General features: G+C 39.8%; 2 pseudogenes; one reads left to right on the forward strand and one right to left on the reverse strand.

Annotated features, from left to right (window-relative positions):
- Window positions 1-6,003: 6,003 nt before the first annotated feature.
- On the reverse strand, window positions 6,004-58,571 carry LOC133752126 (succinate dehydrogenase cytochrome b560 subunit, mitochondrial-like; annotated as a pseudogene).
- Window positions 58,572-67,234: 8,663 nt separating this feature from the next.
- Window positions 67,235-114,814, forward strand: LOC133752131 (uncharacterized; annotated as a pseudogene).
- The last annotated feature ends 29,365 nt before the right edge of the window (window positions 114,815-144,179 follow it).

Genomic DNA, 144,179 nt, shown 5'->3' on the forward strand with positions numbered 1-144,179 from the left:
ACTCCTGTGAGCTATATTCTGTGTTTTCTCTAACGTTTCTGTCCAGAGTCCCAAACATTGGACTCAAATGTGTTTGGAATAGAAACCACTTCTCAACAGGGGACTGATGCTTAGTGGATGATATGGGAAGAGCAATCCTTATTGGCACTCACCATGCTTGCAGATTTCAGTCTCCTATCTTTAAATTTCCTGATAGCTCCTTGCTCCTCCACTTGGTTTTGGTGATTGAATGGAAACAGTTTTCTTGTCAAATGAAAAGGTTGATTTTTCTCTCCACACACTAAAGTTATATTTTTAAATGTAAAAACATTTTATTTTTGTAGATTGGTAAAAATGTTCTTTTTTAGTCATTTTGTAATGCCCTTCTTTGTCTCTTTTCAAAGCTTTTGTGTTAAAGCCCATTTTGCTTGATATTAAGGTAGTTACTCCTGCTTATTTTTTATTTCCATTTGCATGGAATATCTTTTTCTATCCCTTAACTTTCAGTTTGTGCGTATTTTTATTGGTGAGGTGTGTTTCATGTAGGCACTATATAGATTGGTCTTGCTTTTTTATCCATTTAGCCAGTATGTATTTTTTTTTTTTAATAAAAAAAATTTTTTTTTTTTATTTTTTGACAGGCAGAGTGGACAGTGAGAGAGAGACAGAGAGAAAGGTCTTCCTTTTGCTGTTGGTTCACCCTCCAATGGCCGCCGCGGTAGGCGCGCTGCGGCCGGCGCACCACGCTGATCCAATGGCAGGAGCCAGGTGATTATCCTTGTCTCCCATAGGGTGCAGGGCCCAAGGACTGCCTTCCCAGGCCACAGCAGAAAGCTGGACTGGAAAAGGAACAACAATGACAGAACCAGCGCCCCAATCGGGACTAGAACCCCAGGGTGCCGGCACCACAGTTGGAGGATTAGCCTAGTGAGCCACAGCGGCGCTGGCCTGAATAAATTTTTTAAGTCATTCTGCTTTTCCACTCCTTCAGGAATGCCTATGACATGTATATTTAGTTTGTTTGTATCCCGTAGATTTGAATACTGTTTTTGTTTTTTCTAATTTTTCTTCTTCTTTTTTTCTTTTGTCTGACTGAGATATTTCAAAAGCTGTGTCTTCCAGCTCAGATATTCTTTCTCTGGTCTCACTAAGTCTTTAGTTCAGGATTTCCACTGTATTTTTTATCTAACATATTGGATTCTTCATTTCTAATTTTCAGTTTGATTTTTTGCTTAATATTTCTATTTCCCAGAAGAATTTCTCACTGATGTAGTTCACAGATTTTTTTTTTTTTAACTCTTGTAGCTGCTTCTCTGTGTTTTTGAGTAATCTTATAATCAGTCAGTCTTTCAAATTCCTTTTCAGGCATGGCATCAATCTGGTCATCTTCACAGTCTAATATTGAAGTTTTAAAGTATTCCATTTGGAGAGTCATATTGCCTTGTTTGTTCATATTCTTGTATTTCTACACTTTTTTTTTTGCATCTAAATAAACACTTGTTGAAATCTCCTTTGAAGTCTTTGTTCTTGGGAAGGTGTCTCTAGGCATAGTGGGATGCTCACACCTTCAAGGGATATCCAGAGGTGTGTGCTGGATAGGGCCAGTGAGCTCTGGCCAGCATTTGTAGGTGGGCAAAAGTCTAGGGTAATACTCAAATTATACATGGTAACTCTTTTAAGTCAGTAGGGGACAGGGGCTGATTGCCCTGGCTAATGTGCTCACTGCCTCTGCCCTTTGTGCCAAGGTGAATCTCTCTGTGCCTGCACTGCCCCCTCCCCCAACTCAGTCACATGAACCACACAAAGAATCCATGCACTCTGCAGTGTGAGGGTGGAGCCCTTTGTGATGTCTATTTCCAGCAACAGAGATTTCTGAGCTTCTGGAGTCAAGCTCAGTGATTGTCCAAAGACCCAGCCACACCCTATGCCCTTACCAATTGTTTTGGCCTTTTGCAGTCATAGGATTCCCATAGTCATAGGCTGCAGGGGATCCACTCTGCCCTGTGAGCCTTCCTGTCCAAAGAGAGAGCTGTTCCATCTCTAGCTGGGTGCCTTCGTTGTCAGAAGGGGGAAAGCAGTGTGTCCTCAGTTCAGAATTAAGTGGGCACCCTGACCCCACAACTTGTCTGTCTGGGGTCAAAGTCAGTGGGGACTGCAAGTCTCTTCACCAGATAAGATCGCCAGTGGAGCACAGGCTTCTGTAGATTCCTCTCCCTTCACACAGGGAAGGTGGCCTCCCTGCTAGCTGCCAGCCATGGGAGTCAATGGTGGTGTCCTATGAGCTGCTGAGTGTCTGTAGAACCCTTGCTGCTCCATGGAGTCTCTCTTCTTTCTGTAGACTTTTCATTGCAAGCTCCTTTCCAACTATCTCCCAGGAATGCAGAGCCTCCCATTTTTCTGATATTTTCCCATGATCAAAATCAGCGTATCTTTTCCCTATTCAGAAGTCTTGGAATCCTGCACATAGCTCTTCTCAGTCTCCAGACACACTCTGCCCAGAGCCATTGTTCTGGCTGGGCCTACTGTGTGCAGCCTGTGTTCTCAAACCTCTATGTAATGGCTGGCGCTGCGGCTCAATAGGCTAATCCTCCGCCTTGTGGCACTGGTACACCGGGTTCTAGTCCCGGTCGGGGTGCCGGATTCTGTCCCGGTTGCCCCTCTTCCAGGCCAGCTCTCTGCTGTGGCCAGGGAGTGCAGTGGAGGATGGCCCAAGTGCTTGGGCCCTGCACCCCATGGGAGACCAGGAGAAGCACCTGGCTCCTGCCTTCGGATCAGCGCAGTGAGCTGGCCGCAGCGTTGCAGCCACAGCGGCCACTGGAGGGTGAACCAACGGCAAAGGAAGACCTTTCTCTCTCTGTCTCTCTCTCACTGTCCACTCTGCCTGTCAAAAAAAAAAAAAAAATAAAAATAACAACAACAAACCCAACCTCTATGTAAAGCTGTGACTCCTCTTTGTTCTTTCAGCTCTTCTCAGATGTCAATTCCTTGGTGAGGTTTGTCCTGAAACTTTACATAGCATTTCAACCCTCTACCCCTTCTGGGCATCCTTGCTTATTTTGTCTCCATAGCATGTAACACCATGTGCTGTACTTTGTATCATACTTGTGTGTCCATATAAATACAAGCTTCACAGAGGCAATATCTATCATACCTATAATGCCAGTGATACCTGTAATAGTGCCTTGAACAATAGTAGGCACTGATTAAATATTTGTTGAGTCAAATGAATGAATGAAATACTTTTTTTATTCTATTGAGATGATTATATGATTATTCTTTCTTAACTGATAGGACAGTAAATTGAATTAATAGATTTTCCAATATGAAACCACTCTTAACATTCTTGGGAGGAAACACAACTTGGTTATGTTGTTTTTTCATCATATTTTTTAGTGATATTGGCTGGTGACTGCCTTTCTTTTATGCTATCTTTGGTATCAAAATTATATTAGCCTCATAAAGTGAATAGAAATGTGTACCATCCTTTTCTAATCATGGTATTTGGTCTTCAGTTAAGATGCTACTTCCATCTCAGAATGTTGGGGTTCAAGCCCTGGCTCTCCTTCTCCTTCCACTTTCCTGGTAATATGTACTCTGGGAGCCAGTCAGTGATGGCTCCTGTAGTTGGGCTTTTGCCATCCACATGGGAGACCTTAATTGTGAACCAGCTTTCTGGCTTCAGCATGGACTGGCCCCTGCTATTACACATAGTTGAGGAGTTCACTAGCACATAGAAGCTCTGCCTGTGTTTCTGTCTTTCTGCCTATCAATTTTAAAAAAGTAATTTATGTATAGTTGGACCAAAAATACTGAGCTGTTTGATTCAAACTCACCTGTTGAAATGTGTAAGCATGTGTGTGTTTGTGTATATGGAAATATTTCAGAGTGTTGACTCTACTTAATAGACTTAGCTTTAAAAAACGTATTCTAGGGGCCAGTGCTGTGGCACAGCATGTTGAGCTTCTGCATATAATGCCAGCATACCATATGGATGCTGGTTTGAGTCCCAGTTGCTCCACTTCTAATATAGGTTCCCTCTAATGCACCTGCAAAAGCATAAGAGGATGGCCCAAGTGCTTGGGTCCCTGCCACCATGTGGAAGATCTGTCCTGGTTCCTAGCTTCGGCCTGGCCCAGCTGTTGCAGCCTTTTGGGGAGTGAGCCAGTGGATGGATAATCTCTCTCTGTCTCCCTCTGGCTCTCTCTGTAACTCTGCCTTTCAAATAAATGAATAAATCTTAAAGAAATTTCTCCTTGATTCAACTTGGAAGTTTTTTTTTTTTAAATATTCATTTATTTATTTTAGAGGCAGAGTTACAGTCAGAGACAGGAAAAGACAGAGAAAGAGAGGTCTTCCATCTGCTTGTTCGCTCCCCAAATGGTCAGAAGCCAGGAGCCAGGAGCTTCTTCCAGGTCTCCCACACAGGTGCAGGGGTCCAAGCACTTGAGCCATCTTCCAATGCTTTCCCAGACCATAGCAGAGAGCTAGATCAGAAGAGGAGCTTTTGGGACACAAACCAGCACCCATATGATATGCCAATGCTGCAGGCAAAGGCTTAACCTACTATGCCATAGGGCTGGCCCCCAACTTGGAAGTGCTATTCATATGCGTGGATTCACACATGTACACATGTAGAAATAAAATTTCACACTTCATCTAAATGTGTAAATTTATTGGAATAAAATTATTATTATTTTTTTTTGTGGCAGGTAGAGTTAGTGAGAGAGAGAGGCAGAGAGAAAGGTTTTCCTTCTGTTGGTTCACCCCCCAAACGGCTGCTATGGCAGGCGCGCTGTGCTGATCTGAAGCCAGGAGCCAGGTGCTTCCTCCTCTTTAATGTGCTGTACACTGTTATTTAATGCTATAACTAGTACTCCAATGGTAGTTTTTTCACTTTGTGTTGCTATGTGGGGGCAAACTGTTGAAATCTTTACCTAATATATACTAAACTGATCTTCTGTATATAAAGAGAATTGAAAATGAATCTTGATGTGAATGGAAGGGGAGAGGGAGCGGGAAAGGGGAGGGTTGTGGGTGGGAGGGAAGTTATGGGAGGGGGGAAGCCATTGTAACCCATAAGCTGTACTTTGGAAATTTATATTCATTAAATAAAAGTTTAATAAATGAAAAAAAAAAACCTGGAAAAAAAAAAAAGACTTGGAATATACTGGTTGCCCCTCTTCCAGTCCAACTCTCTGCTGTGGCTCGGGAGTGCAGTGGAGGATGGCCCAAGCGCTTGGGCCCTGCACTCGCACGGGATACCAGGAGGAAGTACCTGACTCCTGGCTTTGGATCAGCTTGGTGCACCAGCGCAGCGCGCCTACCGCGGTGGCCATTGGAGGGTGAACCAACGGTAAAGGAAGACCTTTCTCTCTGTCTCTCTCTCTCGCTGTCCACTCTGCCTGTCAAAAAAAAAAAAAAAAAAAAGACTTGGAATATAGAGGGATTAGGAGAGGAAGGTGAAGAAAGAGTGGGAGCGTGAGTGGGAGGGAGGGTAGAGTGGGAAGTATCACTACATCCCTAAATCTGTGTACATGAAATATATGAAATTTGTATACCTTAAATGAAATTTTTTAAAAAGGCCATTATCTTTGCAAAACATTTGCCCAAGAACCAACTCACCCATTTCATCTCCATCTAGCTGTGACAGGCCAGTTCTCCTCCACCTCTCATCTCTTTTTAGTCACACTGTGTGGGTGCAAAAGGCCCTGTGCTCTGACCAGTGAACAGAAATATTGTTTAAGCCAGTAACACACTGGCAGTGGCATCCAAAGCCTCATCCCCAGTCCCCAGAGCAGAGGTCACAGAGCTGGAGTTGGTTCTTCTTTCTCAGAAAGAGGGAGCCAAAAGCTGACCTTCAGCACATATCAAAGCCCAACATGGAGAGAGAGTAAGGGCTCATAGGCCCAGAGTAGGCTACAAGCAGTGGGCAGGAGAGGCAGGATTCTGCAGTGACTCCATGTTTAGAAATGGGGGAAACTGGATCCTTTTCCACCACTATGGTTTTTATAAGCTACTGTACTGCTACTGAGCTCCAAGGGGATCTCTAAGCACAGAAGGATCTAAACAAATCAGGAAAGCTCTGCCCTGGCCGGAAATGAGAATGACAGCAAGAATATAAATCAGTGTAATAATCTGTAGGAAGATGATGCTAGGAATCTCAGCTCTCCACATAGCTGCCAAAACAACAGAGGACAACACAGTGAGAACCAAGACAACTACTCCAGACTGTTATACCTGGGGAATCTCCAGGCCTGTTCCTAGGCCCCACACCAAGTGCGGGATGCCATTCAAGGTGTGACACATGAGCAGGAAGATGCGTGCAAACTTAGCTGTGTAGATCAGTGCAGGCCCCAGGCACAGGGACTTTCACAAGTTCCAAATAGGAATCAGAGTTCCCAGGATCTTAAAGGATTGCAAGCCAAAAAGGCAGTTGCACTCAAGGCAACACAGGTGCAACATTGGCAAATGGACATTGCCGTGGGAAGAGACCAACAGTAGATAGAGATATGGGGGAATACATGACAATTTGAACTTGTGATCTTACTCCAGAAATGCTCAATGGTTCCCAAAGGAACAGAATTTGTGATACAAGATGAATACTAAAGTGGGCTTGGAGGTCATGACAACAAGAGTGAAGCCATCTTGAGTTCTGGTGTGGATGGAAGTCAGCTTTTCTCTTTTTCTAACAATACAAGTAATTAAACTTTAATAGGTAGCATTTTTCCTTATTATTCAATTCCATGTAGTTTTGGTTTTATTTTGCCATTTTCTTTTAATATGAATTACTTATAAATTTTTCAAACTTTCAAATATATTTTAAAAATTACTCTGTAATGTCATTTTAACATTGTGTTTGGTCTATATAAAAACAATCCTTTGAAAACTACTGAATTTTGATTTAAGGATACCAAGTGGTCAAGTTTTTGTATAAATTTTAATGTTCTCAAAAAGTTGTGTAGATAATTTCATGGAGGGCATTTGGTGCAGTGATTAAAAAGTATAGTTAATTTTTCTTTGGTACAGTATTCTTTTAAAAATAAGATTGTTAATTATATTCATATTTTCTATATTCTTAACCATTTTTTGGTAAGAACATTAAGTCTAATATAGTGGAAACCAACAGTGTGTAAAAATTCCCCATAGATTTTCACATGTATATAACATTATCTGTACACACTCCTTGTAAGATGTGAACATCTTTTGCTTCTGTCAGTTTTTGCTTTTAAACTTATAAAGTAATGTTTTAGATGTGCACGTGCTTAAAGTCTTTACATCGTTTTAATTAAATGGACCTTTTAATAATGAAGTAGTAGTTATTTTTATTTTCTTTCTTTTTTAAAAAATTATTTATTTATTTTTAAAGATTTTATTTATTTATTTGAAAGTCAGAGTTACATGGAGAGAAGAGAGGCAGAGAGAGAGAGATCTTCCTTCCATTGGTTCACTCCCCAATTGGCTGCAATGGCCGGAGCTGCACCAATCTGAAGCCAGTAGCTAGGAGCTTCCTCCAGGTCTCCCACGTGGGTGCAGGGGCCCAAGGACTTGGCCCATTCTCTACTGCTTTCTCAGGCCATAGCAGAGAGCTGGATCAGAAGAGGAGCAGCTGGGACTAGAACTGGAGCCTATATGGGATGCCAGCACTTCAGGCCAGGGCATTAACCTACTGTGCTGCAGTGCCGGCCCCTTACTTATTTATTTGAAAGTCAGAGTTACACCGACAGAGAGAGAGACAGAGATCCTCCATCTGCTCGTTCACTCCCCAGATTGCCGCATCAGCCGGGGCTGGGCCAGGCTGAAGCCAGGAGCGAGGAGCTTCTTCCAGGTCCCCTATGTGGGTAGCCAGGGCCCAAACACTTGGGACATCTTCTGCTAATGCAGGGATCTGGATTGGAAGCAAAGCAGCTGGGACTTAAACCATGTGCCCATGTGGAATGCTGGCTCATAGGCAGTGGCACAAACCACTGTGCTGTAATGCTGGTCTTTCAATTTCTTTTTTCTTTTTTTTTTTTTTTTTTTTTTTTTTTTTTTGCATTTTTAAAAACTTTTATTTAATGAATATAAATTCCCAAAGTACAGCTTATGGATTACAATGGCTTCCCCCCCCCATAACTTCCCTCCCACCCGGAACCCTCCCCTCTCCTGCTCCATCTCCCCTTCCATTCACCTCAAGATTCATTTTCAATTATCTTTATATACAGACGATCAGTTTAGCATATATTTATAAAACTTTCAACAGTTTGCACCCACACAGAAACACAAAGTGTAAAATATTGTTTGAGTACTAGTTATAGCATTAAATCACAATGTACAGCACATTAAAGATGAAGATCCTACATGAGGAGTAAGTGCACAGTGACTCCTGTTGTTGACTTAACAAATTGACACTCTTGTTTATGGCGTCAGTAATCACCCTAGGCTCTTGTCATGAGCTCCCAAGGCTATGGAGGCCTTTTCTTAACTATTAAAATAAATGGCTTGTGATAAGGAAGTAAATTTTTAAAAGAAAACAAAAATTTAAAGACCATTCACAATTCCTCATACAAAAAGTAACCAAACTACATTCTAGTGGGTAAAAATAGCCTATTTTCCATACATGTTATACATTTAAATTATATAATACAAGCTATTTTGTATTATGTTTTTTCTTGATGGAGGTTATAATGTATAAAATTATTTTGTATAAATGCAATGTTCCAATGTGTGAAAATATTATCCTTCTTATATCCAATATCCTATTATTAAACTTTTATACCAGTAAGTCCTAAATATATAATTTTACAGGGAATAGCTATATCAATAATGGATAAAATAATCTTTAAAGCAAAAAATCATTAGAAAAAAGAAATTGAGAACTCAAAAAACTCAATTTCTTTTTTCTAATGATTTTTTGCTTTAAAGATTATTTTATCCATTATTGATATAGCTATTCCCTGTAAAATTATATATTTAGGACTTACTGGTATAAAAGTTTAATAATAGGATATTGGATATAAGAAGGATAATATTTTCACACATTGGAACATTGCATTTATACAAAATAATTTTATACATTATAACCTCCATCAAGAAAAAACATAATACAAAATAGCTTGTATTATATAATTTAAATGTATAACATGTATGGAAAATAGGCTATTTTTACCCACTAGAATGTAGTTTGGTTACTTTTTGTATGAGGAATTGTGAATGGTCTTTAAATTTTTGTTTTCTTTTAAAAATTTACTTCCTTATCACAAGCCATTTATTTTAATAGTTAAGATTTTATTTTTATTGACAAATATATTAAAACTTTTTATTTGACAAAAAGGCCATGCTTCATATTCTACAGTTTATAAACAAAAATTCTTTATTTATTTATTTACTTTTTATTTATTTGAAAGGTAAATTTACAGACAGGCAGAGACAGAGGTCTTTCATCCACTGATTCCCTCTATAAATGGTTGCATCTGGGGCTGGCATTGTGAGTTGCAGGCAAAGCCACAACTTGTGATGCTGGCGTCCCAAATGGGCACCAGTTCATGTCTCTGCTGTTCCACTTCCAATCCAGCTCCCTGCTAATGGTCTGAGAAAAGCAGAGGAAGATGGCCCAAATGTTTGGGCCCTTGTTGCCCATGTGGGAGACCTGGGTGAAGTTTCTAGCTCTCCTGGCCTTGGCCTGGTCCATCCCTGGGAATTGTGGTCATCTGGGGAGTGGATCAGTGGATGGAAGATTTTCTCTCTCTCTCTCCCTGTCTCTCTGTCTCTCCCTCTCTTTTTGTAACTTTTACTTTAAAATAAGTAATTACATTTTTAAGAAAAATTGACTGCAATGACTAGGGCTGGGCCAGAATAAATCCACTTGGATCTCCCATTTGGGTGACAGAGGCCCAAGTAGTTGTGATATCTTCGCTTTTCCACACACATTAAGAGGGAGCTAGATTAGGAGTAGAGTATCTAGGACTCAAACCAGAACTAATATGGGATGTCTGCATTGCAGGTGTCAGCTTAACCAGCTATACCACAATGCTGGCCCCTATAAACAGAAATTTTGAATCAGAGAAACTCCTGTTTTTCAAAAGTGTTATTTAAAAAATATCCATGATACTTTCTGGTTTACTGTGTAGATTTTTAAAGAATAAGATGACTATTCTGAATATATAAACTTTACTTTCTGAAGCACAAATATCATGAAGAATGATAAAATTGTACTCAGTGTTTCTCCAACAAAAGTTATACACTCAGAATGGAATGTGAAATAATGAATTACAAGACATTCTCTTACTATGATTTTCTATTTCCAATGTATAGTTTAGAAAGAGTAGTAGATAGAATTTTAAAGGCACTAATGCAGTTTATTTTGTTTGGAGTCATGAATGAGCGTAGAGAAGTCTCCTTGAGTTTGCCCAGCTGGATGAACACCTTGAATGTAGAACTTTGTACCCCTCAGAGGTTGGCAGATGGATAGCAGCAACAGAGCAACAATTTAAAACTGTCACTTGGTGGAGCTAGAAGACTATATAATTCCAATACACTCTTGCAGCATTTTTTTTTTTTTAATGGTTTCCTGGCAAAATTTAAGACCAATGCCCCTAGTTGCCAAAATTAGAGCACATAGTCTTTGGGGAATCTGTTTTCATTACTATTGTGCCAGATTATAAGTAAATGCCAGACTTATTTGGCATAAAGTTCTTTCGCCTGTTGCAGTCAATAAATTACAATCTTTTAATCATGTTGAATTAGATACTGTGAACTTCCTTCTATTCCTCGCGACTCCCAACAGTTCAGGATTAGTTAAATGAATATATTATCTATTGACTCAGTGACATTTCAGCGTATTTGATATGGCACAATAGCTCATGGTCATCTCATCTTTTGTGTCAGTTGCTATAAAATCAAGAAGGGCTTTTAAGTAGCTTATGATATCTAGAACAAAATGTTCAATTGATATTGGGCAATATTTGTTGGGTACCTGCCTGTAGAATTCTCTGAGCAGGTTGGAGATTTTAGGACCACTTCAAATATTAAACAAAACCTTTGTGATGAAATCTTAGGGTGGCTTTTTTATTTCTTTTATTTTTTTTCACTTTTCTTTTTAATTTAATAAATGTGAATTTACAAAGTGCAACTTTTGTATTGTTGTGGCTTCCCCCCCCCCCAACCTCCCTCCCTCCCGTGGCCCTCCTCTCTCCCTCTCCCATCCCTCCCTTTATCGAGTTTCATTTTCAATTGCCTTCATATACTGAAGATCAACTTAGTATATACTAAGCAAGGATTTCAACAGGCTGTACTCACACAACCGCACAAGGTATAGGGTACTGTTCGACTAGTAGTGTTTTTACGTTTCATAGTAAAACACATTAAGGACAGAGATCCTACGTGGGGAGCATGTACCCAGTGACTCCCGTTGTTGATTTAACAATTGGCACTCTTATTTATGACGTCAGCAATCACCCGAGACTCTTGCTATGAGCTGTCTAGGCTATGGAAGCCCCTTGAGTTCACCGACTCTGAACTTGTTTAGTCAAGGCCGTGTCGCAGTGGATGTTCCTTCCTCCCTTCAGAGAAAGGCGCCTCTCTCCTTGATGGCCTGTTCCTTCTGCTGGGGTCTTGTTCACCAGGATCTTTCATTTAGATTGTTTTTTGTAGGGTGACTTTTTTTAAAAAAAGTTTTATTTACTTATTTGAGAGGTAGAATTACAGAGAGATGGAGAGATAGAAGTCTTCCACCTGCTGGTTCACTTGCCAAATGGCAGCAACAGCCGGAGCTGGGTGGATCTGAAACCAGGGGCCAGGAGTTTCCTCTGGGTCTCCCATGTGGATGCAGGGGTCCCAACACTTGGGCCATCTTCCATGGCTTTCCCAGGCCATTAGCAGGGAGCTGTGTTATAAGTGGAACAGCTGTGACTCAAACTGGCACCCATATGAGATGCCCGGCACTGCAGGTGGAGGCTTAACCTAGTATTACCACAGAGCTGGCTTAGGGTGGCTGATAAGTGGAAGTGGGTATTGACTTCAGCAATCACTCCCTGGAATGAACTGAACTCTCCTGGAAAATTCTGGGTCAGAGATTTTTTTTGCTTTGATCTTCCCAATATTGAAGAAAGATTTTTACATTTATATTTATGCATGAGTGTTTATAGTTTTGTACCTTATCAAGATTACATTTTGCCAACTTTTCCTCTCAGATAGTAAATATATTCCAAAAAGTTTAATTCTAAAATTAGATAAATATCTTAAATAACTAATACATGTGAGCTAACAAATCTTTGCATACCATGACTTTGCAAATGCAACAAAATTAAAGCAGAGACTATTATGTGGAAGTATGAAAAATAATGAGGATTTTTAGTGATTTCTTATTTTGGCTTGGTTCTGCTACTTTTATACCTTTATTTTCCTTTTTTTTTCCACAGAAAATGTATTGTTCTTTGCAATTTTTACTTATCAAATGGCTAGTGTTTCTGTTATTGCATGTTTAGAAGTAGTAATAACAGGCATTCTGGTCTTGCTTCTCTTTTATCTTTTTTATTAAACATTTATCTATATTTGTATCTATTTGAGGGGATAAGGGACAGAGAGAGAGAGAGAGAGAGAGAGAGAGACATACATACAGACAGACAGGCATGCACTACACTCCTATCTGCTGGTTCACTCCCCAAATGCCTGTAACAGCCAGAGCTGGTCCAGTGCCAGAACTGGGAGCCAAGAACTGAATCCAGGTTTCCTACGTGGACGGCAAGAACCAAATTATTTGAGCCATCAGTGCTACCTCCTCAGGTCTGCGTTGGCGTGCAGCTAGAGTCAGAAACTTGAGCTGACTCAAATCTAGGCACTCTGATGTGGGACTTAGGTGTCTTCACTGGCAGCTTAACCACTCGACCAAACGCCTGCCCCAGACTCATTCTTTTCACTTGCAGCACCTGTATTCCTGTCAGTGATCAGGATAATAAAGATCTTAGTGACATGATTCACATTAGAGAACCATACATTCCCAGCTGGATGAGTGAGGAATAATGGTGGGATTTCCAGCATCTACTTCCAGCAGTCAAGAAACTGGCAAATAATATTTGGCAAATTAGGTCAGAGAAGGTCTTTCTTTTTCCCACAAGGTGACAAATTTTTGGTAGCCATGTAAGTGGAAGGCTCCTCTTGCCTCTTAGAGTGACTGAAGCTCTTTAAGGAATTTATGTTGCTTCTTACTGGGTTAAAGCTGTCTGTGAGCTTTAACCAAAACTACCTTGTTTTTTGAATCCACAGAACCAAGCCTCTTTGGAAAACAGTCCTTCAAAGAAAGCATGTTTTCTTGGTCCATTAAGCTGCTTTAACCAGCTGAAACCACAGTCTCCAAAGTAGTTTCAAGAGGTAACGGTACTGGCTTGCTTGACATTCAGTAACATCAGTGGTTTGGCAAATCCTCCATGAGGGTTCAACCCAACTTGAAGGTAGCAAAGTTCTGGATCATTCTTGCTACTGAGCCACTTATAAACTTTCTTTTTTTGACAGGCAGAGTGGACAGTGAGAGAGAGAGACAGAGAGAAAGGTCTTCCTTTTCTGTTGGTTTACCCCACAATGGCCACTGTGGCCGGCGCGCTGCGGCCAGCACACCTCGCTGATCCGAAGCCAGGAGCCAGGTGCTTCTCCTGGTCTCCCATGTGGGTGCAGGGCCCAAGGACCTGGGCCACAGCAGAGAGCTGGACTGGAAGAGGAGTAACCAGGACAGAATCTGGTGCCCCAACTGGGACTAGAACCCAGGGTGCCAGTGCTGCAGGCGGAGGATTAGCCTAGTGAGCTGCAGCGCCGGCTGCCACTTCTAAACTTAATACTCCAGTTCTTCTATCAGGGTGTTATGGTCTTAATCTTCTATGCCTGCTTTTTTCCCTTGCTTTGCATGATGCCTTAAATATTTTTTCATAAATACTTATTATATGAATAAAAGAATCCTAATTTGCTAGGTGCTCCATTCTTTTTTTTTTCATTTATTAAACTTTTATTTAATGAATATAAATTTCCAAAGTACAGCTTATGGATTACAATGGCTTCCCCCTCCCATAACTTCCCTCCCACCCACAACCCTCCCCTTTCCCGCTCCCTCTCCCCTTCCATTCACATCAAGATTCATTTCAATTCTCTTTATATACAGAAGATCAGTTTAGTATATATTAAGTAAAGATTTCAACAGTTTGCCCCCATATAGCAACACAAAGTGAAAAAAAATACTGTTGGAGTACTAGTTATAGCATTAAATAACAGTGTACAGCACATTAAAGACAGAGATCCTACATAATATTTTTTTAAAAATTAATTTTCTATGCCATTTCCAATTTAACACCAGGTTTTTTTTTTCATTTCCAATTATCTTTATATACAGAAGATCGATTCTGTATATAATTAGTAAAGATTTCATCAGTTTGAGGTGCTCCATTCTTATCTAGTATCCCTGCTTTGTTATTTTCTTCTTCATTTAAAGTAAATTTTAGGGATAGGCATTTGAGCTATTGGCTAATATGTTGCTTGGGATGCCCACTTTCCATGTCAAATTGCCTGGGTTTGAGTCCCGATTCCAGCTTCCTGATGATGTGTACCCTGGCAAGCAGCAGCTGATTGCCCAAATGGTAGAGTCCTTGCCACTCATGTAAGAGACCTGTATGGGGTTCCTGATTCCTAGCTTTGGCTCCAGATAAGGCATTCACAGAATGATCCAGAGAATGGGGAGTTCTCTCTCTCTCTCTCTCTCTCTCTCTCTCGAGTTTTTCCTAAAATAAATAAATAAGCAGACATTTAAAAATAAAATTTTGTATGTACTTTGAGTATGCATCATGATGTTATAGGATAAAGTAAATTAGCAGATCCATCATCTCAGAGTTACCACCCTTTTTTTTTTGTTTTTTTTTTTGTGGCAAGAGTAACCAAATTCTACTCTTTTAGCAAGAATATGGTTTACAGGACAATTTATCTAGAATAATTTTTTTTTAATTTGAAAGAGAGACAGATAGTGAGAGAGCTCTCATCTGTTGATTCATTTCCCAAATGCCCATGATAGCCAGGGATGGGCTAGGCTGAATCCAGGAGCTGGGAATTCAAAATGGGTCTCCCATGTGGGTAGCAGGGATCCAAGTATTTGGGCAATCATCTACTGCCTCATGGGTATGCATTAGTAGAAAGCTGGAATTGGAGTGGAGCGAGGACTCGGACCCAGGTCCTCCTGTATGAAATGCAGGCATTTTAACCTCCAGGCCAAACATCTGCCTCGGAAGACTTGATTTTTTACAGTGCAAAAAATTTCTTTTGACATTTAAGGTGACTGTACAGGCAGGAAATGTGGTTATTGGTTAATCAGCCAAATTACAAATTATGGTCAGCGTGGATCCAGGTTTTGTGTGCCTTGACTTTGAAGCCTTTGTGGTTTGAAGCTTTTTTATTTAAAAGAACACAAAATACAAATGCAAAATTGGGCAAGAAAATCCATATTTGTTTATTATTAGACATAAGTGGCAAATGGAAAATTTATAAAAGCTGAAAAAAGCCCTTAAATATCTAAAAACTCCAGATAAATAATATTTTTATTAATGAAATGTCAACATGTCCCCATAATAAATTCCCACAGGCAAAGTTTATACTTTGTAATTTGCAATCTCATTTTCTCTCCACTATTCATATAATTTCAGTGTTGAATACTATAGATTTGTTCATACTGTGATGTGACTGCTTTTTTCTGTTTTGCAAAACAACGCTGGATAATTCACCACAGGGGCGTTAGATGTATTGTTGAAATCCATTTCTGTATCAGGAGAGCCACTAATATCTTAGCTACACAGGGAGGTGATTGGAAGCCACTTGAAGTTCACACTCAATGCATCTTTATCTCAATGTCCCACATCCTTGGCTCTGAGAAGGGTCCCATGCAAATGAGGGTCCTTAAAAGATAAACTGCATCAGCATTATGATCACTCTACTTTGTTAAGGTCATTCTACCAGTAATGCGCCCCTCTTTGTTAAAATTGTCATTGTCTTCAGAGTAATTAAGAAGTCAGAAACCAGAAACACTAATAACAGTCAGGAAGGACCTAAGAGATGATAAATTTTGGTAAAAATATTTTTTATTTTCAATTTTTATTTAATGTTTAATTTGTTTTAAGTTATACAAGTTTCATATATTTCATATCTACAGATTTAGGAATATAGTGACACTTCCCCACCTACCCTTCCTCCCGCCCATGCTGCAATCCTTCTTCTTCCTCCCTCTCACATTCCCACTCTTAAGTTTTATAAAGATCTCTTTTTAGCTTAGTTAATGATTGTATAGTTAACCCTACACTAAGTAAACAGTATGAAGAGAAAAAAAAAAGAAAACCAGTGTTCCTCAATGGAAGAGACAAGAGCTGTAAACAATCATCGAATATCAAAATATCTATTTCATTCCAATACATTACATTTCAGATACTCTTATGAGTTACCTCAGGGAAAACATTTGATACCTTTCTTTTTGGAACTGGTTTATTTCACTAAGTATAACGGTTTCCAGTTGTTTCCATCTTGTTGCAAAAGACAGGATTTCATTTTTTTTTTTTTACAGCTGAGTAGTACTCCAAAGAGTATATATACCATAATTTCTTCATCAGTCAACAGTTGATGGACATATGGGTTGATTCCATATCTTAGCTATTGTGAATTGTGCTGCAAGGAATATGGGGGTACAGAAGACTCTTTCATATGCTGATTTCTTTTCATTTGGGTGAATTCCCAGGAGTGGGATGGCTGGATCATATGGTAGGTCTGTATTCGGACTTCTGAGGTATCTCCATACTGTCTTCTACAGTGGCTACACCAATTTACGTTCCCACCAACAGTGGCTTGGGTACCTTTTTTCCCACATCCTCACCAGCGTTTGTTGTTTGTTGATTTTTGCATGAGAGAAATATTTGCCAGGCAGTCAAAGAGGTAATAAACAGGATAGTTATTTCAAGACTTTTTTTTTTTAAAGATTTGTTATTTATTTGAAAGAGTTACACAGGGAGAAGGAGATACAGAGAGAGAGAGAGAGAGAGAGAGAGAGAGAGAGAGACAGGTCTTCCACCCGCTGGTTCACTCCCCAGTTGGCCACAATGGCCAGAGCTGTGCCAATCCAAAGCCAGGAGCCAGGAGCTTCTTTTGGGTCTCCCACGTGGGTATAGGGGCCCAAGGACTTGGACCATCGTCTACTGCTTTCCAAGGCCATAGCAGAGAGCTGGATCAGAAGTGGAGCAGCTGAGACTTGAACTGGTGCCCATATGGAATACTGGGACTGCAGGCCGCATCTTTACCTGCTACGCCACAGTGCCATTCCCCAAGTCATCGTTTTCTAAGTAACATTTATTGGGTTTTGGAGAGCAGTGGAGAAGGCACCATAAAATTTACAAAATTCTTACTAATTTTTCTGATTCACTGTAATTCTATATACCATTAGAAAGCACCTTTAAAAATATTTGGTTTAAAAGGTATAGCTACTTTCCTATTATTTAATCTGCATTCTTAATCTTTCAGGAATGTTTGCAACTCTAGCAATAAGTTCAAGGGTAATATTTCATTGAGTGTATCAATGTTAATGTTTGAAGAAACAAACTAAATTAAAAAAAGCTTGTATCATATATGATATTGTTGTGCTTTTTATAATTCAGGGCAATCTCCTGACTCTTTATTAAAACTTTGTGCACACCCTTGAACACTAAAACCAGAGGAATAGCAGTAGTCTACATGGACCAGTGCTTGCTATGAACCACACATTTAGCTAAGCTCGTTATGGGTACTCCTATTCTTACTTTTGAAAACAGTTTCATGAAGTATTGCCATTTTATGGATGAGTGTGTCAAATGACAAACCTAGATCCATGCAGTTTCTAATTGGCCAGGAATGGGGTCCAAATGTATACCTTTTAAAAACTGCATTGCAATTTTGCCATAAAAGAGGTCATCAGTAAAGGACAGTAGGAGACTTTCAGACTTGCAAACAGCCCTTGAGTGACTGCAATTTTGAAAAGAGAGAAACCCTAATTATAAGAGAAGATATAGAACAGAAGTGCAGCCTCCTGAGTTAAACTGTGTGGGTTGTATCCTGGCTCCATAAGTCACTATTTGGTTGACTTTTGGCAAATTGCTTAACCTTCCTGTTAGAACAGGGTAACAGTAATCAGGTATGAAGATTTAATGAGATAATAAAAAGCATTAAACTGGTATGCATTAACATTTACACTTACTTTTCCTTCGAAATGGGATATGTTACATATGCAATGCTTGGTAAACATAAACATTTTTATTATTTTTTTACTTTTCTAACATATGTATTATTTTGTTAAGGACCCTCTAGATGTTTCAGAGAATATATTTATAGGAATATTAAATTATTAATATGAAATGCATTCTGGTTTTAAAAAATGAAAACACTTCCCAACAAAATGCAATTTTAAAAGTTTATGCCATATTTATATTTTACATTGATTTAAAGATATTGCCAAGATGTGGAAGAATTTCCAGTCCAGGTATTTTCCTGTAGATGTTATGACTTTTCAAAACTTAATCTACTATTTATGTTATAAAATTATTAATATCATGCAGCTCAGCAGAAACAGTAACATAACATAATGAGAAAAGTTGCATCTCCACTCCTGATACTGTTAATAAACACATTATTCATTTTTATTCAATTTAACTGCAAATAGCTATATTGAAAACATTGCCACAGGGTACATTTCTGTTTTAGGGTGACAGAAAAATAACTCCTGAAGAGCCTCAGAAGTTAAAACCAAAAAATAAATTACATTGTAGATGGAAAAACATAAAAAGATTCTGATGTCTTTGAATAACTACATTTCCCAAAGGAATAAGCTTTAATGGCTTTAATTAGATTGAAATCACTCATGAGAGCAAGCTCTCACATGACATAAAATACCTGACAGAGCATTATTACTAAGTGTTTCTGTCAGCAATATAGGATGGAAAATGTAAATACCTATTGAAGGTGGGGCAGTCCCTAAGTGTAAATTAAGTATTTAATCAGTGGTAGCATAATGGAAAGCTACGTTTATAATTAGGTCAAATTCTATTTGATCTTGATAGTTTTGCATCATGTTGAGTTTTAGACAAAATTCTATTTGTGGAACATTACAGAATGTTATCATTTACTAACACTTCTTACTTCATTAGTAGTATGAACATATGCAAATGAGAACACTTTTCTTATCATTTTTTTCATTTGCTAAAGGAACTCTGGATATTTTCAGGTTTAGTATTTTTTTTGAGTTAAAATTACAGTTTTATTTATTTATTTTAAAATTTTATTTAAGGTATATAAATTTCATATATAAGATTTGAGAACCTAGTGATACTTCCACCCTATCCTCCCTCCTGCCTATATTCCCACTCTTCCTCCTCCTTCCTCTCTTATTCCCTCTCTTAATTTTTACAATGATCTACTTTCAGTTTACTTTATACTCATAAGATTAACCCTACACTAAGCAAAGAGTTCAACAAATAGTAAGAAGAAAAAACAATGTTCCTCAACAGTAGAGACAAGGGCTGTAAACAATCATTGAATCTCAAAATGTCAATATTACTCCTATGCACTACATTTTTGGCACTGTATTAGTTATCACAGATCAGGGAAAAGTATTGTATTTGACTTTTTGTGGTTATTGCAAATGACAGGATTTCATTCTCCCAGACTTTTAAAGAACTAATTGCAATTCTTCTGAAGCTATTCAAAACAATTGAAAGGGAGGGAATCCTCCCAAACTCCTTTTGTTAGGCCAGCATCACCTTACTTCCTAAACCAGATACAAAATGATACAAAAGAGAAAGAGAACTTTAGACCCACATCCCTGATGAGCATAGATGCAAAAATCCTCAACAAAATACTAGCTAATTGAATCTAACAAAAAATCAGAAAGATCATCCACCCAGACCAAGTGGGATTTGTCCCTGGCATACAGGTTTGACTCAACGTTCACAAATCAATCAGTGTGATACATCACATTAACAAACTGAAGAACAAAAACCATATGGTTATCTCAATAGATGCAGAGAAAGAACTTGATAAAATACAACATCCTTTCATAATGAAAACCTTAAGAAAATGTGATACAGTTAAGAGTATTCCTCAACACAATCAAGACAATTTATGACAAATGCACAGCCAGCATCTTATTGAATGAGAAAAAGTTGTAAACATTCCTACTAGATCTGGAACCAGACAGGGATACCCACCTTTAGCATTGCTATTTAAAACAGTCCTGGAAGTTTTAGCTAGGGCCATTAGGCAAGAAAAAATGTCAAAAGGATACAAATCGGGAAGGAGGAAGTAAATTATCCCTATTTGCAGATGACATGATTCTGTATGTAGGGAAATTTAAAGACTCCATTAAGAGACTATTGGAACTTATAAAAGACTTTGGTAAAGTTGCAGGATATAAAATTAACACACAGAAATCAATAGCTTTTGTTTACATACACAATGTCATGGCTGAGAAAGAACTTCTAAGGTCAATCCCGTTCACAGTAGCTACGGAAAAAGATTAAATACCTTGGAATGCATTTAACCAAGGAGGTGAAGATCTCAATGATGAAAATTTCAAAACAGTAAGAGGGAGGGAGGGAGAGAGAGAGAGAGAGAGAGCGTGAGAGAGAGAGAGGGTAAGAGAAAGAGATCTTCCATCTGCTGATTCGCTCTCCAAATGCCCACAACGGCCAGGAACTTCTTGTAGGTTTCCCAAGTGGGTGCAGGAGCTCAAGCACTTGTGCCATCTTCTGTTGTTTTCCCAAGCACATGAGCTGGGAGATGGATCAGAAATGGGGCAGCTGGGACTCCAACCAGCACCCATATGGGATGCCAGTGTTGCAGGTGGCAGCTTTAATCTGCTACACCACAATATTGGCCCTCTAGCATAATCTTTTTCCATGCGTTTCATCTCCAGTTAAATTTGATCCAATTGTATTTTAACCACTTATATTTTTATGTGACCAATAGTGCAATAAAGCAGCGATGAATTGCCATATTCAAAGAGGATAGTTAAGTGGGAAATTTGACCTCACTGATGACTATCTGGCTATCTGTTAATTTAAACCTTTGGGTGAACACATTTTGGGTGGATTAAGGAACAGATGGGAAGTTGTGATTTAATAGCACAAAGTTGGCCGGCGCCGCCGTAGCTCACTAGGCTAATCCTCCACCTGCAGCGCCAGCACACTGGTTCTACTCCCGGTCGGGGTGCCGGATTCTGTCCCGGTTGCCCCTCTTCCAGGCCAGCTCTCTGCTGTGGCCCGGGAGTGCAGTGGAGGATGGCCCAAGTGCTTGGGCCCTGCACCCCATGGGAGACCAGGAGAAGCACCTGGCTCCTGGCTTCGGATCAGCACGGTTCGCTGGCCGCAGCAGCCATTGGAGGGTGAACCACCGGCAAAGGAAGACCTTTCTCTCTGTCTCTCTCTCTCACTGTCCACTCTGCCTGTCAAAAAAAAAAAAAAAAAAAAAAAAAAAGGCCAATTATGCCTCAAACTCTGGGTGCCCTTTCACCAAGAAGAAAATAATCATATTTTCTAGTATGTTATGTTGAAAAGCCATTCAAAACAGTGGATACTCTGCCAATGTAAAATGGTTCCTGAAGGCTTTTAAATTGGAGAGGATACAAAAACCAATTTTTTAAATCCCTAAATAGAATTTTTATACAGCTAATATAAATGTATGTCTCTAGAGCAAAGTAGACACATGATCATAATACATGTGGAAATCGGTCTCTATTTGGAATGAAATTCTGACTTACTGTACCATGAATGCTTGATGTAGACTTATGAGTACAAAAAGAAAAGAATGTAGGATCACAATGAAGCACAAAGCTGCAAATGAATCAGCAAGCAATGAAAGAATAAATTAACAGGATAAATGTGGGAGATACTGGGGTGGGAGTTTGGCATAGTGGTTAAGGTACTGGTTAAGATGCCCATATCTCACACTGGAGTGCCTGGGTTTGCTACCTCACTCCATCTCCTGACTCTAGCTTCCTGATACTGTAGACCCTTGGAGGCAGCAGTGATGGTTCATGTAATTGGAATCCTGCACCCGGGTGGGAGACCTGGATTGTGCTCCTGGCTTCCAGATTTGGCCAGGCCCCCTTCCAGCCATTGTAGGCATTTGGGAAGTGAACCAGTGGAAGTCAGTCTCTCTCTCTCTCTCTCTTTCTCTTCCCTCCCTCTTCTTCTCCCTCCCTTCCTCTCTCTCCCTCTCTCAAATATATAAATAACATTTGATTTGTAAATTGAAGATACTGACCCATAGTTAGTAACATATATTTTAGTGATTTCCAATATTTGGTAGTGAACTTTTAATCAAAACAATGATCTTTCCAAATAAAAATATATACTTGTATTTTAATGATTGATTAATATCAATTTTGCAACATGTGACCTTAGAATAAAGTTTTTTCTCATCTCCTATAAGACCAAATATAGATCAAACCCATGGCTCTATTGATTAGCTTGACAGTGGAGGAGCATGGTGTTTAAGGGATTGGCCTGCAGTCTTCAGCTTGAATTTTTCATGAGGTATGAACCTTTGGGAAAATATTTCAAATTTACAACCCTCAGTTTCCTTATCCATAACCAGAGATAATAATAACATTTATGTCATGGAGTCCTTGTAATATTTATAGAAAATAGTCTATGTTTCTGTGCTGATAAGAATAGCAAACAAATAGCAAGCACTCAGTAAGTGGTGACTGCAACTAGTATTAGAAAATGAGGATTCCAGCCAGTCCAGGTCCAGTCTATGAAGTGTGATGGAAGGAATTTGATCTTGATTAATTCCCTCAAAAAGTGCTTATTGTTATGATCAAGGCAAAGAGCTGATAAACTATTAGAAAACACTACCAAAGGAATATGCCTTGTTTAGCTAGGAAAAGAAAGGCTGTTTTGTGCCCTCATATCTTAAATAAACTTAAAGGAGATCTGAAGAATTATTGAAAGAACAGTCCTATTTATTTGCAGAGTGATTGAAAAGATTGGCACACACAGATTATCTAAGGAGATATATAGGATAAAATTGAAACCTGATGTGTCACACTGAAATGAAGTTAGGTGATGCTTCAGTAATCTGTTTCTCTGTGAAGTTTATCTTTCTTGGGTGGATTGTAAGCTTTGAGAGCTATAATTGTTAACCTTGAGGTCAATAATTCTACCAATATCTCATTTTTGTCCAAGAATGTGTCAGTCTGTTTTCTGTTGTTAATATCACAATACCACAGACTGGATAAGTTATAGAGAAAAAGGTTTATTTTGGCTCATGTTTCTGGTCCAAGGTCGTGGGATTGCACAGAGTGATGGTGTTCTCGCTGGCAGAGTCCTGTGGTGGCCCAGGGCATCACATGGCAAGAGACAGGGAGCACACGTGTGTCTGTGCTTTGGGCTCTTTCTCTCTTCTTATAAGGCACCAGTATTAAGGCAGGAGGTTCTGTTCCGATGACCTTATTGATCCTAATCACCTCCTGCTATGGTTAAAATATGATATGGCTCCCAAACTTATGGTGGAATTTAAACCTCAAGGTTATAATTTAATGATACTGAGATAGTGGGAACTTAATGTAATTGTTACGTTCAGGAGGTGGGAGCAGTAGGAAGTCCTTAGGTCATTTTAAGAATGCTGTTGGAAGGTGGTTCTTGTGAGAGGGTTGGTTATAAAAGCCACGTTAGACTCAGCCCTTCTCTGCTTCCTGGTTCTTCATTGTTCCTTCCTCCTCACACTCTGCCATTGCTGTCCCCTGGCCTCACCAGATAGCTGTACCAATGGGGCCTGCCTGAGCTTAGGCTGCGAACCTCTAAAACCCTTGATCAGAAATAAACCTCTTCCTTCATAGAAAGTAGCTGGTCTTAGACATTTTGTTATAGTAACATAAAGCTAAGACACCTCTCAAAGTCTCCACCTCTGGATGGATTAAGTTTCTATCCTCCCAATACTTCACAATGGGATCTGCTTTCAACATGGATTTTGGAGGGGACAAAACATTGCAAACAGTAAAAATGTAAATATTACATGTACATTTGAGTAACAATAAAATTCTGTTGAAAAATAATAACTTGATTAAAAGTAAGTTTTAGGGTACTTTATACTTGAAATTATGTGAAGAGTTCTTAGATTCCTATACAATTTTAAACTTTAATCTTTATGGAAACATCAAAAGGAAACAAAGGCCATTTGACAGTAATGTGGTTATAAATTCACAGAGTGTGGTTTGTTGGACTAAATGCTTTCAACCTGGGATTTCATAAAGTAGATTTTGGGAAAAAGATCAGAAATTTCTGCAAATGGATTTTTTACATTATATTTGGCTAATAATACCAAAATGTATAGTAATAGAATAAAGAATATGGAATTTCTTTGGAAACAAATTACAAACCCAGAACAATTGGAAAATTACAATAAAGTGATTTTGAAGTCACTAGTGTGCATATTTAACAGAAGAGCCATGGACAGTAACTGCATAGGCATGCATTTTTATTTCTATTTAAGTAAACTAATCCAGCATTTCAGTAGGTGTACAGAGCAAGACCATATCCAAAATAGTTTTTTATGCTTTGTGTTTGTGAAATGATATATTTGTATTTGAAGAGCTATGTGGGGGAGAGAAGATATTGGATAACAAAAGCATGTTTTTAAAATTTAAAAAAATTAAGTCATGCATTGTGGTATACTGGGTTAAGCTGCCACTTTGGACACCCTGATTCCATATTGGAGTGCCTGGTTCAAATCCCAGCAACTCCACTTCTGATCCTACTAATGCAGGAGACAGCAGATGATGACTCAAGTACTTGGATCTCTGCCACCCTTGTGGGAGACTGTGATAGAGACCCAGGTTCCTGGCCTCAGCCTAGACCAGTCCTGGATATTATGAGCATTTAGAGAGTGAACCAGCAGACAGAAGAGCTTTCTCATGGTCTCTATCTCTGTCACTTTGCCTTTCAAATAAATAAAAATAAATTTTTTAATTAAAAAAATTTGATTGATCTAATATTTGGACTTACTTAGGAGGTACAATGTGATGTTTTGACTTATCTATGTATTGGGTAATGACCAACCTAGGGTAATTAGCGTTATCTTTTTTTATAGCAAGTACTTTCCAAATACTTCCTTCTAGCTGTTTTGAGATATATACAATATATAAGGTATTACTGCTGACTATATTCATCATACTATGCCATAGAAAGCCAGAACTTATTTTTCCTATCTAGTTGTAACATTGTACTTGTACTCTCACCTTTCCCATCTTCCCTTCCCCATACTCCCTCCAGTCTTCACTAACCATTGTTTCTCTCTTAACTTCTATGAGGTCAACTTTTTAAGGTTTCATTTGTGAGTGGGATCATGTAGTGTTTGTCTTCCTGTGCCTAATTTATTTCACTTAGCATAGTATCCTGCAGGATCCAACCATATTTTTGCAAGTGACAGGTTTCCATGATTTTTTTTGGCCAAATGCTATTTCATTATATGTATACATCGTGTTTTCTATTTGTGTGTTGATGGAAATTTAGATTGATTACACATCCTGGCTATTGTGAACAGTGGTGTATAAACATAAGAGTGCAAGTATCTTTTTGACATGTTGATTTTATTTCCTTTAGTTGTGTATATATCCAGTAGTGTGTTTGGTAGAATAAATAGTAGTTTTAAAACTTTTTTTGAAAAGTTTATGTATTTATTTGAAAGGCAAATCGAGAGAGAGAGAGAGAGAGAGAAAGAGAGGGAGAGAGAGAGATACCTTTTTTCTACTGATTCAGTCCCCAAAGGCCCACAACAGTTGGAGCTGGGCCAGGTTGAAACCACAGCCAGGTACTCCATCTGGGTCTCTTATGTGGGTGGCAAGGGACTTATCACCTGCTGCCTTTCAGGATGCACATTAGCAGGAAGCCAGATGGGAAGTGGAGGGGAGACTCAAACACAGGCACTCCAGTGTGGGATGAAGGCATCCCAAATGGTGGCTTAGCCTGTGACAACACAATGCCCATCCTCTATTTTTAGTTTTATTATTATTTTTGAGTAATCTCCACACTGTGCTCCATAAGGACTATACTAATTTATGTTTCCAGCAATAGGATGTATAGAGACTTCTCTTTCTCCATAGCTTTACCAGCATCTGTTTTTGTTTTAATAACAGCTGCTCTAACTGGGTTGAAGTGGTATCTCATCACAGTTTTGAATTGTGTTTTCCTAGTAATTAACAATATCCAACATTTTTCATATGTCTGTTGACTGTGTGTCTTCTTTTGAGAATTGTATATTCATATATTTAACCCCATTTAATTTTTTTGCTAATAAATTTTGATCTTTATATATCTTGCTGATTCTGGATTTTAACCCCTTCGTCAGATATATAGTTTTCAAATATTTTCTCTCATTATGTAGATTGTCGCTTCAATTTGTTGATGGTTTCTTTTGTTGTGCAGAAGATGTTTAGTTTTCTATGATTGTATTTGTCAATATTTGCTTTTTTAAAAAGATTTATTTACTTATTTGAAAGAGTAACACAGAGAGAGGAGAGGCAGAGAGAGAGAGAGAGAGAGGAGAGACAGAGAGAGATAGAGAGAGACAGAGAGAGAGAGGTCTTCCATCAACGGTTCACGCCTCAGTTGGCCGCAACAGCTGGAGCTGCGCCAATCCAAAGCCAGGAGCCAGGAGCTTCTTCCAGGTCCCCAAAGCGGGTGCAGGGGCTCAAGGACTTGGGCCATCTTCTACTGCTTTTCCAGGCCAAAGCAGAGAGCTATTTGGAAGTGTAGCAGCCAGGTCTCGAACTCGCGCCCATATGGGATGCATGCGCTTCAGGCCAGGGCATTAACCTGCTGCCACAGTGCTAGCCCCAATATTTGCTTTTTTTGCATGTGTATTTTGGATGATATACAAAAAAATCTTGCCAAGGCAGATGTCCTGAAACATATCTCCTATATTTCAGATCTTTGAGCTGATATTTCTATGTGGTGAGAGACAAAGGATGGGGATTGGTGAGGGGGTTAGTTTTATTCTCTTGAATATGGTTATCAGTGTTCTCAGAACCATTTACTGAAAAGACTGTCCTTTCCCCCTTGTATATTTTTTGCTCCTTTGTTAAAAACCAGCTGTCTACAAATGTGTGGGGGTTATTTCTGGGTCGTGTATTCTGCTCCATTTGTTTACGTGTATATATGTGTGTGTGTGCCAAGGGCATCTCAAACACACTAAACATATATTAGATATGGCAGTACAGTTGAACTTAAAAGTGTTTTGGTAAATGTGAAGTGGCAGACAAATTACAGGTCCAGCGATGTCTATAAAATAACCTGTAGGACATATCGATGGATAGAATCAAATCATTAAATCAGTTGGAGAAAGCTTGAATAAACATGTTTTGTAGTCAACATTTATTGAATAGCCTTTACTCAGTATTAGGGGAAGGAAAACAAATAGTTGGTATGAGGTACAACGAGAAGTCAATGCAGTTAATGAGTGAGAGTGAAATCATCATGCAGAGACATTTGAGGGGTTGTCATTCTGAATAAGGCTAAAATTGTCAATCTAGTTATAAAGAATGACTAAGAACCAGGTGGAACACACCTAGAGTGGAAACACCTGGTCTTATAATGATGGAAATATTTTAAAATACTAAAACTATAGAAATGTATCCGTAGGGGTTCTTAAATGATAGTTGTCTCTCTCTCTCTCTCTCTCTCTCTCTCTCTCTCTCTTTTAAAGATTTATTTATTTATTTATTTGAAAGTCAGAATTACACAGAGAGAGGAGAGGCAGAGAGAGAGAGAAGTCTTCCATCCAATGGTTCACTCCCCAGATGGCTGCAATGGCCAGAGCTGCGCTGATCCAAAATCAGGAGCCAGGAGCTTCTTCTGGGTCTCCCACATGGGTGCTAGGGCCCAAGGACTTGGGCCATCTTCTACTGCTTTCCAAGGCCATAGCAGAGACTGGATTGGAAGAGGAGCAGGCGGGACTAGAATCGGTGTCCATATGGGATGCCAGCGCTTCAGGCCAGGGTGTTAACCTGCTGCGCCACAGCGCCAGCCCTTAATAGTTATCTCTTAAAGGAAACTACCATCAATCAGAATTTTTTTTTCTATAGCTAACCATTCAAGTAATATCTTGATATACTATTTTAAATATTTACATAATAACTATCTTAAAGATTATCTTATTTCATCACTAATGTAAAGAAAGTTAGCATAATTTTCATAGATGGAAAAACTAGTGGGGCTGGCAGCCTGGTGGAGTAATAGTGGAATTTCCAGTATTTACATCCTTCATTAAAGAAATCTGTGAATAGTATTTGGCAGGTGTTGTCAGGGAAGGTCTTTCTTTTTCCATGAAATGACAAAAATTTGGCAGTCATGGAAGTGGAAGGCTGCTCTTGCCTCTAAATTTACCTAAATATGGGGGCTGGCACTGTGGTGTTGTGGGATAAGCCTACACCTGCAGCACCGGCTGCCCTCATGGGCCTTGGTTCATGTCTCTGCTGCTCCTCTTCTGATCCAGCTCTCTGCTTATGGCCTGGGAAAGCAGTAGAAGATGGCCCAAGTGCTTGGGCTCCTGCACCTGTGGGAGACCTGGAAGAAGCTCCTGGCTTCTGGCTTCAGATCGGCCCAGCTTTGGCCATTAAAGCCATTTGAGGAGTGAACTAGCGGGTGGAAGACATCTCTCTCTGTGTCTCCTTCTCTGTAATTCTGACTCTCAAATAAATAAAATAAATCTTTTTTTTTAAAGAATAGTATCACTAATCATAAATATTTGATAACCTTACTTGAAAGGGAAAACAATAGAAATTAATTGTTAGAAAATTCTAGCTAAATCCTATGGCTTGTTGAAGACACTACCTCTGGGGCATATTCTGCATTTATCAAAATCAGTATAAAAAAAATCCTCATATGGCATCCCATATGAGGACTAGTTTGAGTCCTGGCTGTTCCACTTGTGATTCAGCTCTCTGCTAATATGCCTGGGAAAGCAGCAGAGGATGGCCCAAACTGAAATCTATGTGGGAGACCTAAATGGAGCTCCTGGCCCTTTGGGGAGTGAACCAGTGGATGGAAGATCTCTCTCTCTCTTTCTCTCTCTAAGTGGAGAATCCCCCTCTCTCTGTAACTATCTTTCAAAGAAAGAAAGGAAGAAAGAAATTTTCAAAAAATATGAAATAAAGAGTTTGTTGAAAGAATGGAATTAAAAGATGAGTTTATTTTTGGTGCAAAACAAAATTTATGCATACAAGGGAACTTCAAAAATTCTTGACAATGCATATTATGAAAAACTATGTATGATTTCATTTATTTTTGCACTCAAACTTATTTTTTAATTCTATTTTTCTGCTAACTTTTTGAAGTACTCCAGTATGAGCAAAATGAGAATAGCTGTCACATTCTGATATTCAATGTTATATAATGCCAGGTTTGCATAACACACAGCACTTAAAACCATCATTGGCACTTTGTAGAAAATGTCATATTGAGATGTTGATTAGCATTTTTTTAAACACGTAGATTAATCTGTCTACATTGACATTTCTATGATACTAAGAGCTTTAATCCAGGACCATGATTTCTCTCAGTAAGGGAGAGATTCGGATACAGTCTCCAGCCTTGCTGTAAGCTTTTCATTTCTGTTTATAAATTTCAGGAATGACATCTTTTAGTTTTGCTATACCATCCCTCATGTCCTTCATAATATTTTCTTGTTCTCTTCATTTAAGAACTGTTCATTTTTCACTAAAGTTACATCTGAAAACCTAAACAATTTTGTTGCTATTATGAGTATATTTTTTTAAATGAACTTAAAAATGATTACTGCTGGAATATAGAAAAGCTGTTGGTTTTTATCCATTTATTTTGTAGTTGGCCTTACTGAACCCTTACTAGGTTTTTTATGTATTTATTTATTTGAAGGGCAGAATGACATAATGTGTGTGTGTATATATATATATATATATATATATTATATATTGAGAGAGAGAGAGACAGAGAGAGAGAGAGAGAGAGAGAGAGAATGCCTTCCATCTGCTGGTTAACTTTCCAAATGGCTATAATAGCTGGGCCAGGTTGAAGCAAGGAGGCAGAAACTCCATTCAGTTCCTGCCATGTTGGTAGCAGGAACCTAAGCCCTTGAGCTATCATCCACTGCTTCTCAGGTGCATTAGCAGGGCACTGATTCAGAAGTAGAGTAACTGGGACTTGAACCGATACTCCAATATATGACCTAACTTGCTGTACTGCAATGCTGACTCCTCTTAACAGTTTTAATATTTTCTTTCTGATTCCCATGAATTTTTTTGGATAGATAATACTTTGTACATTCTTTTTTCTTCACTTACATATATTCATTTTGTATCATTTCTTCATTGTATTTTATTGCCTTGCTTAGAGCTTCCAAGACAATAGAAAATAATAGTGACAATCTTATAATGCCATTCCTAATTATGTTTTCAGTCTTGGGACACAATGGAAGGACTAGAAACTGTGATGCTTTTAAGGGCACGTGGATAAAGAGCTTCAAGAGGCAGGAGGGAGAAGCTGTGTGCAGCGCTGCTTCTAATTCAAGGAAGAAGAGGAAATAGAATTCTACTTTGTATTTAACAGAATGGAGGCCAAAGATAAATTTTTGTGGAATGCTTAGGGTGGTGAACTTATTAGAGTGTTCTATGAAGAAATGAGAGAAGAGAACCAAGGAACATCAAGTACAGACAACATTCTCAGGAGTGTTAAAGTGTCAAGGGGACAAGAGAAACAGATGCAGTTAGAGAATAAGGTGAGGAGAAACATGGTATCTTCTTAAGGAGGGAGAAAAATATGCAAATTGGAGACTGAATAATCGGTATGTATGCTGAAAGAAATAATCAAGTAGAAAGAGAAAAACAGATGTAGGAAGGACAGGGGAGAATTGGCAAAGCAATATCTCATGGCGGAATTGAATTTAGTCCAAAGGGATAGGGATTGGCTATTGATTAGAATTGAACAGTTCATCTGAGGCAGGCAAAGTGTACGGCATGATGCCGGTTGATGGACAAATGTGGTGGGTGCAGTTACTGGAAGTTCTTTTCTGGTTCTTTCTGTATTTTCATTTAGCCAAGAATAATCATGGGGAAATGTGGTATGATTTGAGCCAGGAAAGAAGGCATGATGTAGCTTGCTAGGAAAGCAGGAGTGAGAATGAGCTATGGACAGGAAGCATTATTAATGTATACCACAAATATCCATCTAGATGCAGTTTGTGAGAGAAAATTCAGTCTAGTCAGTGTAAATGATTTTTCTCCATCAGTGTCCAGGTACATAAGACAGATGCAGCACATTTAGTCATGGTTGAGGGTTTTCCACAAAATAATATAAAATAAAAGGACAGAGGAGGTGATTATAGAGATTGACAATGTTATTTAAGTTGAAAGGGATAAGTGAGAACATGAAGGGGATGAGAGACCATAAAGAAGATTGATGGATTCTTGGGTGATCAACTGATTAGATGGTCAACTCTGATTTTTGTTCTGTTTGGAATAGGTGTTGAAACATGAGGGGCAATACAGTTCTCAAGTGACTGCTTACAGAGAATATCAGTCTCACATTAAAAGCTACTTGTGTTCTTCATTTTGATGAAACTTGGATCTATGACCAGATATAAGCAATGTAGGGACAATGAATTCTCCATCTGCTTTTCCGAAAGGATGAATGACTGTCCTCATCTTTTACTTGGTAATGGGGAAAAGTATACAGAGGCCCTAACTTAAGCATGTTTTCCATTATGGTTATGGGTATTGGGCACAGAATTTTTAAAAAGATTTATTTATTTTTTTGAAAGGCAGAGTTACAGAGAAAGAGGGAGGGAGAGAGAGAGATCTTCCGTATGCTGGTTCACTCCCTAAATGGCTACAACAGCTGGAGCTGGGCTGATATAAAGGAGCCAGGAACTTCTCCTAGGTCTCCCACATGAGTGCAGGAGCCCAAGCACTTGGGGAATCTTCTGCTGCTTTCCCAGGTGCATTATCAGGGAACTGGATGGGAAGTGAAGCAAAAGGGACTTGAACCAACGCCCATAAGGGATGCCATTACCGCAGGTGGTGACTTTATCCCTGACATCACAGTGCTGGTCCTGGGTGCAGATTTTATAACTAAGTTATATCCATCTAGTCTAGCATTGCTTTGTGTTTCTGTCTTTCCTGTATTTTTGTGAATATTTTAAAGGGCAATTAGGTAAGGGTGTATAAGATGCTACTAGCCAGGTGTTATTTTTGCCAGATTCCTCAATCTTGTTGCTAGAAAACCAAAATTAATCCTGTAACTTTTTCTCAATACTTGATTTTGTAAAAAGAGATTATTCAAGACATTTTAGACTTTGTGATAAGCTTTGCAATGACTCTCTCTCTCTTATGAGACGCTGCTTTATGTTTCATCAACATTAAGCACAATCCAAATATTAGAGAGGTTTTAGTCTAATTACAATGTTAGAAATCACAGACTTGACTAAGTTTGGTTTCTGTAGGTTTCTTTAGCACTTTTAGTTTGCTACAAAGGTCTGGACATCTTAAAGCTTAAAGTGTCACTGTGCTCTGTTGGATGAAACATGGCAAGAGAATATATTTGACAGGAAAAAAACCCTTAGAAACTCTGTTCTTTTTAAAATTTTATAAATAATATGGGACTAATTTAATAGAGACAGCTCTCAGATATCCTATAAAAGTTGTTCAAAGTATTTTTTCTAATGATTGATTCACTTTTATCTGATCTTTAGGCATCTTAGACTTAGCAAAAGATTAATTGGATATCTTGTTCTTACTAAATTAAAAAAATGAAAGTTGCTGATTACAACTTCTGACTTCATCATGAAACAGATACTCAACTTTGAGTCACTCAACTTAGCCTTGTTTGTATGTCTTCATCAATAAAGCAACTGAATAGATATCTGAAGTCCTATGTTGCTCTAATCTCCTTAGTCTTATTAGTAAGAAAATAACATTTTATAGTTACCTTTTAATACTGTATTGAAAAGACAATATATATTTCTGTAATGCAATTAGACAATAAACAGAATACAAGGTTAGTCACTTGGGGAAATAGAATCGATTTGCTATATAATATTTTATACCACAATAAACTTTTAGATAAATTAAAGGTTTAAATATTAAAATGCCCATGAAAGAAGGTAAAAATATATGAGTGAATTACATATTCATAAGGCTCTCTTTTTTAGTCATTTTTAAAATTTATATAAGGTGAACAAATTTCATGTATTATTTTCATTGTGAAATGTTTATTTTTTTTAAAGGAAAGGTTGTATTGTCAGGGGTGGGGATCTGACAGGCTGGAGAGAAAAGGCAAGAGAGAGCAAAATGTTCATTTTAATAACTAATTATCAAATCAATTTCTTCTGTATATAAAGATATTTAAAAATGAATCTTAATGAAGAATGGGGTAGGAGAGGAAGTAGGAGGTGGGACAGGAGTGGGGGTGGGAGGGCAGGTATGGGGGGAAGAACTGCTATGATCCAAAAGCTATACCTATGAAATTAATATTTATTAAATAAAAGCTTTCTAAAAATTTTTTAAAAAGAGCAGAAAAGTCAATTTATTTAGGTGCTTTAAAATATTTTACTTTCCTTAAAAAGTGAGTGTACTGGAGCTGTTACTAACAACTCTGTGCAGCTTGAGAGTGGCTTGTCCCCTGCACTGTGCATGTAGCATCTCAGTGTGACAGACGCTGTACAAAGGTCACTCTGCAGCATGTATCTTATATACACAGATTTAGGAGCTTAGTGATCCTTTTGACCCTCCCACCTCCATTCTCTTTTATTATTATTTATTTTAATTTTTACAGTGACATACATTCAGTTTATTTTGTAATAAGCTTAATCCTCCACTAAGTAAAGAATTCAACAAATAGTAAGAAAAGGACAAAAATAGAACACTGTTCCTCAACAGTAGAGAAAAGAGCTGTAAACAATACTCAAATCTCAAAATCTCAATGTCACTCATATAATTACATTTTGTTGTACTCTATTAGCTACCAAAGTCGGAGAAAACATGATATTTATCTTTTCGGGATTGGCTTATTTCACTAAGTATAATTGTTTCCAGTTGCATCCATTTTGTTGCAAAATAGTGTTTTGTTCTTATTGCTATTTGTTGAACTCTTAGTGTAGAGTTAATCGTATGAGTATAAATAAAATGAAAGTAGATAATTGTAAAAATTTGAGAGGGAATAAGAGAGGAAGGGGGAGGAAGGGTGGGAGTATGGGCAGAAGGGAGGGTGGTATGGGAAGTATGTTCTTAAACCTGCACATTTGAAATACATGAAACTTGTTTACAGTAAATAAAAAAAACAAAAAATGGGGGTACAGATAACTCTTTGATTTGCTGATTTCGTTTCATTTGGGTAAATTCTCAGGAGTGGGATGGCTGGGTCATACGGTAGATCTGTTTTCACATTTCTTAGGAATCTCCATACTGTCTTCCATAAGGACTGTACTAGTTTACATTCTCACCATATAGTGTATTAGAGTACCTTCTTCCCCACATCCTCACTTTTTTGATTTCTGTATGATAGCCATTCTAAATGTGGTAAGGTGGAACCTCATTGTGTTTTTAATTTGCATTTCCCTGATGGCTGGTGATCTTGAGCACTTTTTCGTGTGTCTGTTGGCCATTTGAATTTCCTCCTGTGAAAAAATGCCTGTTCAAGTTTTGCCCATTTATTAACTGGGATTTTGTTGTTGTTGTTGAGTTTCTTGAGCTCTTTATAGATTCTGCATATTAATTCTTTATCAGTTACATAGTTTGCAAATAGTTTCTCCCACTCTGTTGCCTCTTCACTTTGCTGTTTCTTTTGCAGTGCAGAAGCTTCTCAGCTTGATGTAATCCCATTTATCAACTTTGACTTTGATTGCCTGTGCTTCTATGGGTCTTTTCCAAGAAGTCTTTGCCCCTGTCAGTTTCCCCAATGTCCTCTTCTAATAATTTGAGAGTATCTGGTCATTGATTTAGATCCTTGCTCCATTTTCAGTTCATTTCTGTATCAGGCAGAAGGTAGGGTTTTGTTTCACACTTCTCTGCATGTGAAGATCCAGTTTTCCCAGCACCATTTGTTGAAGAGACTGTCCTTTTCTCCAGTGATTTATTTCAGTTCCTTAATCAAAGATTAGTTGGTTAAAAATACATGGATTGATTTCTGGGTTTCTACATTGTTCCTTTGGTCTGCATATGTATTTTTGTGCCATACCAGGCTGTTTTGATTAAAACTGCCATGTAATAAATATGTCTTAAAATGTGGTATTGTGATGCTTCTGGATTTGTTTTTGTTGTTTAAGATTGCTTTAGATATGCAAGTTTTCTTGTGTTTCCATACATATTTTAGCATCATTTCTTCTATATCTGAGAAGAATGTCATTAGTATTTTGATTGGGATCTCATTGAATCTGTAAATTGTTTTGGGTAGTATGGGCATTTTAATGATATTAATTTTTCCAATCAATGAACATGGGAGATTTTTTCACTTTTGTGTATTTCTCTATTTATTTCTTTAATGTTTTGTATTTTTCATTGTAGAGATCTTTCGCCTCCTTGGTCAAATTTATTCTAAAGTATTTAAATTTTTTGTAGCTATTGTGAATGGTACTGATCTTACAAGTTCTTTTCCCCCATTGCCATTGTCTGTGTATAAAAAACCTATTGATTTTTGTGTATTAATTTTATATCCTGCAACTTTACTAAAAACTCTTTTATGAGCTCCAATAGTCACTTACTGGAGTCTTTTGGTTTCCCCATATAGGATCATGTGATGTGCAAACAGGGATAATTTGACTTCCACCTTTTTAATTTGTATCCCTTTGATTTCTTTTTCTTGCTTAATGGATCTGGTTGCAACTTCCAGAATGATACTGAATAGCAATCGTGAAAGTGCACATCTTTTTTTTGGTTCTGGGTCTTAATGGGAATGCTTTGAACTTTTCCACATTCAATATGATTCTGACTATGGGTCTGTCATATATTGCCTTGATTGTGTTGAGGAATATCCACTATACCTAATATGCTTAGGTTTTTATCAGTATGGTATATTACATTTCATCAAATTCTATGCATCTATTGAGATAATCACCTGGTTTATATTCTTCAATTTGTTATTGTGATCTATCACATTTATTGATTTGCGTATGTTGAACTATCTATGCATACTAGAGATAAATCCCACTTGGTTGCAGTGAATGATCTTTCTGATGTGTTGTTGGATTAAATAGTGTTTTGTTGAGAATTTTCACATCTATGTTCATCAGTGATAATGGTCTATAGTTCTCTTTTTTTGTTGTATCTTTTTCTGGTTTTGAGTTAACGTGAGGCTAGCCTCATGAAAGGAGTTTGAGAGGATTCCCTCCCTTTCCATTGTTTTGAATAGTTTGAGAAGAATTGGAATTTGATCTTTAAAAGTTTAGGAGAATTCAGCTTATGAAGAGCTCTGGCAGCTCTGTCAGCCAAGAGTTTTGTCACTGGAAATGGAACTGCACTGAAGTTGAAGGACTTCAAGTCAGAGCAACAGATCTAAGCTGAAAAGCCCTGAACCTGCCCCAGTTTCCAAAGTAGCCACCACTGCTGAGGGGATAGCCAAGTAGAGTCAGCAACACTGCAGGCAGAACTATAAATTTCCTGTTAGAGATGCCACCTGCTTTTATCTGGCCAGCTCTCCTCCCAGGCCAGCTAGGTAATAGAAGTCAACAGTGTGTGTTCCCTAACAAGGTTTACACCTCCTTTATGATGTATTCCATGTGGACTCATAACTGACAAGGCCTTAAAGCCCACCTGATTATTATCTGGCCCCTTTTGTCAGTTTCTATTGCCCTCTTAATCAGAAAACTTAGTTGTGGTTTAGACACCAGCTTTCTTACGTCCTCTAATAATGATTCTGTCTTTTATTCTAGACCCTGTTTAGCCCATTTGGGGCCTCATTCCTTTGTAATCATAGCCTCTACTCTTACATCCATGGCTCTACTCCTGACCTATGTGTATTGATGGTCCTCCCCCCTCCCCAACTTAACTTTGTATGATTGTTCAGAATTTCTCTATTGACAAACCCCTCTACCTGCAAGAGATGAGCAGCCTTTCTCCCAGTATTGGTTGGGATCAGCTTCAAACCACATCCATCAGTCTTCACAAGGGTCCAGAGACCCTCGTCATTTCCTCTCCTCTATACAATCCTCTTATTACTTGGTTAATGCCACTCTTAGGATCATTGGTTGCTATTCTCACCCTGTCTTTTCTCATTTCTTTTCTTTTTTTTTCTTTCTTTTTTTTTTTTTTGACAGGCAGAGTGGACAGTGAGATAGAGAGAGACAGAGAGAAAGGTCTTCCTTTTGCCATTGGTTCACCCTCCAATGGCCACCGCGGCTGGCGCGCTGATCCGAAGGCAGGAGCCAGGTGCTTCTCCTGGTCTCCCATGCAGGTGCAGGGCCCAAGCACTTGGGCCATCCTCCACTGCACTCCTGGGCCACAGAAGAGAGCTGGCCTGGAAGAGGGGCAACCGGGACAGAATCCGGCGCCCCGACCAGGACTAGAACCCGGTGTGCCGGCACCACAGGCGGAGGATTAGCCTAGTGAGCCGTGGCGCCGGTGCACCCTGTCTTTTCTACTACAGTGTCTGTTTAATTGTTTAGAAGAGGTTATAATAGAACAAACCAAAGCCTTCACCATCCAGCCTGTCAGCCAAACTCTGCTACAGGGTTATACTTAGCTCCTCACCTAGGAAACAGTGACTTGAGACATTGCCCCATGCAAGCAGAGAATAACTCGTCACCCCCATGTCAACAGGAAGTAGCTCTAAAGACAGATCATCGTCCCTCCATCCCTCCTGGACTTTTGGGACTGATGTAATCCCATAAAACACTTGCTTTATTAAAAAAAAAAAAGGGGGGGGGAATGTTAGTAAAATAGTGCTTTCTTATCTGTGTCATCATCTATGCCCCAGATGCCATCTTAGGCTCTGGTCCCCATTGCCACCTTGCACAGTAAGCTTTGGTCCTAAGTCCCATTGCCCAACCACAGGTGTAGGCTCCACCTCCATCCTAATGGGATTCACTGCTAATACTTCCCTGCCCCCCAGCAAAGGTATAACAGGACCTGCTTCCAGCAATGTGTTTGTTCTCTCCTGATTCCTCTCTGTCTTACTTTCTTGCCCTCTCCCTGCTGCCCATCGTGTTTCCCCCACCCGACAATAAACCTTTCCCTTAAAGAAAAAAAATTGGGAGAATTCAACAGTGAAACCATCTGGTCCTTTTCTTTGTTGGGTGATCTTTATTACTAATTCAATCTCTGTCTTGGTTATTGGATTATTTAGATTTCCTATGGCTTCTTTTTAAAAACTATTTATTTGAAAGTCAGAGTTACAGAGAGGCAGAGGCAGAAAGAGACAAGAGAGGTCTTCTATCTGCTGATTCACAACCAGATGGCTGCAATGGCCGGAGCTGTGCTGATCTGAAGGCAGGAGCCAGGAGCTTCTTCTGGGTCTCCCATGTGGGTGCAGGGGCCCAAGGACTTGGGCCATCTTCTACTGCTTTCTCAGGCCACAGTAGACATCTGGAATGGAAGTGGACAAGCCAGGACTCAAACCAGTATCCATATGGGATGCTGTCAGTATAGGTGGTGGCTTTTCCCATTATACCACAGTGCCAGCCCCTCATTGGCCTCTTGACTAAATTTTGATAGACTCTATGTGTCCAGGAATCTATTTCTTCTATGTTTTCCAAATTGTTGGCTCATAGCTGTTTGTAGTAATTCATTATGATTCTTTTTATTTCTGTGGTATCCATTTTAACATCTCTTTTTTCACCTCTGATTTTATTAATTTTAGTCTTCTCCCTCCTCTTTTTTTGGTTAGTTGGGCCAACGGTGTATCAATTTTGTTTGTTTTTTCAAAAAACTGGGTCTTCATTTTACTGATCTTTTGTATAGTTTTTTTTCCTCATATTTATTTATTTATTCTCTAATTTTATCTATTTCTTTCCTTCCACTAATTTTGGGGTTTAGTTTGTTGTTTTTCTAGGTCCTTGAGATGCATTGTTAGCTCATTTGTTGATGCCTTTCCAATTTCTTAATGTGGGCACTGATTGCTAGATACTTCCATTATAGCACTGCTTTTGCTGTGACCCATGCATTTTGATATGTTGTGTTGTCATCTTCACTCATTTCCAGCAATTTCTTGATTTCCCTTTTGTTTTTTCTATGACTCATTGTTCTAACAGAAGCATGTTGTTCAGTTTCCATGTGCTTTTTGTATTTTCTGGAGTTCTTCAATTGTTAATTTCCAACTTAATTCCTTTGTGGTCAGAAAAAGTATATGGTATGATTTTAATTTTTTTAATTTGTTGTTACTTGCTTTATGGGCTAGCCTATGTTACGTTCTAGAGCAAATGCCATGCACTGATGAAAAGAATGTGTATTCTTCATCTGTGGGATGAAATGTTTATAGATATCAATTAAATCCATTTGGTCACTAATGTAGGTTAGCTCTGTTGTTTCCTTTTTTTTTTTTGTTTAACTGATTTGCCCATTACCGAATCTAGGATGTTGAAGTCTGCCATTATTATTGCATTGGAGTCTGTGTTCTCCATTTAGATAGATTAATATTGCTTTTAAATAGCCAGAACCTTGATATTGAGAACATATACATTTACTGTAGTTACAACTTCATGTTGAATTGATCCTCAATCATTACATAATGCCCTTCTTTGTATCTTTTAACAGTTTTTATGTTAAAGTCTATTTTGTCTGATATTAGGATGGCTACCCCTGCTCATTTTTGCTTTTCATTACCATTTCCATTACCATATCTTTTTCCATCCTTTCACTTTCAGTCTTCCCATATCTTTGCTGGTGAGGTTTGTTTTTTGTAGGCAGCTAAAATAAAAATGGTGAGAGTGGGTTTCCTTGTCTGGTTTCAGATCTTTGGGAGAATGCTTCTACCTTTTGCTACTTCAATAGGATTCTGGCTGTGGGTTTGTAATAAGTTTCCTTGATTGTGTTGAGGAATATTTCTTCTATACCCACTTTACTTAAGGTTTTTGTAATAAAAGGGTTTTATATTTTATCAAATGCATTTTCTGCATCTACTGAGATAATCATATGGTTTTTGTTCTTCAGTTTGTTAATGTGATGCATCGCATTTATTGGTTTGTTAATGTTGGACCACCCCTGCATACCAGGAGGAAATCCCATTTGGTCGAGTTGAATGATCCTTCTGATGTGTTGTTCAATTTGATTGGCTAGTATTTTGTTGAGGATTTTTGCATCTATGTTTATCAGGGATATTGGTCTATAGTTCTCTTTCTCTGTCATATCTTTTTCTGGCTTAGGAATTAAGGTGATTCAGGCTTCATTGAAGGAGTTTGGGAGGATTCCGTACCTTTTAATTGTTTTGAATTTTGAGAAGAATTGTAATTAGTTCTTCTTTAAATGTCTGGTGAAATTCAGCTTTGAAGCCATTGAGTCCTATGCTTTTTTTGTTGGGAAGTTCTTTATTACTGATTCAATCTCCATCTTGCTTATTTGTCTGTTTACATTTTCTGTGTCTTAATGACTTGATTTTGGTAGATTCTATCTGTCTAGAAATCTTTCCATTATATCTATTCTAGATCCCCCAATTTGTTGGGATACCACTCTTTATAGTAATTTCTGATGATTCTTTTTTATTTCTGTGGTATCTGTTTTTACATTTTCCTTTTCACCTCTGATTTTTTTTTTGATTTGAGTCTTCTTCTTTTTTTTGTTAGTTGGGCCAGTGGTGTATCAATTTTGTTTATTTTTTCAAAAACCAGTTCTAAATTTCACCAATATCTTGTTTTTTTCAATTTTGTTTATTTCTTCTCTAATTTTAATTATTTCTTTCTTCCTACTAATTTGGGGTTTGGTTTGATGTTGTGATTTTAGGTTCTTGAGGTGCATTGATAGAAATAGCTCATTTACTTGGTACCTTTAAGTTTTTTCAAGTAGGCATCAATTGCTATATACTTCTCTTTTATCACTGCTTTTTCTGTATACCATGTTTTGATGAGGTATTGTCATCTTTATTCATTTCCAGAAATGGTATGATTTAATATTTTTGAACTGGTTGAGACTGCTTTATGGCCTATTATATGGTCTTTCCTAGAGAAAGTTCCATGCATTGATGAGAAGAATGTATTTTGCAACTCTAGGGTGAAAAGTTCTATAGATAGCAATCAGGTCTGTTTGGCCCATAATGCTTTTCATTTGTTGAAAATTTGGGGCGAGAGAGAGAGAGAGAGAGAGAGAGAGAGATGTCTTCCATCTGCTGGTTCTCTCCCCATATGACCAGAATGGCTGGAGCTGGGCTAATCTGAGGCCAGGAGTCTGCAGACTCTTCCAGTCTCCCACATTGGTACAGGGGCCCACAGACTTGGGCCATCTTCTACTGTTTTCACAGACCATAGCAGAGAGCTGGATCAGAAGTTTAGCAGCCAGGACTTTAACCAGTGCCCATATGTGATGCCAGCACCACAGGCAGTGGCTTTACCCCCAATGCCACAGCAGCAGCCCTGCCCTGTTGATATTCTGTCTAGTTGATCAGTTCATTGATGAAATGGTGTGTTGAAGAACCCCATTACTATTTTATTGGAGTCTGTGTCTCTCTTTAGATCCATTCACATTTCTTTTAAATAGCCAGGCACCCTGTTATTGGATGCATATACATTTATTGTAGTCACATATTCCTGTTGAGTTGATCCTGTAATCATTACATGGTGCCCTTATTGTCCCTTTAGCAGTTTTTTTGTTAAAATCTATTTTGTCTGATATTAGGATGGCTACACCAGCCCTTTTTTTCTTTCCATTAGCATGGAACTTATTTTTCCATCTTTCACTTCAGTCTGTATTTTTGTTGGTGAGATGTGTTTCTTGTAGGCAGCAAATACATTGGAATTGTTTTTAATCCATTAAGTCAGTCTTTATCATTTAACTGGAGAGTTGAGACCATTTACATTCAAGGTTATTATTGATAAGTAATGACTTGGCCCTGCCCTTGTCCCATAGATAGTCCTATTCTTTACTTTAGATTTCCTTTGTACTTTTACTGGGGACTTTCTGCCTTCACTTTATTTCATAATAATGACTATCTTTCTATATTTCTGTGTGTAGCACATCCTTAAGCATCTTTTGTAAGACTAGGTGGGTGGTCACAAATTCTTTTAATTTCTGATTTTTCTGGAAGGTTTTTATTCTACCTTCACTCATAAATGAGAGTTTTGTAGGAGTTAGTATTCTGGGTTGACAGTTTTCTTGTAAGACTTAGACTATGTCTTGCCATTCTCTTCTAGCCTGTAGAATTTCTGTTGAGAAGTCAGCTGTATTTCTAATTGGAGATCCTTTGAAAGTGATATGGCAAGTCTGTCTTACACATTTTAGAATCTTTTCTTTATGTTCTACTGTTGAAAGTTTGACTGCAATGTGTGGTGTGAAGTCTTTTCTGCTCATATCTATTAAGACTTCTATGTGCTTCCTGTGCTTGATGTTTCTTTCTTCAAATTGGAGAGTTTTTCTGTAATTATTTCACTATATAGGCCTTCCAGTCCATTCTCTGTTTTTATAGCATCAGGAACTCCCAAGTACCATATGTCATGTCGTTGATAGTGTCCCAAATATCTTGAAAACTGTTTGCAGCTTTTCTAATTTTATTTTCGTCTTTTTTGTCTGACAGATATTTCCAAAGATTTGTGTTTCTAGATTTGTCTTCTGTTCTTTCTTTTGACTCTCCAAGGCTGTTGTTAAGGCTTTCCACTGTATTTTTATTTGACATATTGAAGTCTTCATTTCTGATATTTTGGATTTATTTCCCTTTAATATCTCTATATTTTGGAAAAAATTTCCATCCACATTGTGTATGGATTACTTTAACTCATAAATTTGCTTCTCATTTTTTTTGAGTAATTATTTTGAATTCCTTTTCAGACATTTCATCAATTTCTTCTTTTTCACATTCTTATATTGAAGTGTTCTTGTGTTCCTTTGGGGGAGTCATATTGTCTTCCTTGTTCATATTTCTTGTGTTTCTATATTTATTTTTTTGGCATTTGTGGAACCACTTATTGGTTTTCTCCTCTGATGGCTTTTTATCAAGGAAATTTGCCTCTATGGATTGGTGGAATGTCTGTTCCTTCTGTGTGTATTCATAATCGTGTGTTGAGCGAGGCCAGTGAACTCAGTCAGTACTCAGGAGTGACCCTAGAGTCCAGGGTGACACACAATTTGTTCATGGTAGGTCTTTTTTGTTGTCCTCAGGAGATGGGTATGATCATGTCAGCTGCCAAGTTGATCAATGCCCAGGGTGAACCCACAGTGCTTACATATCCCATCCACACAGGTGCATAAACAGCACAAAAGATATGCAATGACCCTCCCAAGCACTCAGTGAACTCTGAGCCCCTTAAAACAGGCACAGTGATTGCCCACAGACCCATCTACATCCCATGCCCATTGATGTAGTCATAGAAACCCCACAGTAATAGTGCACAGGGATCCACAGTCACAGGGAACAGGGGATCCATTCTTAGCTCTCTGAGTTTGCTCCAACCACAAAGAGAGCTGCAGCATTGCCACGGCCTACTGCCTGTCTATTTCCACCTTTGTAGTTTGAGTATGGTTGCTGGATACAGAGTTAGGGGAGGCAAATGTCTCACTGGCTTAAGTGGGTGCCCTGCCCTCTGACAATACTCTAGGCCAGACTCAGAATTGGAAGGGACTGCAGGTTTATCCCTCAGATAAAATCCCCTACTTGCATGTGCACAAACTGCACTCTGCACTTGTCTTGTCAAGATGGCACTTCCTCCCTGCTTGTCTCTGGGAGCCCTTGTTGGCAGAAGGGAAGGAGGCAATGTGGTCTCCCTGTGTAGGATTGTGTGTGCAGGGTTCCTGCTAGTGCTCCAGGCTAAATTCAAAGTTGATATGTTCTACAAGGTTCTCTCTGAGGCAATGTCAGCAATGACAAGAGTTGCTGCAGACTCCTTTCACTTCTAAGAATATGGCGCCTCCTCCTGACTCCCTGATTTTCCTGGCCAAGTATGGTGTCTTGCAAGAGAGGGGAGGGTAAGGAAGCACGATGCTTTCCTTGCTCCAAGGCCAGCAGTTGCTCAGACCCCAGTTAGCTCTCCAGTAAAGGTTAGTAGGTGACTGTGGAATTCCCTCTCAGCTAAAACTGAGCAGTGAGATGTGCAGTAATTTCTTTCTACCTGGATGTGGTATGATGCCACCTTGCAGCTGGCAGTTGGCTGCACTGCATGACCAGCTGCAGCTGTGTCTCTGTCTTCTTTCCTCTTGTTCCATGGAGTCTTCATTGTTTTTTCACTTTGTTGCTGAGTTTTTCTGTCAGTCAGATTCCTGGAAACATGGTCCTTCCTTTGTTGTTTTTATATTCCAGAGCAGCTGAAATTAGTTTGGCTACACTGTATTCAGCCATCTTCTCTTATCTTTCGACACGAAACTTGATGTATAGACCTTTTTAAAACTAGGAAAAATGTAAGCCTATTTAGCTTAGTAAAATTTTATTTCAATAGGAAACAATATTATTGATAAATATGACTACTTAAATGTTCAATGTCATAAACAAAGTGGCAAATGATAAAAGTACTTTATAATAAGGTTTAAACTCCTTAATATACAAGAATCTTTAAAATATCAATTAGAAAAGTAGAAATCTATGTAGAAATCTAGTGAAAGAAACTAAAATGTGATTTATGACTTTTGGCATTATTGCAAAAAGACAACTAAATAAATGTACAGGAATGTTCAAAGATAATCATTACCGTTCTATTAAAAATAGTGAAGATTTTTATCAGTCTGAAGATCTGTAACTAGAGTTTGGTTAAATATATTTGAAATGGGTATATCAATGTGAAAGTATGAAGTTTTCAAGAATAAATGGGTAAATCTGTATTTTTAGATGAAGTATGTGTTTGTTGCTTAAGTGTCTAGTAAATTTGTAGTTCCAGAGTTTGGAATTTTTCAGAACCCCTTGTTAAGCAGTATAAGAATGTACGAGGGAATCTTGGCCCCGGGGAATGTACTTTGTAGTATTGGGAAGAAGATTATGATTAAAAATTAGCCTTATCTACTGTGGTGTTGTCAGTCATCAAACATTTAGTTAATCATAATCATAATGTTATTCCTTAAACTTGCCTGTCACTAGGTAGAGTTATTGTTTCATTGACTAAACTACAGTAATATTATTCAGTAGATGGACCGACCCTCTTGTCTTAAAATATTAGTAATTTATATCGAATGAGTGGTAGTATTGTGGACAGTTACATTTTCTCATTGTATCCTACTTGAAAAGTAGGCTAATAAAGTGACATTAAAGGCTAATAACTCTTCAGCAGTGTTCGCATGCATGCCAGGCTAAAGGAAACTCCTGCGTGCACAGATCTTGGCATATTGCAGATGAATGTTCACCTTACATTACTGCCAAGGATATTTAACTTGGCCTTTCAGACTCAGATATCCATGATTTAGGCATTAATTGTGTTCTACTGCCTGGAATCTCCCCGAGAAAAGTTAAAGATTTCCTTCATAAGAAGAATTGACCAGTGTTTTTGTGTTAATTATTGTGTAACCAGCAGATTCTATTAAGCTTGTAGATTGCCAACAGAATAGAAAAAGAGAAAACAAAGATGGTCCTGGAAGCAATTCAGTGAAGATGATGGGAAAATTTTCCTTCAACCAATTACCATTTCTTCGAACTATCTTCACTGTGGATACATTAATTTTCTGTAAGTGCATTAGATTATGTTAAATGTAGATATATTCACTTATTTAGAAGTATTATTTGAGAAAGCTAGCTTTGAGGTCTTTGGCTCTAATTTTTATGCTCCAATCTGTAGAATTACAGTAATTCACAAGGCAAATAAATTAGAGCATTCAGCCCTGGATGATAAATCATTTGACAAAGTTTTTGAATAATTTATTAAAAGGCAGTTTTCAGATATTATCAACAAATGGAACAGACATTTCTGCTCTCTGAGAGCTAGAAAGGTAAGACGTTTCAGAAAATCAGGACCAGAAAGAAAAGTCAAAATTTAATAAGAAAAGATAAATCAGATTGTGAAAACAAAGAAACAGAGATAAGTGTGGCATATATACCTGAGATTGGAACTTCAGTTCCTTTTGTTAGGTTAGTAGGAAAAGGTTGACCAAAGGTATATGCCAGGGCAATCAAAGTAGGCAGAAAATATAACTTTTAGAAGGAGTTTTTTTTTTCTTTGTCTTTCTGTGATGTTTATTTCACTTAACATAGTGACCTCCAGTTCCATACATGTTGTTGCAATGTCAAGATTTCATCCTTTTCATGGCTAAATAGTATCCATTGTGTATATGTAACATATTTTCTCTTTTTCCCCAAAAAGGAACCTTTTATTTAAGGAATAAAGACTTCATGCATTTCATAAGTACAACTTTAGGAATATGGTGATTATTCCCACCATATCTGCCCTCATACCCACTCTCCTCCCTCCCCCCTCCCATTCCCAGTACCATTCTAGGAGGAGCCTTTAAGGACATGGTCAGGCTACTTCTTAATTGGATTTACCCCAGGAGGGATGTAGGTAACAAAATGATAAAGTGGACAAGATGTAGCAGTGCCTAGTGTAACAGTGCCCAGTAAATCTTGTAGCTGTCTCATAATCTCCTAAGAAGAGAGTTGGTATTTGAGAGCTAACCAGGAGATTGAATTATTTCTTTTTTCTTTAGCTTCCTGGCTTCATCAGGCTTCCTGGAATTTTAATTAAGATTGCAGACATCTCAGCCATAATTTTCAGAAAGCTTCTGTTAACAATATCAATCTATATGTTTAACTCAATGTAATGAAGTCTATTTTAAAAAATGCCTGTTTGGTTATTATGTTCTGTAAAACACAGACACAATCAATAATTATGGTAAAATACTTTAATTTTGAATGTCACTGGCTCCACCGAATAATGGAAAAATTATCTAATTGTTGTGATTACTTCCAAGAATGTTTCCCTCCCCTTTCCTGGTGTGTTTATTCTTTTGCACAATCTAGAATATATGCAAAAGATCTGCCAGTTAATTCTCATCTTAAAGCTTGTTCTGAATATTTTCTGGTATTGTGTACAGGTTCCAGCAAACAAACTGTATGATATTTGTGGCATTTATAGTGAACATTTATTTCTTAACATAGTTTTCAAAAAACAGACTTAAATAGAAAATCATTAAAAAACCAATTATCTATACATTCTTTTTTTTTTTTTTATAATTCTTTTTTTTGACAGGCAGAGTGGATAGAGAGAGAGACAGAGAGAAAGGTCTTCCTTTTTGCCGTTGGTTCACCCTCCAATGGCCGCTGCGGCTGGTGCATCGTGCTGATCCGAAGCCAGGAGCCAGGTGCTTCTCCTGGTCTCCCATGCAGGTGAAGGGCCCAAGGACTTGGGCCATCCTCCACTGCCTTCCTGGGTCATAGCAGAGAGCTGGCCTGGAAGAGGGGCAACTGGGATAGAATCCGGCGCCCCGACTGGGACTAGAACCCGGTGTGCCGGCGCCGCAAGGCAGAGGATTAGCCTGTTAAGCCACGGCGCCGGCCATCTATACATTCTGAAACATACAAGTCACAACTGATATATAAAACAAAGCAGGTGGCATGTTTTCTTAGGAAAGTTGTATATCTACTGTGTTCTAAACTCTTAAATGTGTAACATGCTAAAACAATGGAAAATTACATGTAAGTGATTAGAAAATTATATTTGAGATACAATTGAATTTTTCTAGGTGTCATTGATTGCAATTTTAGGCAAAGCCCAATTGTCATTTAAAAAAAAATCTCCTCCCTACAAATTGTTAAGTCAACAGCAGGAGTCACTGTGTACTTACTCCTCATGTGGGGTCTGTCCTTAATGTGTTGTCCAATGTGAAGTAATGCTATAACTAGTACTGAAACAGTATTTTTACACTTTGTGTTTCTGTGTGGGTGCAAACTGATGAAATCTTTACCTAATATATACTGAATCGATCTTCTGTATATAAAGATAATTGAAAATGAATCTTGATGTGAATGGAATGGGAGAGGGAGCGGGAGATGGGAGGGGTGCGAATGGGAGGGAAATTATGGGGTTGAGGAAAGCCAATGTAATCCATAAAATGTACTTTGGAAATTTATATTTACTAAATAAAAAAAAATCTCCTCCCTGAAGAATTATATAATATGCTTATTTGAAATATCATTCAACCATATTTGACACAAGAAAAAAATGTAAATCAAGACATAGTCTAGCATAAGACACTGTAGCAGAAAAAAATTCTAGAAAAATGATGATGGACAAATTGTTTTCACAGTTTCAGGAGATAACTGTGAGCTCAGGAAAGTTATGGACAGAGTTCAGAACTGTAGTGTGTGTTTCTGCGCAGTTGTGTTGCTGAACAATGCAGAATCAAATTCTTAGAACACTTACACTTTCTGTTTTTTCTCCTTTTTAAAATTGACAAAATCATTTGAATGAAGCTTGTGTGCTATAAGAATGCCTTTTAGACTAGATGTTATTATAACAATGTCTAAAAATGAGAAGAATTTAAATCTTGTTCATTTAGGTGTATTTAATGATGCTAATTTGATATTTAAATCTTGACGTTCCTCAAGCTGGGGTTTTACTTGAATCTGCTTGATGGTTTACAATTGCTCAAAAGCTCCCATGGTTTATTTGATTATGAATTTTGGAAAATTTTCAAAATCTTGGCAGAATTAGGATAATTTTAGTTAAATAATCTCTCAAATTTGTATTAAGCCAGTCATCATTCTACATCTCAAAGTAAGTCCAGTGGCTTACTCCAAAAAGTTATTCTTAGTATAACCATTTTGGTAGGTTCTTTGTTTATATTAACATTGCTGTGGTTTGGCACATTTTTTTAATATTGTGTATAGGTGTGCATGTATGCCATTATCTTTTACTTTTAATATTTATTTATTGATAAGGTAGAGAGAGGGAGAGAATGTGGTCCCATCCACTGGTTCCTTCTCCAAACGTCTGCAACAGCTACGGCTTGGCCGGGCTGTAGCTGGGGACTCAATCAGGCTTCCCATACAGATGATGAGGAGCCCACCACTCGAACTATCATCTGCTCCCTCCTGCAGTGCGTATGAGCAGGAAGCCTGAATTGGAAGTGATAATGGGATGCTAGCACCCCAGGCTGCATCTTATCCACTGTGCCAAATGCTTGCCCCTGGAATTGTGTTTTGAGAAGATTCAATTGTGGGTCACATTTATTCTGGGATAGATTCTTTTTTCCTTTTTTCTCAATGTAACTTTTCCTCCAATTATAAAAGTAGTAAAATTTTACAATATTGGAAAGTAGTATCTTTCATATTGTTTGTATTTTCAATTAACATTGTATTGGAAGCTTTTTTATATAACCATAAAGATTCTTAAAAATATGATTTAAAAGCATGAATTTTTAAATGGCTGCAGAATATTTTGTTGTGTTTAGGCATGTTCAGGCAGTTTATAATTTTCTGATAAATATTCTAATTTGATGATCTTTGACCACATCTTGAATCTGTCTTTGTTTTTTTTTTTTTTTTAACTTTTATTTAATGAATATAAATTTCCAGTGTACAGCTTATGGATTACAATGGCTTCCCCCCCCCCCATAACTTCCCTCCCACCCGCAACCCTCCCCCCTCCCGCTCCCTCTCCCCTTCCATTTGCATCAAGATTCATTTTCAATTCTCTTTATATACAGAAGATCAATTTAGTATAAAGATTTCAACAGTTTGCACCCACATAGAAACACAAAGTGAAACATACTGTTTGAGTACTAGTTATAGCATTAAATCAAAATGTACAGCACATTAAGGACAGAGATCCCACATGAGGAGCAAGTGCACAGTGGCTCCTGTTGTTGACCCAACAAATTGACACTCTAGTTTATGGCGCCAGTAACCATCTTAGGCTGTCGTCATGAGTTGCCAAGGCTATGGAAGCCTTCCAAGTTTTCCGACTCTGATCATATTTAGACAAGGTCATAAAAGACAGAGTGAGGATAGTAACCAATGATCCTAAGAGTGGCATTTACCAGGTTTGAACAATTATACAGCATTAAGTGGGGAAGAGGACCATCAGTACACACATGTTGGGAGTAGAGCCATTGGTGGTAGAGTAGAGGTTATGATTACAAAGGAATGAGGCCCAAGTGCACTAGACAGGGCCTAGAACAAAGGACAGAGTCATTATTAGAGGAGCTAAGAAAGGTGCTGTCTAAGCTACAATTAAGTTTTCTGATTGAGAGGCAAATAGAACCTGACAGAAGCGGCTTGATAATAATCTGGTGGGCTTTAGGCCTTGTAAATTCAGAGGCCCAGACCTATCTATCTCTTCACATGGGGTATATCCTAAGGGAGGTGTGAACCTCCTAGGGGAAGGCACTCTGTTGACTTTCATTACTTGGCTGGCCTGGGAGGAGAGCTGGCCAGGTAAAGGCAGGGGGCATCTCTAACAAGAAATTTACAGTTCTGCCTGCAATGTTGCTGACCCTACTTGACCATCCCCTCAGCTGCAGTGGTCACTTTGGAAGTTGGGCTGAGTGAAGGGCTTTTCAGCTTAGAGCCAATAAGATCTGTGGCTCTGACCTGGGCATCCTTCGACTCCAGGGCAGGTCCATTTCCAGTGATCCAACTCTTGGCAGAGCTGCCAGGGCTCTTCACAAGCTGACTTCTGCTGAAGCCCAGGCTTACCACATTGAAAGCCACTGCAGTGGACTGGCCTGTTGGGTCTCCTTGAGGGCAGATCACTGTACAGATCAGCCATTAATAGGCCTGCCACCCATTGCTTCTGATGCCGAGCTTTCCTTTCCTCCTGGTTTGTGTTAAAGCAGACCAGAGGATGCAAGTCAAGGGAGTGCCCGTTTCCCATCTCTAATCTTCGGTGGCCTGAACTACAAGTCTATAGTCACAGGCATGTTCTGTAGTAGTTTTTCTAAGGTAGACAATGCCCATGAGGAAAATTATATTCTCACTTTAAAACTTTCTTTCCCTTTGGTCTGAAAGGGAGGTTTTTTCTACTTACTGTATACTTCGCTGATGGCGAAGTGAATCTAGCTATGAGATTATTATTTGAGTTCTTATTTTGGCTATGCTATTGCAGAAAAATGTTAGCCATCTCTTTTATAAGGTCTAAAGATTAAATTGTGCATCCTACAGATTCCTTCATAATAGAATTAGTTTCCTACCTTGAAGAGAATAGAGAAATGAAAGAACAAGTTGGGCTTCGAATAGAGAAATGAGGGAGCAAGTCCTAGATCGCTTGCTGACAATAGCAATATCACATGAATACTTAGCAAACCGTTTCAACCATTAGATAACAACTTAAGAAAACATTTACCAGAAGGTCCAATGCCTTCTATAAATTTTAAGAATCATGTATTTGAAAACACCTCTTAAATATCTAACATGGTGTAGTTTGTTTAGCCAGTAAACTTAAGCACAACCATCTAAAATGTTTTTAGTTTCTTTCTACCAACAAGTCTAAAACATATGATACACAGATTGAATCTGTCTTTGATGTTAACTTTTTGAAGGTGAGATTATTGGCCTAGACCTATGAAAGAATATTAAGATTATATACATTGGTTTAAAGTCTTATTAATGGGGGAGCCAGGGGTGGCATTGTGGTGCAATGGGCATCCCATATTGGTGCCCATTCCAGTCCCAGCTGCAAACTTCTGATCCAACTCCCTGCCCGTGCACCTGGGAAAGCAGCAGAAGATGGCCCATGTTTGGGACGCTGCCACCTACATGGGAAACTGATGGAATTCCAGGCTGCCAGCTTCTGCCTGGGCTGACCCTGGCTTTTGCTGTCATATGGAGAGTGAACCAGCAGATGGAAGATTTCTTTTTCCCTCTCTCTCAACTCTGCCTTTTAAATAAAGAAAATAGTAAAAAAGTAATAATTAACTAATATTTAATAATGACTACTCAATTTGAATTAGGTGAACTGTTTGGATCCCAACAGATGGGGCAGGAATTGGAAGAATGAAATTTCTTTTTTTTTTTTTTTTCAGGGGCTTTGAAATTCATGTTTATTTTATTTTATTTTTTTTTAAACTTTTATTTAATGAATATAAATTTCCAAAGTACAGCTTATGGGTTACAATGGCTTCCCCCCTCCCGTAACTTCCCTCCCTCCCGCAACCCTCCCCTCTCCCGCTCCCTCTCCCCTTCCATTCATGTAAGGATTCATTTTCAATTCTCTTTGTATACAGAAGATCAGCTTAGTATATATTAGGTAAAGTTTTCAACATTTTGCCCATATAGCACTACAAAGTGAAAAAAAACTACCATTGGATTACTAATTATAGCATCAAATAGCAATGTACAGCACATTAAAGACAGAGAACCCACATGATTTTTTTTTTCAAATTAATTAACTTTCTATGCCATTTCCCCTTCAATACCAGGTTGTTATTTTTTTTTTCATTTCCAATTCTCTTTATATACAGAAGATCACTTCAGTATATCATTAGTAAAGAGCTCATCAGTTTGTGCCCACACAGAAACACAAAGTATAAGGATAAAGTATTACATTCTATATCTAGAGTCAGGACCTAAGCTGATCAGGTCATTGTTTCTTATAGTGTCCATTTCATTTCAGCAGGTTTCCCCTTTGGTGCTCAGTTAGTTGTCGCCGATCAGGGAAAAGAAATGATATTTGTCTCTTTGGGACTGGCTTAATTCACTCAGCATGATGTTTTCCAGATCCCTCCATCTTGTTTCAAATGACTGGGTTTCATTGTTCCTTACTGCTGTATAGTATTCTATGGAGTACATGTCCCATAATTTCTTTATCCAGTCTACTGTTGATGGGCATTTGGGTTGGTTCCAGGTCTTAGCTATTGTGAATTGAGCTGCAATAAACATTAATGTGCAGATGGCTTTTTTATTAGCCAAATTAATTTCCTTTGGGTAAATTCCAAGGAGTGGGATGGCTGGGTTGTATGGTAGGGTTATGTTCAGGTTTCTGAGGAATCTCCAGACTGACTTCCATAGTGGCTTAACCAGTTTGCATTCCCACCAACAGTGGGTTAGTGTCCCTTTTTCCCCACATCCTCTCCAGCATCTATTGTTGGTAGATTTCTGGATGTGAGCCATTCTCACCGGGGTGAGGTGAAACCTCATTGTGGTTTTGATTTGCATTTCTCTGATTGCTAGTGATCTTGAACATTTTTTCATGTGTCTGTTGGCCATTTGGATTTCTTCTTTTGAAAAGTGTCTATTGAGGTCCTTGGCCCATCTCTTCAGTGGGTTGTTTCTTCTGTTGTTGTGGATTTTCTTGATTTCTTTGTAGATTCTGGTTATCAACCCTTTATCTGTAGTATAGTTTGCAAATATTTTCTCCCATTCTGTCGGTTGCCTCTTCACTTTCCTGACTGTTTCTTTCGAAGTACAGAAACTTCTCAATTTGATGCAATCCCAAATGTTAATTTTGGTTTTGACTGCCTGTGCTCCTGGGGTCTTTTCCAAAAAGTCTTTGCCTGTACCTATATCTTGCAGGGTTTCTCCAATGCTCTCTAATAATTTGATGGTTTCGGGTCGTAGATTTAAGTCTTTAATCCACGTTGAGTGAATTTTTGTGTAAGGTGAAAGGTATGGGTCTTGCTTCAAGCTTCTGCATATGGAAATCCAGTTTTCCCAGCACCATTTATTGAATAGACTGTCCTTATTCCAGGGATTAGTTTTGGATATTTGATCAAATATAAGATGGCTGTAGATGTTTGGATTGATTTCTGGTGTTTCTATTCTGTTCCATTGGTCTATCCATCTGTTTCTGTACCAGTACCATGCTGTTTTGATGACAACTGCCCTGTAGTATGCCCTGAAATCTGGGATTGTGATGCCTCCGGCTTTGTTTTTGTTGTACAAGATTGCTTTGGCTATTCGAGGTCTTCTGTGTCTCCATATGAATTTCAGTATCATTTTTTCCAGATCTGAGAAGAATGTCTTCGGTATCTTGATTGGTATTGCATTGAATGTATAAATTGCTTTTGGGAGAATAGACATTTTGATGATATTGATTCTTCCAATCCATGAGCATGGAAGATTTCTCCATTTTTTGGTATCCTCTTCTATTTCTTTCTTTAAGGTTTTGTAGTTTTCATCATAGAGTTCTTTAACGTCCTTGGTTAAGTTTATTCCAAGGTATTTGATTGTTTTTGTGGCTATTGTGAATGGGATTGATTTTAGAAGTTCTTCCTCAGCCGTGGCATTGCCTGTGTATACAAAGGCTGTTGATTTTTGTGGATTGATTTTATATCCTGCTACTTTGCCAAACTCTTCGATGAGTTCCAATAGTCTCTTAGTAGAGTTCTTTGGGTCCCCTAAATAAAGAATCATATCATCTGCAAAGAGGGATAGTTTGACTTCTTCTTTCCCGATTTGTATCCCTTTAATTTCTTTTTCTTGCCTAATAGCTCTAGCTAAAACTTCCAGAACTATATTGAAGAGCAGTGGTGAGAGTGGGCATCCCTGTCTGGTACCAGATCTCAGCGGAAATGCTTCCAACTTTTCCCCATTCAATAGGATGTTGGCCGTGGGTTTTTCATATATTGCTTTGATTGTATTGAGGAATGTTCCTTCCATACCCAGTTTGCTTAGAGTTTTCATCATGAAAGGGTGTTGTATTTTACCAAATGCTTTCTCTGCGTCTATTGAGAGAATCATATGGTTTTTCTTCTGCAGTCTGTTAATGTAGTGTATTACGTTGATTGTTTTGCGGACGTTGAACCATCCTTGCATACCAGGGATAAATCCCACTTGGTCTGGGTGGATGATCTTTCTGATGTGTTGTTGCATTCTATTGGCCAGAATTTTATTGAGGATTTTTGCATCTATGTTCATCAGGGATATTGGTCTGTAATTCTCTTTCAATGCTGTATCTTTTTCCGGCTTAGGAATTAAGGTGATGCTGGCTTCATAGAAAGAATTTGGGAGAATTCCTTCTTTTTCGATTGCTCTGAATAGTTTGAGAAGCATTGGAGTTAGTTCTTCTCTAAATGTCTGGTAGAACTCAGCGGTGAATCCATCTGGTCCTGGGCTTTTCTTTGTTGGGAGGGCCTTTATTACTGTTTCAATTTCTGTGTCAGTTATGGGTCTGTTTATGTTTCCTATGTCTTCCTGGCTCAATTTAGGTAGGTTGTATGTGTCCAAGAATCTGTCCATTTCTGATAGATTTCCCTGTTTGCTGGCATACAAGTCCTTGTAGTAATTTCTGATGATTCTTTTTATTTCTGTGGTGTCTGTTGTTATGTTTCCTTTTTCATCTCTGATCCTATTGATTTGGGTCTTTTCTCTTCTTTTTTTAGTGAGTTGGGCCAATGGGGTGTCAATTTTGTTTATTTTTTCAAAAAACCAGCTCCTCGTTTGGCTGATTTTTTGTAATGTTTTTTTGGATTCAATCCTGTTGATTTCTTCTTTGATTTTAATTATTTCCCTTCTTCTACTGGGTTTGGGTTTGGTTTGCTGCAGATTTTCTAGATCCTTGAGATGACTTGAAAGCTCATCTATTTGGTGCCTCTCCAATTTCTTGATGTAGGCACCTATTGATATAAACTTTCCTCTTAACACTGCTTTTGTTGTATCCCATAGGTTTTGGTATGTTGTGCTGTTATCCTCATTTACTTCCAGAAAATTTTTGATTTCTCTTTTAATTTCTTCTATGACCCATTGTTCATTCAGGAGCATGTTGTTCAATCTCCATGTGTTTGCACGTGCTCTGGGGATTCCCGAGTTGCTAATTTCCAATTTGATTCCTTTGTGGTCTGAGAAGCTGCATGGTATGATTCTAATTCTTTTGAATTTGCTGAGACTTGCTTTATGGCCTAGTATGTGGTCAATCCTAGAGAAGGTTCCATATACTGCTGAGAAGAATGTAAAGTCCTTAGATGTAGGATGAAATGTTCTGTAGATATCTGTTAGATCCATTTGAGCTATAGTGTCATTTAAATCTGCTGTCTCCTTGTTGATCTTCTGTCCTGATGATCTGTCTATCTCTGAGAGTGGAGTATTGAAGTCCCCCAGTACTATTGTATTGGGGTCTAAGTCTCCCTTTAAGTCCCTTAACAAGTCTTTTAAATAAGCTGGTGCCCTGTGATTCGGTGCATATACATTGATAATTGTTATATCTTCCTGTTGAATGGATCCCTTAATCATTAAATAGTGTCCCTCTTTGTCTCTCCTGACAGTTTTTATGGTAAAGTTTATGTTGTCCGATATTAAGATGGCTACGCCTGCTCTTTTTTCATTTCTGTTGGCATGGTATATCTTTTTCCAGCCTTTCACTTTCAGTCTGTATGGATCATTGTTGGAAAGATGAGTTTCTTGTAAGCAGCAAAAAGATGGGTTTTGTTCCTTAACCCAATCCGCCAATCGGTGTCTTTTAACTGGACAGTTCAAGCCATTAACATTCAATGTTACTATTGAGAAGGAGTAACTTTGCCCTGCCATTTGCCAAAGATATTTTCTGATATCTGGTTTGAGATTCCTGTGTTCTTTTGTTGTGAGGTTTCCTTCCTTTACCTTCCTTCATATTGGCTACCGTGTTTCTGTGTTTCTGTATGTAATACATCTTTAAGCATCTTTTGCAGGGCTGGACGAGTGGCGACAAATTCTTTCAATTTCTGTTTGCTGTGAAAGGTCTTTATTTCACCTTCATTCACAAATGAGAGCTTTGCAGGATATAATATTCTGGGCTGGCAGTTTTTCTCTCTTAGTACCTGGGCTATATCTTGCCATTCTCTCCTGGCTTGTAGGGTTTCTGATGAGAAGTCAGCTGTAAGTCTAATTGGAGATCCTCTGAGAGTAATCTGGCGTTTCTCTCTTGCACATTTTAGGATCTTTTCTTTGTGTTTCACTGTGGTGAATTTGATTATGACGTGACGTGGTGAGGTTCTCTTTTGGTCATGTTTGTTAGGGGTTCTATGAGCTTCCTGTACTAGGATGCCTCTGTCTTTCTCCAAACCTGGGAAATTTTCTGCTAGTATCTCACTAAAAAGGTCTTCTAATCCTTTCTCTCTCTCCATGCCTTCAGGAACTCCTAGAACCCGAATGTTGGTTTTTTTAATAGTATCCTGTAGATTCCTGACAGTGTTTTTTAGATTTCTGATTTCTTCTTCTTTTCTTTGATTTGACTGTTTTCTTTCCTGTTCTCTGTCTTCTAATTCCGATATTCTCTCTTCTGCTTCACCCATTCTGTTTTTAAGGCTCTCTAGTGTGTTTGCCATTTGATCTATTGAGTTCTTCATTTCATTGAGGTTTTTTGTCACTATCTCAGTTTTATGTTCTACTAGTTTTTTCATTTCATTTTGATTTCTCCTTAATATTTCATTTTCACGGGAGATATTTTCTATCTTGTCCATTAAGGATTTCTGTAGTTCAAGAATTTGTTTTTGAGAATTTCTTAATGTTCCTATCACTTTTTTGAGATCTGCTTCTTGCATTTCCTCTATCTCTTCATCTTCATAATCTTGCTTTGGCGTGTCTTTCTCATTTGGGGGCGTCATAGTGTCTTCCTTGCTTTTGTTACCTCGGCTTCTATGTTTATTGTTTGGCATGTTGGAGATAATTTATGGGTTTTTTTGTTTTTTGACTCAGTTGGGAGTGGAGTTGAGGGTAGTTGAAATCTGGCCTCTGTGAGTATTCGTTTGATCTACCTCTGGGACCACACCAAGAGTTTATTCAGCCCTCAATGTGTTCTCCAGTTTTGCTAAAGTTATTGAGTTTGGCTGCGCTTTAGATATGTAAAATCGCAGTGCTCTTTGTTTTGCTTGTTGAGTGAAGGGTGAGGCCTCTGTTTCCCTCCCCCCTCAATGTCTTGGGTTTCTGAGGTCTTACCCTCCTCCGTTGGTTCCCGCGCTGGCGAGATTCTGTGACACGGCTCCCGCCGCACACGGCTCCGCTTCCGCCGCCCGGCTGGCTCCCGCCGCACACGGCTCCGCTTCCGCCGCCCGGCTGGCTCCCGCCGCACACGGCTCCGCTTCCGCCGCCCGGCTGGCTCCCGCCGCACACGGCTCCGCTTCCGCCGCCCGGCTCGAAGATTCCCCAACAATGTCTCTTGCCAGGTAAACAGGGAGCCCTGATCGTGTGGAGCCTCCCACAGTGACTGACTGTTGTCCCAGCCACTCCCTGAGTCCTCCCACACAGCTTCAGTATTTCACAGTCCCAGCACACAAGCCTCCCACAGTTGTGAGCACCAACCTCCTGTCTGTTCTCCCCACCAGACTCAGGAGTCTCTGTTTGGCTGGTTGCTGGGTGTGTACATGAATTGGTACAGCTGTTATGTATGCCCAAAATGGCTTTTGCTCTCTGTCAGCTTGTTACAGGATGACTTTGCAAGATGATCTGGGAGAGAGAAAACTTGCCCCACCTTTGTTTTTTTTCCCTCTAGTTTGGTGGGTGCACTATCCCCCATGGGGCTTCAAGCCAGATTCCCATGAGGCTCTTCCTGCAGCTTTTTTGCCAGTGGCTTGGGCTGCTGCAGTCTGGTCTCACCTTGCTCTCCAATGCTGGAGGCTCTCGGCAGTGGGGTCCTAAGTTGTGTGAATCTTTGCACTCCATGTAGATTCACTATGTTCCTCCAATTTATGTAGAGTTTCCTCTACTGTTTTCTCCCTAACTCTTCCCTGAAACTTCACTCTTTTCCCTTTTTTTTTTTTTAAGCTATCTGCTCCTTGACTGGAGCAGCAAGCATCTTCCCTACTCCTCCATCTTAGTACACTCCTAAACCTTTCTACTTTTTAAGTAAGTTAGCTGCCTCAGGTATTTTATTGTAGTAAGGCAAAGCTGCCTATTTTACTCTCTCTTACATGTGAAATCCTAAAAACAGTAACAACAACAACTCAGAGATCAAAGTGACTACCATGGTGGCAGTGGGGGAAATACAGAGATGTAAGTGAGAGAATACAAATGGCAAACATGTAGGAGAGCAACTCTGGATGTCTAATGTATATGAATTGTACTGTAAATGGGATTCCTGTAAAACAGGTATATTTTATTACTCTTGCCTCAAAAACCAGGAAAGAGTAACTATGTGAGATGATGGATATGTTGATTTGCTTCATTATAGTAATCTCTTTACTGTCTACCTGCATATCACACATTTTCATGATGTATGCAATATAATATGTATTTGAGAGGGAGAGAAGGCAAAAGATATAGGTGATAGCTGATAAATAGATAATGCTCCCATCCACTGGCTTACTCCCAGATGCTTGTTGCAGCCCCTAACTGATGCCAAAGCTGGGAATTCAATCCAGTTCTCCCACATGAACAACAAAGACTCAACAATTTGAGCCATCACCTGCTGCCTCCCAGGGTACACATCATCAGGAAGCTAGAATTGGGAAAGGAGCCAGGACTTGAACCTATGCACTTTGATAGGGTTTGTGGGTAGCCCACGCAGCATCTTGCCTACTAGATTAAATAAAGCAGGGACACTAGATAAGAATGAAGCACCCAGTAATTCATGTAAGAAGTATTTATGGAAAAATGTATAGTGCACTGTGCAAGACAGGAGAGGAAGGTGGGCATGGAGGATTAAGATCATAGCACCCCGAGTGAAGAACTGAAGTGTTAAATTTAGAAGTGGCTCAGTAGGGAAAATGATTCAGAGCTTTCCAGCCTTTAGGTTGGGTTGAACCCTGACAGATAGGTCCAGTCACTGAGGTTACTGAGTATCAAGCAAGCCAACACTGTTATCTGTTGAAACTGCTCTGGAGGGTGGTCATTTAAAGTGGTCAAGGCAGTTAAACAGACCGAGGAAATACACTTTCTTTGAAGGACTGTTTTCCAAAGATGCTTGGTTCTCTGGTTTCTAGGGGGCAAGATAGTGTCTGGTTAAATGTTACAGATAAAGTTTTAACTAAGTAATAAAGAACTTATATATTAAATAGGATCAAGTGTCTGGTAATAATAATAGATAGAATTAAAAAGGAGAAAATGTCCAACACAGGAAGCAGTCCACACAGCAGACTGATAGAATGACAATCGCTTTAAGTAACACTCTGACCTCAGAATCAACCCTTACAACTTCCTGGTCTGGCTGAAAGGCCTGTGAGACCATTTTAGGCTTGGAAAGCCAAGACACTGTGGCAAAAAATGTTCTAAATGAAGGATCTCTGTGAGATTCCAGTGGAAAGAAGTAGCCATCAAAGAAAGATGTACTTGTCCTCTTTAGGGAGGAGAGAGCTTCCACTTTTCTTATGGCCTTATCAAAATACTGATAGAGTTTGTGGATTCAAAGGGCTTCCATCACCTAAGCAGCTCATTTTAAGAGCCTCTGGTGGTCACTGATATCATACATAAGAGTGTTAATTGTTAAATTAACAACAGGAGTCACTGTGCACTAACTCCCCATACAGGGCCTCGGTCCTTACTGAGTTGTATTGAGAGTTATCTGTAAAACCACTTCTCAGTTTTGTTTGTGTGTGTGTGTGTGCAGATTGTTGAAATCTTAGTATAGAGTTGGTCTTCTGTGTACAAAGTTAATTGAAAATGAATCTTAGTGGAGAATGGGACTGGCAAGGGGTGAGGGAGGAGGTGGAGGGGTGGCAGTGTTGGTGGGAAGGTAGATATGTTGGAAAAATCATTATATATTTAAGTAATTTCTTAAAAAAGATTTTATTTATTTATTTGAGATTTAGAGTTACAGAGAGAGAGAAAGGTTTTCCATCTGCTGGGTCACTCCCCAAATGACCACAACATCTGGAGCTGAGCCAATCTGAAGCCAAGAGCCTTAACTTTCTTGCAGTTCTCTCACATGGGTGCAGGGACCAAGGACTTGGCCATCTTCAACTGCTTTTCCAGCTCATAGAAGAGAGCTGAGTCGGAAGAGGAGCAGCTGGGACATGAATTGGTGCCTATATGGGATGCTGGTGCTGCAGGTGGAGGCTTAGCCTACTACACCACAGTGCCGGCCCCAGGATTTAAGTAATTATAAGAGGCAAGAGAAGCCTTCCACTTATATGATTGCTATATTTTTGTCATTTCATGAGAAAAAGAAAGGCCTTCCTTGACCCAATCTGCCAGATAGTATTTACAGATTTCTTTAACGAAGTGTGTAGATGCTGGAAATTCCAGTATTACTCCCCATTAATGTAGCTTGGATTGCATGAAACTCTGATGTGACTCATTTAATCAAGATCTTTATTATTTGGGTCAGTGTTGTGGTATAGTGGCTTAAGCTGCTGCCTGCAATGCCTGCATCTCATATGAATACTGGTTCAAGAAGTCCATTTCTTTACTTTTGATCCAGTTCCCCGCTAACGTGCCTGGGAAGGCAGCAGGAGATGACCCAAGTCCTTTAGCTCTGCACCCACTTCAGAGACTTGGATGAAGCTCCTGGCTTCAGCCTGGCCCAGCCCTGGTTGTTGGGGAGTGAGCCAACAGATGGAAGATTTCTCTATCTCCCCCTAGTTTGTAACTATGCCTTTCAAATAAATAAAATAAATCTTAAAAAAAAAGACAGCTGCATTCTAAATCAGGGTACCTCTGATTTATATTTCCACTTTCTGGCTTAAGCTTCCTAATGCAGATCATGGAAAGCAGCATACATGGCTCAAGTAATTGGTTTTCTGCCATCCAAATAGAGGTCCTGGATTGAGTTTCTAGCTCCTGATTCTAGCCCTAGTGCAACCTTGGCTGTTGTGGGTATTTGGGGAGTGAACTAGCAAATGGGTGTTCTCTCTCTCTCTCTCTCTATCTCTCTATCTCTATCTGTGTCTGTCTTTCTCCCCCCCTTCTCAAAAGAAACTCTGAAACAAACAAACCAAAACCATCAAACAAACAAACAAAAAACAACAAAAACCAAGAAAACAAAAGGGGAATGATGTAGTATGCCCTAATCAATCTTCGATTATTTTAAAAACTATATTCCTATGAGTGATAGAATCAAAATTCTAGAATGGACTCTATTCATCCTAAATTCCTTTAAATGATAACTATATTTTTGTATTATACCAATGATAGTCTTGCTCATGGATTCCAAATTTTCTGATTAACCTGTTGAAAACTTATTTTGCTGCATATAAAATGATTGATTTCCACAATGCTTGAATGGGGAAGCCCAATTCATTGAATAAATTAATAAAACTAATAAATTAGAAATGAGTTGAAACATAATAAATTAATAAAACCTCAGCATAATATGCCTTTTATTGTGTTCAGGAGAGTTTCAGTTATTAAATGGATTGCATTAAGTGAATTAAAAAACAAAATAAATTTTAAAACGCTCCATTATTCATTAAGGTACTTTAGTGCCTCATTAATCTATTTTAGATCACTCAGTCCCATAAGTGCCTATTGTCAAAAGCTGATAAAGTATGAGAAGTTGCTTTTCATACCCTAGAGTGAGCTGTATACAGTAACTCTTTTACAGTGTTAAGGTCAAGTCTACAGGGCATAATGTTAAGAGTCTTGGTAGCTTGAAAACTTTTTAAAAGGAATACTAGGAGTAGTCATTTTCATGTTTAAAAGTGACTGTACTTGAAAAATTTTGACTTAAAAATGCAGCAGAAGAAAGTTTTACATTTAAAAATTTTATATTTTTGGAAGGCAGGGTAACAGAGAGGTAGAAATAGAGACAGGGAGAGGGACAGAGGAAAATAAGTTGCAAAGGAGTTTTAAAATCAATAAAATTTTTAGATTATTTCATTGATGTGTCTTATTGTGAGAGGGCATTGGGTAAGAAGGAAATGAGGTTAAGATATAGAAGTTTTGGAGCTGGCATTGTGGTATAGTGGGTGAAGCTACAGCTTGCAACAATGGCATCCCATGTTGGAGTGGCAGTTTCTTGACACTTGGAGCTGGCAGAAATAAAGCTAAATTAAAGGAGAGATGATGAGAGAGGAATATGGCTAGGACAGCAGAAGCCTTTGGGTTTAGTCAAGCTTAAATTCCTGCACTTTTCAGTTATGGAAACATCCACAAATTCCCTTTTCATCATAAGCTAGATTAAATTGTTTTATGTCATTTGTTCTCGAAAGTGCTATTATTAAAACAGAAAGTATTGTGGTATACCAGACCATATGTTGCATCCACTTTAAGACATCAATGATAGAATATGATTATTTAAAATAATTATATTAAAGCATCAATAATTATATTAAAGCACTACTGCTGGTAATATAATGTATTTAATACTATTTTAAGGAAAGTAAAATATCTGCTATGTTAAATATACATATAATGCTTATACATATCTCTATGTGATGTTGGCATCTATGGAATCTATGACACCTATTTGGATGCCAGTTCCTGTCCTGGATGCTCCACTTCTGATCCAGCTTCCTGCTAATTGCCCAAGTACTTGGGCCCCTGCCACTCATGTGGGAGACCAGGAAGATGTTTCTGGCTCATGGTATTAGTCTGGCTCAGCCCTGGCCTTTGCAGCAGTTAGGAGAGTGAACCAGTGTGTGGAAGATCTGTTTCCACTTTCTGTAGCTCTGACATTCAAATAATAAGTAAATCTTTAAAAAAAAAAAAAACCAGAGGCAAATATATCTGAGAATAAAGAACTCTGAAAATGATTTTTCACTCACTTTTTTATAAGCAAGGCAAAGCCCTCTGATAACTTTTTTTTTTTGAGATTAAATGTTGAAAACTTTTAAAAAAATTTTATTTAAGTTATATTAGTTTCATGTATCTCATATATAGAGACTTAGGGATGTAGTGATACCCCCCGCCCCAAGCTCCAACTCTTCTTCCTCCTTCCTCTCACTTTACCACTCTTAATTTTTAAAAAGATCTATTTTCAGTTTACTTAATGATTGTGTAGTTAACCATAGACTATGTAAAAGAGTTCAACAAATAGTATGAAGAAAAAAAAATAGCTGTTCCTCAACAAAAGAGACAAAGGCTGTAAACAATCATTGAATCTCAAAAGGTCTACTTCATTCCTAAACATTACGTTTTAGGTATTCTATTTCTTACCTTGGATCAGTGAAAACATGTTATCTGTATTTTTGGGACTAGCTTATTTTATTAAGTATAATGGTTTCCAGTTGCTTCCATCTTATTGCAAAAGAGAGGATTTCATTTTTTTAACAGCTGTACAGTAGTACTCCATAGTGTATATATGGAGTGTATATATTCATGGGATATGTTTCTATATATCATATAGAAACTTAGTCTATCAGCCAGTAATAGTCTTACAATTATCACTATGTCATTCTAGAGGTATTTAATTATAGATTTTTATATATCAGGATTTTTTAAAAATTTATTTGACAGGTAGAGTTATAGACACACACACAGAGAGAGAGAGAGACAGAGAGAAAGGTCTTCCTTCCATTGGTTCACTCCGCAAATGGACGCTACGGCCTGTGTGCTGCACCGATCCGAAGCTGGGAGCGAGGTGCTTCTTCCTGGTCTCCCATGTGGGTGCAGGGCCCAAGGATCTGGGCCATCCTCCACTGCCCTCCCGGGCCACAGCAGAGAGCTGGACTGGAAGAGGAGCAACCGGGACAGAATCCGGTTTCCCAACCGGGACTAGAACCTGGGGTGCCGGCACCGCAGGCAGAGGATTAGCCTAGTGAGCCCCGGCAGAAATGAGCATTCTTACAACTTTGCATTGTGGTCTGCTTTGTTTTAGTAGAGAGTGGTAATTTGGAAGACACTTGTGTGTTTTCTTTTTTCTGTTTCTTGTGTTGGATGTAAGAAGATCAGACCAAAAAATTTTGTGATTGGTTGCAGTGCATTCTCTTTTTTTCCCCTTGGTTTTCCCTTTTCTTCCTCTGTCACTTTACTTATCTATTCTCTTTAGAAATTCCTTTAAATTTGTGTCTCTTTATTGTAAGATGCTTCAAACTCTTTCTGCAAATAGGCTGGTCATAATGCTCTAGAATACATCTTGGAAAGTGAATTTCTGTGCTATGCGATTTTGGAAATGATTTTCAATTCTAATTTGTGTGTTTAATCATTCTTTCATGCATTTGTTCATACCCTTCCACATTGCCCCAAGGATATAAGGTGGCCTGTGGGAAGTACTTATAATTAAGCGTAGGGTTTTCCAAACCATACTCTGATCTTATTAGATGTCATGACAAAATTCATTGCTCCACATTCAGATAAGCCTGGAATTTTTAGAGTTTCCTTAAAATTCATTACTAGGTAACTCTTGGAGATGCCATGAGGCTATATTATAGTGAAGTATTTACCAAACACACTTTGAAAGAATTTTTTCTTAATGTATCTATTAATATATCTAAGAACTAATGTTGTAGGAATCCCCAGCTGGAGGAATGCTTAATTAGTTAAATATAAATAGAATAAGCAACAGATAAACCGAAATAGAATAGAATATAAAGCACTTAGAGTCTCACAAGATTAACAAGTAAATTTGCTTCTAACATTCTTGGAGGTCATAGCAAAAGAGAAACATAGTTCTCTACATTATTTTCACTTTACAGGATGGGAAAAGTATCCATCATTTTCTTGGATGAAGCCACATTGCCACTGAATTATGATAAATGCGTTGCAGCCAGGTCATATAAAGTCTTTTTTTGTACTTTTCCTACGGTCAAGCTGCACACATAGGGCAAGAGAATACTCTGGGTGAGTTTTTATCAGAACCAGTGTTCAGCAGTAAGACAGTTTCTGTCCATTATCAGAAGTGAGGTCTGGTGAGGCCAGCTCAAGTGGAGCAGAGAGGGACAATGTTATGCCAGAAAGATCCAGAGAATCACTGCATAATCTATATAACCACCCCCTTCCCATTAGGGTTCAGTTTGAAAATGGTTACCTGAGTTAAAAACAAATGTATGTATATATGTATCTAATCTATATCATCATTTATGTACCTACCTGTCTTATCTACTTTATAACCATTCATCTACTTATGTATCTATTATATCTTCTATATATTTATATATCTATTTAAGTCATACTATGTATTTCTTTTAAGAATAATTTTTTAAGATTTATTTATTTATTTTAACGGAAACTTTACAGAGGTAGAGATAGGTAGATAGATAGATAGATACAGAGAGAGAGAGAGAGAGAGAGAGAGAGAGGTTTTCCATCCACTGGTTCACTCCCTAAATGGCTGCAACTGCCAGAGCTGGGGTGGTCTGAAGCCAGGAGCCTGGAGCTTCTTCCAGGTCTCCCACATGGGTGCAGGGCCCAAGGACTTGGGCCACCTTCTATTGCTCTCCCAGGCCATAGCAGAGAGCTGGATCGGAAAAGGAACATCCGGTCCTGAACAGGCACTCATATGGGATGCCGGCACTGCAGGTTGTGGCTTTACCTGTATGCCACAGTGCTGGCCCCAAGGAATAATTTAAGATTATTTATTTGAGAAGCAGGAAAAGGGAGAAAGTATGAGAGTGAAACAGTGCTCCTATCTGTTGGTTCTCTCCAGAAATACTCACAAAGGCCAGGGCTGGATTGGGCCAGGCTGAAACCTGGAGCTGAGAAATCAGTCCAGGTCTCCCATGTGGGTGGCAGGAACCCAATCTCTTGAGCATCATTGCTGCCTACCATGGTTTGCATTAGCAGAAGGTTGGAGTCAGGAACTGGAGCTGGGTGTGATACCCAGGTTCTCAGATATGGGATTTGGGTATCCTAACCAGCACCTTAAACTCCAGGTGAAACACTCTCCTAAGGCATCATTTTAATTGTTTAAAACCAGTCTCTTTTTATCGTCCGCAAGTTTGTGTGCTAGATGTTTCAACTACAAAGGAACCCTGAAGTAAAACATTTGATTCAAATTATTAAGTTGACAGAATTCTTCTTTTATCTAGAACTTGGAACTTAAAACATCTTCTCATGGGAAAGAAAACTTTCACAAAGATTTTCTTTATGAAACTTGTCAGCTTTCTAATACTACTAGGTTGAAAAACCCCATTTTTTTCTATCAACTTAGAAATTTATCACTAGTTCAGTAGTTTATTGTTGATATTTTGAGAGAATAATTACTTAAAATATTTCTTTCTGTTGTGAACATAATTTCTTATTTATCATAGTACAGACACTCTAGTGAAAACTTCAGATATTTGACCAAGTTTTCAACATTAAGGAGTATTAAATTTTGATGGACTTGAGCCCAACTACACCATCAACTTATACTATTTGTATGAATTTAAGAAATATATGGAATATCTCAAATTTAGTTTCCTTATTTGTCAAATACTAATATATAGTTTACAAGATTATGGTGAGGCAGACATCAGAGAGCATAAGAACATCCTAGGAACCGGGCACATATTCTGTTAATAATTGTGGTGATGAGGATGATGAAGTATTTTGTGTTAATGTATAGACTCGGTGAGTCCTACAGCAGTTTCTGAGATTGTGTAAATAACAGATGATTCGTTTATACTCAAATTGTGCAAGGTAAAATCAGCTGTCCCCTCCCCTTTAATTATTATTTTAAAGAACAGCTGGTTACTGTGAAATAACAGAAAATAGATCTAAATGAAAACAGTTTATTTTCAAAGGACTCTGTTTCCTCAGATCTGACAGCCTCACAGCATATTGGTATTCAGCACTAAAATTCTGAAGTCAAACTGCATTTCAACTATTTATGTAATAGAGATTTGGGCTTTTTAAAGAAATTATAGTTTCATTGTTCCTGAATCAAACTCCATTAACAGGGGCTGGCACTGTGGCATAGTGGATTGAGCCTCTGCCTTCTGCACTGGCATCCCATATGGGTGCCAGTTCTAGTCCTGGCTGCTCTACTTCTGATCCAGCTCTCTGCTATGGCCTTGGAAAGCAGTAGAAGATGGCCCATGTGCTTGAGCCCCTGATCCCACATGGGAGACCTGGAAGAGGCTCCTGGCTCCTGGCTTTGGATCAGCCTAGCTCTGGCCATTGTGGCCATCTGGGGAGTGAACCAGTGGATCGAAGACTCGGTTTCTCCCTCTCTCTGTAGCTCTTCCTCTTGAATAAGTAAATAAATCTTTAAGAAAAATTCCACTACGAATGTCATATTCTTGGGGCCAGTGCAGTGGCTCACTTGGCTAATCCTCTGCCTGTGGCACCGGCATCCCATATAGTGCTGAGTTCTAGTCCCAGTTGCTCCTCTTCCAGTCCAGCTCTCTGCTGTGGCCTGCGAGGGCAGTGGAGGATGGCCAAAGTGCTTGGGCCCTGCACCCGCATGGGAGACCAGGGAGAAGCACCTGGCTCCTGACTTCAGATTGTCACAATGCCGGCTGTAGCGGCCATTTGGGGAGTGAATCAATGGAAGGAAGACCTTTCTCTCTGTCTCTCTCTCTGTCTATAACTCTACCTGTCAAATAAAAAAAAAAAAAGAATGTCATATTCTTTTAATTTTTTAAAATTTTTTATTTATTTATTTTTTTGACAGGCAGAGTGGACAGTGAGAGAGACAGAGAAAGGTCTTCCTTTGCTGTTGGTTCACTCTCCAATGGCTGCTGCGGCCGGCGCACCGCGCTGATCCGAAGCCAGGAGCCAGGTGCTTCTCCTGGTCTCCAATGGGGTGCAGGGCCCAAGCACTTGGGCCATCCTCCACTGCCTTCCCAGGCCACAGCAGAGAGCTGGCCTGGAAGAGGGGCAACCAGGACAGAATTGGTGCCCCGACTGGGACTAGAACCCAGTGTGCCGGCGCCGCAGGTAGAGGATTAGCCTATTGAGCTGCGGCGCTGGCCTTATTCTTTTAATTTTAAAAGCTACTTTTAGCATTCATGATTATGTTATATTTGAGGAGAACATTCATTATTTGGATTGAGGAAAAAGTGGCAGCTTTGATACAGCTGATGGGAAGCCTCAGAAATAGAACAGTGAGAAAGGAAGGAGGCAGCACCTATTACGGCGTCCATGTGTTTTCTGTGAACTTTTACGAAGAAGAGAGTTGTCATTTAAAATAACCTTATGTATTATTTTAGAGGGATTCATGGAAGAATTAAGTCTCAAGCAGAGGCCAGGTTAAATAATTTATTAGGACAATTATTTTCATCGCTGATGGTTTGTAAGTGGGGGAAAAAATAAATGAATTCCTTTTCTATGAAGAAAAGATTCCATAACAAATTGGTCATGGTCATAGAGTGCTTGAAGATAATTTATCCAGACTATCAGTCTGAACTGGTCCAGGTGAAAATTGCTTTTGGAGTTCAGAAAACATAAATTCTGTAAAGCACATGATTTGACAAAGATATTTTCACTATTGTGTGTGTGTTACTTTTGCACCAACAGCGTTCTCTGTGCAGTGTGCACTTCAGGGTACCAGAGAGAGGTACAAATTCTAGTTAATTAAAATATTTTTTGAAAGGTCCTACAAAATGGTTTGTAACTACTCTCATGAACTGATTTACCTATATACTGATAATGTCTAAATTAAAAACTGAATAAAAATGAAGCATCCTGTCAAAGTGAAAAAAAAAAGTGGTGACTGTGAATATGAGTAAACATTGTGCAAGTGGGTTCTCAATGGGACATTGCACAGCTTCCTATTTTTACTGCAGAATTTTTTGAAAAGTAATAATTAATCAACCTTTTATTAATGTTAGCATTTCATTAAGATCGAGAATGGTTCATGCTATTGTGTCCTATAGACCCAGACATCATTTGGGAAAGCCTAATTTACCTGACTTCATTGATCTTTTCCTTTCTTTTAAAAATTTCAGATGGAATCTCAAGTGAAGAAATTAGTAAATTTATCATTTTCTCTGTAATACTGTCATAAGGACAGTTTGATAAAATAGCTCATTATAGTCAATGATGTGAAATATGAGTTCCATCAGCATATTTTCATCAAATGCTGCTACAGAAATTAATTTGCTATTATCAAAAACTGTGGAAAGCAAAATAAAATTAAGCTTGCTGCTGTTCCTGGTTATTTGGGATTGACCCAAGAGAATTAAAAAAAAATCTTATAATGAAACAATAGCAGCACCACCAACAACGACAACAAAAAAACCAGAGGAATGCTCCAAATTTAATTGACATATGACAAGGCTAGCAATGTAATGAATTTCAGATAAATTGTCATCCTGTTCACAGGTTTCCTTCAGGTCTACCTTTTCTATGCAGTCATTGTTTGGAAATATAATTTTAAAATCTTAGCTATTGTGAATTGAGCTGCAATAAACATGGGGGTACAGATAACACTTTAATATGCTGATTTCATTTCATTTGGGTAAATTCCTGGAAGTGGAATTGTTGGGTCATATGGTAGATCTATTGTCAGATTTTTGAGGGATCTCTGTAGTGTCTTCGACAATGGCTGTAGTAGTTTACATTCCCATCAACAGTGAATTAGGGTTCCTTTTTCCCCACATCCTCACCAGCATTTATTGCCTGTTGATTTCTGTATGAGAGCCATGCTAGAGGAAGGTGAAACCTCATTGTGGGTTTGATTTGCATTTCCCTGATGGCTAGTGATACTTTCATGTGTTTGAATTTCCTCTTTTGAAAAATGTCTTTTCAAGTCCTTTGCTCATCTCTTAACTGGATTGTTTGTTTTATTGTTGAATTTCTTGAGCTCTTTATAGTTTCCTTTATCAGTTTCATAGTTTTCAGATATTTTCTTCCACTCTGTCGGTTGTCTCTTTGCTGAATGTTTTCTTTGCAATGTGGATGCTTCTTATTTGATGAAATCCCATTTGTCTATTTTGGCCAGGAATTCAAGGCTTGGACCTGGAGCCAGACATCCTGCTATCTCTTCTTCGGACAAGGATCCTCTGGTGCCTGCCTATTGTGGTCTCATCTGGCCATGCCCACACCATTCTTCTCCTGCTGTGGATATCAGTCTTCCTCTATGGCTCCTTCTCCTATTCCTACATGCCTTCAGTCAGCCACCTTGGCTCCCTGCACTTCTACAGGACCAACTAAGACTCCTCCACCTGCTCACTCTACCTCTTCCCTGTTGCCAGTGTCTCACTGGCAAGACTGAACAGCTGTGTTGTGTCACCTTAGAATTGGAACTGCCACAGTCCTGTATGAACCAAGATGTGGGCAGGTTCTTGGTCACTGTGTCATGCTACCATCTCCACTTCCTCATGCTTAGTGATGCTGCATTGTTGGTCAGACCTGCTCCAGATGCCTGACACACTTGTCTTCTCTAGCCTCATGCTGTTAGGCTTTGTTGAGCAGAAGCAACTGCTGGAGGTAGAGCTGTATGCCGGCTATAGAGAGAACTCCTCTGTGCCAACCACCGGTGTGGTCATCAAGATCCATAGTAAGCACATCCGGGTGTATGGTGCCTACTCCACATCCGTGCCCCTTTTACTGGGCTGCTACCTTCTGTACAATTTCCAGGTGACCTGTGATTTATAGTTGTTGCCAGTAACTTCACCTTTCTCAGTGTCACTGCACTCTTCAGCTACACGCAGTGGGCATGGGGACCTCTGGCTCTGACATTGCTTCTGTTTGCAGATTAGTATCTGAAAAAGGAACAGTTCCCAAAAGGAGGTCCAATGAAGGGTCTGTAGCCATCAGCCAGGGCTGGAGACAAGGAGGAGTCAACCCTACAATTGGATGTGAGAGAGGATGAGGAGAGCCCTGAAAATCCCTCAGGGACAGAGGGCCAGCTGTCTGAGGAGGAGAAAGCAGAACAGCACACAGGGAGGAGGAGCTGGAGCCTGAGGCCAGTGATGAATCTGGCTCCTGGGAAGATGCAGCCTGCTGACAAAGGTCAGTGTGCCTGTTCTTGTCCACTTCCCATCCAGCTCTCTGCTATGGCCTGGGAAAGCAGTAGAAGATGGCCCAAGTGCCTGGACACCTGCATCCATGTGGGAGACCTATAAGAAGCTCCTGGTTGGCCGGCGCTGTGGCTCACTAGGCTAATCCTCCACCTTCGGCACTGGCATCTCAGGTTCTAGTCCCAGTTGCTCCTCTTCCAGTCCAGCTCTCTGCTGTGGCCCGGGGAAGGCAGTGGAGGATGACCCAAGTGCTTGGGCGCTTGCACCCACCCACCCTGCACCCACATGGGAGACCAGGAAGAGGCACCTGGTTCCTGGCTGCGGATTGGTGCAGCGCCGACTGTGGCGTCCATTTGGGGAGTGAACCAACGGAAGGAAGACCTTTCTCTCTGTCTCTCTCTCTCTCACTGTCTAACTCTGCCTGTAAAACAAACAAACAAACAAACAAAAAGCAAAAAGAAAAGAAGCTCCTGGTTTCTGGCTTCAGATCGGCACAGCTCTGGCCATTATGGCCATTTGGAGAGTGAACCTGCAGATGGAAGACCTCTCTCTCTCTCTCTCCCCTCGCCCCTTGCCTCTCTCTAACTCTGCCTTTCAAATAAAGTAATAAATCTTTAAATATATAAAGTTTATAGGTGCCCCTACCCCCTTAAAAAATAGAAACCCAGGGCCAGTTCTGTGGCATAGTGGGTAAAGTCTCTGCCTGCAGTGCCAGTATCCCATGTGGGTGACAGTTGAGTCTCGGCTGTTCTTCTTCCAATCCTACTTTTGCTATTGCCTGGGAAAGCAGTAGAAGATGGCCCAAGTCCTTGAGCCCCTGCACCCATATGAGACACCTGGAAGAAGCTCCTGGCTTCTGGCTTCAGATTGGCACAGCTCTGGCCATTGTGCCAACTGGGGAGTGAACCAGTAGATGGAAGACCTCTCTCTCTCACTCTCTCTCTTTCTCTCTCTCTCTGCCTCTCCTTCTCTCTCTGTGTAACTCTGACTTTCAAATAAATAAATCTTTAAAAAAAAATAGAAAGCCATTCTAACTGGGGTGAGTTGAAACCTCATTGTGGTTTTGATTTGCATTTCCCTGATACTTAGTGTTTTTTTTTTTTTTTTTTTTTTTTTTTTTTTTTTGGACAGGCAGAGTGGACAGGGAGAGAGAGAGACAGAGAGAAAGGTCTTCCTTTGCCGGTGGTTCACCCCCCAATGGCCACCACGGCCGGCGTATGCGCTGAACCGAAGGCAGGAGCCAGGTGCTTATCCTGGTCTCTCATGGGGTGCAGGGCCCAAGCACCTGGGCCATCCTCCACTGCACTCCCGGGCCATAGCAGAGAGCTGGCCTGGAAGAGGGGCAACCGGGACAGAATCCGGCGTGCTGGCACCGCATGGCGGAGGATTAGCCTAGTGAGCCGCGGTGCCGGCCGATACTTAGTGTTTTTTTCATGTGTCTGTTGGCCATTTGGATTTCCTCTTTTGAAAAATGCCGGTTCAAGTGACTATTTCTTTATGGATTGTTTTGTTGTTGAATATATACATATATATATATATATATATTCTATATATCAATCTATTATCAGTGGCATAATTTAGAAATAATTTTTCCCATTCTGACGGTTGCCTCTTCACTTTCCTCAGTGATTTTTTTTTTCAGTACAGAAGCTTCTCAATTTGATGTAATCTCATTTGTCAATTTTGGCTTTGATAGCCTGTGCTTCTGGGGTCTTTCTAAGAACTCTTTGCCTATGCCAATATCTTGCAGGGTTTCCTGATATTCTCCAATAATTTGATGGTATTGGGTCATAGATTTAGGTATTTGATCCATTTTGAATGCATTTTTGAGTTAGGTGTAAGATAAGAGTCTTGCTTTATATTTCTGCATGCAGAGATCCAATTTCCCCAGCACTTTTTGTTGAAGAGATTGTCCTTGGTCCAGGGAGATGTTTGGATCTATTTCTGGCATTTCTATTCTGTTCTATTGGTTTATCCTTCTGTTTTTGTGCCAGTACCAGGATATTTTGATTATAACTGTCTGTAGTATTTCTTTTTTTTTTTTAATTATTTTTTTGACAGGCAGAGTGGACAGTGAGAGAGAGAGACAGAGAGAAAGGTCTTCCTTTTGCCGTTGGTTCACCCTCCAATGGCCGCTGCGGTAGGCGCACCGCGCTTATCCGATGGCAGGAGCCAGGTGCTTCTCCTGATCTCCCATGGGGTGCAGGGCCCAAGCACTTGGGCCATCCTCCACTGCACTCCCTGGCCACAGCAGAGAGCTGGCCTGGAAGAGGGGCAAACGGGACAGGACCGGTGCCCCGACCGGGACTAGAACCTGGTGTGCCGGCGCCGCAAGGCGAAGGATTAGCCTAGTGAGCCGCGGCGCCGGCCTGTAGTATTTTTTGATACCTGGTATTGTGTGCCTCAGTATGAATTTCAACATCATTTTTTTCTCTATCTGGGACGAATATCCTTGGTATTTTGATTAGTATTGCATTGAATCTGTAAATTGCTTTTGGTAGTATGGAATTTTGATGATATTTCTTCTTCCAATCCATGAACATGGAAGATTTTTCCAATTTTTGTGAGGAGAAGCAGAGAGAGAGAGAGAGAGGTCTTCCATCCGCTGGTTCACTCCCCAGATGGCTGCAACAGCTGGAACTGCACTGATCCGAAGCCAGGAGGAGCCAGGAGCTTCTTCCTGGTTTCCCACATGGGTGCAGGGGCCCAAGGACTTAGGCCTTCTTCTACTGCTTTCCCAGGCCATGGCAGAGAGCTGGATTGGAAGGGGAGCAGCTGCGACTAGAACTGGTGCCCATATGGGATGCTGGTGTGGCAGGCAGAGGATTAACCTACTGCGCCATGGTGCTGGCCCAGGGTTATTGATTTTTGTGTGCTGATTTTATATCCTGCTACTTTACCAACTCTTTTTGAGTTCTAATAGTCTCTTAATGGAGTCTTTTGGATCTCCTATATATAGAATCATGTCATCTGGAAATAGGGATAGTTTGACTTCCTGTTTCCCAATTTATATCCCTTTGATTTCTTTTTCTTGCTTAATAGCTCTGGCTAAAACTTCCAGGACTATACTGAATAGCTATGGTGAGAGTGGGCATCCTATGTTAATCAGGGAATATTATTCTGTATTTCTTCAGGTTTAGAAATTAAGGTGATGCTGGCATCATAGAAGCAGTTTGGGAGGATTCCCTCCTTTCAATTATTTGAATAGCATGAGAAGAATTGGAGTTAGTTCTTTAAATGTCTGTTAGTGAAACCATCCAGTCTTGGACTTTTCTTTATTGAGAGGGTCTTTATTACTGATTCAATTTTCATCTTGGTTGTTGGTTTGTTTAGGTTTTCTATGTCTTCATGGCTCAATTTAGGTAGGTTGTATGTGTTTAGGGATCTGTCCATTTTTTCTAGGTTTCTTTATTTGTTGGTATACAACTCTTTGTAGTAATTCCTGAAGATTCGTTTTTATTCCTATGGTATCTCTTGTTACATTTCCTTTTTCATTTCTAATTTTATTGATTTGAGTCTTCTTCCTCTTTTTGTTTTTTTGGTTAGTTGGGCCAATGGTGTGTAAATTTTGTTTATGTTTTGAAATGGTGCCATCTTAAGTCCTGGGCACTGCCTTAGGCTCTGGCCCAGTTGCCATATTGTACAATAAATTCAGCCTCCCCAGAATCTAGCCTCTAGGAGTCTAGCTCACCAGGCCTCTCCAGAATCTAGCTTACTAGGAGTCACGTGACTGAATGGCCCAATCACAAACGTCAACTCCACTTCCACTCTAACGGGATTTGCTGCTCCCACTCCCTCATCTCTGGAAGGCTATAACAAGGCCTGCTTTCCCACACAGGCTGGCTTTCTCTCTTGCTGTCTCTCTCCAGCATGTCAGGTCCTCCCCCCTCCCCCCCCCCCGCAACATTAAACCTTTTCTCTTACTCTCATGCTTGGTGTGTTTTATGGTGACCTTTCAGTTTAATTTTTCAAAAAACCAGCTCTTCGTTTCACTAATCTTTTGTAATTTTTTTGTTTCAATTTTGTTTACTTCTTCTCTAATTATTTCTTTTCTCCTACTAATTTTTTTGGTTTACTGTTGTTTTTCTAGGTTCTTGAGATGCATGGATAGTTAATTTATTTGGTACCTTTCTGAATAAAGGTAGGCACCAATTGCTATAAACTTTTCTCTTAACACTGTTTTTGCTCTACCCTGTAAGTTTTGATATGTTGTTTTGTTGTCTTTAATTGTTTCCAGAAATTTTTGATTTCTCTTTGATTTGTTCTGTGATCCACTGTTCATTCAGAAGCATGTTGTTCAGTCTGCATGTGTTGGCATATGTTCTAGAGATTATTAAGTTTTCAATTTCCAGCTTCATTCCACTGGGGTCAGAGAAGATGCATGGTATGACTTCAACTTTTTGAATTTGCTGAGACTTACTTTATAACCTAACGTGGTCTAACCTAGAGAAGATTGCATGCATTGATGAGAAGAATGTGTGCTCTTAAACTGTAGGATCAAAAATTCTGTAGATATTAGTTAGGTCCATTTAGTCTAGAGTTTTGATTAACTCCATTGGTTCCTTGCTGATTTTCTGCAAGGTTGATCTGTTCTTTTGCTGAAAGTGGAAAGAGCTGTGTATCCGACTTATTATTTTTAAAAATTTTTTAAAGACTTATTTATTTATTGAGAGGCAGAGTTACAGATGGAGAGAGGGAGAAATAGAGAGAGGTCTTCCATCAGCTGGTTCATTCCCCAAATGGCCACAGTGGCCAGAGCTGGGCTGATCTGAAGTCAGGAGTCAGGAGCCTCCTCCAGGTCTCCCATGTGAGTGCAGGGGCCCAAGCACTTGAGGAATCCTCCACTGCTTTCCCAGGCCATATCAGAGAGCTGAATCGGAAGGGAGCAGCCGGGTCTTGAATCGGTGCCCATATGGGATGCTGGCGCTTCATGCCAGGGTGTTAACCCGCTGTACCACAGTGCTGGCTCCTTCTGTTAGTTCTTGAGAGAATGGGTTAGAAACAGCGAGACTGCTCCCCCCGCCCAGCTTGGCTTCTTGTCTCACAAGTGATGTCCCCTCTTGTACGTGCTCCCACCATTTCAACTCCTTCTGCTATTAGGCTCTTACCAGAGACTGAATTGATGGCATTGCCTAATCTTGAACTTTCAGCCTCTGTAACTGTGAGCCAAATAACCTTATTTTACTTGTGAAGCACCCAGCCTCAAGTATTTTGTCATAGAAATGTGAAATGGACTTGTACAAATGGCAATCCAGCACAAATAGAATGTGGATCATGTTGCAGGGGTTTCTTTCTTTACCTGGACCTTGGAGTCTACACTCTGAGCACTGACTGGTTTTACATGGCCTAATCTCCACATGATAAAACCTCTTAGAGACTGGAAAATTTATTTCACTTGGAGCATTTGAAGTAGGATATAGTTAATTGTTGAACATTAAGAAGATAATGCCTGGAGGAAGTGATGTATTTTTTAAAAAGATCTTACTATTTTTATTGTTTCTAGAAGCATTTTAATTTATTGCAATATGTAGATTTTACTTGAGGAGGAAAGATTAACCGAGACGGGTGATCTATTGAATATCATTTGTGGCTACAGCAAAGGTTCATGGAGAATGCTTATTATGAAAATACATATCATGATAATTTTTTTTGACCAACTAAAGCATGTTTTGATTTCCTTCCTGTTTTAAACCTATTGACAAAATTGTGGTGGGAACTTTAAAAATATAAAGAAGAATTCACCAATTCCTATAGGTATGTGATGATTTTTCTTAAGGGAGTATTTGGAACATTAATCTGTAATCGTCTATTTTGCATTTATTGATTCAATGTTTTTGTATAATGTTTCTGAGAATACCATAAATGAGAAAATAATTAAGAAAATTTCTGTTCACCAAGAGCTCATAGATAGTGAAATATACTCATGTTACTAAATGCAACCAGATCTGTTTTTCCATGCTTACTCATCATCTGTAATTAAAAAAATGATGTAACACATTTTGAACTTGAATTTACTCATGAATTACTACTTTCCTGGAGGGAACAGCAAAAGTGTTAGCTATGGTTCTTTGGGTTGGATTACACTGTGTTTGGGGATCGGGAGATGACAGTGGGAGAGCCCACTCCAGTGATCGCAGTTCCTTCCTTAAAGTAATCTACTACATAAAAGGAGCAATATCCTGTTAACACTAGCAGCATCAACAGAACAGATACAGTGAGAGAGGGTGGGCTGGAAATTCAGAAGCAATGGGGATGAGGTCAGAATTTTCTAAGCTGACTAGGCTTAATTTAGGGACCACCTAAGCCAGTGTTGCCCAAACTTTTCAGCATATTGGAATTGCTTGGGGAACTTAACAATTTGTCTATTGTTATACTCAGAGATTGTGATTTAATTGGTCTTAGATGAGGCTTGGGTTTTGAAGATTTCAATATGACAACTGTTGGGATCCACTTCTGAACAATAACATAAGCCTACCACTTCCTGTATTTTTGATAAATCAAAAATAAGCTTTCTACTTTTGTTTTGTGAAAAACCAACTGAGAATTGTACCCTGTAGGTCATGCCAAAACTCACAGAATGTTGGAGTTGAAAGAGAACTAAGATCATGTACTTCAAAAATTACAAATGGGGAGATTTAGGTTAATTATGGCTCCCAGACCTTTTAAGTCTGCACAACATTAAAAAAGCCCCTTGGGCCGGCGCCGCGGCTCACTAGGCTAATCCTCCGCCTTGCGGCGCCGGCACACCGGGTTCTAGTCCCGGTCGGGGCACCGATCCTGTCCCGGTTGCCCCTCTTCCAGGCCAGCTCTCTGCTGTGGCCAGGGAGTGCAGTGGAGGATGACCCAAGTGCTTGGGCCCTGCACCCCATGGGAGACCAGGAGAAGCACCTGGCTCCTGGCTTCGGATCAGCATGATGCGCCGGCTGCAGCGGCCATTGGAGGGTGAACCAACGGCAAAAAGGAAGACCTTTCTCTCTGTCTCTCTCTCACTGTCCACTCTGCCTGTCAAAACAAACAAACAAACAAACAAACAAAAAAAAACAACAACAACAAAAAACAAACCCTTGAAATTAGTTGCCAACACCTAATTCTGAGCTTTCATACAATTATCTAGATGTTTGGATTTTTTAAATACAACACAAGATCTGGTCATCCTGGACATTTAGAGCAGCAACAGGCAGACCTCAGTTGTGTTTTAGCTCATTAGCTGGAGCACCTGTTCTGTGCCACTGTCTCCATCAGCCTGCCCTAGTGGACATTTGATTGGGCTCATCCTACTCTTGGCTTCCATAGAACGGAAAGCTAACTTCCTACAACTTCACCTGTTGCTCCCAGCGCCGCAACACAAAGGAAGCTTATTTGCTCTTCTGTATGTGAAGACCTCAATTTCTCAAGGCCAGTAATGTGTATTCTCCCCACAGATGTTCTCTCCTTTAGTTAAATATCCCTAGATACTCCCACTGTTCCTTGTGTGACCGCAGTACTGGACTGCTCATCATCCTGTTCTCTTACTCTGGATACATACTTAGTGGTTGATGTCCTGTTTAAATAGTATCCAGAATGAAATGTAACCCCTAAAGGGGGTATCCTGATGATGGACCTGGCACGTCTATTGATAAAACTGGAACTCCACCAATGTTTCTCAGTGCTATCATCTGGTAACAACACAAACAGCTGGTTCATGTTGAGCCAGAGGCCAAATGAAATCCCCAAGCCTTTTTTTATATGAAATAATATGAAGCCAGATTTGTTCACTCCAAACTTATGTAAATTATTTAATTCAAATACTTACGCTACTTTACAATCTGTTTAATTTCAAGTCCTGTGTCAGAGACAAGCTCTCAAAAGCATTTTCAGTTGCAGGGAATTATTGATCCTCACAAGCCAAAGGGCATTGAGACTGCTTTGGGTTGCCAGTGTCATCTACTGTATTAGTTGGATTGCTGCATCCTAAGAGCTGAAGTTTTCGATGCTTTCATCTAAAATCACTGATTTAAAAAATAGAGTTGAATAAGACCAAACCTTGTGAACTTTCTATGGAGAACAAAATCACAATTCAGCAACCAAAAATTTGTTCAGTCCCTGAACTGATGTCCATGTACTTCACCACTTTTAAAAAAATAATTGAAAAGGAAAGAGAGAGAAAGAAGGAAGAGAGGAAGAGAGAGAGAGGGAGGGAATTCCTCAAATGCCCACAATAGCCAGGGTGGGCCCAGGCAAAAGCCAGGAGCCTAAACTCAATCTGAGTCTTCTACACGGGTTCCAGGGATTCAGGTACTTGAGCCATCACCTAATGTTCCCAGGGTGCGCATTAGCAGGAAGTTGGAATCAGAAGACAAGCCAGGCTTGAATCCAGGCATGCTGATATGGGATGTGAGCATCCCAATAGATTTCTTAGCTCTTACACCAAACATCTGCTCCAAGGTTTATTTTTCTTACCTATGAGACTTTTAGAAAGTCCTTCCAGGAAACAACTTATACTCTATTCCAATTCTCTGAATAATGTCATGGCACTATCATGAAAGAAGTTAGGTTACTGTGTGATTAACCCCACTGGATTACTAGTGATTATATCCCTTCTTAAGCACGTATAAGTCATTTTGCTACATACTCACTTTAAGCTTGTAAAAATCTAAAATTTTTCTGATTTTGCAATTCAAGATTCTAGGAGACATTAGTTATATTTTTCTGAAGACTAGTTCTCTTTGAATGTGCACCTGATGTAAGTGAAGTTAAGCTCATAAAGTAATTCTAATTAATTAAATTCAGGATTCAGGACAATGAGACAGAAATCATGCATATAGAACCAAAGATTTGCCAATATTGAGACACCTGATGAAAAGCCTACTAAGAAGCAGCAAATGGCAGACATTTCTTCTTTTTATTTTAAGATATATTTATTTATTTGAAAGGCAGAATAACAGAGAAAGGGAGGGACATCAGGAAAGAGAGATAGTGAGCAAGTGAGTGAGAGATTTCACCCACTTGTTTACTCCCTAAATGACTACAACAGATTGATCTGGGCCAGGCTGAAGCCAGGAGCCAGGAATTCCATCCTGGTATCCCACATGGGTAGCAGAGGACCAAGTACTTGGGTAAGTTTCACTGCCTTCCCAGGTGCATTAGCAGGAAGCTTGATTGGAAGCAGAGCAGCTGGGCCTTGAACTGGTGCTGTGATAGAGGATGCTGATGTCCTAAGTAGCAAATTAACCACTGCACTAAACGCTTGGTCCTAAATTTTTTTGAAGCCAATATATGGTTGACTGCTTGGGAATAAACTATAATATGTGGTTCCTGAATTAATAACAATACTATTTTGGTAGGGCTTGATGCAACCTTATGCATGGAGTCTGTTTACAGGTGTCAGTCAGGGTTCTACTCTTCTGTCTCCAGGTTTTATGCTTTTTCTGTGTCAACCTGAGCCAGTCAGCTTGTTTGCACCCATCCACAGCTCATTAGTGTTTGCACTTGTCCAGGCTGAGGTAGTCAGAAGTTACATGATTATCACTTGGTGTGCAGATTGTCCATCATCTGTATAATTACTACTCTGTGCTAAAGGGTTTGGTTAGCACATGTTGTGTTCTAAAAGTTTACATAGTTAATTTATCTAATTCTCACATAAGCTCATGAACTGGGTATCATTGTGCTCATTTTACAGATAAAGACTGAGGCACAAAGTGCTTATTTATTTGATTAAGTCACTTAGCGGTATGTGGAAAAGCAGTCTGGCTGCAGTCTGATTATAATTACTGCATTCCAAACCTTATTCCCCTAGCAGAGCTATACTTGACCCCCTTTATTTACATTATTTCTTTTTTGACAGGCAGAGTTAGACAGTGAGAGAGAGAGACAGAGAGAGGTCTTCCTTCCGTTGGTTCACACCCCAAATGGCGCGCTGCACTGATCTGAAGCCAGGAGCCAGGTGCTTCCTCCTGGTCTCCCATGTGGGTGCAGGGCCCAAGGACTTGGGCTATCCTCCACTGCCTTCCCGGGCCACAGCAGAAAGCTGGACTGGAAGAGGAGCAACCGGGACAGAATCCGGTGCCCCAACTGGGACTAGAACCCGGGGTGCCAGCGCCGCAGGTGGAGGATTAGCCTAGTGAGCTGCGGCGCTGGCTGACCCCCTTAATTATTTCACAAATTGATGACATGTGAGATTTTTGGGAGTTTTTACTATTTGCTTTGTAAATTCTCCCTGCAAATGCCTGGAAAGGATGGCTGGTCTCACCATTGGAGCTATGGGAAAGAAATCTCAAAAACCACATTTAGGAAACATAAAGAATTACATTTTGGACAGAATCAAAGCCATCTTTTCTGTGATTAAAAATTCTTATTGCTCCTTGTCTTCACCTTAACTACACCTTCTCAAAATTCAAGCATGTTCATGCTTACACACACACACACACACGCACATACACTACATTAACTTCCCTTTTAGTATTCAAAGTTGTGGAGGAAAAGTCTTCAGTTTATTTCTCTTTCCTGTCTAGAAAGGGTCTACATATTAAAAAGCTTATACAATTGCTTGTAAATTTGTAAATATGATATTTCCATCGGTATATGTCTTGAAGTTTTTCAATAGTTTTAATAGAGCATTTTGAGTCAGTTCTCATAATATATTGATGTCATACTTCTTTTTCTCTTTTTTTAATGACTTATTTGTTTACTTGAAAGTCAGAGTTACACAGAGAGAGGAGAGGGAGGGGGAGAGAGAGAGAGAGAGAGAGAAAGAGTGAGAGAGAGGTCTTCCATCTGCTGGTTCACTCCCCAGTTGGCCACAATGGCTGGAGCTGTCCCAATCTGAAGCTAGGAGTGAGGTGCTTCTACTGGGTCTCCCATGCGGGTGCAGGGGCCCAAAGACTTGGGTCATCTTCCACTGCTTTTTCAGGCCATAGCAGAGAGCTGGATCTGAAGTGGAGTGGCCAGGACTCGAACTGGTGTCCATATGGGATGCTGGCACTGCAGATGGCAGCTTTACCTGCTACCCTACAGTGCTGGCTCCAATGTCATACATATTTTATTTATTTATTTATTTTTATTTTTGACAGGCAGAGTGGACAGAGAGAGAGAGAGAGACAGAGAGAAAGGTCTTCCTTTTGCCGTTGTTTCACCCTCCAATGGCCGCCGCGGTTGGCGTGCTGTGGCTGGTGCACCGTGCTGATCCAAAGGCAGGAGCCAGGTGCTTCTCCTGGTCTCCCATGGGGTGCAGGGCCCAAGCACTTGGGCCATCCTCCACTGCACTCCCGGGCCATAGCAGAGAGCTGGACTGGAAGAGGGGCAACCGGGACAGAATCCGGCGCCCCGACTGGAACTAGAACCTGGTGTGCTGGCGCTGCAAGGGGGAGGATTAGCCTAGTGAGCTGCGGTGCTGGCCTCAATGTCATACATCTTAAAGAAGTTTCTTTCCTTTCTTTTTAAAAATACCTATTATTTATTTATTTATTTAAGAAGCACAGTTACAAAGGAGACAGAGATCTTCCACCCACTTGTTTACTCCTCAAAAGGCTGCAACCGCCGGAGCTAGGCTGCTGGGAGTTTCTTTCACTTGGGCTTTCTTCTACTGCTTTTCCAGGCCACTAACAGGGAGCTGGATCAGAAGTGGAGCTGGTGGAAAATGAACAGGCACCCATATAGGATGCTAGAGCCACAAGCAGAGGCTTAACCTATTATGCCACAGAGCTTGTCCTGAGAAGTTTTCTTTTCTTTTTTTTTTTTTTTTTAAGTTTTATTTTATTTATTTGAAAGACAGTTACAGAGAGAGAGACAGAGAGAGAGAGAGAGAGAGAGAGAGAGAGAGAGGTCTTCCGTCTGCTGGTTCACTCCCCAGATGGTGCGATAACCGGAGTTGCGCCGATCTGAAGCCAGGAGCTTCTTCTGGGTCTCCCATGTGGGTGCAGGGGCCCAAGAACTTACACCATCTTCTACTGCTTTCCCAAGCCATGGCAGAGAGCTGGATTGGAAGACGAATAGCCAGGACTAGAACCCATATGGGATGCTGGTGCTTCAGGCCAGGGCTTTAACCTGCTGCGCCACAGCGCTGGCCCGGAGAAGTTTTCTTAAAATATAGCTTAATGTATTACCTATCCTTAATGTATTATTCTAGGCCCAATACTCTGTAAATATAGTTTAAAAAAAAACATTAGATTGTGAGGCATAATACTGGTATGTGTATTGTTATTTCCTATACCCATGCTTTGTGTCTGTTATCTTGGTATCTAGTTGCTATTATTCTTTTTTCTCTTAAAGATTTTTTTTTCTTTACCTGAAAAGCAGAGTGACAGAAGAAGGGAGGGAGGGAAGGAGGAAGGGAGGGAGGGAGGGAGAGAAAGAGAGACAGAGAGAGACAGAGAGAGACAGAGACAGAGAGAGAAAGAGAAAGTGATCTCTTGTCTCCTGGTCCACTCTCCGAATGGCTGTAGCAGTTGGGGCTGGGAAAGGCTGAAGCATGGAGCCAGGAACTTCATGCAGGTCTTCCATGTGGGTGGCTAAGACTCAAGTGCTTGGGCCATCATCTGCTGCTTTCCAGGTTTATTAGCAAGTAGCTAGAGCAGAATCAGAGTATCTGGGTCTGGAGCCGGCACTCTGACATGGGATGCAGGCACCCCAAGTGGTGGCTTAAACCTGCTGTGCCACAGCACCTACCTTGCTGCTGTTCTTTTGTATTTCTCCAAAATCGATGTTGTTAATTGAGCTTTCTAAAGTACTAAGCCATTTTTGCTTTGTAGTTTAATTTTATTTTCTTTAGCATTGTCAGATACTTTATCTAATTCTGTTGTTTTAAATTTTTTCTATGAGTATTTCATGAAGTTCATGTTCTTTTTTATTTATTTAGAAATGTAGAATAGTTTTACCCTAAAAAAAATCTTTTTATGTCCTGAAATTAATCTTCCCAGGTGCTATGTTCCCTGTTCTTAAATTATACATTTCCTTTCTTACCTTTCTCCAGAGATTCTGTTCAAGTCCCAAGCTTTTTTTTTTTTCTTTTTCTTTTTCTTTTTTCTTCTTGCATTGGGTTTGGATGCAGCTATAATTTAGCCTTGTGTTTGCTTTTTAAAGTTTGCATTTAAAATTGAGCTAAATGGCTAGGAGGTGATGGCATATATTCTGTGCTTACATTTTCACTACCTGGGAGCCGTAGTCTAAGAATTTTGCCTCCTCATGATTTTTCAGTAACTTGAAATGGATTGTTCATGCTCTGCCCCTGCCTCCTGAACTGTGTGAGAGAGATTTCTGTTGTTTATAAGCTACTCAGTTTAGGTGTTTTGTTGTAGCACCTTAGAGGGACTCCTGTTTATTGGGCCAGGTAATTGTGGTGTGTCCTATTATGATTATGTCTTTGGAGAATTGTTTTAAATACAGATGGTCTCCCTTCTCTTGGTAAGCCATGTTCTCTGGTAAAAATATTTTTACCTGGATTAAATGATGACTGCCAAAGGGTTTGGTTTTTACTTTTTTTTTTTTTTTTTTTGGAATGCTTTGTTGTTAGCACAGGCCACTTGAAACAGGCAGTAGAAAACTTCATGGTCATCAAGGCCCTTTCTCTCCATTGAGAAAGGCAGATTTGAAGGATATGTGTGTGCAACTCCTCTAACTTTTCCTTCATTGGTGATTTTTAAAAAAAGATATTATTTATTTACTTGAGAGGTAGAGTTACAGACAGAGACAGAGAGACAGAGAGGGGGGGGTCTTCCATCCACTGGTTTACTCCCCAAATGGCCACAAAAGCCAGAGCTAGTTTGATCTGAAGTCAGGAGACAGGACCTCCTGCCAGGTCTCCCACACAGGTGCAGAGACGGCACTTGGGCCATCTTCCACTGCTTTCCTAGGCCATAGCAGAGAGTTGGATTGGAAGAGGAGCAGCTGAGACTGGAACCGGTGCCCAAACAGGATGCCAGCGCTGTAGACAAAGGTTTAGCCCACTACACCACATCGCCGGCCTCTCATTGGTGATTTTTTGAAGGAAAACCTGACCAAGTAAGGGTTAAGTCACAAATTGAATTGCCTGCTTCCTGTATCAGAGTGCTGGCTCCTCTCTTGCGGTTCCAGCCCCTTGCTATTGTGTCTGGGAGGCAGCAGATGAGGACCCAAGTCCCTGAGTTCCTGCCACTCACTTAGGTGACCCGGGTGGAATTCCTGAATCCTGGCTTTGACTTATCCTGGCTGTTGCTGCCATTTGGGGAGTGAACCAGTGGCTGGAAGATTGCTCTTTCAGTCTTTTTCTTTGTTTTTTTTTTCTCTTTTGTCCCCCCCCCCCCCCCCGCCTTGCAAACAAACAAATCCTCAGAAAGAGGCCTCTTTCATCCTCATTTGTTGGGTTATAGGTTTCTGGAGCTGATGGCTTCTGTGGGAACCTTGAGAGCCACTTCTCGTCGCACTCCGACTTCTTTCCTGCAATGGTACCTGGTGCTTCTACCCTGGGGATTATGGGTTCTTCCCATTACCTGCACTCAGCGTAGTCTGGGTGATGTACAATTGATAAGTTCTCCTTATGGTTTCTATATAAGGTTATTTAACACCTTTTGTTGCTCATCAGGGGAGGTTTTAAGTAAACATGTTTGTTCCAACATTCTTATTGTGAAGCATTTATGATAAATATTTAAAAGATTTTCAGTTAAGACTTGCTAAAATTATTTTAAAAAGTTACAGTAAGCTGTTAAGAAAAAATGATCTTTTTTTTAAGTACACTTTTTTTTAAATTAAACTTTTATTTAATGAATATAAATATCCAAAGTACTGCTTATGGGTTACAATGGCTTCCCCCTCCCAAAACTTCCCTCCCACCCGCAACCCTCCCCTTTCCCGCTCCCTCTCCCATCCAATCACATAATGATTCATTTTCAATTCTCTTTATATACAGAAGATCAGTTTAGTATATATTAGGTAACGATTTCAACAGTTTGCCACCATATAGCAACACAAAGTGAAAAAAAAAATACTGTTGGAGTACTAGTTATAGCATTAAATAAGAGTGTACAGCACATTAAAGACAGAGATCCTACATAATATTTTTTTAAAAAAAATTAATTAATTTTCTATGCCATTTCCAATTTAACACCAGGGTTTGCTTTTTTTTTTTTCATTTCCACTTATCTTTATATACAGAAGATCGATTCAGTATATAATTAGTAAAGATCACATCAGTTTGTACCCACGCAGAAACACAAAGTATAAAAATACTGTTTTAGTACTAGTTATAGCATCACTGCACATTAGACAATACATTAAGGACAGATCCCACATGGGATGTAAGTACACAGTGACTCCAGTTGCTGACTTAACAATTTGACACTCCCGTTCATGGCGTCAGTAATCTCCCTAGGCTCTAGTCATGAGTTGCCAGGGCTATGGAAGCCTTTAGAGTTCGCTGACTTTGATCTTATTCCGATAGGGTCATAGTCAAAGTGGAAGTTCTCTCCTCCCTTCAGAGAAAGGTACTTCCTTCTTTGATGGCCCCGTTCTTTCCACTGGGATCTCACTCACAGAGATCTTTCATTTAGGTCTTCTTCTTTTTTTTTTCTTTTCCATGGTGTCTTGGCTTTCCATGCCTACAATACTCTCATGGGCTCTTGAGCCAGATCCGAATGCCTTATGGGCTGATTCTGAGGCCAGAGTGTTGTTTAGGACGCCTGCCATTCTATGAGTCCGCTGTGTATCCCACTTCCCATGTTGGATCTTTCTCTCCCTTTTTGATTCTATCAGTTAGTATTAGCAGACACTTGTCTTGTTTGTGTGATCCCTTTGATTCTTAGACCTATCAGAGCCATCGGTTGTGAACTGAAATTAATCACTTGGACTAGTGAGATGGCATTGGTACATGCCACCTTGATGGGATTGTATTGGAATCCCCTGGTACATTTCTAACTCCATCATTTGCAGCAAGTCAGATTGTGCATGTCCCAAATTGTACATCTCCTCCCTCTCTTATTCCCACTCTTATATTTAACAGGGATCACTTTTCAGTTAAAATTTAAACACCTAAGAATAATTGTGTGTTAATTACAGAGTTCAACCACTAGTACTAGAACAACAAGAACAACAACAACAACAAATACTAAAAAGGATAAAGTATTACATTGTACATCTAGAGCCAGGACAAGAGCTGATCAGGTCATAGTTTCTTATAGTGTCCATTTCACTTCCACAGGTTTCCCCTTTGGTGCTCAGTTGTCGCCGATCAGGGAAAACAAATGAAATTTGTCTCTTTGGGACTGGCTTAATTCACTCAGCATGATGTTTTCCAGATTCCTCCATCTTGCTGCAAATGACTGGGTTTCATTGTTTCTTACTGCTGTATAGTATTCTATGGAGTACATGTCCCATAATTTCTTTATCCAGTCTACTGTTGATGGGCATTTGGGTTGGTTCCAGGTCTTAGCTATTGTGAATTGAGCTGCAATAAACATTAATGTGCAGATGGCTTTTTTATTAGCCAAATTAATTTCCTTTGGGTAAATTCCAAGGAGTGGGATGGCTGGGTTGTATGGTAGGGTTATGTTCAGGTTTCTGAGGAATCTCCAGACTGACTTCCATAGTGGCTTAACCAGTTTGCATTCCCACCAACAGTGAGTTAGTGTCCCTTTTTCCCCACATCCTCTCCAGCATCTGTTGTTGGTAGATTTCTGAATGTGAGCCATTCTCACCGGGGTGAGGTGAAACCTCATTGTGGTTTTGATTTGCATTTCTCTGATGGCTAGTGATCTTGAACATTTTTTCATGTGTCTGTTGGCCATTTGGATTTCCTCTTTCGAAAAATGTCTATTGAGGTCCTTGGCCCATCTCTTAAGTGGGTTGTTTGTTCTGTTGTTGTGGATTTTCTTGATTTCTTTGTAGATTCTGGTTATCAACCTTTATCTGTAGTATAGTTTGCAAATATTTTTTCCCATTCTGTCGGTTGCCTCTTCACCTTCCTGACTGTTTATTTTGAAGTACAGAAACTTCTCAATTTGATGCAATCCCAAATGTTGATTTTGGTTTTGACTGCCTGTGCTCCTGGGGTCTTTTCCAAGAAGTCTTTGCCGGTACCTATATCTTGCAGGGTTTCTCCAATGCTCTCTAATAATTTGATGGTTTCGGGTCGTAGATTTAAGTCTTTAATCCATGTTGAGTGAATTTTTGTGTAAGGTGAAAGGTATGGGTCTTGCTTCAAGCTTCTGCACATGGAAATCCAATTTTCCCAGCACCATTTATTGAATAGGCTGTTCTTATTCCAGGGATTAGATTTGGATCTTTGATGAAATATAAGTTGGCTGTAGATGTTTGGATTGATTTCTGGTGTTTCTATTCTGTTCCATTGGTCTATCCTTCTGTTTCTGTACCAGTACCATGCTGTTTTGATAACAACTGCCCTGTAGTATGTCCTGAAATCTGGTGTTGTGATGCCTCTGGCTTTGTTTTTGTTGTACAGGATTGCTTTGGCTATTCGAGGTCTTCTGTGTCTCCATATGAACAACCACACAGTAATTCTCTCATTATCTGAGGTATTGCTGTTTTGTAGTCTCATCCTTAAATAAATTCATTGTTATAAATATTATTTGTAATTCCTTTCATATTCAGAGGCTTCACAAATTCCCAGTTGAAAACTGAGAGGGCATCAAGTCTTTATCTCTCAGCTTGTACTTAAAATTATAACTGAAGATTACTCTAATTAGTTTTCTGCTGTTATAAACCAAATGATGAATTCAAATAGGGTAAACAGGTTGTTCTTATTTCTCATCATTTTTTCTGATACTGTATTTCCCCCAAACTTAGTATTATATTTAAGTAGATATTTGTGATATCTGGGCACATAATATTCAATTCTTAATTGTTTTAATTTTTCCCATGAATTTTCTTTTTCGATTGGTTACAATTTTCACCATTATTACTAGCCTTTTAATTGATTACAGCTTTCATCATTAAGTTATTACTAGCCTAATGGTCACACAAAATAATCAAATAAAATCTATCATAAATAGAATTTAAAGTGACCTTTTATAAGGAAATCACGCAACATGTTCCTTCCCATGAAAAGTTGAAGAGACCTGAATCTTAAAGCTATAGAAATTAGAATAGGACCGGCACCGCTGCTCAATAGGCTAATCCTTCACCTGCAGCGCCGGCACCCCAGGTTCTAGTCCTGGTCGGGGCGCCAGATTCTGTCCCGGTTGCTCCTCTTCCACTCCAGCTCTCTGCCATGGCCCGGGAATGCAGCGGAGGATGGCCCAAGTGCTTGGGCCCTGCACCTGCATGGGAGACCAGGAGAAGCACCTGGCTCCTGGCTTTGGATCAGTGCGATGCACCGGCTGTGGTGCACCTGCTGCAGCGCGTCGGCCGCAGCGGCCATTGGGGGGTGAACCAACGGAAAAGGAAGACCTTTCTCTCTGTCTCTCTCTCTCACTGTCCACTCTGCCTGTCACAAACAAAACAAAAAGAAATTAGAATAAAAAATAAAAAGAACGTTGATATAAAATGAACTTTTTAGGGCTGAACATTTCGAATAGTGGTTGAAGTGCTGCATAGGACTCTTGCATCTGAAATCAGAGTCCCTGGGTTAGAGCCTGGATCAACTCCCTGTTCCAACTTCCTGCTATGCACACCTTTGGAGGCAGCAGGTGTTGGCCCAAGTACTTGGGTTCCTGCCACCTCTACTGGGAACCTGGACTGAGTTCCCAGCTTGTGACTTTAGCTTGGCCCAGCCCTGGCTGTTGCAGGCATTTTGGAATTAAATCAGTGGACGAAAGGTCTGTCTCCCTCTGTCTTTCTCTCTGTTTTTCTTCCGCTCTCTGTGTCTCTCTGCCTTTCTGATAAAATCCATGAAAATTTTTGCATAATGAACATTTAGTCTGTAAATCAACATAACAAACTTATGTGGACAATTTTGTACTTATTTGGGTGGTTTGATGAAGGTAAATAGCCACATTGGATAGTTCAGGTAAAACAGGTGCGTATTTTAATGAACAATACTCTAGATGAAATATCAGTTGGGGAGGACTGAATTCAGCTTTCATTTGGAGCAAGGCTGCTGCTGCTCATATATTTCATTTTCAGATGATGGGGCAAGGATGGAATCATCTGAAAAATGCCACATGGTGCTGTCCTCTGAGCCGGAACAAGCCCTCATCGTTGTGTATTTGTGAGCTCAGTTAGCTGTTTTACATTTCCTGAGGTTCCTTGCCTGGATGTGTCATGAGACAGTAATTTGACTTTAATAGATCATTTTAAAGTGATCTAAAACATCCCACCAGTGTGTGCAGTCAGTTATGTTCCAGGACTGGACTGTTCTTGTTCTAGAAAATGAGTTATACTTTCTTTAATTTTAAAGATGATATTTTCACAGGGTATCACACTTAGTCCATAAGTCCAGTTTCTCTTCCCATGTAATCTCCTTTCAGTGAGTGGCACCATGTGTTGTTTTGTTATCTGGCTAAGAAACGCTAAATTCTTCTCGATACTTGCCATCTCTTCACTGCATTTATTTTACCCATCATAGAGTCCTCTTTATTTTTCAAATGTCTTCTAAAGCAATCCACTTTATTATTCTTATTTTTATTTTACTGCAAACACCTTGGTTCAAATTTCTATTATTTCTCACCTGAATGATTAAAATGCCTGTTAACATGGTCTGCCTATCTCCTGTGGTTTGTCTTCAATCTGTTTCTTCCATTCTCCTTTCAGCAACTCCAGTGATTTTTTTCAAAATGGAAAAAATCATGATGAGTAGTATGCTTAAGTCACATCAGTAAAAAAAGAAAATAAAAAATATAAAAAAAGACCGGTGCCGCGGCTCACTTGGCTAATCCTCTACCTGAGGTGCCGGCACCCCGGGTTCTAGACCAGGTTGGGGCGCCGGATTCTGTCCTGGTTGCTCCTCTTCCAGTCCAGCTCTCTGCTGTGTCCTGGGAGGGCAGTGGAGGATGACCCAAGTGCTTGGGCCCTGCACCCACATAGGAGGCCAGGGAGAAGCACCTGGCTCCTGGCTTTGGATTGGTGCAGCACGCCGCCATAGCAGCCATTTGGGGGGTGAACCAACGGAAGGAAGACCTTTCTCTCTGTCTCTCTCTCTCTCACTGTCTAACTCTGCCTGTCAAAAAAAAAAAAAAAAGTCACATCAGTGGCTTCCTGTTGTCTTTAAACCAGGAGTGGACTGGTGTGATCATCTCTCATTACTTTCTCATGCTCCTGCCAGCCACACCAAACTTCCTGAGTACTGCAGGGACACCTGACTTGTCCAGACACAGGACTTCCTAAATGCTATTTCATTTACACGCAGTGTCACATCTCTATGCTTATAAATATCTAGGTGATTACAGAGGTCTTCAGAGAGGAGATGATGTCTGAGCATGGAGATAAAAGATCAGTGATGGAAGACCCTAGGATATGGGAGTAATGGAGCCATCACATAGTGAGGCAAGGTTCAGTCATGGAGGACTTCCGTGTTATGCTCAATAGCTTAGATTTTATCGTAAAGATGGTCGGGGCCATTCTAGCTATAGGTTATATCATGTAGAAAGATCTAGAGGAGTGAATCAGCATGTTTGAATTTTTTTGAAAAGGTAAAATAATGAGTCATACAAATATAGAATGAAGATATTATTTATTAATTAATGAAGGTATCAGTAAGATAGCACATCTAATTGAAAAGAGAATTTTAAGAAAATATAAGCAGATAAAAGCAACTAAGAGTGGTGAGTTGAATTTACAAGTAGATGCAAAATTGGTTGATTTCCAAAGGACAAGAATCAACTGCCTCTCCCTAGGACACAATTCTTTTGCTTTAATATGGGTAAGAATCATTTGAAATAGAATACATTTTCTATAGCTTACAGAGTGGAAAAATAAATCAAATACAGTGAAAGGTAAAGATAATCTAGGAGCAATGTGCTAGATGGGACACCTAGTCATCTTTGTTCCCTCATCTTGAAATCTTTCAGAATTGTTGCTGTCCCATTTTATGTCAAAGAAGTATAAATAACTATTTTTGAGAAGCATAACATAGAAAGAGAGGCATGTTGGAAAATAAAGCCTGCTATGTTTGACAAGTTAGGTCATAAGACCCTCTCATGTTACACTAAATCTTGGATTTCATCCAGAAGGTGGTGAAGGAAGCGTGGTAGAGCCCAGGTGGCTTCGGATTGGTGCAGCTCCGGCCATTGTGGCCAATTGGGGAGTGAACCAGCAGATGGAAGACCTCTCTCTCTGTCTCTCTCTCTCTGTAACTCTTTCAAATAAATAAATCTTTTAAAAAAAGAACTCAGGTAGAAAGAATTCTCATACTTCATGCATTATTAAAAGAAAAATTTACAGCTAAATGCAAAAGTGGTCGATATACAGAGGACAACAGTTGACTGCATTGCTTGAGGACACGCTTAATTTGCATTAAATAGGCAAGAAACGTTGGCATTACTTTGAGAGATATATTTCCAGAGAGTAGTTTAGGTCAGTTGTGAAAATCTCTGGGGTTCAGCATCATAAGGTGAAATGGAGGTTAGGTGGCCATCTGCAAAGATGTTCAGTTTGGAAGCACATCAACACCCAATGTTTAAACAACTCTCATTCTTTAAAATATTAAATGAATATCTACTTTGTATTTGTTGTGTGTCACTGTGTAACAAATTATCCCCAAACTTAAGGACTTAAAATAATAATAAATACTTATTTCACTCTTTCTGTGTGTCAGGAATTCAGTAATGACTTACTTTGGCTGTCCGCCTTGGGCCTCTCTTAAGTTGTAGCAAAGACACTTCATCTGCTGTCATCCAAAGCATGAACAAGGCTGAAAGAAACATTTCCACAGTGTCTTACTCTTGAAGGTGGCAAGCTGGCTGTTGGTGGGAGGCCTCAGTTTCTCTCTGTATGGACTTTTCCACAGAGCTACCTGAATGTACTCATGGGATGGCCCAAGATAGAAAAAGCCAGGGGGAAGTCATCTTTTTATGACTTGGATTTAGAAGTTACATGGAATCACTTCTGTTTATTAGAAAAACGTCATTAAGTCTGGCCCATGCAAATTGTGAAGAACGAGGTTACAACTTTGGAGAGGCATTCCAGTCAGATTAAAAATATGAGATAACTGCAAAAAGAAAGATGCTTATTGAAAGACACACTTATTTTTGGTTCCAAATCCATGTAGTTTTTTTTTAAATAGTGTGTATTTTCTATGAACTTTTTGAAGACCCTTTATGCTTTCAATCCACGATGTGTATGATTATCTTTAACTGCTCCTTACCAATTACTTACATTTCCACTGTTAGAACTGTGTTCCAATGCACTTTTTGATTAATCCCTATTCGAGGAAAGAATACAGGTTGCTATTTTAAAATTGCTCCCTGCTGCATGCCTGCTATGGGTTGACACCGTTACTTACAGGTAGACTTTTATTGCCGAGCCCACGTAGAGCAATATTCACATTGTGTTTATATACACCAGTGCACAGGAACAGACCCACCTCTTTTAACTCACAGAAGTGACAGGTTTATTCACATCAAGCTTAGATGCAGAGTGCACTGGAGGTTTTCAACTGTATCTACGCACCTTTGCGCACCAAACTCCCAGAGACTCTATTAAATCCATAGATTTGTCTTTTTTATTTCATACTAAACTATTGCAGCCATGGAACCTGCTGTATATAATCCTGTAAGTTAATAAAATGAACATGCCTGGATTTAGAAATTCTGTTCTGGATTTTGCCTAAACGGCCTCCATTTTCTTAGACGTTGATGTTTGGATGTTAACCAGCTACCTGCTGACCTTTGTATACAGAGCTAGTTCAGTTTCATTTTGATGTCTTCCTGTTAACTTCCTGAGCAGAGTACCCTTTGGAAAGATGTTGCATCTGTTCAACATGCAGGATTACTACAAGAGGCCACAGGAATTACCCTCTATTTGCTCTTGGGAAAATGTAGCCAGGCATTATCACCCATCGTGTCACCTCCTGTGCAGATCCCTGATGACAGGTCCCCATGAGCTTGTTGACAGCAGATTCCTGCTAAGAAACAGCCCCCTCTACCATATGTTTACTGCTGGCTGAGAACATTCTTCAGGCAGTGCATCCTAGCCCTCTAGCATGCCTCTAATTATCTGAGGGGAAATAACAGAATGCTCAGTCCAGTCACTAAAGCAAAAATCTGTCTGAATTCATATTTATTAAAACACAGAGAATCAATAATTAATTTCAGAGAAGGAGGAGGATGGAGGAGAAGTTGTTTAGCAAATGAAGAGAGAAATACTAGTTGGCTCCTATCCTTGGAAATAAAGGCCTGAAAGCGAAAAGGAGAGGGAGACTCTTCAGAAGTGTTTAGATCCCAGGCCTTGGTTGTCTTGGTCTCTGAGCTGCTTCTGCAACATTTTCTGGAGGAACTAACTTTTTTTTTTTTTTTTTTTTTTTTTTTTTTTTTTTTTTTTTTTTTTAACCTGAGCTGGAAGTCAGAAATAATTCTATTTGGATGTTGCAAAACTTTGAGTGAGAAGCCTTGTTTAACACCATTATTTAATGTTGTCATATGAACCAAGAGTTTTGCTGATTAAATTCTGCAAGACAATGAAAATTACATAGAAATTAAGTTGAACTTCCTGCCTTTGTACATCCAATGAACATATGTGTTGAAATGCAATGTAAAATGAAAATGCTCTTTACAGGCAATTTTATAAACAGGCTGTGATATAGATATATATATATATATATTTTTGACAGGCAGAGTTAGTGAGAGAGAGAGACAGAGAGAAAGGTCTTCCTTCCGTTGGTTCACCCCCTAAATGGCTGCTATGGCCGGCGTGCTGCACTGATCGAAAGCCAGGAGCCAGGTGCTTCTTCCTGGTCTCCCATGCGGGTGCAGGGCCCAAGCCCTTGGGCCATCCTCCACTGCGCTCTTGGGCCACAGCAGAGAGCTGGCCTGGAAGAGGAGCAAGCAGGACAGAACCGGCACCCCAACCGGGACTAAAACCCAGTGTGCCGGCGCTATAGGCAGAGGATTAGCCTAGTGAGCTGTGGCGCTGGCCTGATATAGGTATTTGACTTTAAAAAAATCAAGTTTTGATTTTAAAAATTGTTTATTATTGTGTATCTCAAAAGTTTATCCTCCACTTTTATTTATGACATATTTAGTCATGGATCTAAGCATATATGGCCCTGACAATGGAGTTTCTCACTTTTTGTTGTCTTTGTTGATGATATGTTGACAGAAGATAATCTCTAACAACATGCTGAAGGGAAACATGTATTTATAACCCACATTCTTTTCTGGGAGCCTGTGCATTAAAATATCTGATACTTCCTTCTCTTTCTTGAGATGTCTTGAGACTCCACCTATCTTCTAATACCTATCTTCCTTAATTCTCCCTGAAACCCCCCAAATAGCCTCTCTGTTAAGGGTCTTTCATGTTTGTCCTTGTTTAAGGCATTTAGATATTTGGATATTACACTGGAGTTTTTCTGTTTATTTTATTAACCTAGGATTTCCCAAGCATTTAAGAGAACAGGATTTGGAACAGATCAACTTGTAGTGTAAAAAAAAGATTATGAATCAACATCACAGTGTTTATTAATTTTAAATGTAAATTGTTGGAGGATCTGAGTCCATCCATATTCCAGATTTTCAGCACTGCTTTTCCTACTGTTTAGTGTGTGAAATGTTGAGGGATACTATGTTGAGTATGGTGGAAACTATTTTTGATCAAGTAACTATGCCTAGAACCTTCACATTTGTCTTTGATTGGAAAACTCATTAGTGGTGTTATTTTAGGTGGTTAAACCATATAGGATAGGCCATATTTTATGTTTATCCATTTGCCAATTGATGCTTTTTTCCAATTTTAGGCTGCTCCCAATAATGCCATTATGGACATTTGCATAAAAATCTTCCTTATCTTTTACTTTTATTGCAATTTTATATTTTGGTAAATTTCAAACATATAGAGAATAAGCAAAACTATAATAAATCCTCATCTGCTCCTAATCTACAGCCAATCTTGTTGATTCTTTACCTCCACTCATTTTTCCCATGTCTGTATTTTATTGAAGCAAATTTCTGATGTCATGCCATTCCATTCATAACTGTTTCAGAACAAATCTTTAAAAGATAACCTTTCCCTTTAAGAAACATAACTATAATACCATCAGTATACTGAAAAATAGCATTGATTTTTTTAAAAAAAGATTTATTTATTTATTTGAAAGGCAGTGTTACAGAGAGACAGAGGGAGAGAGAGAGGGAGAGGGAGAGGGAGAGAGAGAGAGGTCTTCCATCCACTGGTTCACTCCCCAGATGGCTGCAATGGCCAGAACTGAGCCAATCCAAAGCCAGGAGTCAGGAGCTTCTTCTGGGTCTCCCATGCGGGCTCAAGGGCCCAAGGACTTGGGCCATCTTCCACTGTTTTCCCAGGCCATAGCAGAGAGCTGGAGAGGAAGTGGAGCAGCTGGGGCTCGAACTGGTGCCCATATGGGATACCGGCGCTGCAGGCGGTGGCTGCACCTGCTATGCCACAGTGCCAGCCCCAGCATTGATTTCTTAATTGATTTATATCTAAAGGTGTCATCAGTATTCACATTTACACTTTTCACATAAAACCTTGCATTTTAAAGTTTTAATTAGTATCAAAATAAGGGCCACATACTGTAATTGATTAGTATGAGTATTCTACATATTTTAAAAAGTTGTAAGTTTCCCATTCTTTCCGCTTCATGGCTCCATCTCTTGCTCTTTCTCAGCATTTGTGTGTCTAGGAGATTGCTTCATTTCTTACGTGGGATTTCCTGTAGTTTAACTTTGGCTGATTCAGCATGTTCCTATCTGTGTTTCCTATAAATTGGTAACTGGGTCTGGAGGTTGGTCAGGTTCAGATTGAGTCAAGTTCCATTTCTTTTTTATTTAAAAAATTTCAGAGTGAGTGTTGTTCTTCCATCTGGAGGCCCATAATGCGTAGTTTTGTCCCCCTGTTTGTGATATTTTAGCTGCCTTTGAACTTGATTCATTAATCCTCACATTTGCAACATAATGATATCTCAATGTTTCTTAGCTTCTACTTTAAACAAGAGAAATTGCCCTGATCTACTCTGAGTACTTGGTTATCCAATGGCACAGCCAATAAAAGACTGCAAAGATAAATGATTCATTCCTCCCCATTTCTTACCAGTTTTCAAAATGGTGAGCTGCTTCCCTGGTATTTGCCAAAGGTGACCCCTATAGATCTTTTAAAATATAATATATGGACTCAAACATAATCAACTTGATACAATTCCATTTTAATCTTAGATACATTTATAGCAATTTATGACCCAAATCTACTGCTTTGTCCTAGAGCAACTTGCTCAGCACAACTCCAATGAGTACCAGCAGCCTTCCCAGGAATGTTCTGCCAGAGAAAATAAGAATTGTGCAACAAATTGGGAGTGGAGCAGAGGAGAAACGCAGAACATCTGACTAATTGGCAAACCAAAACTGCTTTCAAAGGAGCAGGAGAGAATTTTTAGGTGATGGTGCCCTTTTGTGGTGGTCACTGTTTTTGTCAAAACTCACAGAACTGTGCATTTTGAAATGTGAATTCCCTATATGTAAATTAAACTCCCCCCACCATGATAATTCAAACTTGACTTTAAAAATCATTCCAGGCCGTCGCCACGGCTCACTAGGCTAATCCTCCGCCTGCAGCACCGGTACTCCAGGTTCTAGTCTCGGTCGGGGCTCCGGATTCTGTCCCGGTTGCTCCTCTTCCAGTCCAGCTCTCTGCTGTGGCCTGGGAGTACAGTGGAGGATGGCCCAAGTGCTTGGGCCCTGCACCCACATGGGAGACCAGGAGAAGCACCTGGCTCCTAGCTTCGGATCAGCGCAGTGCACTGGCCGTAGCGGCCATTTAGGGGGTGAACCAACGGAAGGAAGACCTTTCTCTCTGTCTCTCTCTCACCGTCTAACTCTGCCTGTCCAAAAAAAAAAAAAAAAAAAAAAAAAATCAGTCCAAAATAATGTTATATATTTCCCAATTATTTGTGACGACTCAATAAAAATTATTTTTAAAATGTTTGAATTGGTGTGAGCACAGCAATTAAGGTGTAGCTAGGAACATATGCATTGTGTATCAGAGTGTCCGGGTTCAAATCCCGGCTCTGATTCAGATTCCAGCTACCTACTAGCTCACTCTGAGAGGCAGCCTTGGACTTCCTGAGAGAGAAACTCAGAAGGTGGGGCCCAGCATTCTGCCTTCTGAATTATCCAGGTGCTTCTGTTACAGTGTGAGAAGCATCACTCAGGCAGATTTGGTGGCTACTTTACAGTAATTGGTGGTGGAGTTGGAATTCTCACTCCTAAAATCTGAAGGAATGAGGTTCCTTTATAGATTTGGGCATTCTAGCATTTGAGCCCAGAGAACCTGGAACACTATTTTAATAGTGTTTTGACATATCTTATTGCTTCTGTACTTGAGTGGCATTATGAATGATGTAGGGTTCTAAGAATAGGTTCTCCATTCACACAGACTTACTTTAAAACTATAGGAAATATGAACATTAGTATTTTTGGAGCACCCAATTACACTGCATTGCTATTAATGTGGCCTAGTTTTCTATGATTCTGTTTTAGAAACTGCTGGTCTTTGTTGGACTTGCTTTGATTAAAAAGAAAAAAAGGGGTGAGCTCTTTTCAAAAGAACACATATTTAATAGGAAGTCCAGAGACTTCAGTGTTTCTTCATCACAATGTCCTCTATTTTAACATTGCTCCAATTTTAGGTTTTATTATAGCAAGACTAAAATTTCTAGAAAGACAGTTTGCCCCAACTGTATTTTATCCTTAGAAACACCTACACATGTGCACCTTAGTGTGTGAGAATGAGGGGACATGGATCCAATCATTTTAATTTACTGCTTAGGTGATAGGCGAGGAATCCAGTAATTTTGAAATGGAGCTATCTCATGATTTGTTCCAAAGAGGCATAAAAATTGACTAAAGAGGAAATAAATAATTATAAAACAGGAAATAATTATTAAAGAGGAAATAAAAAATAAAGAGGAATTAGAAATAAAAAAAGTCTAATGATATTGTTAGCAGAGATGACTGCTCAGAGGTTTTTATTTTCCCACAGCAAAGAATTCAGACATGAGATGTAGAGTAGTTGTATGCACAGTAACAAGACTCACGGGTACCTGTCCAGCCAGATCTGAGAGAGCGTGTCCATTCATTCAGAGCCGGGAGCTAAGAATGCAGCCTGCGTTAGACTGGAGCTAATAAAGGAACGAAAGTCTAGTTCTTCCCACCACTTCTCCTTCCCTCCACCCTCTTCTCCTGGACAAAGGGTTTGAAGGTTGTAAAACTGCTGAAATTCCTCCTAATTTTTTATTACCCAGTGTTATCCGACTGGGTAACCCACTTGGCCCAGGGCAGAGGATTCTCCTGGGGGAAAGCCCGAGACCACCTATAGAGTTCTTGGGGTCTGGCTAGAACTTTGTAGTGTGAAATACTGAGCATGCTTCTGAGCTGCTAGAGGCTACCATTCCTTTCCACAGGTGCTTTGTTTTCCTCAGTCCTTTTCCACACACATAGACTAATTTCTATCTTCCTACCTAATAGTATAGTGCTTCATTTTCTTCCAAAAAGACCTGCACATTCTGAAAGAGAATCACTTTCACCTCTTTCTCTCCCTTAACATATTTTAATATTCCAGACATAATTACAAGATGAAGTAAAACATTGTTAAATTTAGCCCCAGCCACCTTTCTGAGTATGTCTGCCACCTGTACATTTGGACTTGATGTTTGAATCATCCTAACGTTATCATGTGTCTCTTGCATTTAATCTCAATTCAGTATGCTTCTGTGAGTATCAATAATAATTTGGGAATAAAGGATTTGAATATGAGACTTCAGTGAATGAGCCGATGATTACAAGGAGATTAAGATTTAGAACTGTTACAATTATACATTTTTAAAAAATCCTGAAAAGGTTGGTTTTGTGATGAATTTTAGTGTTCCAGATAGTTTAATGTGACTATTATCTTTAGGTAAACAAGAGAAAATAACTAACAATTAGACTACTTTGGTGGTAGAATTGAATTTAGGGATGTGTTTCTGAGTCAGAATAAAAAAATATTTGTTGGTCACAGTTTCTGTTTCATTTATTTCTTACAGAAGTGAAGTTTTCCAAACTAAATTATGAGCTGTAATTTCACAGAAATAATAAACACTTTGTAGCAACTTCACAACTTCTCTGAGTAAAGCTCTAGGATTTGCTGAGTTTCAGCAAAATTGGAGGTGCTTGTAGGAAAAATTCTCTTGGGTGGCTTATAGCTCCAGAGGCACTGATGGGAATGTGGCTGTGTAAATAGCAGGTACCAGATCCGCTAACCCTCCTGGGGTGTGTGGAACTTAGCAGCTAGTTCTGTAAATGTGGAAACCAGTTGTTTAACAGTCATCAAAGTGATAGGCAGTCCTGTGGGAACTAAAAGAAGATCTACTTTTTGTCTTTGCATTTCGAGATATGGATTTTTGCTTAAATATAACTTTAGATTTACTTTTCCTTTAGTGTGATATGAACAAAGATTTTGGTTTCTCGAGAGGAGCGGCAAGATGGCGGAATAGGAAGGGAGCATATTGATAGTTCAGCAAGACACACAGGTTAATAAAAGTGGAGATACTGCAGGGTCAAGGAAGAGTAGGGGAAGAAACAGCAGCAGAAACTCTTCCGGAACTAGTGATTCACAGTGGACCGGCGTGGAGAGCGTGGGAGCCCAAGTTCGGGACACCAGCAGCAGACTCAACGCACCAGCGCTGGAACGCGAGGTGAGCCGAACCTCAATAGCCCGAGACACTAGCGGGCAAGCGGAAAGAGGAGACTAGAGGGAACGAGGCTTGAAACTCCATGGGGAAAAGTTCACCAGGCTAACTAGAAGAGAGAGAGGAAAAAAAAAAAAGTGACCGATACGGACACGAGTTTCTCTCTCTCCGCTCACCCCTCAAAGGCGAGCAAGACAAAGAGCGGGTGCCATTTTGGACATACGTCATAAGCAGGGTGACCTCAGGTCTGCACCGGCCCTGAGCCTAGCAGAAAAACCTGACTCTGGGGGGAGGGGTGAAATAACAGGAGATTAGCATCTAACTTGGGAACCCAGTGGGAGACTGCAGGAGAATTGGAGCCCACACTGAGGGCAGCAGAGATTCCCTGTGTGGTCCTTGGGAAAGAGCTTCCGATCTCTGGCACCTGTGGGTATATCATTTGCCTGCTAACTACCTCCAATTACGTTCAGCTGTGCGGAATTACTTCCCTTTTGAATAAAAAAAAAAAAAAAAAAGAAAGAAAGAGAGATTTACCACGCCTAACCTGGGAGTGTCATCTTTGACACACCCTCAGCCCTGAGGAACCAAACACAGCTCTCAGTCCACACTCATCTCAAGCCTCTAAGGCACCACTGAAAGCAGACAGTCCACTTAATATAGAGCCATAGTGTAACAAGAAAAAACACCACAGTGAAGAAACCAAATATCTCCAACATGCCAAACAACAAATGCAAAAACCGAGGTAACAAGAACAAGGAAGACACTATGACGCCCCCAAATGAAAAAGACACCCCAATTCAAGATTATGAAGATGATGAGATAGAAGAAATGCAAGAAGCGGATCTCAAAAAATTGATAAGAACATTAAGAAGTTCTCAAAAACAAATTCTTGAACTACAGAAATTCTTAATGGACAGGATAGAAAATCTCTCTCGTGAAAATGAAATATTAAGGAGGAATCGAAATGAAACAAGTAGTAGAACATGAAACTGTGATAGTGACGAGAAATCATAATGAAATGAAGAATTCAATAGATCAAATGACAAACACATTAGAGAGCCTTAAAAACAGAATGGGCGAAGCAGAAGAGAGAATATCAGACTTAGAAGACAGAGAACAGGAAAGGAAACAGGCAAACCAAAGAAAAGAGGAGGAAATTAGAAATCTAAAAAATATTGTCAGGAATCTACAGGATACTATTAAAAAACTCAATATTCGGGTTCTAGGAGTTCCTGAAGGCATGGAGAGGGAGAAAGGATTAGAAGGCCTTTTCAGTGAGATACTAGCAGAAAATTTCCCAGGTTTGGAGAAGGACAGAGGCATCTTAGTACAGGAAGCTTATAGAACCCCTAATAAACATGACCAAAAGAGATCCTCACCACGACATGTTGTAATCAAACTCACCACAGTGAAACATAAAGAAAAGATTCTAAAAGGTGCAAGAGAGAAACGTCAGATTACTCTCAGAGGATCTCCAATTAGACTCACAGCAGACTTCTCATCAGAAACCCTACAAGCTAGAAGGGAATGGCGAGACATAGCCCAGGTACTAAGAGAGAAAAACTGCCAGCCCAGAATATTATATCCTGCAAAGCTCTCATTTGTGAATGCAGGTGAAATTAAGACTTTTCATAGCAAACAGAAACTGAAAGAATTTGTTGCCACTCATCCTGCCCTGCAAAAGATGCTTAAAGATGTGTTACACACAGAAACGCAGAAACACGGTCACCAATATGAAAGAAGGTAAAGGAAGGAAACCTCACAGCAAAAGATCACAGGAAGCTCAATTTCTCTTTGACATAGAATTAAACTCTGATGCTCTGTTAAAGCAATGTGTTAAAGTAATCTAAAAACAAAAAGCAATTCAAATCAATTGGCAATCTATAAAAAGAGTTAAAGATTTTAAAAGCTATTATTAAAATTGCTATATTGGTCTATTATGCTATGTTATATGTGTGTACATATTGTATGTCCACATAGGAAATTTTATTAAGAGTTTTATTTTAAATGGCTTATAGATAAGATTGTCCATAAATTTAAGCTGCTAAAATCAATCAAAGATACATTTTAATTTGTATGACCTGAATCTGTGTATCATATGTTTTAAACTTGTTGGTAGAAAGAAACTAAAAACATTTTATATGGTTGTGCCTAAGTTTACTGGTTAAACAAACTACACCATGTTAGATATTTAAGAGGTGTTTTCAAATACATGATTCTTAAAATTTATAGAAGGCTTTGGACCTTCTGGTAAATGTTTTCTTAAGTTGTTATCTAATGGTTGAAACGGTTAGCTAAGTATTCATGTAATATTGCTATTGTCAGCAAGCGATCTAGGACTTGCTCCCTCATTTCTCTATTCTAAGCCCAACTTGTTCTTTCATTTCTCTATTCTCTTCAAGGTAGGAAACTAATTCTATTATGAAGGAATCTGTAGGATGCACAATTTAATCTTTAGACCTTATAAAAGAGATGGCTAATATTTTTCTGTAATAGCATAGCCAAAATAAGAACTTAAATAATAATCTCATAGCTAGATTCACTTCGCCATCAGCGAAGTATACAGTAAGTAGAAAAAACCTCCCTTTCAGACCAAAGGGAAAGAAAGTTTTAAAGTGAGAATATAATTTTCCTCATGGGCATTGTCTACCTTAGAAAAACTACTACAGAACCTGCCTGTGACTATAGACTTGTAGTTCAGGCCACCGAAGATTAGAGATGGGACTTGGGCACTCCCTTGACTTGCATCCTCTGGTCTGCTTTAACACAAACCAGGAGGAAAAGGAAGCTAGGCATCAGAAGCAATGGATGGCAGGCCTATTACTGGCTGATCTGTACAGTGATCGGCCCTCAAGGAGACCCAACAGGCCAGTCCACTGCAGTGGCTTTCAATGTGGTAAACCTGGGCTTCAGCATAAGTCAGCTTGTGAAGAGCCCTGGCAGCTCTGCCAAGAGTTGGATCACTGGAAATGGACCTGCCCTGGAGTCGAAGGATGCCCAGGTCAGAGCCACAGATCTTATTGGCTCTAAGCTGAAAAGCCCTTCACTCAGCCCAACTTCCAAAGTGACCACTGCAGCTGAGGGGATGGTCAAGTAGGGTCAGCAACATTGCAGGCAGAACTGTAAATTTCTTGTTAGAGATGCCCCCTGCCTTTACCTGGCCAGCTCTCCTCCCAGGCCAGCCAAGTAATGAAAGTCAACAGAGTGCCTTCCCCTAGGAGGTTCACACCTCCCTTAGGATATACCCCATGTGAAGAGATAGATAGGTCTGGGCCTCTTAACTTACAAGGCCTAAAGCCCACCAGATTATTATCAAGCCCCTTCTATCAGGTTCTATTTGCCTCTCAATCAGAAAACTTAATTGTAGCTTAGACAGCACCTTTCTTAGCTCCTCTAATAATGACTCTGTCCTTTGTTCTAGACCCTGTCTAGTGCACTTGGGCCTCATTCCTTTGTAATCATAACCTCTACTCTACCACCAATGGCTCTACTCCCAACCTGTGTGTACTGATGGTCCTCTTCCCCACTTAATGCTGTATAATTGTTCTAACCTGGTAAATGCCACTCTTCGGATCATTGGTTACTATCCTCACTCTGTCTTTTATGACCTTGTCTACATATGATCAGAGTCGGCAAACTTGGAAGGCTTCCATAGCCTTGGCAACTCATTGCGACAGCCTAGGGTGGTTACCGGCGCCATGAACTAGAGTGTCAATTTGTTGGGTCAACAACAGGAGTCACTGTGCACTTGCTCCTCATGTGGGATCTCTGTCCTTAATGTGCTGTACATTTTGATTTAATGCTATAACTAGTACTCAAATATTATGTTTCACTTTGTGTTTCTATGTGGGTGCAAACTGTTGAAATCTTTATACTAAATTGATCTTCTGTATATAAAGAGAATTGAAAAGGAATCTTGATGTGAATGGAAGGGGAGAGGGAGCGGGAGAGGGGAGGGTTGCGGGTGGGAGGGAAGTTATGGGAGGGGGAAGCCATTGTAATCCATAAGCTGTACACTGGAAATTTATATTCATTAAATAAAAGTTAAAAAAAAAAGAATTTGGTTTCTCACTTTCCTTTGCTGAACTATGGAAATTTAGTTAGTATGAAGGACGCCAATATGTGTGTGTATGGATGTAGGTATATGAAATATGCATTGTAGAGGACTTGAAAGGAAAGTATAAAAAGAGTAATAGAAGAATTTTAAAATTACAACTTTAATATCTTAGAACTTAATGTACATTAAATTTAGCTAAGGAGATAGATTTTTATGCAAAATTGTGTTAATTTATTTTATAGTGCAGTATTCCATCCCAGTCCTCAGATTCTTTTAACTTTTAATCTCCATTACTCATAAAGGCAAACTTTGTGCCTTGTCTAATTTTTTATCTGTAAATTAGATAATCTTATGGCATATGAAATGATTCGGGTACCAAACGCATGGTTTTGCCTGCAGGAAGGAAGCAGTGTTTGTTGGTGGACTGCTTTATGTTTGTACTTCAGTAAATGTCTGCACTATCTTTTGAACTCCTTAAAGTCTAGAACTGCTTTTCTGCTCTGTTTCCTTGTGAGATAATAAATTATATTTACAAGGTTTGGGTTAGCTCCTCTGAAACACTCTGACATTGTAGGTCCTAGTTTTTTGTAGTCAGCTTAGCCACCTTTTATTATGCTAGTATTTTTATCTCAGTTCACAGAAAACATAGAGGAAAAAAACAAAAAAACAACTACCTGCAAAGTAAACTCCTGAAATGTGTTAGAAAACAAAAGAAATATGTCTTTGTTTCATGTTTGAGCCTCTGGAAATCACTTGGTTATCTGTTATTGTTACATATCTATTAGGTATCTGTTGTTGCATAACAAACTACCCAAACACTTAGCAGCTTAAAACAACAAACATTTTTTATTCCACACAGGGAGTGGTTTTATTTGTTCTGACTAGGGTTTCCCGTGAAGTTGTAGTTTTGATGTTTTCTGGGCTAAATACTGTGCTGGGACTGAAGTATGTATTTCTATGTGGATGGAAAGGCAGTGCTTTTTAAAGATTTTTAATTTTTTTTAAGATTTATTTTATTTATTTTATTTTTTTAAGATTTATTTTATTTATTTGAAAGAGAGTTACAGAAAGAGAGAGAGAGAGGTCTTCAATCCGCTGGCTCACTCCCCAGATTGCCTCAACGGCAGAAGCCAGGAGCTTCTTCCGGGTCTCCCATGCTGGTGCAGGGGCCCAAGGACTTGGGCCATCATCTACTGCTTTCCCAGGCCACAGCAGAGAGCTGAATCCGAAGTGGAACAGCAAGGACTAGAACCGGCGTCCAAATGGGATGCTGGCACCTCAGTCCAGGACCTTAACACAATGCATCACAGCGCCGGCCCCTTTTTAATATTTTAAAAACTTATTTGAAAGGCAGAGTTACAGAGAGAGGATGGGAGATGATAGATACAGAGATAGAGGTAGATACAGACATAGAGGTAGATACAGAGATGGAGAGGTCTTCCATCTGCTAGTTTACTCCCTAAATGACTACAATGGCAGGGTCTAGTCCTGGCTGAAGCCAGGAGTGTGGAAATCCATTTGGGTCTCCTAAATGGGTGAAAGGGCCCAAGGTCATGAGCCATCTTTACCAGGTGCATCAGCAGGAAGTTAGGAGTTGAAGTGTTGTCCATATGGGATGTTGGCATTGCACATGGTGGCTTAATCTGCTGAGCCATGCCAGCCCCAACAGTTCTAGTTTTTGAAAGGTGAAGCAATTTTTGCTTTGGGGACTCTACCATAGGCTGAAGGAACATACTTCTCATGGGGTAGCTGGCTCCCCCCAGAGTGAGTGATCTAAGAGAAGCAAAGTGGGATTCCTAATATTGAGGATCTAACTGGGGAAGTCGCACACTATTCCTTTTGCCATATCCTCTGGATACACAGAGCAGTCCTATTGCATGTGGCAAGGTGTGGATACAGGAGGTAGAGATCCCTGGGGACTGATTACCACAACATGAATTTTCAAAAGGCAGGAAGAAAAGTGATGCTAGGACTGTGGGTTTGCAATTTTCCAGTAAACTATAAAAATAAATTTTTTAATGTAAGTATATAGTCCCGTAATTTTTCTTTGAGTCTTGATTCAAATCTAGGTGTCTTTGGTACTAAGATTTGTGAATTTCATTGTACCTCATGCATTGATGGTTAGCACTATCCAGGTGTCTGATTCCATTGCTTGCAACCTTCAGTGGTGTAAACAAAATACTTTGTGTGCATATGGTAGGCAACTGGTACATATTTGTTGAATAGGTGTGATGAACTGAAACTAGCTCATGAGATAAATTCAAGACTTCAGAGCTAGCTGAATTATATCCTAGCACTTGGCCCATACTCATATGAAATAACGTAAATGTGACTAACAGTTGCTGATATATATTAGGTTTTCAAAAATAATTTTTTCTCCATTTCCCTATTGTAGAAATTTTGTGCAAGTCATTGCATGATCAAGAAAATGTGTAATTTTCTAAAAAATGGGAGACACATTCTACTTTTTCATGAAAAGGAAAAATGTGGATTCTGAGGACAAATGATTTGGTCTGTACATTATATAAGCAAGATTCTGGAACAGACCAATGCGTGGTTTATGTGCTCTTAGAACACAATGACCATTTGGTGTACTGGAAGCAAGCCTTATCCTGGGTTGCCTAGTTTTCCCCCACCCCGAATTTTTCTTTGTTTTTCCTCTCCACCCTTTCATCTTTTCATGGACCAGCAATGTGATATCAGCTTGGGCTCTAGACGGCCTGGAGACCAAAGGTCAGTGACACAGAGACAGTAAACCATATCTACATGACCAAGTCTGGAGAAAGACTCTGGACATGAAGGCTCAGGTGTATTGCCTTTGCTGGCCATACTCCTTGCATATTATCACACAAAGCTGTCCAGGTCTGCACCAAAAGACACAAGTAGGACTTTCTTCCATTCTTCCTCATGCCTGTCTTCCCTTGGTTGACCTTCAATCTGTATCATCTCACCATAATAAATCAAAACCTTAGAACAAGTTTATAGTGAATTTGGCTAGTTTTTCAAGTGATTTATTTATTTTTCTTACTTGTTAAATTTTATTTAAGACATAGAATTTCATGTATTTCATGTTACAGATTTAGGAACATAGTGACACTTCCTACCTCACCTTGCCTCCTGCCAGTGTTCCCACTCTTCCTACTCTTTCCTATCCTATTCCCTCTCTTAATTTTTATAATGATCTACTTTCAGTTTATGTTATATTCATAAAATTAACCCTATACTAAGTAATGAGTTCAATAAATATTATGAAGGAAAAAACTCTGTTCCTTAACAGTCAAGACCAGGGCTGTAAGCAATCATCAAATCTCAAAATATCAATTTTACTCCTATATATTATATTTTTGGCACTCTGTTTTTTACCACAGATCAGGGAAAACACATGTATTTGCTTTTTGGCACTGGCTTATTTCACTAAATACAATTGTTTTCAGTTGTATCTGTTTTGCAAAAGACAGGATTTCATTCTTTTTTATGGCCGAGTATTATTCTGTAGTGTATATATACCATAATTTCTTTATCCAGTCATCAGTTGATGTACATCTGGGTTGATTCCGTATCTTAGCTATTGTGAATTGATCTGCAATACACATAATTCTTTCATATTCTAATTTCATTTCATTTGGGTAAATTTCTAGGAGTGGGATTGCTGGGTCATAGGGTAGATCTATTTTCAGCTTTTGGAGGTATCTCCATACTGTCTTCTACAATGGCTGTACTAGTTTATATCCCCATCAACAGTGGACTGGGCTACTTTTTCCCCCACCCACAACCTTGCCAGCATTTGTTTTTTTGTTGATTTCTGTATGAGAGCCATTCTAATGAGGCGAGGTGATACCTCAATGTATTTTTTCCTTTTAAGCCAGCGAAGGCTGGTCTTTTTTTCTTTTATTTGCCAGGTAGAGTTATAGACAGTGAGAGAGAGAGAGAGAGAGAGAAAGGTCTTCCTTCTGTTGGTTTACTCCCTAAATGGCCACTAAGGCTGGCGCTGTGCCGATCTAAAGCCAGGAGCCACGTGCTTCTTCCTGGTCTCCCATGTGAGTACAGGAGCCCAAGCACTTGGGTCATCCTCCACTGCCCTCCCAGGCCGCAGCAGAAAGCTGGACTGGAAGAGGAGCAACCAGGACAGAATCTGGCACCCCAACCGGGACTAGAACCCAGTGCCCATATGGGATGCTGGCGCTGCAGGTGGAGGATTAACCAACTGAGCCTTGGCGCCAGCCCTCCTTGTGGTTTTGAATTGCATTTCCCTGATGGCTCATGATCCTGAGCATATTTTTGGTATCTGTTGGTCATTTGGATTTCATTCTTTGAAAAGTAGTTGCCCAAGTCCTTTGCCCTTTTCTTATAGGGGTTATTTTGTTTTATTTGTTTAGCTCCTTTGTCGAAGATTAGTTGGTTGTAGATGCAAGGATTGATTTCTGGAGTTTCTGTTCTGTTTCATTGGTCTGCATATCTATTTTTCTGAGAGTACCAAGTGTTTTGGTTACAACTGCCTGTATTATGTCTTGAAATCTGGTATTGTGATACCTCTGGCTTTGTTTTTGTTGTTTAAGATTTCTATGACTACTAGAGATCATTTGTGAATACAAATGAATTTTAGTATAGTTTTTTCTAGTTCTGAGAAGAATGCCATTGGTGTTTTGATTGGGGTCACATTGATTCTGTAAATTGCTTTTGATAGTGTTGACATTTAGATGATACTAATCCTTCCAATCCATGAGCATGGAAGTTTTTTTCTTTTTTTGTGTGTCTTCTAATTTCTTTAACTTTTTAAATTTTCATTGTAGAGATATTTCACCTCTTTGGTTAATTTTATTCTAAGGTATTTAAATTTTTTTTGTAGCTATTGTGAATAGTACTGATCTTACAAGTTCTTTCTCAATCAAGGCATTGTTTGAATATACAAAGGCTATTGATTTTTGTGTGCTAATTATATATTTTGTCATTTTACCAAACTCTTTTTTTTTTTTTTTTGACAGGCATAGTGGACAGTGAGAGAGAGAGACAGAGAGAAAGTTCTTCCGTTTTGCCATTGGTTCACCCTCCAATGGCCGCCGTGGTAGGCTCGCTGCGGCCGGCGCACCGCACTGATCCGATGGCAGGAGCCAGGTGCTTCTCCTGGTCTCCCATGGGGTGCAGGGCCCAAGCACTTGGGCCATCCTCCACTGCACTCCCTGGCCACAGCAGAGAGCTGGCCTGGAAGAGGGGCAACCGGGACAGGATCAGTGCCCCGACCGGGACTAGAATCCTGTGTGCCAGCGCCGCAAGGCGGAGGATTAGCCTATTGAGCCGCGGCGCCGGCCCCAAACTCTTTTAAAAACAAAAAAAAAATTTTTATTTATTTATTTGAGAGGTAGAATTATATACAGTGAGAGGGAGAGACAGAGAGAAAGGTCTTTCATCCAATGACCCACTCCCCAAATGGCCACAATGGCCAAAGCTGCACTGATCCAAATCCAGGAGCCAGATGCTTCTTCTGGGTCTCCCACACAGCTGTAGTAGCCCAAGCACTCATCTTCTTCATTTTCTAAAATTTATTTTTTTTATTTTTTAAAGAATACAAATTTCTTCCCACCATACCTGCCCTCCCACCCACACTCCCATCCCTCTTCCTCTTCCCTCTCCCCTTGCCAGTCCCCTTCTCCATTAAGATTCATTTTCAATTAACTCTGTACACAGAAGACTGACTCTATACTAAGTAAAGATTTCAACAATTTGCACCCCCACACACACACAAATTGGGAACTAGTTTTACAGTTAACTCTCAAAGATCCTGCATGGGGAGTTAGTGCACAGTGACTCTTGTTAATTTAACAATTAACACTCTTAAGTATGATGTCAGTGACTACCCGAGGCTCCCGACATGAGCTGCCTAGGCTATGAAAGCATTTTGAATCCACAAATCCCATCAGTATTTAGAAAAGGCCATAAGCAAAGTGGAAGTTCTCTTCTTCCTTTAGAGAATCCTTCTTTGATGGTCAGTTCATCTTTTAGTACTTTCCTAGGCCATAGCAGAGCTGGATCAGAAGAGGAGCAGCCAGGACTCGAACCAGCACCCTTATGGTATGCTGGTGCTGCAGGTGGAAGATTAACCTACTGCACCACGGTGTTGGCCCCCAAACTCTTATATGAATTCCAATATTCTCTTAATGGAGCATTTGGTTCCCCTTAGGTAGAATCATGTCATCTGCAAACAGAGATAATTTGACTTTCTCCTTTCCAATTTGTGTCCCTTTGATTTCTTTTTCTTGCCTAATGTCTCTGGCTAAAACTTAACAGAGCTGTATTGAATATCAGTGGTGAAAGTGGACATCTGTATCTCGTTCCAGATCTTTAGTGTAAATGCTTCCAACTTTTCCACATTCAAAATGATGCCTGCTGTGCATTTGTCAGATATTGCCTCAATTATGTTGAGGAATGTTCCTTCCTTATTCACTTTTCTTAAGATTTTTATCATGAAAAGATACTGTATTGTATCAAATGCTTTCTCTTCATCTATTGAGATAGCATGGTTTTTATTCTTCAATTTGTTAATGTGATATATCACATTTATTGATTTGCATATTTTTAAAGATTTATTTATTTATTTGAAAGTCAGGGTTACAGAGAGGCAGAGAGAGAGAGAAAGAGAAAGAGAGAAAGAGAGAGAGGAGGAGAGAAAGAAAGGAAGGAAGGAAGGAAGGTCTTCTGTCTACTGATTTATTCCCCAAATGGTTGCAACAGCTGGAGCTGGGCCAATTTAAGCCAGGAACCTGATCTTTCAGGTCTCATACATGGTTCCATGGGCCCAAGGACTTAAGCTATCTTCCACTGCTTTCCTAGGCCATAGCAGAGAGCTGAATTGAAAATGGTGTAGCTGGACTCTAACTGTCACCCATATGGGATACCAGCACTACAGGTGGCAGCTTTACCTGCTATGTCACAGCACTGACCCCTGATTTGCATATGTTGAAACATCAGTGCATACCATGTATAAATCCCACTTGGTCCTGGTGAATGATGTTTCTGATGTGTTGTTGGATTCAGTTAGGTAATATTTTATTAAGGATTTTTTTGCATCTGTGTTCATCAATGATACTGATCTATAGTTCTCTTTGTTGTATCTTTTTCTGGTTTTGGAATTAAGGTGTTGTTGGTTTCATGGAAGGAGTTTGAATAGTTTGAGAAGAATTGGAATTAGTTCTTCTTCTTTTTTCTTTTCTTTTCTTTTTTTTTGACAGGTAGAGTGGACAGTGAGAGAGAGAGAGACAGAGAGAAAGGTCTTCCTTTTCCATTGATTCACCCCCCCCCCCCCCATGGCTGCTGCGGTTGGCGCGCGACCGCACTGATCTGAAGCCAGGAGCCAGGTGCTTCTCCTGGTCTCCCACGAGGGTGCAGGACCCAAGAACTTGGGCCATCCTCCACTGCCTTCCCTGGCTACAGCAGAGAGCTGGACTGGAAGAGGAGCAACTGGGACAGAATCCGGCGCCCCAACAGGGACTAGAACCCGGGGTGTCGGCGCCGCAGGCGGAGGATTAACGTAGTGAGCTGTGGCGCAGGCCAGAATTAGTTCTTTAAAAGTCTGATAGATTTGCAAGAACCACACAAAGAATTTGTGTGATCTCAGTGTTAGCAATGAACCCCTCTGCAACCATCCTTCTGAGTCATTTACGGAACTCTGAGCCTCTAAAGCCAGACACAGTGATTGCCCAGAGACCCAGCTGGGTTCCATGCTTTATCATGTAGTCACAGACTTCTCATGGTCATTATACGCAGGGCTCCCACAGCCACAGGGAGAAGGTGATCTACTCAGCCCTATGAGGCTGCTCTAAGGCATTTCCAGAGCCAGCTGCCTGTCTCTATTCCACCTTGGCAGTTTGAATAGAGGCACCAGTGATATAGAGGGGAGGGGAGCACTTCAGAGACTGAAGTGGATACCCCACCCCTGCCAACCCTCCAGGAAAAAGTCAAAGAAAGTGATGACTGTGTATTTATCCTTCAGATAAATTCCCCTAGTTACATGTGGACTAGCTGCAGTGGCCTGCACTTGCCTTTAAAGATGGGAATTCTTTCCTGCTCTTTACCTGGAGCCCTTGTAGGAGGGATGGTAAGTATGCCTTGTGCTCTCGATTCACCAATTTAAGTGGTCAGCCTGTCCCCTACTAACACTCCAGGTCTGATTGGGTGGTCCACAAGGTTCTCCCTCAGGCAATATCACCAGTGACATGGGCTGTCACAGTCTCCTATTTCTCTTTAAGAAAATGGTGTCTCCTCCTGATGCTGATTCTGATACTCATAGGAGTGGCACAGAGGAGCACTGCCCGACTTTTTGCTGCCGAGTATAGCACTCTGCAGGAGTGGGGCAGGGGAAGAAAGCAGGGTGGCTTTGCTGCTCCAAGCCTGGCACTTACCCAGATACAAGTCAGCTCCCCAGGCTGAAATAAAAGTCAGTAGATGACTACAGAATACCTCTAAGCTAGAACTGTGAGCTGTGGGGCATACAACTATTCCTTCCTCTTTGTTGTGGTTTGATGGATGCTGGCTTTGTTGTGTAGCTGGCTATATTGGTATGTCTATCTTCTCTCCTCTTGTCCCACAAAGTCTTCATTTTTTTCAAGTTCTTGGTTGAAAATTTCCATCAGTCAGGCATCTGGAAGTGTTGCCTTTCCTTTGTTCTTTTCATATCCTGGAGAAGCTGAAGTTTGTGTGGCTACACTCTGTTCAGCCATCTTGGATCTCCCTCACTGTCCTTGAAGAACTTCTCATTCACCACTCTGACAAATTTTCATGCCAGTTTATCAACCAGTTTTCAGGAATTTGGTTAACAAATCTTGCCTTACAGGAAGGTACCATCTTCAGTGTAGAGAGCTCTAGTCCTCATGGAGGAATCAGAGCCCAGCTTGGTAAGGGCATCCTTCCTAGGCCCACTGGGCAGCCAGGCAGATCACAGCTCCTAGTGACTCACAGGCCCTGTCTCTGTATTTTCCACACAAATGTCACCTGTGAGAAATATTACACATGATAAATTTTACACGTTGAGAAAACAAACTGGGAGTTAAATGATGTGACCAGGGTTACTCAGTTGGTATGTAAGTGTGAACTGGGACTGTGGTCTTAGAATCAATTCTGGTGAACCTCCCTATCCTCATTGTGTGGTAGCAACCCCTGGTATCCCATAGCATAACCCCTGGTATCCCATAGCAATCTGTGGATTGTTTGAAATTCAGCTTTAGCTGAAATCCATGTGAACTCTGACTGTGTTCAGGCTAACAGTGTCCCACACCAAGGGCGTATCATTCATCTTTCTGCCAAAATGCCTTTTGTGAGGTCACAGATGTCTGGTCAGCCCGTGTACAAGCGTAGTCCAGAGCTTTCTCTCAGGGTAGCCTTCAACCCAAAAGGAAATGAGGAGAGCTGGACAAGTCTCTGACTTGTACCCTACAGGAGCGTATTTTCAGGAAGAAAGTGCTCAGGAGGTCCTAGGAGTAGTAAGTCCTTGTTTTCAACAACCACACTGAAAACCATCCTTTATATTGGACTTTCCTCCCTCCCCTGCTCCCTCATCCTGCTTCCTAGAACACCTCCCAGATAAACTGTTCCAACGTTTTTCTCAAGCTTCATATTGAAGGAAACCAAAACCCACACACAGGCCTTTAATCCTGAGAGGAAACTAAGATAAATCATTCTCCCTGAAACCCAGAAGTTACCTCTGTTCTATGAAGACCTACAGAAAGCACATTCTTAGTGCTTCACAAGAGCAATAGAAATAGTTGGGGCTATCCTTTATGTCCTGTGTTTTCCCCAAATGATTGGATCTAGGACAGAACTTCAGATCAGAGAGAGCCTCCTGGATCCTATCAGGACATAGAGTATGTTCATTCTCAGAGTCCAGAAGAACAAGGTAGATCCTCATGTGTGGACTTTTTGAACTTTCAATAGATTACTTGTTATGTAAGAAACTGCCCCGAACTCAGTGGTTTAAAGCATGTCAACATTTATTTTGCTCATTGTAATATGACTTCATAATTGCTGTCTTGACAAGTTTTGAGGCCCAGGGTAGAGACCAGTCAGTACCCCTTCTTTGAGCAGCCAATTAGATCCATACCCAAGGAGATCCAAGATGTCTGAATTAGGGTATAGCAACACTAATGAAAAAAAAGATATGGAAAGAACAAAGGAAGGACCACACTTCCAGTGGTCTAAGGGACATTTCTGTGGGACAGGAGGAGAGGAGACTGAGACACCGCTGCAGCCAGCCACTCAGAGCTGCCAGCTGTGAGCTGCCATCATACCACGAAGATAGGAAAACGTTTCCGCATGCCCTGCCACTTGTAGATTCAGCTGAGAGGGGGTTCTACAGTCACTCACTCACTGTTACCTCATCCTGGGGAGCTGACTGAGATCTGAGCAACTGCCAGACTTGGAGTAGGGAAACTGCCTTGCTTCCTTCCCCTCCCCCACTCCCACAGAGTACCATACTTCACAGCAAAAAGCTGATGTTGTATTCCTTTGGGGACATCATGTTGTCGTCCTTCTTCCTGTCTCTTGAATGGCTGCGTTTATTTTTAGGCATTTGTGGATATACTTATTGATTTTTTTTCCCCTGTGATGGCTTTTCTCTTTGGACTGTGCCTCTATGAATTAGTGGAGTGTCTTCTCTTTCAGCATGTGTGTGCTGGGTGTGGCCAGGGAGCTCTGTTTAGTGCTCCAGGATGGAGTGTCCAATGTGATTCCCAAATTAGGCATGGTGAATCTTTTTTTTATTTGAGGGGAGATTTATTTAGCTTTGTTGGCATAGTCTCATGTTCAACTTCCTCTTCTCCAAGGAGACCAATGGCTGCATGATAGCCCCAGTGGGTACAATATTCATCCATGCTGCCACAAGAACCACACAGAAGATCCAAGCAGTACTTGGTATGAGCACAGATTCTGTATCAGTGACCTTTACCAGGGAATCAGGGAGCCCAGAGTGTGTGGAGCCACCCACAGTGACTACCCAAAGACCCAGCCACACTCTGCGCCTTCACGCATAGCTACTCTGTTTTCACATTCCAGCACACAAGACTCCCATAGTCATGAGCACCCAGACCCCTTTCAATTCTCCCAGCAAGACTCAGGCATGTCCTCTTGGCTGGTAGCTGTGTGCACAGACATGAGCTGGCACAGCTGTTACATAGGTCCAAAACCACACCTGCCTCCCCTTGCTAGTTATAGGACACTGGTGCTGGGTGGTTGAGAAGAGAGAAAGTTGCCCACTCCCCCAGCCCCTTTTTTTCCCCTCTAGGTTGGCAGTTATACTGTCTCCCATAGGGCTCCAAACCAGACACATACCTGGCTATGCCCGCAGCTTTCTTGCCAGTGGCTTGAGCTGCTGCAGTATAGTCTCACCTCACTCTTTAGTGTGTGAGTTATATATCTTGCAACTTTACCAAACTCTCTTATGAGTTCCAATAGCCTCTTAGTGATCTTTTGGTTTTCCTATTTATAGAATAATGTCATCTGAAAGCAGGGATAGTTTGACTTCCTCCTTTCCAATTTGTATCCATTTGATTTCTTTTTCTTACATAATGTATCTGGCTAATAGTTCTAGGACAGTATTCAATAGCATTGGTGAAAGTGGGTATCCTTGTATGATTCTGTTTCATAGTGGAAATGCTTCCAACTTCCCCCCATTCAATAAGATGCTGGTTGTGGGTTTGTCATGAATTGTCTTGATTGCATTGAGGAATTCCCTTTCTATACCCAATTTGCTTAAGTTTTTTTTTTTATCATGAAAGGATATTGTATTTTTTTTCAAGATTTTTAAAAAATTCATTTGAGAGGTAGAGTTAGAGTTGGAGACTCAGAGATAAAGGTCTTTCATCTGCTGGTTCACTCCCCAAATGGCCACCAATATCCAGAGTGAGATGATTTGAAGCCAGGAACCACCCAAGGATGTTATATTTTATCAAATGCTTTGTCTGCACCTATTGAGAGAATCATGGTTTTTGTTCTTCAGTTTGTTAATGTGATGTATCATATTGATTGATTTGTTAATGTTGGATCATCCCTGCATACCAAGAATAAATCCCACTTGGTCCAGCTGAATGATCTTTCTAACATATTGTTGGATTTGATTAACTAGTATTTTGTTGAGAATTCTTGCATATATGTCACCAGGAATATTAATCTGTGGTTCTATTTCTTTCTAGTATCTTTTTCTGGTTTTGGAATTAAATTGTTGCTGGCATCATAAAAGGAGCTTGGAAAGTTTCCCTCTCTTTCAAATGTTTGAATAACTTGAGAAGAATTGGAATAATTTCCTTTTTAAAAGTCTGGTGGAATATTCCTAAAGTTGGATTTATGAAATACATGAAGTTTCTGGGGACAAAATGTCTGGCAGAATTCAGCAGTGAAGCCATTCAGTCCTGTGCTTTTCTTTGTTGCGGGATCTTTATTTACTAATTCAATCACCATCTCAGTTGTTGGTCTTGTTAGGTTTTATGTCTCATGTCTCAAGTCTTAGTTTTGGTTGATTGTATGTGTCCAGGAATCTTTCCATTTTTCTAGATTTTCCAATTTGTTGGCACATAGTTGTTTATAGTAATTCCTGAAGGTTCATTTTATTTCTGTGGAATCCTTTTTTATTTCTGGAGTATCTCCTTTTTCATCTGAGTTTATTAATGTTGGTGTTCTTCCTCTTTTTTTGGTTAACTGGGCCAATGGTACATCAATTTTGCTTATTTTTTTCTAAAAACGAACTCTTCATTTCATTGATCTTTTGTATTTTTTTTAATTTCAAATTCATTTAATTTTATTTATTTCTTTCCTCCTACTAACTTTGAGTTTGGCTTAGTGTTGTTTTTCTAGGTCCATGAGATGCATTGATTGCTCATTTATTTGAGGCCTTTCCAATTTCTTGATGTAGACAGCAATTTGTATATACTTCTTTCTTACACTTGCTTTTTTCTTTTTCCAATATGTTTTGGTATTATTGTCATCTTCATTCATTTTTTAAAATTTATTTGACACGCAGAGTTATAGACAGTGAGAAAGACAGAGAGAAAGGTCTTTCTTCCGTTGGTTTACTCCCCAAATGGCCACCATGGCTCGCACTATGCCAATCCAAAACCAGGAGCCAGGTGCTTCTTCCTGGTCTCCCATGTGGGTGCAGGGACCCAAGCACTTGGGCCATCCTCGACTGCCCTCCCAGGCCACAGCAGACTGGACTGGAAGAGAAACAACCAGAACTAGAACCTGGTGCCCATATGAGATGCTGGTGCTGCAAGCGGAGAATTAACCAAGTGAGCCACGGCGCCAGCCCCATCTTCATTCATTTCTAGGAACTGTTTGATATTCTTTATTTTTTCTGTGACCACTGTTCATTCAGCAGTGTGCTGTTCAACCTCCTTATGTTTGAATATTTTCTAGACATTCTTGAGTTATTAATTTCCAATTTAATTAAATTGTAATCAGAAAAGATGCATGATATTATTTCCTCTTTTTTGAATTTGGTGAGACTTGTTTTATGGCCTATCATATTGTCTATCCTAGAGAATGTCCCATGTACTGATGAAAAGAATATGTATTCTCAACCGTGTGATGTAAGGTTCTATAGCTATCAATTAGCGCCATTTGGTCCATAGTGTAGATTAGCTCTGTTGTTTCTTTGTTGATTTTCTGTCTTGTTGCTCTGTCATTTGATGAATGTGCAGTGTTGAGTCCACCATTACTGTTGTATTGAAGACTATGTCTCCATTTAGATGTATTAACAATTGTTTTAAAAATGATCTAAATGAAAGATCTCTGTAAGATCCCAGTGGAAAGAATGGGCCATCAAAGAAGGAGGTACCTTTCTCTGAAGGAAGGAGAGAACTTCCACTTTGATTATGGCCTTGTCTAAATAAGGTCAGAGTTTGTGAACTCAAGAGGCTCTCATAGCCTTGGCAGCTCATGACAAGAGCCTTGGGTGATTACTGACATCATAAATAAGAGTTTCAAGTGTAAATCAACAACAGGAGTCACTGTGCACTTACTCCCCATGCAGGATCTCTGTCCTTAATGTGTTGTACTATGCAAATTAATGGTACAACTACTACTCAAAGAGCAGTTTATACATTGTGTGTCTGTGTAGGTACAAACAGTTGAAATCTTTACTTAGCATGTACTAAGTTGATCTTCTGTATATAAATATAATTTAAAATGAATCTTGATGAAGAATGGGATGGGAGAGGGAGTTGGAGATGGGGTGGTTGTGGGTAGGAGGGAGGTTATTGGGGGAAAAAGCTACTATGTCCAAAATTTATACTTTCAAAATTTATATTTATTAAATAAAAGTTTTAAAAACAACAACAACAAAAAACAATTGTTTTAAATAGCCAGGCACCCTGGCATTGGGTGCATATAAATTCTTTATAGTAACCTCTATATGTTGAATTGATTCCTTAATCATTACACAATGCCATTCTTTATCTCTTTTAACAATTTTTGTGTTAAAGTCTATTTTGTCTCATATTAGGATGACTACACCTGCTTGATTTTGTTTTCTGTAAGCATGGGCTGTCTTTTCCATCATTTTACTTTCAATTTGCCTTTATCTTTGTTGTTGAGGTCTATTTCTTTTAGGCAATAAATAGATGGGTCTTGTTTTTAAATTCATTCAGCCAGCCTGTTTTTCTTATTTGCAGAATTTAGACCACTTAAATTCATTAATGATAACTAATGACTTGGCCCTGCCATTTTCCATAAAGATTTCTAATGTTTGCTTTGGATTTCCTTTTTACTTTTACTAGATTTTCTGTCTCCACATTCTTTCATAATGATGGTTATCTTTCCATGTTTCTCTGTGTAACAAGTGCATACTTAAGCATCATTTGTAAAGTTGGATTAGTGATGACAAATTCTCTGCATTTCTACTTGTTATGGGAGGTCTTTATTTCACCCTTATTCAGAAATGAGAGCTTTGCAGGGTATAGTATTCTGGGTTGACAGTTTTTTTCTCTCTTAGCCTGTGGCATTTGTGATGAGAAATCAGCTGTAAGTCTAATTGGAGACCCTCTGAAAGTGATCTGGCATTTCCTTCATGCACATTTTACAATATTTTCTTTACATCTTACTGTTGAAATTTTGACCATAACATGCTATGGTGAAGATCTTTTGTAGCCATGTCTATTAGGAGTTCTTTGTGCCTCATGTACTTGGGCATTCCTTTCTCCACATTAGATAAGTTTTCTAATATTTTTTCACTGACCAGGCCTTATAATCCATTCTCTTTCTATTCCTTCAGGAACTCTTAAGACCTGTTTTTTTGATTGTTCGATAGTATTCTATAAATATTGAACATTGTTTTAACTTTCCTAATTTTTTTCTTGTCTCTCTCCCCAGTTTTGGTCTATTTCCAAAGATTTGTCTCCTAGCTAGGATATTCTTTCTTTTGACCCTTCAAGTCTGTTGTTGAGGCTTTCCATGCATTTTTTATTTGACATATTGAATTTCTCATTTATAATATTTGTTTGATTTCTCTTCAAACTCTCAATTTTGTGAAATTTTTTCCTCCACGTTATGTATGAATTTTTTTATCTCATGACTTTTCTTCTCATTGGTTCTCAGCAATCCTATGATAATTCTTTTGAATTCCTTTTCAGGCATTTCATCAATCTCTTCATCTTCATATTATAATATTAAAATGTTGTTATATTTTGTTGGGGAGTCACATTATCTTCCTTATTTCTTGAATTTCTGCATTTATTTTTAGGTATTTGTGTTGTTTTTCTTCTCTGATGGATTTTATCTTTGGACTATATGTCTGTGAATTAGTTGAGTGTCTGCTCTTTCATTAATACCAAGAGTCACATACTGGGTGTGGCCACAGCTCTCTCTTCAGTGCTCCTGGGTTGGTGAGTATCCAGGGTGACACTCAGTTTGGGAGTGGAAGACCTCTTCTGTCAGCTAGGGGGTGGTAATAATCACCAATGTGGCATAATTACACCTTCACCTTTTCTCTTCCAAGTGATCATTGTCCAGGGCTAGCCCACAGTGATACAACCCTTATCTACACTGCTGCATGAACTGCACAAAAGATTTGTGCATTCCTAAGGGTGGACACTGATCCTTCTGCAATTACCCAACCCAAATAATCATGGAGCTCTAAGCCTCTGGCTCCTAACAGTGATTTCCCAGAGACCCTGGTACACCCTGTACCCCACTGTGCAGTCACAGATTTCCTAGAGTCATGGTGTCCCACATCCACAGAATGCAGAGAATCTGCTCCACCCCACTAGTCTGCCATGTCTACGGAGATAGCAGAGATGTTCTCATAGGCAGATGCCTATGGGTTTCCACCTTGGCAGTTTGATTCTGCTATTTTCCCCTTGTCTAAAGCTGCACATCTTTCCTCTATTCAGTCAACTTGAAATCCTGAAATTCAGTCTCTCTTAACAAGTAACACTTACTGAGTACTTACTGTGCGCTAGGTGTGTAATGGCAAACCAGACGACCAACCGCCATCTTAGTTTCACCACTCCATTTCTACATCTCTCTCTCTCTCAGAAGGATTTTAACCCACCTGCCAGTCTACCCGCCATCACTCTCTCACTATAAAATTATAAGTATTATCACAAGCATGGCTGATAAGGTCTGCAAAACCAGTAGGGCACCTGAGAGGCTAACTCCTGAAGAACAGTAAAAAAGATGTTGTGTAACATGAGGATTCTACCTGGCTTCCTATTGGTTGTAAATGTATAAAATCTGGCCTCTAATGCTATTGTGTTCAGAAGAAAACCTCAATGCGGGCTGTGCCCATATTGCCCTTCTGTCCCATCGTGGAATCCTGCCATTCTGGGGAATCCCATATATACATTGCCCCAATGAACTCTTATTAAACAAAACAAAACAAAACAAAACAAAACAAAAGACCAAAGCCATAATGTGGGGTGAGAATAGGATCTAAATGAAAGAATCTGGTTTCATGGTTGAATTTTGGAGCACCAGAGTAGGGGTAGTCTGGGGTAGTCTTTTCTACTACAGGGATTTCCCCTTTCTTCAATAGGCAAATGCCTCTGATAGTTTCCCTGATGTGTGAAATGATCATTATGAATACCTAGTCACTGATGAGTATGTTCAAACCTTCCTTATGCACAACTGGGACTTTTATAAATCAACTTGGAATATTTGATTTTTTTCACAGCAAGTCTCAGAGGGAAGTTTATTTCTTCTGTTAACCAAAATCTCCAGGAAGAAGTAATCTTCCATAATGCCTGGCAAGATTTTTATAGATGTTATTAAACTGATACTGTGTGAATTACTGTTGACACTATTAGATCATGGAACCCAGTAGGCAGTAATGGCCAGAGCCAAGTACAGGAATGCATTTCTTAACCAATGAAATAGAAATGTGCTTTTAAAAGTTCATTTTTCATTGTAAAGTTAAAGTTTTAATTTGTGAATAGAAGAGCTTGTGTTCTTTTAAACTTTTAACTAAATTGTACATTTAAAATGAGACCGCTATTTTTAAAAAAATTTTAATTTATTTATTAGGGGGGTAGAGTTACAGACAGTGAGAGGGAGAGACAGAGAGAAAGGTCTTCTGTCCATTGGTTCACTCCCCAAATGGCCGCAATGACCGGAGTTGCGCTCTTCTGAAGCCAGGAGCCAGGAGCTTCTTCCTAGTCTCCCATGGGGGTTCAGGGGCCCAAGGACTTGGGCCATCTTCTACTGCTTTCCCAGGCCACAGCAGAAAGCTGGATTGGAAGAGGAGCAACCGGGTCTAGAACCCGTATGGGATGCTAGCGCTGAAGGCGGAGGATTAACCTACTGTGCCACGGTGCCAGCCCCAAGACTACTATTGTTGATTTTATAAATTTATCTCAAGAATGTTGTAAAGGATTTTATTAGAAGTTATCAATCTAATGAGAGAAATATTTATGAAGGGACCTTCAAAAAACTCATGGAAAATGTGCATTATGAAAAACTATGCATGGATTTAAAAAGTTTTCTCATCAAAATAAACTTATCTTTAAGTTTTTTTGTCATGAACTTTTAAATATTCTTATAATTTGGGTTTGTGTTGAACATAAAATTAAAGTTTTAAGCATAAAATGTTTTAAAAATATTTCTTTATTTATTTGAAAGGTATAATTACAGAGAGGCAGAGGCAGGGAGAGGCAGAATTACAGAGAGGCAGAAAGAGAGAGGACTTCCATCCTATGGTTCACACCCCAAATGGCCACAACAACTGGAGCTGAGCCAATCTGAAGCCAGGAGCCAGGAACTTCTTCTGGGTCTCCCATGTGGGTGCAGGGGCTCAAGAACTTGGGCCATCTTCCATTGCTTTCCCAGGCCATAGCAGAGAGCTGGATCAGAAGTGAAGCAGCTGGGACTAGAGCTGGCACCCATATGGGGTTCTGACACTGCAGGCTGTGGCCCTACTGGCTACATCACAGCACTGGCCCCAATAAAAGAATGTTTAACAGCTACATGTAAAAGAAATAGCCCCAAGCTGGCAACCGGGGGAATAGAGCACTTGCTTTCTTCTTATAACCAAAAAATTGTGTGACTTTGGCTAAGTAACTCTCTGGGACTCAAGTTCCCTTGCCTATAAAAAGTGGTTGTGGTGAGGGGACTGTGTAGTGGCATGGCAGGTAAAACCACTTCCTGCAATGCTGGCATCCTATATCAGCACTGGTTTGAGTCCCAACTGCTGCTCCTCCCATCCAACTCCCTGCTAATGTACCTGGGAAATCAGCTGAAGTTGGCTCAAGTTCTTCACCCTCTGCTACCCACATGGGAGACCAGGAAGAGGCTCCTGGTTTTGGCCTTGCCCAGCCCTGGCCGTTGGGGCTATTTGAGGAATGAATCAGCAGATGGAAGACCTCTCTCTCTCTCTCTCTCTCTCTCTCTCTGTTGCTGAGGATTCATTCTGAGAGGAGAAGCACGGTGGGGGCAAGAGGTGCGGAGTCACCACACAGACCCCGGGAGAGGGGTGAAAGCAGGCCAGAAATGAGCAGCTCGCAGACTCGTTTATTTCAGTTAGTGAAGCAACTCATATAGCCGAGACAGCCATTCTGGTCAAGGAGCAGTTTATGCCGTAACCAATCACTGCCTGTTGCTAGGCAGGCTTCTTTGCCGGGTGGCTTCCACCACCATTTCCTGAGTTAACTGACACTTGCTCACCAGCGCCATCTTGCACAGCCTTCTCATTCCACCACATCTCTCTCTTTGTAACTGTCTTTCAAATAAATAAAGCAAATCTTTTTTAGAACGGACTAGGTTAGTTAACTATGTGTCTGTTTTAGCACTAAAAGTAGGGATTCTTGTGATTGAGAACAGTAGGAGTCAGATAATGTAAAAATTATGAATAGAATATGAATAGAATATTTTGGAAGGAAATGATGGATAGGAAGAGTTTCAATTGTTGTAAAAGAGAAATTGTTAACCTGTATTTAAGAAAGTTGCAGTCTAAAGTTTTAAATTTTCTGGCACTAAACTATAGGGAGAATTCTTGAGGAAAAGTTTGTAGTGAGTCCCTAATTATGGTGACCAATCATCCCTATTTCTCTAGAAGTGAAAGTTTCTCACAAAGAAGAATTGGAATGTTTTCAGTCTATTATGGAATTTCCAAGTCTGATTTCTGGTTCTTCTTTCTCTAGTTTCTTGCTACTGTGCACCTGGGGAGGCAGTGGGTGATTGTCTGTGCTAGTGGGGTCCTTCCGAACCACATGGAAGATCTGGATTAAATTTCTGATTCCTGGCTTTAGCTTGTCCAAGCCCTGGGTGTTTCAGGCATTTGGGGGAGTGAACCACCAGATGGGAACCCTCTTACTCTCTCTGTTTGCCCTTTCAAATTTTTTAAATAATCCAAATAATAATTCTACAGGGCACACAATATTTATGTAATGAATAGAGTTTTAAAGTTATAAGCTGGAGAATCTACACAAAGGAAGGTAGACTAAGAGATAAAAAGTGAGAAGCTTCTTCACCTCTGTGCTGTATATCTGATTATTTGTTCATTCATATCTCTTGTGTTAGTGAGTATACCCTCTGTGAAGCACAGTACTAGTTGTCAGGGACTAAAATAAATAAAGACCATATAAACCAACAGGATCAATTCCTTCGTTTCAACCTACCTTGTTGCTATCAGATGTGTGTTTCCATCCCTCCTCCAGGGCCTTGTCCTGTAAGTGCCTCATACGTCTTGGGACTGAGCCCAGTCCTGGTACTTGGTAGGCACTCAGCAAATATTTACTGAATTGGATTTCTGTTACCCCTGTGCTCTTTCTGCCTTTTTAAAAAACCTCTTTTCCCTTCTCTGTCTCAAAGGATTCCAGTAATATTTTTTCTGTAGGACTCAAAGCACTTGGCAAACATTTTCTGAGATCTTTACAGCCTGTCTGTGAAATAGATAAGAAGTACCCTGATAGCAATTGTACCCATCACTGGCTATGGTCTCTCTTGCTTTTCTTATGTCCTATTACTGATGGTTCACTTGAGCTTCCACAGCAGGTCAAGAAACAGTTTAATAGTTCTCATGTCTCATTTTGGGCATCTGTAGTGCAGTAGTCTTGGGAAATATGTGGACTTCAAAGGTACTTATTGGAGAAAAATCCAGATCAAAGCAAATGGCACAGTAAAACGCCAAGTGCAGGGCTTGTGTTGCACAGTGAGGGCCTGTAAAGGTCTCCTGAGGACATCAGCCTGAAGGAGCCACCTGGAGTCGGAATTTTCCAGTCCTCCTGGAGATTTAGGTGAGGCCATTGCTGTTGATTCCATTTGGAAGTTTGGCAGCAGGAAGGGATCTTAGGATTTCACTGTCTGAGTGTCACCACAGTGAAAGTAGGACGAAACAGTAAGACATTTAGGACTAGGCTATTTGCTTTTTTGTATGATGTCTGGAATTAAACAGCTAAAAATATTACTGTTTAAAAATCCCTAATTCTTACCACATTCTGGTGATATAGATACTTTTTTTCTTTTTATAAAAAGGACACATGGATCTTTTAGCTGTTACTGAGGGCCACATATCAAATTAACCCATCAGTATATTCACAAAGCTTGTATAACTACTTGATCTCAGAAGGTCATGTGCATTTGAAACTATGCAAACTGTGGGACATTACTCAGTTTATAAGGTTATAGACTACATAGCAGATGCATTGTGTAGTTATTATCAATGTTACCTCATATTTGCATTGGGTCCTTATTATATCTGTACATGATTGCCCCAGTTCAGGCAGGCAGTTTGTGGATTTATGGTCCTTTCTGCAACTGGCAAGAAACATCCTTAAACTTGGGATCATCAGTTGTAAAATAAGTTAGCTAGTTCACAACACACCCAGGCCTTCTGTGTGTGTGAGCATATGTGTGTAGTTCTGTGTGTTGTCTATCTGATTTTATTACAAGCAACCAGTAACTCTTAGAAAAAAGTATAACTACAGTCTTGCTGGGTGTTGGTAAGGAAGAAGCAATAGGAAGAATTTAGCTCAGGTAGCAATCCTTTCTGGAAACTGTCTCAGAGACATACATGCTTGAAAAAGGAGGCAGACTCTATTATAATTTTACAGAAATGGTAACACATTATAGACATTGTTCTGTAGCTTGTTTTTTCACTCAAAAATTATCTTAGTGCTCTTGCCTTCACATTACAGAGAGCTTGCTCAGTTTCCTTCAAGCTGCATGGATCTTAATTGTTTCGGGCACTGTTTTTCCAATTGTAAAAATATACATAATTACCTGGAGGGCTAGTTAAAATACAAATTGCTGAGCTCCATTTCCAAGTCTGATTTAAGAAGTCTGGGATAAGGTATAAGAATTTGCATCTCTCCTTACATTTGTATATATGAAACACATGAAATTTATTCACCTTATATAAATAAGAAAATTTTTTTAAAAAAGAATTTGCATCTCTAAAAAGTTCCCAGAAGTTGCTGATGCTGTTTCCTAAAGATCACATCTTGCAAACCTTTTACTGTAGGTGGACTATGACATGTTTAGCCTGTGATAGATGGCAGAGTACAGGCATTTGGCTTAGCAGTTGAGACTCTAGTGAAGTCTCATATCAGAGTGCCTGGTTTCTAAACCCAGCTATAGCTCCTGAATCTAACTCCCTGTTAATATGTACCCTGAGAGTAATGGCTAAAATGGTTAGATCCCTGCCACTCATGTGGGAGGCCTGGATAGTGTTTCTGGTTCCCAGCTTGAGCCTGGCTCAGGCTGGGCAGTTGTGGGTATTTGGGACATAAACCAATGATGGGAATTCATTCTCTGTATTTCTGCCTCTTAAAAACACTTACTAACAGTTCCAAAAGATAGCAGAAGCTTTTCTATCCTCTTGAGGTATATAACTATGCGGTACTTGATATTCTTTTAAGATTTATTTATTTGAAAGACAGAGTTCGAGAGGAAGAGACAGGGAGAGAGAGCTTCCATCCAGTGGTTCACTCACCAAGTGGCCACAACAGCTAGGGCTGGGCCAGGCTGAAGCCAGGAGCTTCATCTAGGTCTCCTGGTACAGGGACCCAAGCACTGGGATATCTTTTGCTTTCCCAAGCTGTGAGCAGAAATCTGGATTGGAAGTGGAGCAGTAAGCACATGAACTGGCACCTATCTGGGATGCCAGCAATGTGGGCATTGGCTTAACTGGCTATGCCACAACACCAGACCCACAATTGATATTCTTTTTCATACCATTTTAAACATATATAGATATTTTTTAAAAAAGATTTATTTTATTTATTTGAAAGACAGAGTTACAGAGAGAGGTAGAGACAGAGAGAGAGGTCTTCCATCTGTTGGTTCATTCCCCAGATGGCTGCGAAGGCCAGAGCTGCGCGGATCCAAAGCCAGGATCCAGGAGCTTCTTCCAGGTCTCCCATGTGGGTGCAGGGGCCCAAGGACTTGTGTCATATTGTACTGCTATCCCAGGCCATAGCAGAGAGCTGGATTGGAAGAGGAGCAGCTGGGACTAGAACCGGCACCCATATGGGATGCTGGCGCTTCAGGCCAGGGCTTTAACCTGCTATGCCACAGTGCTGGCCCCATGTATAGATATTTTTGTAGGATTAATTTCTAAAGACAGATCTGGTTCAAGGGTTATATGCATTTGTAATCTATTTGTGTAGTACTGTAATTTACATAGTTTCAAATTTGTCATAGTTTTCCTAGGACAGTGACTATTACACAATTGTAAAAGTCTATTGTAAAGCTTTGTTTTGCCAGTTTGTTAGTTAAAAAATGGTTTTATTTTATATTTATCTTTTCATATAATTAAGAACAATTTGTTTCTTTTTTCAAATTTGTAGAGAAAGTTATGCTACTGGTTATTCTAGACATCAATTTTAAAATGTGGGGGTATTAGTGATTCTTGGGAATTAGGCATCCCTAACTGCCATGGCCCCATAACTGTATTTAGAATCAAAAATAATCAATTAAAATATATTTCATTACATCACACAATTTCACTCGTCCATTTATTCATGAAATAATCAATACCTACAGTATTCTAAATATGAGAGATAAGGAGATGAAAATTTTATCCAGAAGAATTCACCATCTACTAGGGGAAATCAGCATGCGAGCATTATGTCACAATAAAATGATGGCTGAATTGACAGTCCCTACACAGCTCAGAAAAGGAAAAACCTACCTCTTGCTGGGAGAATAAGGGAAATCTTTGCAGAAAACATTGCTTTGAATTGACAATGATGATGCGGAGTTTTCCAGATGGACAAGTGTGGGAGGGTGTTTCAGATAGAACAGCCTGTGGAAAATGAAAGAACCATCATGAAACCACTGTGATGTTAACACTTCAAGAGCCAGGAATGGGAGAGGGGCTTCTCTGAATTTCTAGTTCACATTTGGGATCAGAATAGAGATCTTGCTTTCTTCAATTCGGCTTGTTCCAAACCCAGACTATGAATGTTCCCCTCATGTTTTTAGTGGCCAATTTTCTATTAGTTCTCTCATCTAGTCTTCTTCTGACCATGGCATTTGCGGTTGGGACTATTATTTGTATCAAATGAAGATTTATTTGTGGTATTGCAGCATGAGCTTATGAACTTAGTGTTCCAGCCACTACAACGTAATTCTTAATGAGAGAGTCAGAGGTTAATAGAAAAATAACATGGAGGGAATATGTCTTGTGCTGTATCTTCAAGGATATATTCTCAAGGACTATTCACAGAGGTTTGGAAGTGCTCAAAATGTTTTGAAAAAAGGGATGCAAGATGTCTAACAATACAGCAAGTTTTATCTCTGTTCTTTTTTTTTTAAACTTTTATTTAATGAATGTAAATTTCCAAAGTACAGCTTATGGATTACAATGGCTTCCCCCTCCCATAACTTCCCTCCCACCCGCAATCCTCCCCTTTCCCGCTCCCTCTCCCCTTCCATTCACATCAAGATTCATTTTCAATTCTCTTTATATACAGAAGATCAGTTTAGTATATATTAAGTAAAGATTTCAACAGTTTGCCCCAACATAGCAACACAAAGTGAAAAAATACTGTTGGAGTACTAGTTATAGCATTAAATAACAGTGTACAGCACATTAAAGACAGAGATCCTACATGATATTTTTAAAAAATTAATTAATTTTCTATGCCATTTCCGATTTAACACCAAGTTTTTTTTTTTCATTTTCAATTATCTTTATATACAGAAGATCGATTCTGTATATACTAAGTAAAGATTTCATCAGTTTGCACCCACACAGAAACACAAGGTGTAAAAATACTGTTTTAGTACTAGTTATAGCATCACTTCACATTGGACAACACATTAAGGACAGATCCCGAGAGGAGCGGCAAGATGGTGGAATAGGAAGTGAGCACATTCATAGTTCGGCAAGACACAGGTTAATAAAAGTGGAGATACTGCAGGGTCAAGGAAGAGTAGGGGATGAAACAGCAGAGGAAACTCTTCTGGAACTAGTGATTCACAGTGGACCTGCGTGGAGAGCATGGGAGCCCAAGTTCGGGACACCAGAGGCAGACTCAATGCACAAGCGCTGGAACGCGAGGTGAGCGAAACCTCAATAGCCTGAGACACCAGCGGGCAAGCGGAAAGAGGAGGCTAGAGGGAACGAGGCTTGAAACTCCATGGGGAAAAGTTCACCAGGCTAACTAGAAGAGAGAGAGGGAAAAAAAAAAGTGACTGAGAGGACATGAGTTTCTCTCTCTCTGCTCACCCCTCAAAGGCGAGCAAGTCAAAGAACAGGCGCCATTTTGGACATACGTCATAAGCAGGGCGACCTCAGGTCTGCACCGGCCCTGAGCCTAGCAGAAAAACCTGACTCTGGGGGAGGGGTGAAATAACAGGAGATTAGGATCTAACTTGGCAACCCAGTGGGATACTGCAGGAGAATTGGAGCCCACACCGAGGGCAGCAGAGATTCCCTGTGTGGTCCTTGGGAAAGAGCTTCTGATCTCTGGCACCTGTGGGTATATCATTCGCCTGCTAACTACCTCCAATTACGTTCAGCTGTGCGGAATTACTTCCCTTTTGAATCAAAAAAAAAAAAAAAAAAAAAAAAGAAAGAAAGAAAGAAAGAGAGATTTACCACGCCTAACCTGGGAGTGTCATCTTTGACACACCCTCAACCCTGAGGAACCAAACACAGCTCTCAGTCCACACTCATCTCAAGCCTCTAAGGCTCCACCGAAAGCAGACAGTCCACTTAATATAGAGCCATAGTGTAACAAGACAAAACACCACTGTGAAGAAACCAAATATCTCCAACATGCCATACAACAAAAACAAAAACCGAGATAACAAGAACAAGGAAGACACTATGACGCCCCCAAATGAAAAAGACACCCCAATTCAAGATTATGAAGATGATGAGATAGAAGAAACGCAAGAAGCGGATCTCAAAATATTGATAAGAACATTAAGAAGTTCTCAAAAACAAATTCTTGAACTACAGAAATCCTTCATGGACAAGATAGAAAATCTCTCTCGTGAAAATGAAATATTAAGGAGCAATCAAAATGAAATGAAACAACTAGTAGAACAAGAAACTGTTATAGTGACAAATCACCACAATGAAATGAAGAACGCAATAGATCAAATGACAAACACATTAGAGAGCCTTAAAAACAGAATGGGCGAAGCAGAAGAGAGAATATCAGACTTAGAAGACAGAGAACAGGAAAGGAAACAGGCAAACCAAAGAAAAGAAGAAGAAATTAGAAATCTAAAATTATTGTCGGGAATCTACAGGATACTATTAAAAAACCCAACATTCAGGTTCTAGGAGTTCCTGAAGGCATGGAGAGGGAGAAAGGATTAGAAGGCCTTTTCAGTGAGATACTAGCAGAAGATTTCCCAGGTTTGGTGAAGGACAGAGGCATCTTAGTACAGGAAGCTTATAGAACCCCTAATAAACATGACCAAAAGAGATCCTCACCACGACACGTTGTAATCAAACTCACCACAGTGAAACATAAAGAAAAGATTCTAAAAGGTGCAAGAGAGAAACGTCAGATTACTCTTAGAGGATCTCCAGTTAGACTCACAGCAGACTTCTCATCAGAAACCCTACAAGCTAGAAGAGAATGGCGAGACATAGCCCAGGTACAAACAGAGAAAAACTGCCAGCCCAGAATACTATATCCTGCAAAGCTCTCATTTGTGAATGAAGGTGAAATTAAGACTTTCCATAGCAAACAGAAACTGAAAGAATTTGTTGCCACTCATCCTGCCCTGCAAAAGATGCTTAAAGATGTGTTACACACAGAAACACAGAAACATGGTCACCAATATGAAAGAAGGTAAAGGAAGGAAACCTCACAGCAAAAGCTCACAGGAAGCTCAATTTCTCTTTGACATAGAATTAAACTCTGATGCTCTGTTAAAGCAATGTGTTAAAGTAATCTATTATGTTCTCTTGATGTCTGTTAAATTCTAATTGTTCAAAAACAGCTGAATTTTTATTAAGAGCTATGGGTTATTTAAATATGTGCTTATTTTAAAGGTTTGAATAATCACCTTATAACAATGATCAAATTTGGTCTATGTTATGTCATGATTTTAAGGAATCTTATTTCAAGCAGATATTTTGGATTTTGAGCCTTCTTGGCATTCTTGACAGGCATTCAAAAAATCAAAGTTTCAAACAATCTGGTCTCTAAAATTTCCAGTAAATCCTGGACTTTGGTTTTTCCAGTTTGGGCCCAACTGAAAAAAAATCGAAGGACATATGTCTGTCATCTTATAGAGACACCAACTAATCAGTCTATTTGGATTATATTAGAAGTACTGTCAAGATGTGATGTGGTACCAAACTTTAAGTTTCTATAATGGAAAATGCTATTAATACAAATGTTTGAGAATTAAAAAGTCTAATGATCTTGTGTTACTAGATATGATAGTTATCTCAATGAGAAAGCCCCAGAGGCCTAAAGGGTTAAATACTTGTAAAATCCTACAGGTGCTTTCAAAAATACTGTGAAGTAAGCAAGTGCCTCTTGTTGGTTGATGAGTTTAGAATTTTAAACATGGCGACTTAAAGTCTTTTGCCATCCACAGTTATATATGATTTGCTGCTCATAAAACTAAAGCGTTGTTGGTTCTGTGTTTAGCTGTCCTCCTATAGGTTCCTATGGACTTTTTCCAGCCACTTCTATTGTATTCAGTACTTTGGGATGGCTCTGTAAACAGATGAAGCCAATAATGTATTAACAGTACCAACTGAGAGAAAGTATGGTTAACCGAGGTTACTAAAAACAAAAAGCAATTCAAATCAATTGGCAATCTACAAAAAGAGTTAAAGATTTTAAAAGCTATTATTAAAATTGCTATATTGGTCTATTATGCTATGTTATATGTGTTTATATATTTTATGTCCACATGGGGAAATTTTATTAAGAGTTTTATTTTAAACGGCTTACAGATAAGATTGTCCATAAATTTAAGCTGCTAAAATCAATCAAAGATACATTTTAATTTGTATGACCTGAATCTGTGTATCATATGTTTTAAACGTGTTGGTAGAAAGAAACTAAAAACATTTTAGATGGTTGTGCCTAAGTTTACTGGTTAAACAAACTACACCATGTTAGATATTTAAGAGGTGTTTTCAAATACATGATTCTTAAAATTTATAGAAGGCATCGGACCTTCTGGTAAATGTTTTGTTAAGTTGTTATCTAATAGTTGAAATGGTTTGCTAAGTATTCATGTAATATTGCTATTGTCAGCAAGCGATCTAGGACTTGCTCCCTCATTTCTCTATTCTAAGCCCAACTTGTTCTTTCATTTCTCTATTCTCTTCAAGGTAGAAAACTAATTCTATTATGAAGGAATCTGTAGGACGCACAATTTAATCTTTAGACCTTATAAAAGAGATGGCTAACATTTTTCTGTAATAGCATAGCCAAAATAAGAACTTAAATAATAATCTCATAGCTAGATTCACTTCGCCATCAGCGAAGTATACAGTAAGTAGAAAAAACCTCCCTTTCAGACCAAAGGGAAAGAAAGTTTTAAAGTGAGAATATAATTTTCCTCATGGGCATTGTCTACCTTATAAAAACTACTACAGAACATGCCTGTGACTATAGACTTGTAGTTCAAGCCACCGAAGATTAGAGATGGGACACGGGCACTCCCTTGACTTGCATCCTCTGGTCTGCTTTAACACAAACCAGGAACAAAAGAAAGCTCGGCATCAGAAGCAATGGATGGCAGGCCTATTACTGGCTGATCTGTACAGTGATCTGCCCTCAAGCAGACCCAACAGGCCAGTCCACTGCAGTGGCTTTCAATGTGGTAAGCCTGGGCTTCAGCAGAAGTCAGCTTGTGAAGAGCCCTGGCAGCTCTGCCAAGAGTTGGATCACTGGAAATGGACCTGCCCTGGAGTCGAGGGATGCCCAGGTCAGAGCCACAGATCTTTTTGGCTCTAAGCTGAAAAGCCCTTCACTCAGCCCAACTTCCAAAGTGACCACTGCAGCTGAGGGGATGGTCAAGTAGGGTCAGCAACATTGCAGGCAGAACTGTAAATTTCTTGTTAGAGATGCCACCTACCTTTACCTGGCCAGCTCTCCTCACAGGCCAGCCAAGTAATGAGAGACAACACAGTGCCTTCCCCTAGGAGGTTCACACCTCCCTTAGGATGTACCCCATGTGAAGAGATAGATAGGTCTGGGCCTCTGAATTTACAAGGCTTAAAGCCCACCAGATTATTATCAAGCCCCTTCTATCAGGTTCTATTTGCCTCTCAATCAGAAAAATTACTTGTAGCTTAGATAGCACCTTTCTTAGCTCCTCTAATAATGACTCTGTCCTTTGTTGTAGACCCTGTCTAGTGCACTTGGGCCTCATTCCTTTGTAATCATAACCTCTACTCTACCACCAATGGCTCTACTCCCAACCTGTGTGTACTGATGGTCCTCTTCCCCACTTAATGCTGTATAATTGTTCAAACCTGGTAAATGCTAGTCTTAGGATCATTGGTTACTATCCTCACTCTGTCTTTTATGACCTTGTCTAAATATGATCAGAGTCGTCAAACTTGGAAGGCTTCCATAGCCTAGGCACCTCATGACGAGAGCCTAGAGTGGTTACTGGCGCCATAAACTAGAGTGTCAATTTGTTGGGTCATCAACAGGAGCCACTGTGCACTTGCTCCTCATGTGGGATCTCTGTCCTTAATGTGCTGTACATTGTGATTTAATGCTATAACTAGTACTCAAACAGTATGTTTCACTTTGTGTTTCTATGTGGGTGCAAACTGTTGAAATCTTTATACTAAATTGATGTTCTGTATATAAAGAGAATTTTAAATGAATCTTGATGTGAATGGAAGGGGAGAGGGAGCGGGAGAGGGGAGGGTTGCGGGTGGGAGGGAAGTTTTGGGAGGGGGAAGCTATTGTAATCCATAAGGTGTACACTGGAAATTTATATTCATTAAATAAAAGTTAAAAATAAAAATAAAAAAAAGGACAGATCCTACATGAAATGTAAGTACACAGTGACTCCTGATGTTGACTTAACAATTTGACACTCTTGTTTATGGCGTCACTAATCTCCCTAGGCTCTAGTCATGAGTTGCCAAGGGCATGGAAGCCTTTTGAGTTCGCCGACTTTGATCTTATTCCGCTAGGGTCATAGTCAAAATGGAAGTTCTCTCCTCCCTTCAGAGAAAGGTTCCTCCTTCTTTGATGGCCCCGTTCTTTCCAATGGGATCTCACTCACAGAGATCTTTCATTTAGGTCTTCTTTTTTTTCAGTGTCTCTATTCTTATATAAATCTGTCTATAATGTGTTTAGCCATCCAATTTTCTTTTAAAAGTCAATTTTCATGTATGATGATACTTAAAAGTTGTGGAAAATGCATATCATGAAAAAATTATACATGTATTTCAAAATTTATACCAGGATAAGCTTGTTTTTTAAAATAAAGATTTATTTATATGAGAGGCAGAGTGATAGAGGATGAGACAGAGAAAGGTTTTTTTGTATGACACAGCTGACTTTATTGGATAACTACACAGTGTCAGAGAGATAGGACCAGGCCCACAGTCAGATATCCTCACTAAGGGCATGGTCAAAACTTCCCCTCCCATCTCAGCTTCTCAACAACCGTGATCAGTCCTTTATTATGGATTGAGTGAAATTCAGTGGACCCAAAATAACCAAGCAATTGGAAAGGGGAAGCCAGAAGAACCTCAAAGAAAATGGTCCCACTCATAGTCATGGCCACGGGGAGAAGACCCGTATTTGGCTTCACTCTTTTTTTTTTTTTTTGACAGGCAGAGTGGACAGTGAGAGACAGAGACAGAGAGAAAGGTCTTCCTTTTCCATTGGTTCACCCCCCAATGGCCACTGTCGCCGGCGCACTGTGCTGATTCCGAAGCCAGGAGCCAGGTGCTTCTCCTGGCCTCCCATGTGGGTACAGGGCCCAAGGACCTGGGCCATCCTCCACTGCACTCCCGGGCCACAGCAGAGAGCTAGACTGGAAGAGGAGCAACCGGGACAGAATCCAGTTTCCCAACTGGCACTAGAACCTGGGGTGCCAGTGCCACAGGTGGAGGATTAGCCTATTGAGCCGTGACGCTGGCCTTTGGCTTCACTCTTAAGAATGTCGTCCCTTGAAGGGAGGAGAGAACTTCCACTTTGACTATGACCCTGTCGGAATAAGATCGAAGTTGTCGAACACTAAAGGCTTCCATAGCCTCGGCAACTCATGACTAGAGCCTAGAGAGATTACTGACACCATAAACAAGAGTGTCAAATTGTTAAGTCAACATCAGGAGTCACTGTGTACTTACGTCTCATGTGGGATCTGTCCTTAATGTGTTGTCCAGTGTGAAGTGATGCTATAACTAGTACTAAAACAGTATTTTTACACCTTGTGTTTCTGTGTGGGTGCAAACTGATGAAATCTTTACTTAGTATATACAGAATCGATCTTCTGTATATAAAGATAATTGAAAATGAAAAAAAAAAACTTGGTGTTAAATTGGAAATTACATAGAAAATTAATCAATTCTTAAAAAAATATCATGTAGGATCTCTGTCCTTAATATGCTGTACATTGTGATTTAATGCTATAACTAGTACTCCATTAGTATTTTTCACTTGGTGTTGCTATGTGAGGGCAAACTGTTGAAATCTTTACTTAATATATACTAAACTGATCTTCTGTATATAAAGAGAATTGAAAATGAATCTTGATGTGAATGGAAGGGGAGAGGGAGCAGGAAAGGGGAGGGTTGTGGGTGGGAGGGAAGTTATGGGGGGGGGGAAGCCATCCATAAGCTGTACTTTGGAAGTTTATATTCATTAAATAAAAGTTTAGAAAAAAAGAGAATGTCATCCTTGGTCAGGAGTTGACTGTGGACAGTTTGCAGCATCTCAAGTCCTTTGGTGTGAAGGTCAGGATCAGAGATCCTCAGGCACTCCTTGTACAGAAGTCACCACTGTGCCTTAGCAGGTCTGGCAATGACCTTGCAAGTGTAACTTGAGGCTACATAATACCTATCCAGCTGACTCGAGGGTCTTAGTGTGAACCTCAGTGCACTGAAGGTGCTCGTCATCTTGGCCAAATACTTGCTTCATGTCTTCAACAACAAGAATCTCACTGTATCATCAAATATTTCAGGCACCATCCACAACTCTGATTTCCAAGGGTTTTAGGTGCTGTATTTAGGAAACTGGACCAAAGACCAAATAAATGTTTCTTCTCCTTCTTCCTGCTTCCTCCTCCTCCCTCCTCCTCATTCTGTTTGTCCTTCTCATCCTTTTTAAAAATTTATTTTGAAAGTCATAGTTACAGACACACCCACACACACACACACACACACGGAGAGGACAAAGAGAAGTGTTTTCATCTGCTGGTTCTCTCCCTAGATGGCTGCCACAGCTAGTCATGGGCCAGGCCAAAGCCAGGGAGCCACGAGCTTCATCCAAGTTTCCCACGTGGGTAACACTGGGCCCAGACACTTGGGCTATCTTTGGCTGATTTCCCAGGCCATTAGCAGGGAGTTAATATGGAAGTATGGCAGCCAGGACATGAATTGGCATATGGGCTACCAGCATCACAGGTGGAGGTATTACCCACTATGCCACAATGCTATCCCACAAACAAATATTTCACAATGTTGTAAGTACCCTTCCCCATATGATTTATGTAAGACTTAGGTATGAATAAGTTTATCTAAGACAAGGTTGTACACAGACCTTCTGAGTTCCCTTTTGTTAATCTCATAAATAATTAGCTGAAATATTTGTCTCTATTGACTAAACTGAAGAAAATGGTCATTAACTTGATCAGACATTAGTCAAGGGTCTCTACTTCCTTCAGAGCCTAAACCTTGGCCCAAGCTTGGGCATTGGAACATGGAATACTCTCCAACTCCCACTTCCCTTTATTACATCTTCTTGAGAATCAGCTGACCTCAGGGAAAACCATTCAGTGACCAAATGTTCAATTAAGGCCTGCACCGCGGCTCACTAGGCTAATCCTCCGCCTGCGGCACTGGCACCCGGGTTCTAGTCCCGGTTGGGGCACCGGATTCTGTCCCGGTTGCCCCTCTTCCAGTCCAGCTCTCTGCTGTGGCCTGGGAGTGCAGTGGAGGATGGCCCAAGTGCTTGGGCCCTGCACCCGCATGGGAGACCAGGAGAAGCACCTGGCTCCTGGCTTCGGATCAGCGCAGTGCGCCGGCCGCAGCAATAGTTTCCTCTCTTTATTCAGTAGCCCTCCCCTTATTACAGTAGCAATTTTAAAATAATCATTGGACTCTCAAAATTTTATCTTTTAAAAAATCTAAAAATTATTTAAGAGAGAAAGTGAGTTCCCATGTGCTGGTTCACCCTCCAAGTGCTCATCCTGAATGACACTGGGCCAGACTGAAACTAGGAGCTGGAAACCCAAACCAGATCTTCTACATGAGTTGGCATGAACCAAACTACTTGATTTATCACTGCTGCCTCCCAGGGTCTGCACTGGCAGTCAGTTGGAAATGAGAGCTGTAGAGGGAAATCAAATTTGGGCACTCTGGTGTGGAACACAGACATTTTAACTGGTGTCTTAACTGCTAGGCCAAATGCCCATTTCTTAATTTTATCTTTAATTGACATTATTTTTTTCTCTTGAAAAGTTTTAGGTTGAAAGAATTAAGGATATACCATTGTAAAATATGCCAAATTGGTATATAGATTACTTTAAGCTGAAATGTCTTGAAGAACTGTAACTAAAGAGTCATTTGTCATTTTTCCATATATAGTATGCCCTAAATATTCTTTTGGGAGGGATGTCTTGACTATGCAAGGATGAGAAAGTGAAATTTAATGTCAGATACTGGTAAGTGTGGCTGTGTTGAACCTGAATAAATAAACTCAGAAGTAAGCTTTATCTTCTACTAGCTTCACATTCCAACAGACATGTTAGTGACTTCCCTAGCGTTTAGTTCAGAGATTCCTTTGTCAGGTCATTTCTTTAAACTATAATCATTCTTTGTCACAAAAGTATAAAAGCATCTTGGTTTAGCTATTCCTTGGATTTCACATTCTTCTGGCAATCAACATATATTTGTAAAATTAGTAACATGTTTTTCCCTTGTCAAACTGCCTTGTGTTAATTTGATTCCTAGACCCAAAGAGCCCACATAAGAAGTAGGGGTGTGGGAGTCTACAGGATCTCTGCCTCCCCAACAAGGCTCATGGTTGAGCAGAAGTTATAGATATTTCCTGTATTTCTTCTGCCCTCACATATGCACAACTTCTCACTTTATCAACACTCTCCAAAAGATTTGTACATTTGTAGCACATGTAGTACATGTGAAACCTTATCACTTAAAGTCCACATTTGACATTAGGCTCACTCGTGGTGTTTTACATTCTATGGGCTTGTGTAAGTGTATAATGCTATGTATCCACTACTGTAGCATCACACAGAGTAATTTCACTGACCTAAACATTGTGTGTGCTCTGCTGCTGCTTCTTCCTTTCTTCTTAAGTGCTATAAATTGTGGATATTTGTTTTCAACATAATTTTTCCTTTACAGGAATGTCACGTAGTTGGGATAATGTAGTGTTAGCTTTTTCAGATTAGTTTCTTTTGCTTAGTAATATGCATTTAAGTTTCTTCCAAGGTTTATTATAGCTTAATGGCTAATTGCTCTTTAGTGCTGTATACTACGACATTATTTTGTATACCATAGTTGATTCACCCAGTTACTGAAGGGCATCTTAGTTACTCTCAAGTTTTGGCAATTATGAATAACGCTGTAGTAAACATTTGTGTGCAGGTTTTTGTGTGGACATATGTTTTCAACTTCCTTGGGAAATACCAAAGAGAATGACTGTTGGATAGATTAAGAATACATTTAGTTTTGTAAGAAACTGCCAACTGTCTTCCAGTGTGACTGTGCTAGTTCGCATTTCTATCACCAATGAATGAGAGTTCCTGCTGCTCCATATACTTGTCAGCATCTGGTGGTGTCTGTTGGCCATTCTAACAACTGAATAGTGGCACTTTATTTTAATCTCCATTTCCCTGATGACTTATGTGGAATATATTTTCATATGCTTATTTGCATGTATACATGCAAATGATGATATATCAAGATATTTGACACATTTTAGAGTTGAAAAGTTGAATTGTTAATTTTCTTTGCGTTTAAATGTTTATTTATTTATTTGACAGGTAGATTTGTAGACAGTGAGAGAGACAGAGAGAAAGGTCTTCCTTCCATTGGTTTACTCCCCAAATGGCCGCTATGGCCAGTGCTGCGCCAATCTGAAGCCAGGAGCCAGGTGCTTCCTCCTGGTCTCCCATGAGGGAGCCAGGGCCCAAGCACTTGGGCCATCCTCCACTGTCCTCCCGGGCTGCAGCAGAGGGCTGGACTTAAAGAGGCGCAACCAGGATTAGAACCTGGCGCCCATATGGGATGCTGGTGCTGCAGGCGGAGGATTAACCATGTGATCCATGGCACCGGCCCCAAGAGTTCTTTATTAGGCATCTATTCCACCTCATCCCACTTGTGAGGCTGCCATGATCCATGCCTCCTGCGTTGCGATCTGAAGAGGCAAAGTCCCATAAGGTTATTCAGTTCCCTTGTCACATAGGGCTGCAGTCCTTTATCAACTATATTTTGCAGAAATACTTCTCTCTGGCTGGCGCCATGGTTCACTTGGTTAATCCTCCACCAGCGGCACTGGCATCCCATATGGGTGCCGGGTTCTAGTCCCGGTTGCTTCTCTTCCAGTCCAGCCCTCTGCTGTGGCCCGGGAGGGCAGTGGAGGATGGCCCAAGTGCTTGGGCCCCTGCACTCCATGGGAGACCAGGAGGAGGCACCTGGCTCCTGGCTTCGGATCGGGGTAGCTCTGGCCATGGTGGCCATTTTTGGGGTGAACCAACGGAAGGCAGACTTTTCTCTCTGTCTCTCTCTCATTGTCTAACTCTATCTGTAAAAACAAAAAAACAAAAGAAATACTTTTCTCTTGGCTTGTCTTTTCATTTTGTCGTTGGATTTATTTTTAACTTGGCAGATGTTTTCAGAAAAAAAAAAACCACAAAATTTTGAAATGCTTAAAAAAAGATTGTCCTGTTAATGCACTTTTCAGAGTTATCTAAGCCTATTATTATCTTTGAGCTTATTTAGAACCCTGTGAAATTTAGAAAATGAATAAACATGATCTTCTTAGAAATGGAAGTAAGCTTCATACAAAATTGATCATTGCCTTGAAGACAGATAAATCTGTTTGCCCATTTGTGAAATTCAACTCAGCATTTCCTATTGCCTAGATTTGTGTAGTACTTTGAATTGTGCTTTGAATTATTTGTAACATCTTACTGGTTCTTTCATAAATTAATGCACTAGATACAATTTTTTGACACATGCTCATTTTATACTCATTTCTATGAAAGTCAATATTTTGTCTTTAAACCTTAAAAATAGAGAATTTGGTAAAACTTAGGCTATACATATACAGTAGATTTACCTCACATACAGGATTCTTGGAGCACAAAGTCGGTGTTACTTGTCACGTTGTACTTGGATGCAAAAAGATAAAATGGAGAAGCAAAAGTATGGCACTGATTAGGAACAATGTGCTGATGGGTAAAGTCATTATTTTCTATGGTGTACTCAAATAGAAAGGAACATATAAATAAATGTATTTGCAAAATTTTGCAAAACCTACATTTCACCTAGAGTAGATTCTGCCAAAAAGCCTTTACTACCATTTGTGAATCAGAGCAATGAGCAAAGAAATCAGGCTGGTCTGCTGGGTTTAGGACATTTCCCAAAGAAAGCTTACTATGAATGTGAAATTCTTAATTAACATTCTGAGAGGGTGGTCACATGGGCTGTGTGCCCATAAGTGCTGAGGCAGTTGCTATGTTTTAGTGACGTTCCCAGGTGTTAACAGTTGAATATCTCCAGATTAAGTGCAGACAATACTTGGACAGACAATTGAAAAAGTAATTTTTTGATGCTTTCCCCTGCTGCTAACAGATTAGCTGGGATGTCATCCAGGTTCCTGCACTGTAACTGATAAAACTTTATGGGAGGAGCATGTGATTTTTCTACATTATTGTTAAGCCAGGGAAGGAATTTGAAAACTACAGTTTTATGGGTGTGAGTCAACTTGCCTCAGTTTTGCTTGCTTGATATTGTTCTTGTTGGGAGAGAAAATACTATGGTAGAAAACCAATTAAAAGAAAGCCAGGTAAAGTGTTTTTTTTTTGTTGTTGTTGTGTCTCTGGCAGTCATTCCACCTCATGCCATACCATGCTATGCCATGTGATGGTCCGTGTCTCCTGTGTTCGGATCTGAGTAGGACAAATCCCTCAAGGTTATTCAATTCCCCTTGTCACATAGAAAGGGAATTCCTGAGTTGAGTAGAAGCCAGAGTGTAGATGGTGTTGCCTTTGGTCAGTGGTTTTGGGGATGGTCCAACTAGAGTAAAGCTTAGAGCTTTTGTTCAGTTGTCATGGAAGCTGTGCTTTCCTTGACAGAGCTCTTTTGTGCATGGGAAGAGCCATCTGCAGATGAAGTAGATACAGAGGGGTGCCTAACGGATCATAGAGAATCAAAACTAAAGCCTCACTGAAGTGCTTTAAACCCACTGCATTTCAGGACTTTTTAGTGACTTGAATCTGTAAATTTCTTTTACCATGTGAATAAATTTTATTTGGTGTTTCTGTCCCTTGCAGTGTAGGGAGGATTGCTGCCACCAAATACTGGATATTCTTTGGTCCCAACTGCTTCCTGCACTTTTCATGGTGCTATAATAAGTGTACAGAGAAGATTTTAGAACATGTTCCTGGCTTGGATTTCATCCTTGGAATAAGAGCTTGGATTATGTTCATTAGTCCACTCTGAGAACATTTATACTATATTTAATCTTTGAACCTCTGTTCCTTGGTGCCACAGTTCTTGATTGTCCTTCACCTTCCAAGGAGGTGGAACTTCTGAGGACAGAATGCGATTGGCTCCAATTTGGGAAAGTTCGAGACCTTTGGCCAACTAGTGTTTCATGGGACTTTCTCTGGGCAGCAAAATCCCATGTATCTGCAGATAATCATAGTCTCTTCTGTGTATCTTTAAGACTAGGGCAATCTTGAAGCCCATCCGCTCTACAAGCACTTTTGCTGGATTTCTTATTATACTCTACTAGTAAGATATTTTCATTTTGGAGCCACTGATAATAATGATAAAGTCCAAGGTTTTTCTAAATTAAGCCAATTGGAAATTTTGCCTCTTAGCCAATTTTTAAAAATTCTTTCTTTCCTCCAAATTCAAACGGGATACATCATCTGAATTTCTCCAAGAAAGTTCCTTCATTTGTCACTGTTGAACAAGTGTTGGGTTGATGAAATCTCAATGCCATGGGTAAATGAATAATACAAAATTACTCAAAGAACTATGTGTCATTGATTTTATTTTTTTGAATCATGAAATACCTGGCAGAGTTGAAGTCTGTTTTTTTTTTTTAAAGATTTGTTTTATTTTTATTTGAAAGGAAGAGTTAGAAAGAGAGGGGGAGAGGGGCTGGCACTGTGGCGTAGCAGGTGAAGCCGCCGCTTGCAGTGCCGGCATCTCATATGGGCACTAGTTCGAGTCCCGGCTGCTCCTCTTCTGATCCAGTTCTCTACTGTGGCCTGGGAAAGCAGCAGGAGATGACCCAAGTCCTCAGGCCCCTGCACTCATGTGGAGGACCTGGATGAAGTTCTGGGCTCCTGGCTTCGGATCAGCCTAGCCTCAGCCATTGCAGCCATTTGGGGAGTGAATCAGCAAATAGAATCTCTCTCTCTCTCTCTCTCTCCCCCCCTTTTTCCCTTTCTCATTCCCTTTCTCCCTCCCTCTCCTTTTT

This window comes from Lepus europaeus, chromosome 2 (assembly GCF_033115175.1).
Source record: "Lepus europaeus isolate LE1 chromosome 2, mLepTim1.pri, whole genome shotgun sequence".
NCBI lineage: Eukaryota > Metazoa > Chordata > Mammalia > Lagomorpha > Leporidae > Lepus > Lepus europaeus.